Source organism: Peromyscus eremicus, chromosome 5, assembly GCF_949786415.1.
Source record: "Peromyscus eremicus chromosome 5, PerEre_H2_v1, whole genome shotgun sequence".
In the NCBI taxonomy this organism is placed as follows: Eukaryota; Metazoa; Chordata; class Mammalia; order Rodentia; family Cricetidae; genus Peromyscus; species Peromyscus eremicus.
The window spans coordinates 25,491,472-25,613,498 of NC_081420.1; the positions used below are offsets into that span (position 1 = coordinate 25,491,472).

Here is a 122,027-nt window from a genome sequence, read left to right on the forward strand (position 1 = left end):
GAGGAGACGGCTGTGCTCTAAATGTCACACCCAGATTCAAAAATCTAAATTCTTTATTAACTTCCCTCCTTCTGGTTGGACGAAGCTGTTCCTTTAGCTTGTAGTTAATTTTTTTAACTCTAGTTTCTGTCCAATTCCAAGGCAGAAACATTTCAAGCAGCTCCCAAGCTGGGCATGAGAACCCACAAAGCCTCTAAGACTACAGGTGCACATAGTGCTTGTGCTTTTTCTGGGGCATTCCACATCTCAGAGGTTACAAACACAAACTTAGGAGGGAGGGAACAGTGTGAGAGCAGCAATGGAAACTGCATGGTTAGCGATACGTATATGTCAATATTCTCAGAAAGCTCTCAGGGTCAGGTACTTGCACCCCAACAGAACAAAAGAAGACACTTTTATCCAGTATACTTACTAAATAATCTGTTTTTAAAAAACTTACCCACAAGGCAACCACACCTATCAGATAATGCCAAAACAGCACCCCTGGCTGAGATGGTATTTGAGGGAGCCTCCAGTGTATCTGAATAGGAAATAGCTAATAATCAAGTTGAAACAATGTAAGCTATTCCACTGTTAAATGTAACACTGATCCTTTCCAATATAGCCATTTCACAAAGGTTTTCTTAAGAAGTAGAACCATGCTTACATGAGAAAAAAATACCTTGATTCACCAATCAGCTGAACGTACAACAACACTTACTTTGACTGTAACAATCACCATCTTTCCAGCTGCAGTTCTGGCTTGTTTAATTATCTGGAACTGTGAATCCTTATCTGAAAAAGAGAAATCCGAATCATGACCTGTAACCTCAGGAAGAATTCTTTCTGAGCTAGCTACAGCCCAAGAAGTGATCAGATGCCATGAGTTCAAAAAAACATTATCAGGCATTCATGATCAGCAGGTACAAATTCAAGCAACTAATAACTATATCTTTTAGAGCCAGACATCATTTGAAGTGCATTAGATTTATCATAATCTTTAAGGTGTGGGACAGCGTGCTTCCCTGGCAAATAAGACACTCTAGGTGCAGTCTCCAGTACCACAAAAAATACTGAAACTTAGGCAATAAACAGGGCAACATCTCACCAAAAGTTACATACATATGAGTTGACAGGACATTCTGTGTCAATCAGGACTTTAGCTGTATACTGCAAATAATGAATACATATTACATTTCCATCTTCATTTACATTCAGTCCACATTGTGTGGATCATGATTCCACCTCCCTCACATCTTCAGTCAGTGTTGTATGGTCATATTTTTGTTACAACCAAGAAGGGAGGCATGTGCCCTACTATATAATTTTTTGTTTGTTTGGTTTTGGTTTTTCAAGACAGGGTTTCTCTGTGTAACAGTTCTGGCCGTCCTGGAACTCAATCTATAGACCAGAATGGCCTCGAACTCACAGAGATGAGCCTGCCTCTTCTTCCCAAGTGCTGGGACTGAAGGTGTGTACCATCATAGTTGGTCTACTATGCAAGATTTTGCAGAATTTTTCACTCCTTGTTAACATAAGCCCAGTCTTATTTTTACATTACATGAACTATCTTCATTGTGTATTAATTACACCTATTATCATTAATCATAAGCATGTCTATAATATCCATTCTTTTTGCTAAAGACAAATTAATACAAAAACTAGACTACTTGAGAGACACCAGCTCCCTCTTATTCCCCCAGGGTACTCTTGAGCAGGGAGAAATGGGGAATTTGTAGATATATATATATATATATATATATAGAGAGAGAGAGAGAGAGAGAGAGAGAGAGAGAGAGAGAGAGAGACTGTTAGAAAACAGGATAGCCTGGGGAAGGCCTGGGTCCAAACCCACAAGCTTCTTCTGTCTCTACTAAAGGGCTTTTAAAGAATGCCAAAGGGTGGAGCAAAAGACCTCCCTCCAGCACAGCCAAGTGTAGACCATCACAAACACCTGGTGACCTTGCACGTGGGTCAAGCCATCCCTAATGCAGCCCTGTGGTGTAAAGCAAGCTCAGATCTTACTAGGAAACCTTTGTGGGCTCCCACAACTACTTTTCAGTCATAATCTAATATACTTACTCAAAGTAACTGAAGAATTTTCAAATTCTCATAGAAAAAAGCAGGATTGTACATTTCATCCTATACAGTAAAAAAACAAAAACAGAAACTTTAGCTAGTATTCTCTCTCTTTTTTTTTTTTTTGGTTTAACGAGACAGAGTTTCTCTGTGTAGTCCTGGCTGTTCTGGAAACTCTGTAGACCAGGCTGGCCTCAAACTCACAGAGAGTCACCTGCCTCTGCCTCCAGAGTGCTGGGATTAAAGGTGTGCGCCACCACCACCCATTTAGCTAGTATTCTTAAGGACTGCACAACTGGCTGTTTTAAGATTTGATATAAATAATACCACTATTTAAATATCTAACACTTTGTGAAGTCGGGCAAAGTACTACCTTTTCTACCAGAGCTCACAATACACTCTCCTGACTTACTAACGAATGAATGACACGATATGATGTAACAAACAAATGTTACCTCTTCTTCTTGGCATAGCCCAGCTTCCTCAATCTGCAAGACTCCATGTGCTTTGCTAGTGATGATTTAGGCATGTGATGATTGGAATCGTAAGGCATATCGTGATTTCATCCTGAAAAAAAAATCAAACAGAAGGAGGAGAACAGTATTTTAAAATCAATCTAGTTCTTCCTTTTCTGCAGATCTCCCTTCAATGTGAGTGTTTGTATTAAAAAAATAAAAAAAGGAAATTCTCTCAATGCATCATTCTAAAGCCTCAGTCCTCTCTCCAGCCCTTCAGAGCTTAACTTTCTTCTCTTCCCCCCAACCTTTTGTTTGTTTTTCAAGACAGGGTTTCTCTGTGTAACAGCCCTGGCTGTCCTGGAATTCACTCTGTAGACCAGGTGGGCCTTGAACTCACAAGAGATTCATTCACCTGCCTCTGCTTCCAGAGTGCTGGGATTAAAGGTGTGTGCCACCATCACTGGCTGAGCTTAACTTTCCCAATGATTAATTCACTCTCTCCACAGCATCTCTGCCTCATCTCTGCCATCACTACCTCACTGACACCTGCCACTAGCCATCTTCCTGCTATTGAAGCCAAGGCACATGTCATAGTTGTTGTATTTGAGCTCCTGGTACTCCTGGTACACTTTGCTCTCTCTTGTGTTGTTCATATGTACACATGTACATAGAGGCACATGTGTAAGTAGTGTGCATGTGGAGATCAGAGATCAACATCTGGTGTCTCTGTCAGTCACTCTCTATCTTATTTTTTGAGACAAGGTCTCTTACTAAATCTCACCTATTTGGCAAGACTGGCTAGCGCCAGCAAGCCCCTACATCTCCAGTACTGAGGTTATTGGTTCTGAGGAGTCTCATGCTTCCTTAGCAAGCACATTATCAACTGAGCCACCTCCCCAGCCTTTGTTTTTTTTTGTTTTATTCTTTGAAACAGGCTCCCGCTATGTAGCCCAGGCTGGCTTTGAACTTATGGCAATCTTCTTGCCTCGGCCTCAGAGTGCTGGGATTACAACCATTCAACACCACAGCTAGCTCTTAATAAATGTTTATTTCTACCCTCTGGTTCTTATTTGGTTTCCTGCAGTCACCCCTTTTAAATGCTGGTATTTCGTGTAATTCTAATCATTAACCTGTTATTCGATAACATGCTTCCTAGCAATAATCTGGCTTCAATTCTCACTATACTTTTAAAGTTTCCCAAATCTATCTCATCAGACCATGTTTCTCTCTTAGGTACCTTATACTAGGAGCAAGGTGGTTCAGAGGGTGACGCACTTACCAAACAAGGCTGATGACCTGAGCTCAATCCCTGGAATTCACACAAAGTTGGGAAGAGAGAAACTGAATCCACAAAACTGTCCTGACCCACCCACATTATATACACACAATAATTTTCTTTAATTGTTTTATAATTATTAAGTACCTTGTACTAAAAGTCCAACATGAATAAAAATAAATTCAATATATTCGTGGTTTGTGTGATGGTTGATCTTAATTGTCAAACTGATAAAATCTAGAATCACTGAGGGCCTCTGGGCCTCTATCTACGGAGAAGCACCTTGATTAGGTTAATCGAGGTGAAAAGACTGTGGAACTACTCCCTGGCCAGGTTCCTAAACTGTATAAAAAAACGAAAATGAGCTGAGCAAAGGTTCATGCTCTTCTTGGTTGCAGATGCAACTGCTTCAAGCTCCTGTAGCTTTGACTTTCCTATTATCACAGAGTTTACCTTAAACTGTAAGCCTTCTTAGTTTTGTGTTTGTTGCTGTGAGAAAACATCCTGCAAAAACAACTTAGGAGTTTATTTGGCTCACAGTTCCAGGTTACAGTCCATCCTGCAGAGAAAGTCAAAGTGGAGCAAATGTGAAGTAGCTACTCACACCTACAATTATGGGATGAGACAAAGAATGTATGACCTGCTAGTGTTTGGGTTATTTTTTCCTTTAATTTAGTACAGGACTCAGTTCATAATTTGGTGCTGCCCCCCTTCAGGGTGAATTTCTCCACCTTAATTAATTCAATTAATAAATCCCTCCCTGGATGCCCACAGGCCAACCTAATTTAGACAATTCCTTATTGAGACTCCTACCCCAGGTGATTCTGCATTGTGTCAAAACTAATCACTATACCATCCTTTCTTTTTTAAATGTTTTATTTTTATTTTATGTGCATTGGTGTTTTGCCTGCACGTATATCTGTGTGAGGGTGTCAGATCACCTAGAACTGCAGTTAAAGATAGTTGTGAGCTGCCATATAGGTGCTGGGACTTGAATCAGGGTCCTCTAGAAGAGTGCCAATGCTCTTAACCACTGAGCCATCTCTCCAGCCCCACACTTTCTTTTCTTACCTTGTTATTGTTGGGTATTTTATCACAGCAACATAAAAGTAAGTAAGCCTTGTAGCACCCAAACCTGCCTTCTTCCCATTTCAGTGAAAGGCGCCACCTGCTCAAGCAAGACACTGCCTCCTCCCTAATCACCACATCCAAGCAATCGCCCAGTCCTGACATTTTCACTCTTAAATGTCTGAAATCCTCATTCTCCCTATCCCCAGTGCCACTTTTCCAATTCAAGATGTCATGTTACTTCTCTGGATTACAACAGCTATCTAATTGCTTTCTCTCTCTCTCTCTCTCTCTCTCTCTCTCTCTCTCTCTCTCTCTCTCTCTCTCTCTCTCTCCTTCCAGGATGGCTGCTCTCTACTCCATTCTCCACAGTGCAGCTATTTTTGAAACCCCAGTGCTGCTATTTACTGGCTATAACATATTGGGCAACATAATCAACCTGTCCTTGACTTAGTTTCTTCATCTATAAAATGGAAGCAATAGACCCTCATCTCACAAAGATATCATGGAGATTAAATAAATATAAATATGTGAGTTTATACACAGAAAACATTTGAGTAGGGCCTAGTACATAGTAAGTACTAAATATTTTTTTAGTATTTTATTAGGTAGGTATTTTATTAAAACACAAATGTGATTTGGATATGCCCTGACTTAAAATTTGTCTATGCTTCCTCCCCTGTTGACCCTCATTTTAAAAGACAACAACAACAACAACACCAAGATTCTCTAATATGGCTGACAAGGACCTTTAGGTTCTAACCACCTACCTATTATCACTCCACTCCCCCTTTACATCATGGAGTCCTGGTTGGTCTAAAACTCACTATGTAGGCCAGGCTTGCTCAAATTTACACAGATCCGCCTGCCTCTGCCTCCCAGGCGCTGGGATTGAAGGTGTGCGCCACTCTGCCCGGCCACCAGCTGTCCTCTTAATGTTCTAGGCACCCGTAAGCACTTGAAGCCTCTAATCCTATCATTTCAGCCTGGAATTCTAAGTGTGCTTTCTCTGGGCGTCACCTAGCCAATTCTACTCATTTATTTTTCAGCTTTGAATCTGCGGAGGAGGGGTGGGGTCAGGGCTAGGGAGATGACTCAGTAAGCATAAGGACCTGAGTTCAAATCCTCAGAACCCATGTAAAAGACAGGCATGGTTAGCATGCATCTGCAATGTCTGTGCTCCCACTATGAGATAGGAGATGGACTGGAAAATGCCCAAAAGCTCTCATGAACCAGCTAGAATGGTGTATGCGATATTAAGACAACAAGAGAGCCTGAACAAGGTAAGTCAATGATCCATAACCCAGGCCATACCCCCACATACACACCCACACAGATTTTGAGAAACATTTTCCCAGAAGCTTTTACTGACCCACCATAGCCCATAATAACTAATATTACAAAAAAAAATTTTAATTCCACCCATCACAGACTTTGCCACACAATAACACACCAGCTGTCATTTCTCCGTACCCCCTCGCTGCCACCGTAAGTTCTCCACCATGTCACTGCTCTCCACTATGCTGTGTCACAGAAACACGGAGAGTCATTAAGTATCTGGATTGCACCTATCCTAGGAATTATCAATGTCATTTCCCAGGATTTTTTTAAAGCCAGTTACTCTTCTGAGTATCAGATAATCGTGTACTCCACAGCTTACTGTCATGGGGGATTTTACAATGGAGGTTTACAAAGCAATTAAGCACACATGAACTCTCAGAAACCAGAAGGTATGCATTCAAACCCCAGCTGCCATTTAGGATCAGTTTATCAAAGTAAAAACTTAGATGTTTCTGTTTCCTCATCTGCAGATTGCTGCCAATCATTCTCACCTCCAAGGGTTAAGGTAAATTTTAAATGAAGTAACGTAGTGCCATATACAAAGTGTTAGGTGAATGTTAATATCCTGAAGCTGAGTAACCAATGACACAGAAGGGTATGGTGGGTCCTGCTCAATGGCCTGGAAATTTCATAAGTTATCTAATGCATAGCTCAAAATTTTTCAGCTCTCCCCCAAATCTACTTTACAGAACCGTTACTAGGGTTTTTTGTTTTGTTTTCGGTTTTTTTGGTTTTTCAAGACAGGGTTTCTCTATGTTAACAGTCCTGGCTGTCCTGGAACTGCCTTTGTAGACCAGGCTGGCCTCGAACTGACTGAGATCCACCTGTCTTTTCCTCCCAAGTGCTAGAATTAATGGCGTGCACCACCATCGCCTGGCTCAGTTACTAGGTTTTAATTCAGGAGCTGTAATAGGTTAATTCACAACTCCAAATATACTTGTGAAGAAACAAAGGAGAGTATTTTTCTTATTATTTCCACTTCAATTTTAATGGTGATTAGCGTATATGTAAATCAAACTTATCTTAAATATTTCCATTGGCGTACGAGTTAAACCTTGTTATTTCAGCGTAGTAAGCGCCGGGGATATAAGAAATCAACCGCGCAATGCAAATTCCCCTTCACCCTGAGTCCATCAATACAAAAGTCAAGATAATTCACTCAAACGCACTTCTTAAGAGTCAGTTCCTAGCTACCATTCCTTAGTGTCGTCCTTTAATCGTCCCAGAACCGGTACTGTCCGAGTGGAAGGCGTCCGGGTTTAAGGCAGAGAAAAAAGAACTCGATACCCAAGCTTTCCTGAAACTGACTCTTAACGCAATGCGGAATCCTTATGACAGATGACAAAGCAAATCGTCAAACCCACCAGCAGCACCCCCGGGACAAGCACCCGACGAGCCATGCCCTCCTCTGCACGGCACCGGGGTGGAGCGCTCGGAGAGACCTGGACCCAACGCGCCTTCCCCTCGACGAGAAGCCCACAGCCCCGGAAAGGCCGGGCCACCTCGTCCCTCACCTCGGCCGCCGCCTCGTCCCCAGGGTCCAGCTGATCCAGGCTCCATCCCAGAGACGCCGTCACCTCCTCCAGAGTCCGGCAGCAGCTCTCTACGAACTCGCTCAACTCCTCCTGCAGCCGCCGCCGTTCCTCCAAAGGGGGAGGCTCAGCCTCCATGATCGCTGTCCGCCTCACGCCGGAAGTAGCCGAACTGCTGGCCCCACGCGCGCGGGCTTTTGGGAGCTGTGGGCGGGGCCGAGGGATGGCGCCAGCCTATAGGAAAGAGCCCCGGGCAGGGTGGGAGCGGTAGTTTTGAAAGGTGGCTTCCGGGCTCTTCCGGACCAGACTTCGTTTGCCCACAGCTGGTTTGTGCTTGGATCCTCTCTTCCCAGAACATCATTCCCCACGCCTCGTCAGCATATTTAGGAAAAATGGTTTATATCGACAGGAAAGCTTAAAGAATAACAAAAAAAAGTGTCTGTGTAGCATTCCTCCAGCTCATTAGCATTTTGCCACTTTTAATTACTCTAAGTCTTTATATCTTGACACTTCTTCCCAAATGTTAGTATGCACGTACTCAGAACGTTTTCCTACATAACTGCAGTGCATGATCAAACAGAAAATTCATAAAATCATCTAACGTACAGTTTAATTGTTGCCTGCCAAGTTCTTCTTACAGCAATTGTACTATGTTTTAACCAACTGGCTGTAATCAGTTATAATCTCTTAGTTTCGGACACCTTCCTCTTCTCTCCCTCTCTCTCCAGTTCCCCCCTCCTCTCTCTGAGACAGAGTGTCACTATGTAGCAGTGGCTGTCTGATCTGGAACTTATTTTGGAGACCAGACCTGAGATCTGCCTGCTTCTATTAATGCTTCATTTGGAATGCTAAGATTAACGACTTGCACCACCAGTCTGAGGTAGTTATAGAGAAGAAAAGAGAAAGGGGACTGAAAGTGGGCTGTTACTAGTGGTAGCTAGGAAAACAAAATGAGTGGTGGATGAAACAATGTCAGATGACAGATAAATCATTTCTGAGCATGGATAGGACAGAGAAGGCAAGAATCTTTAAAAAAAAAAAAAAGCTAGTCACTGTAGTTCTGGACAGGAAATTACTTTAGTTTCAGCACTTGTTATTGTTTAACCAAAATGGAGGAGCTTTACATAATGCCATGACCATAGTTAATATAGACCATAAGAATATGTTCCCTACATGTCCATATAACCAACCCTCCACTGACCTATTGTTTGTGGTGATATTGTTTGTAAGCTAAGAAATAAAGCTTGCCTGAAGATTAGAGAACAGAGTCAGCCACAGAGTTAGCCATAGAGGTCAGGCAATGGTAGTACACATCCTAGCACTTGGGAGGCAGAAGCAGAGATCTGTCTGGATTTCTGTGAGTTCAAGACCACACTGGGTTACATGAGATTAATCCAGTCTAAAAGAGAAACAGAACCAGGCAATGGTGGCACACACCTTTAATTTCACCACTAGGAAGGTTGAGACAGGAAGTGATATGGCTGGGTGGAGAAAGGAATATAAGGCGGGAGGAAACAGGGATTCTCTCTCTCTCTTTCAGGCTGGGGAGTTGGTGAGGTAAGAGATGGTGGCTGTGGCTTGCTCTGCTTCTCTGATCTTTCAGCTTTCACCCTGATATCTGGCTCCGGGTTTTTATTAAAACAAATTAGGATTTATGCAACAATTATTACAAGTTAAAAATCATTGTTCCCATATAGTGTCATGTGTTCACATTTATTAATAGGCATTTGTCTCAGTTTCTTGTCTATTGTTTTAATAAAATACTTTGACAAAAGCTATTTAAGAGGGTGTTGTGAAACATCCCCAATAGGTTTATGTGTTTGAACACATTTTATTTTATCACAGCAACAGAAAAGTAACTAATACGTGGGGAAAAGGGTTTGTTTTGGTTCACAGTTCAGGGTTACAGTCTATCATTCCAGAAGAAATCACTGTGGCAGGAGTTTGAAGAATCTAGTCACATAGCATTCACAGTAAGGAAGCAGAGAGTGTAGTAAAAGTGCATGCATCCCACACTCAGCAATCCCTCCCCTTCTTGTTCAGTCCTGAGCCCAACCCATGAAACGGTACAGACTGCGTTAACGTAGCAGCCAGCTCAGTCTGGCATGAAGGAACCTTGGGAATGATCTCCTGAATGACAGTGGGAGCAGACAGATCTGCCCAAGCTTGTCATCGAAAGCAATCGACTTCAGTCACTCTCAGACGGCTTCTGGTTCTTGCCCACTCTAGCTGTTACTGATGTGCATGATGATCAGCTGACATGCCTTCCTTCCTTCTGCTATGAAAGAGCTAGAAAACCTTCAAAAATGTAATGTCAGCCACAACAAACTGAAAATGTGCCATAAAGAAATTAGAAACATAAGAAACCTGAAGGTGCTGTATATCTAGCAAAACAAACCAACTTGTGTACTAGAGGGATTTGAACCTTTCTAGTTTAGAAGATTTAAGTCTTTCAAACAATCATCTGAAAACTCTGCCTGCTGCTTTATTTCTCTATCCATTCTGCTGCAATCCCCTCTGTATAGTAGACAACTAAAGCACCTGCCCAAAGAAATAAGCAAAATAAAAAGATTAAATCATTTGGGTTGTAGTTCAAATCTCTTAGAGCCTGTGCCTCCTGAATTGGCCAGTGTGGAATCACTAGAATTACTTTATTTGCAAAGAAATAAATAAATGGAGTGTTCTACCAGAATTTCATTCATGTAAGCTACTGAAATAATTACACATAGATGAAGAATAAACTGAAACATCAGGGCCATGGTTCTCAATCTCCTTAATGCTGTGATGCCTTAACTTAGTTCCTCATGTTGTGGTGACCCCCTCCCTTTGATGGTTTGAAAGAAAATGGCCCCCAAAGGGAGTAGCACTATAGGAGGTGTGGCTTTGTTGGAGTAGGTGTGGTCATTTTGGAGGAAGTGTGTCACTATGGAGGCGGGCTTTGAGGTCCCATATATACTCAAGCTTTGCCCAGTGAGACAGCTCACTTCCTATTGCCTGAGGGATCAAGATGTAGTTCCTTCTCCCCTCTCAGCTCCTTCTCTAGCACCATGTGTGCCTGCGTGGCATCGTGTCCCACCATGATGATAATGGACTGAACCTCTGAAACTGTAAGCCACCCAATTAAATGTTTTCCTTTATAAGAGTTGCTGTGGTCAGCTGGGCGTCAGTGAGTGACACACACCTTTAATCCTAGCACTCAGGAGGCAGAGCCAGGTGGATCTCTGTGAGTTTGAGGTCAGCCTGGTCTACAGAGCAAGATCCAAGACAGGCACCAAAACAACACGGAGAAACCCTGTCTCGAAAAACAAAACAAAACAAACAAACAAAAAAAGAGTTGCTGTGGTCATGGTGTCTCTTCACAGCAATAAAATCTCTAAGACACCCTCCAACCATAAAATTATTTCTATTGCTACTTCATACCTGTAATTTTGCTACTGTTATGAATCATAATGTAAATATCTAATATACAGGATATTTGAAATGTGACCCCCCCCCCAAAGGGATCATGACCTACAGGTTGAGAACCACTGCATTAGGAGCAATGTCTTAAGCCTTGGATGTGATCCTTGTGCCAGACCTGAGGGACAAGTTAAACTCTCCCAGAGAAGACAGCCCCACTATCATCTTTGGGAAAGCTTGATCTAAGCAACAATGACACTAATAGTCTGTCCAGTCCATTGGGAAACCTCCCTTTGAAATTCCTGGCACTAAAAAGTAATTCTTTACAAACTATGCAAAGAAAATGGTAAGCAAAGAACCCAAGGAGTTCCAAAATACCTACAAAGCAAGCTGAAAGATCCATGACTGTGTACCTGAGACTGCCTTGGCACTGCCAATGAAGCCAGAGTCGGTGATGACACCATTGTCACACTAGGGCTGCTAGACTGGTGTGATAGACAAGCAACCTTCATTCCCAGTGATGTGTTTGATGGTGGAAAAACATCATCACTTCCACAGTAAGCATCATCTGTATGAAATTGCAGAAAGGATTTGTACGTCTAAAGGGTTGACGTCTGATGTCAATCTCAGCTTTAACAAGCTTTGCTTTGCACCCTGAGAGTTAGGCGTTTTCCACAGTTTGATGTTTTTAGATCTGTGAACAAGCTTTTTGAGTTTTTACCCTGAAGAAATCAGCATCACTAGCAGAGCTACAAATGATTGATCCTTCCGTTGACACATTTCAGAGTGCAGTTCTGCGCTCCACTCACACTGCAAACAGCTCTGACCTGCTAACAGTCAGGTTGTCTCCATGGACCTCAATGAAGCTGGTGGAAAATGTGAGCACCTGAGCCTTCCACACAATGGCCTACCGCAGGCTCCCCAGCAGCTTGGGAACTGTGTGTGTTTATAAACACTATTGCTTGATGGAAATCTGTTCCACATCCCTTGAGCAATAATATTAAGGAAAGACACAGCCACTGTGTTGGGATCTGAGAGACCAAATTCCTGCCTGAGTTCTATTTGGCTTCTCATCCTGGGAATGGTCATCCCGGAAAGGACAAAGCTGGCCTCCAGTGACTGTATTCAGTACTCAGTGTCACTAGGTAGTCGCCGGCCACACTGTATTCACTGCCACTAAATGTTTGCTCATTGACAGTTGAACAGTTTTTAAAGTATCCTGTACATTCATAGTGGTGTTGGTAACATATAGTACTGCAGTATTCAGACAATATTCATACATACTGCTTTGAATATTTTTAATTTAAAAATGTATTTGGGGCTGGAGAGATGGCTCAGTGGTTAAGAGCACTGACTGTTCTTCCAGAGGTCCTGAGTTCAACTCCCAGCAACCACATGGTGGCTCTCAACCATCTGTAATGAGATCTGGCGCTTATAATAAATAGCTAAATCTTAAAAAAAAAGTTTAAAAATGTATTTTTAATTTTTTATGTGTATGGGTGTTTTGCTTGTATATATGTCTGTGTACCACATATAAGCCTGGTGCCTTTGGAGGCCAGAAGAGGGTGTCAGATCTACTGGAACTGGAGTTACAGATGGTTCTGAGCCACAAAGTGAGTACTGGGAAGTGAACTTTGATTCTCTGGAAGGGCAGCAAATATTCCTAATCTCTGAGCCTTCTCTCCAGTCCTTGTTTTGCAAATTTATTCACTAATAATGTGGCAAGAAATTTTATTTAGTGGGATTTAGTATTTTCATAGTGACAAAGAAATCATTTTTATAGAATGAGGGCTCCTCCCTCTTGCTTCTTTTGTAGTCCATATAATGTAACTTGAACATGATCATCCAGTTATAGCTTTTTATCAGGGATAAAATCAATGATTTGATAAAGTATTAGTCTTTGAGATTTAAAAGAAAATAGGACTTCCCATCACCTACAATATGACATTGTTACGTGGTTGGTCTCAGGACATGTTTGTGTTAGGTTTTTAATTTTCTTAATATACCCATGGGTGTACTTCAATCCAATCTGTTATATCCTTTTATTTCAGCACTTTAATTTTAAAATCTGCTTGTAGTGGAAGTTAAGACTAGAGTAGCAGTTACGCAGTCATTTTCTAAAACGGAATTTGATATAAGTAAGCTAAATTCCATAAAAACAAAATGTAAACATTTTTATTTGTAATTCAATTATCAGAAGCAAGTTTATGAGCCATCCTGGAGCTCACCATGTGATTGGATCAAGTAACCAATTTAATAGCAGGTGTGTCAGCAGGGAGACCTTATGGATGGTTGGGGCATGTTTATCTATGGAAAGGCCATTGTTAATAAGGATGCATGCTACATGTTCATAATAAAAATCACATGAAAAAATACTATCCCTCACAGAGGGATACATGCTCAGAGGCTCATCTTGGGTGATTCTAGATTTTGTCAGTTTGACAGGTAACACCAACCACCCTAGCATTCTGTCCACATCTCTATTTTGTTATTTATTTCACCATGGAATTTGGGGAGGGGTGAATTTAGGTTTTAAAATTCAGTATTATTATTTCATTATCATTATAATTCTTGTTAATATTCAAATTATTGTCGATTTGGCCAGTGGGAATCCTCTTCCTTCCTCCTCCATGTCTTTGACCCAGCTCTGTTGGTGTTATGGGGTTAGCTTTATACAGCAGTGAATCTCTTCTTTTGTAAAAGTCAGCCTTTAGTCTTCCTGTCTTGTCTTGATCCCCAGAACTGAATCTCTCTTAAATTCCTAAGCCTGGTTAGCAGATCTGTGCTCCCCTCCCTCTTCCTGGTAACACCAGTGGAAGAACTATGAGGGAAACTTTGGTGGCCAATTGTTTCCAAAGGCAAATAGCATAGTTCCCACTTTTTTAAATAAAAAAAAAAGTAAATTCATTCACGAAACAATAAAAAATGAGTGTTATGAGGAAAACATGGCACCAGTTAAAAGCAAAGTGGGCCAGCAGCTTCAAGCAGATGGGAAGTTAGGGTTGAGTTCTAGAGTTAGTATTCACGCTCCACCCACAGTGTCTTGGCCTTTTATTTTATTTTCATAGCCAAGTGGTAGATGTTAGATCACAGACTCAGTAGCTGTGCCCCCATCCCTCCCTCCCTCCCTCCGTCCCCCCTTCTCTCCCAGAATTCCGGCTGCAGCTGACAAATCCCTGCTGTGGAGGCTGGAGCACACAGATGAGGTGCTCCTCATCCCACTCCCACCCCATAGCTGCAAGATAAACTTACGGTTCTACCCAGTACCTGGCTCCTTGGCATGTAGGCTATGTCAGATTAAATACTATGCTGTGGAACTTGATGCCAACTCTCCCAAACTAAAAGTCAGAGTCTCCTTTGTTTGGGGGGATTTCTCTGAAGGTTTGTGCTCTCTCTCTCTCTCTCTCTCTCTCTCTCTCTCTCTCTCTCTCTCTCTCTCTCTCTCTCTCTCCACTCCAGTTCTCCCTGTCCATGAGGGAGACCTCTTCTCTTCCACTTTGAGCTTTTCTTCCTAATGCTGTGTCCCCCAAAGGCCTGATCATGGACCGCACTGCTTGTGAGTTTTTTCTCTCCAATAAAGCTCATTATGAAGAGAAATGGGTCTTGGTTTCCTTCTTCATCAAACCCGTAGCTTCTTTCCCTTTTCTCTTTGTGATACCAATAGGGAAAACATACGAACAATTTTGAAGATGATGTGATGACTCTTGTTGAATTTCTGTTTCTATGGATGCCCAGTGTGTGTGTGAAAGAAGTCACAACTCCACCCAGGTCAAGTATGTGCTATTTCTAGGACTGTCCTATATTTTAAAAAATACTTTAAAATTTCTTATCAATGCATGCTGGTTAGTGTTTGTTAATTCGACAGAAACTTGAATTACCTGACAAGAGGGAATCTCAATTGAGAAATTGTTTCTATCAGGTTGGCTTGTGGGCATGTCTGTGAGGCATTTCTTTGATTAATGACTGAGGTGGGCAGGGCCACTCCTGGGCAGCTAGTCCCAGATCATAACAGCAAGCAAGTTGAGCAAGCCATGGAAAGCAAGCTAGTAAGTAGCATCCCTTCACGGTTTCTACTCAAGTTCGTGCCTTGGACCATAACCTATAAGATGAAAAATAAACCCTTTCCTCCCCAAGTTGGTTTTGGTCAGTACCAAAGCATGTGTGTGAAAGTCAGAGGACAGCTTTGTGGATCCAGTTCTCTTCCTGCCTTTTTGTAGCTTCCAGGATCAAACTCTGGGCTTCAAGCTTGCACAGCAAGGATTTTTATGCACTGAGTCATTTTGCCAGCCTAAAAGTCCCATCTACCTCAGAGTTTAGTGGCAACTTTTGCAGAAACCTAGAGGGCACAGGGAAAATTTGCTGGCTGACCCTATTTCTCTGGTTAGTTTTAACCTGAGGAACTACTCTACAGTAATGCTGTTAATCTCTGTTTAAGCATCACCTCCATTTTGTTGCTTATTTCACTGTGAATTGGGTTTAATTAAACAAATGTAAAGTTTTCTTCTTCCTCTTAGACTAACAAGAGCTATTTTCCTACTGTTTTTCTAACCGAAGACCTATGGCATGGCATACAGAACTCAGTGGATGCAATTAACTTCAAGTCCTCCAAGTTAGGAGATAGGAGCAAAGAGGAGATGGACTCTGTGTGTGTGTGTGTGTGTGTGTGTGTGTGTGTGTGTGTGTGTGTGTGAAGAGTACTATGAAGGAAAAATACCATGTTCAATGAAAATAAAGTAACTTTCAACTTTCAGTTGGTACCAAAAGTCCCCAATAGCATATCTGATTTTAATGATTTTCTTGTTCTGCTTGTTCAGCATTTTATTTGCTATTCTATATTCTATCCATACAAAACTTGTTTGTGTATATCGTGTTGGTGGATGGAAGTTGTCCCACTGATTTATGTGTCCCGTCCCCACCTAAACTGCAAATGCCTTGCAGTCAGTGGACTTGTAAATTCTACTGAATTCTTGCAGTACCTTGCCTAATACCAGACACCATACGTGTTTGAAATGTCTTCCACCGGCCTGTTGTGGAAGGGTTGGTAGCTCCCCAATGGAAGAGCTACTTAGAGATGTTGGAAATTTTAGGGGGCAGAGCCTAGATAGAGGAAGTAGGTCACTGGAGGCATGTCCCTTCCGTTTCCCCTCCCCTTCCTGGCCACCCTGAAGTATCCTCTACCATATATCCCCCCTGCCATGAAGTTCTGCCTCACTATGCTCCCAGAAGCAATGGAGCCAAGGATTATGGATGGAAGCCATGAGGCAGAATAAATCATTCCTTACACATAAGCTCATATTTCATTATTTTTCAGTGTAGAGTCAAGAATTCTTCTGGGACCATTCCCATAGATTCAAGAACATTTTTTTTTTTCCTTTTGGAGGATAAAACACAACATTACTTATTTTGAGGCTATCCAGAAAGGAATCTCAGCTATTGTATTTTTCCCCAGTATTATGATTTTTTTGCTGAACTTATCCCCAATAAACCAGAATGGGGCTTTGGTCTCTAGAATGATCTACTTCCACGAGCTTCTTTCCAAGGAGATAAATTGAAAGAACTAAATTCAGAAGACCATCTCTTCTAAAAAAAAAAAACAAAACAAAAACCCAAAAAACACCAAACTAATATTTTGAGGGGTTTTCTTCTTAAGTTAGTAAACAAATGATTTAGACCTATTTTATGATACATAAAAACCAGCCACTAAACGTCTTTGTAAGTATAAGGCATTATTAAATCGACACACAAAAATTTCCAAAGTCTAAAAGTTTATTGCCAGAACAGCAAACTTCATGAAGACACCTTTTTAAAGTACAGAGAAGATGACAAGCCAAATAAACAGAAAACCTTGACTAGCAAAAAGCAATGTCTTCTTCTACTGTGGACACAGGCAGAGAAATACCAAACCACACAAGTGCATTGAAGAGTATACGGGTAATACAATCTATGTTCTCAAACTAAAGGAAACTGGGGCAAAATGCTTGACTGGGGAGGGGGCAGTTTTCTCCTACTACAGAAAGTATAGCTACTTGGGAACTGAGAAACAGCAAACTGAGGACTAAAACCCCAGCAATCAGTCTAATTTCTAACTCCAAGCGCAGAAATTGGGCCTTATTGGCCAAGAAAAGTTACAGAAAATTGATCCAAACACAGCAGAGAAGAAATAAATTCTAAACTCAATTTGTGCTATCCTTACAAGTGATTACCACTTCACACTCACTACATGGAAGGGTACTACCTTAGTTGAGCCAAAAGCTGGAACCAAATGAGCCTTTACTACTGGAATTTTATCACAGCTACGTTTTAAGCACAGAACGGTCTACCGCTATACTGCAAGCACCAGGTTTACTTGGTTATTTGAGATAAAGTAGAAATTCATACAAATGATCCTAAAGTATGGCGACCATTTCCGGCCACTAGTGCCCAATGGAGCTGCTGCTGAATGTGTAGGAGTAGGAGTAAGAGGAATTCCCCGTAGCATCGAAGCTTCCTCTCCGAGACCCGCTGCGGGAACCAGAGCGGGAGCCTGAGCGAGATCCGGACCTCGAACCAGAGCGGGAACCTGGCGCAGACATGTTGTAAGGGCTAGGCAAGCCCTTGGAGGACACGGAGGCAGCTTCCAGGAGGCGCAACCCAGTGATATCTTCCACCATGGAGCGATTCATGGCATCCTTGTAGGAGATTTTTAATTTGGTTTTGGGGCAGGTGAGGATTTTGGCATAGCTGCTGATGTCCTGCAACCTCTGAGCTGCACGGCCATCGATGAAACCTTTTCGAATGGCTTCTTCTGTGCTGATCCTCCCATGCACTTCCGGGTCAACAAGGCCTCCGGTGAGGAACTGGAACTCCAGGAAGCGCTGGCCTGCCTCATAGGGGAGCCATTTTTCTTTCACGGCCTCGGCTGCAGACATCTTCTTCTTTCCCTTCACACCTTCAAAGCCAATGAAGGCCTTCTGGGCGGGCTTCAGCCTGGTGGCCATATCTTGGTCAATGAGACCCTGGGAGACCGCATCTTGAAGGGACAGCTTCTGACCCGTGGTAGGGTGGATGATGCCACCAGTGCAGGCCTGAGCCTCCAGAAGCCTCTGACCAGTGATGCTATCCACAATGCCCCTCTCTATACCTTCTGTAATAGAGATTTTCTCCAGGTTTTCTGTGTCAAAGATGGCTGCAATGGGGCTTGACTCCTCCAGGGGGTCAGACAGAGAGCTGCTTCGGATGGTTAAATTTCTAACGCTGGATATGGTGGAAATCTTACTTACTGATTCGTGTCGGGAGCTGCTGAAAACATCATCGTTGACACTACCGCTCAGGGCACCGTTATTGGCGACTCCGTTTTTCAAGGAGATCATATCAGCAAACTGCGTGAGGCTCAGGCTGCCGGATCGGTACTGATCAAAAAACTTCCTGTCAACCAAGCCTTTGTCAATAGCATCTTGAATGTCATACTGACTGCCGGTCTTCCTGTCCACCAGGACCACCCTGGTAGAGCCATCGGATCCTGTGATGGTTATTTCTTCCCACTCACACTCCTGCTCACATAGCTCCTTGAAGGTTTCATAATCAATAAGGCCTTTCTTGTAGGCCTCCTGAACAGACATCTCCTTATCGGTTTCTGGGTCAACTATGACCACGCGCCGCTTCCTGAGGGTGTTCTTTTGTGACGTCTGCACCTGCTTCTTCTTTTCTTTCAGCGGCAGGAGACAGAGCCCCGTCTCCTCATCCTTGATACATCTTTCCTTCAGCTGCAGATAAGTAAGATTTTCTTCAGTGTTTGGATCAAAAAAGCCTTTGGTGTCATCACTTGGGTCTGAGAGGATCTCGCTAAGCTCCTCATTAAAATACCCCCTCTTATACGCCATGTCAACCGGTAAACGATGGCTCTCCTTTGGATCGATGATACCACCAGTTGCAATCTGTGCTTCCAGCAGGCGAATGCCATGGCCCTTCTCAATGAGTTCCTTGTTCATTGCTTGGAACAAAGAGATGATGTTTCCGGTTTCAGGATCATTATACCCGGTGACGGCTCGCTCGGCGGACAGAAGCTTCTCTTTGAACTCAATGCCCACTAGACCTCTCTTGTAGGCTTCCTCCACAGGTAACCTCAAATTGCTGACCGGATCCACTATAAAACCAGTAGCTGCCTGGGCTTCCAGCAGCTCCAGAGCGGTCCCAGGGCGAACTAAGCCAATCTTCATAGCCTCATAAATGCCAAGCTTCTGCTTCGTGGTCTCATTGTATATACCTGCTATGCAGCTGGAACCCTGGAGGAAGTCCTTAATTCTCTCACCAACCTCGTCGTAAGAAATCTGACCCGATTCCAGTTCATTTACAGTGGATGGTCTCAATATGCCAGAATCAACCAGTTCCGTGACGGTCACCGGTTGTCTGATCCCTTGGAAGGACATGCTTCTCTTCTGTACTGACAGCAGGAGCAGACCTGTGTGCGGTTCGATTCTGCACCGATCTCTCAGCTGCATGTAGCTGACCTTCTTCTTGGTGATTGGATCCACGAAGTTTTTCTGACTATCGCGGGGATCATTCAGGGAGCGATACAAATCTCTATCAATCAGCCCACGGGCCAAGGCGACATCTTTTGGCAAAAAGACACTGTTGACGGGGTCTACTACACCCCCTGAAGCAAGCTGGGCTTCCAGCAGGCGCATTCCGGTTTCTCTGTCAATCAAATTCTTCTTGATGGCTTCTGACACAGATACTGTCTTGCCTGAAAATGGGTCATCGAAGCCAGTGATGGCTTTCTCCGCTGTGTAGATCTGCTGGCGGTCATCGAAGTCAATGAGATCACGAGCTATGGCATTGTCCACGGTGAGCTTCTCATTCCGATGGGGGTCGATGATACCACCCGTGGCAGCCTGGGCCTCTAGAAGCATGACCGTGGATTCTGGGGTGATGAATTTCTTTCTCTTGGCCTCCACCAAAGAGTATTTTTCCTTGGGAGAAGCGGAAGCACCAGCAATGGCCCCGGCGCCGCGGAGGAAAGGCTGGATCTCAGAAGCCACCTCCTCCACTGACTTCTTCCCCTTCAACAGCTTGTCCAGCGTTGTCTTGTCGATCAGTTGGCACTCATAGAGCTGCATGGCCGTCACCTTCTTCCTCAGCCCATCAAACACCAGCTTAGAGGAGTCAACAGTCCACTCGTACTCCGTCTGGGTCTCCCGATGGGACCCATATGGGCGCTGCTTGAGTTTGTCAATCTCCCTCTGAAGCCGGCAGCGCTCCGTTTCCAGCTGGGACTGAGTCTCCCTGGTGGAATCCTCCAGCTTCCGCCTGCACCTCTCTTCGATCCTCTTGATCTCCGCCTGGAGTCTCTCAATCTCACTCCTAAGGCTGTTCTTCTCTCTCTCGCTCTTCTCTCTTTCCGACTCGATCTTCCTAATGGCCTCCTCCTTGCGGGAGTACTGGGTTTTCCACTGGTTCAGGTCGTTCTGGATCTGCTGTTTCTCACACTCCAAGCGCTGTTTGACCCGGCTTTCGGCCTCCAGCGTTGCTTTGGCACGGTTCAGTTCGTCCTCCAGCCTCTGCAGCCTTGCCTTGTCCTGCTCCAGGACTTTAATTTTCACCAGCAGGCTCTCTCTCTCCTGAACCACTTGGGTACACTGACTCTTTGACTCCTGGATCCTATTAGATGCCTAGAATTTAGAAAGAAAGAAATGGGAAAAAAATATTGCTTATCTAGATAGTGACATCTGATCATTGTAATTTAACCTCTTTTCCTATAAATTTTAAACATAGTCTCATTTTTCCCTGTCTGTATTTTCCCTGCATATACTGTTAATTTGTTACCTTACACAACCCTGGAAAAAATTATGAAAATGTAGATCGCCACTTTGGTAAATGGCTTCATACTTACTGTTCTATGTTCGTTTTCCATAGACAGAACTAGACGTTGTAGACCTGCCTTACTTTTAACAGTCATTATAGTTTGGAAAAATAAAAGGGTAATTTTCTTCCAAGTTAGCATCCCTGCTGTACCTATACCTCACCTGGTATATTATACTGACACATTTAATAAAGCAATGCAAACTTACAAATACCCACACACCACCCCACCCCACACAAATATTGTCTATAGAAGTCAAACATATTAGAAGTTATTTTAAAATTAGGGCTTGTTAGAAGAAGAAAAGTCAAACAGAAAGAAATATTAGGATCATAATCAAAAGACAACAGGATAATGCATGCAGAAAAGTCATCTAAGCAAGGTGGAAACTTAAAATTGTGTAAGAATTAATATATTTCATTGAGAAAAAAAATTTAATTGAAGATGTACATTCAGACCACAAAGTAAGAACCACCTTCTATTTTAGTATGTTAAAATTTTGATGTTGGGAATTGAACCCAGGACCTTGTGCAGCAAAGTGCATGATCTACCACTCAGTGCAAGCCACAGCCAAGAGCTACTTTCTATAAAGGAGAGTGGAACATTCATGGGAAATATCTTAGATGCTTTTCTCATGCTAAAGTGTTTAAAGTAGGGCCAAGCACAGGTTTCCAACAGACTAGCATTCAACACAGTGACAGGACGGAAGGACAAATGGCATTAGAATTCTTTTCAAGCCACAGTATAGATCTGAGAGGTGGTAAGTACATGAGCAGTAAAAAGGGAAAGTTAGACGCTCTGGAAACAGTGAGAGAAGACACGGTGTCAGTTATCTGAGAAACAGTGAAGCTTTGATCAAATATTTGTGAATACCTCTAAAGCCTGCTTTTGGAATTTCTCAATTTCCTGTCTCAAATTTTCCCTCTCTCTCTGTAAATCATTAATCAGCCCCTGCAGTTCCAGGGTTCGGTTGTTGCTGATCTGCAGCTGGCTCCTTAGCTCCGAGATGGTTGCGTTTTTATCGCTATCTGCTTCACTGCGGCCCCTTCGCAGGTCATCGTATTCCAGCCTCAAGTTACGCAGTTCTTCCTCCAACATCAAGTGCTCCTTGGTCAAGTTCTCAGTGAGAGACTGTAACCTCTCAATCTCTATTTTACTTTCGTTGAGGCTTCTGCTTTTGTCTTCTATGGCCTTCTGGAAATGCTCATTCCTCAAATGAGCCTGCTTGACATTTTCTTGTTCCTGCACCAACTGCCGCCTAAGGGCCTCCACATCCAAGGAGAGCCTCCTCAGCTCCTCCTGGGTCCTCTGCTTCTCCCTCAGGTGGCCATCCAGCACATCCCTCTGCTGCCTGAGATCATCCTCGCTCCTTTTCTTAACAATGGATGCCTGCTCCAGCTGCTGGGTCAGGTTGGTGATTTTAATGGCTTGCTCTTTCAAAGACCTCCTCATGCCTTCCAGCTCCTCCTCCAGCATCTTCCTCTTAGAGGAGTCGTCCGAGGCTGTCCTTTTCAGCCTATTCAGCTCCTCTTCCACTTTCTGCTTCTGCAGCTGCAGATCCTTCAGGGAGCTCTGGAACCTCGTGATGTCCTGATCCTTCACTGTCCTCTCCTGGGAAACCCTCTCATAGTCAATTCTCAGGCGTGTTAATTCCTGTTCCTGCACCTTCAGTTTGCTTATGGTCTCGGTGGCGCTGTTGTTGGCTTTCTGCAGGTCATACTGGACTCTCTGCAACTTGGAATTTTCATCCTCCAGGCATTTCCTCTCATTGGTTTCTTTTTCTACCAATTGTTTGAGCCTTTCGATCTCCTTGTTTTTATCTTGGATGGTCTTGGCAGCATCATCCAGGGACTGCTTGTATCTCATGCTCTCTTCCGTTCGCATCTGTGTGACTTGTCGCAGCTCGATCTCCAACTGCTGTTTCCTCTGAGACATCTCTGAGCCAGTGGCCTTTTGCTGCTGGACATTTTCTTCGACCCTCCTGAGATTCTCGGTGGTCTGGGCTAGCGTGTTCTTCAGCCTCTTTACCTCCTCAGACAAGCTCCTGTTTTCTCTGGTGAGATTGTCTATCTGAGCTCGGTAGCCACTGGTGTCCTCCTCCTTTTGCATGGTCAGCTGGTGGATGGTGGTCTTGGTGATGTTGATCTCAGTCTCAAACTGGTTTTTTAAGCTAATGATCTCCTCATCGTAACTGTTTCTTACCTTACTCAGTTCATTTTCGTATTCCCAGCGGCGCTTGGCCTCATCCTGAAACTCAGCTTTGAGTCTTTCGATCTCTTTGTTTTTGTCCTGAATTGTCTTGGCAGCCTCCTCCAGGGACTGCTTGTGCCTCGCATTGTCCTCCGAGCGCTGCTGAATGACCTGCTTCAGTTCGATCTCCAGATGTTGCTTCTTTTGCATGATTTCTGAGCCACAGGCTTTCTGCTGAAGGGCATTTTCCTCAGCCCGCCTTCGCTGCTCTGTGGCCTGCAAGATACTGTCATTGAGCCTGACTATCTCATCCTTGAGATCTCGGTTCTCCCGGGAGAGTCTGTCAAGCTGGTTTCGGAGATTCTTGGAATCGTCTTCCTTCTGCATGGAGATCTCCTTGATGGTGGTCTTCGTAATGTTAATCTCTGTTTCATACTTGTTCCTTAAATTACTCATCTCCTCATTATAGTGGTTTCTTACCTTTGCCAGCTCATTTTCATATTCTCTCTTCCGGGCGCCCTCCTCCTGCAGCAGAACCCTCAACCTTTCTATCTCGTACTCCTTCTCCTTGATGGCTTTCTCGGACTCCAGCTTCTGCCAGCCAAGGTTCTCCTTCTCACACTGCCTTGCCTTCTGCAACTGATCATAGTCGTTCTTCTGTTGGTCGAATCTGTCCTCCACGGTCTTCCTCCTGCGCTTTTCGTCTTCGATCTCGTATGTCAGCCGGGTGATCTTCTCATTGAGCTCCTTGATTTGGCCGTAACACTTGTCCAGGTTTTGCTTGGCTGATTTCCCATCCAGCTCAGCTTGTCTCTTCAGCTCCTCCAGACTCACGAGCTTTGCTTTGAACTGGGAACACTCTGCCTGGTATTTCTGCAGGTTCTGATCCAGGAACTTATTCTTATTGCAGTTTTCAGAGTTGGCGTCTCGGGCCAGTCTTAGCTCCTCTTCCAAAACTTCAATCTTGGTATTTTTCAGCTGTGGACAGGAAATTAGAAATCATGTTGAGAAGAAAGCACTTTGTACCACAAGGAAGAAACAGTACCTTTCCTCTTCAGACCTGTGTGTATTTTCTTTACACACATACACACGTACACATGCACGCACACACACTCGCACACAATGATATCATACAAAAATCATCAGAAAAAAATGCAAAGACCTTCCATGGCTATCATAATGCTCCCATCAGCTGCTCATACAATCTTAGGGAATAACAAAGGAGACTTTGAACCCCAGTCTTCTCAGTTTTTAAAATGAAGTCATTTCCCCCATGATCAAAAGCTTATGATTAACTGCACATAGTGGCACATCCTATAATCCTACACTTCAGAGGCTGAGGCAGGAGGATTGTGAATTTGAGGCCAACATACTTTTGGTTTTTTTGTCTCAAAAATAAAACCCAAAAGCTTATGATTTGATAAATCATGTGCCTTATATTCAAAGATATAGAGCAAATATCCATATGAACTCAATTCTCTCAAAAAGGGAGAAAAAATTGAATAATTACTTGATGTTAGAGATTAAAATCCAGCTAGTCCAGGGTGTGCTTCTCTGAAACTTACATAAAGAAAGTAAATTCCTTGCCTAAGCACTGAATGAAACCATGGGTTTTCACAAAGTAATGTAATCAGGATTTGGCAAATACTTTCTAAGTTCATTTGGAGTAGCCACACAAGAGCACAGCACTGAGCCCAGACTCAAACTGTGTCATACCAACAGTTTGGAGGAAATGCAGGCTGACCAACCTGTGTTATAATGAAGCAGAGATAATAAGGTTCTATGCTGTTTCTTTCTTTCTTTACAAACCAACAGACAACACAACTCCAAGGAAACGAATTACCTTCAGATCTTCCAAACTCTTCAGCATCTCACTTAAGAACCTATAGTAATCTCCAGACCTTGTCAGTAGTTCTATGTACCGCGCATGAATGTCGGCAGCCTTGAGGAAATGAGAAAAAAAAAATCTATGTATACTACATTTCTGAAAAGCTCTGTGCAAATTGACTAATTTTGTTTTCTTAAAATAATAGAACAGTGGCATTATAAACATAAATTCCCTTCTGTCAGTTGTGCTGGATCCAGAATCTAGAAACATAGCAACACAAAGGACCAGGGTCATCTGTGCTCCAGCCTCATCATTCCAGGCTTTCTCCCAGCCCACTGTCCACATTCTCTGACAGCTTTGGGGAAAAGTGGTCATTTAGAAATATATTACTTCCACTTCTTAGGCGTCTACCTTATAGCAAATATAGAAAGTCAAGTCTAATATATAAATGACACATTTGGACTTCAAGGTTCATTTCCTAAACTGTGCCATATGTCGATGACTCACACAGAAGGGAGCCTAAAACTGCCAGTAAGCCCTGAATTTCAGTGGGTACTCTATACCCAGGATATATTCAAGCATGGTAGAGAGGCTGGGCAGGAAATGGGGAAGACAGGCAGAAGGGACTACAGACATTAAGAGATATGTAATGACTTATATACCTCTTGAAGAATCACCCCAGATGGGGACTGAACCATGGTCCTCTTGATAGGTATGTTCAGTAGCGTTTCCAGCCCGGAGGTGTATGACGCCAGCTGGAGTTCATAATCCTGTGGAACAGCAAAGTTTAAGAAAGGCATCTTTGCTTTGGTGGGTACGCAAACCCAGGATCTTGCCTTCCAGGCAAATACTACCACCAAGCTATACCCCAGCCCTTAGAAAACCTGTCTTTGTTTTCATTTTTTGAGACCAAGTCTCCCTCTGTTCTGGAATGGCCTGGAACTCACTGTCTTGTTCAGGCTGGCTTGAATTCATGGCAATTCTCCTACCTCAGCTTCTGAGTTCTAGGATTGCATATGGAATCCATCACATCTAGCTAAAAAACAGTGTTTTGTTTTTGGAGCTGAGGACTGAACCTAGGGCCTTGCTAGGCAAGTGCTCTACTACTGAGCTAAATCCCCAACCCCATAAAAAACAGTCTTAATTGACTTAGAAAGAGTCACTAAGAGATTATAATTCCACAGATTTATATAACAAATTATTTCTAAAAATTACCTACAAAGGCCATTAGTAATAATCAGTTAATATTGTTACTAAGTGGAATGTTCATTTGTTTAGAGCACCAGCCTAATGAATAAAGACTAGCCCATTTCACAGGGCTATTTCCAAAGTGCAATGAATTCAAGTAAACAGGACCCAAACTTTGCCATTTAGAAGTGTGGGCCTTGAATGGTTGAGCTATCCCTCCAGCCTGAATTCAAGTAAATGAGTAACAAACTTTCACAGGTTCTTCAGGCCAGAATATATACGATAGCCACCCTTAAGAAGTTTATAATCTTTAAAGCAAAACAACAAATAATGCAATTAATAATATCCTTGATGAAATGACATCGAACTTTCAATTTTTAAAATATTTACTTTGAGGGTATGCAAGTGGGGGTCAGAGGAGAACTTGCAAAGCCGGTTTTCTCCTCACATGTGAGTTCTGGGGATCAAACTCAGGCTGTCAGAGTTGTGGCACGCACCTTCATCTAAGCGAGCCATCGGCCTGCCAACACCAACCATTCTTTCTTTAAACTCTTTGGTATTTTCATCCATGAATACAGTGAATTTCGATTCTATACCCTCCCTCACTGTGTGCCAACATTCTTAATGAAACCAATATACCTTAATTGAGTTTGCACAAAGTTCAGCAATTTTATGTACTTCTTCTGATTTATCTCGTTTGCCAGATATTTCACTGTGCAGGTTCTATACAGAGAATAGAATATTTACAAATGTTAAAGCATACAAATACAAGTGTGATTTCACTTTTACGGTGGTTACTTTTTCCTTCAGCTCATCACTAGGTAGACTCACGTTCAGTAACGGCTTGAGAGGAGAAGAACTTTTCTCCATTCAGAAAGGAAAAGAAAGCCCTGTGGTTTATTACTTATAAGGGGATACTTTCAACCAGCACTACTTTACATGCCTATCACTTCTTTTTTACTTTTTCTTTTCCTTTTTGAGATAGGGATGAAGGGTGGCCTTGAACTCAAGGTCCATCTATCTCAACTCCCAAGCCGTGGGATTACAGGCATGCACTACATCAACTCATAACAATTCTTTACTATGACATGAAAACAACCTCCACTATTACTATTTTTCAATTGTATTTCTTCTTAAACATCCCAGTGGTTTCTCCTCTGTGCACGCTTTAAACATTCACAAGATGGATTCATAACATGAAGTATTTATTCATCATTTAAAACCAGAGGCAAACACAGCTTAAAGCCAGTTAATCTCAACAGAGAGCTTTGGAATGACAAGTGTGTTTATACCTTCTGCTCATTCAAAAACCGCATGACTGTGTTGGTGTCTCCGAACTTCATGGACTCTAAAGAGTCCTGCCGGCGTTTAGCATCATACAGCCACTTGCAGAAGCTCTGGTAGTTATCGCGGTAATTCCTCAGCTGTTTGATTTGTTTCTCCAGGTCCCACAATCTAGGGGAAACGTACACAATTATCAAGACACTCTTATTAGTTCCTAAAATATGTAACACATTACGTCACCCAGCAATTCTCCTTGGTGTCTACCTAAGAGGACTGAAAACATGCAAACACAAAAACTTAAATGTGAATATTCATCATAGCATTTTTTTCATCATATCCCAAAACTAAAACCACAAATATCCGTCAACTGTGGTACAATGCCAAACAAAGGAATAGCACCCAGCCATAAAAAGAGATGAAAAACTGGGTGTGGTAGCACTTGGGAGGTAGAGGCAGGAAGATCAAGAGTTTAAAGCCAATCTTGGCTGCAGAGGGCACTGGAAGCCAGCCAGTGGCACATGAGATCCTGTCTTACCACCTCCCCCACAAAAACCTAAAAACTAGACAAAATTCAACTGGTGGAAAGTTAATTTAATTTTTAAAGATCGATGAGGAAAAAAAAAAAACTCAGGTGAATCCTAGTACTTAGAAGGCTGAGGTAGGAGGATCTCAAGTTCCAAACTAGCCTAAGCTACATAGCATGGCCCTATTTCAAAACACTCAGGGCTTGGAGAGTAGATCAGAGGTAGTGCACTTGTCTAGAATGGGGAAGGCCATGGGTTCAATCCCTACTACCACAAAAATAAACAAGACTAAATAAATATGCCACAATAGACATGAAGCATGGACGCTGCACATGATGTGGAAGCCACTCATAAAAGTCTACGCACTGCATGAGTGCACTTGTATAAAATATCCAGCATAGTCAAGACAGGTGACAGAAAGTAGGCTGCCCCAGCAAAAGCACTGCTTTTTGACAACGATGGCTTCTGGTGGCATTTGAACGGCCTAACGGGAAGACCAGGGGCAGGGAGGCTGACACACCTGAAGTCTATCTGTTTGTCTATCTTTTGCCAGCGATCTGTCAGCTGCATCACTTTCTCGTTGAATTTGCCCAGGTCCAGGTCATAGAGAGGGTACTGCTGTGAGGACTGCGAGTGGATCTGCTGGGCCTTCTGCAGCTCTGTCTTCATGGTGGCCAACAGGGACTTCTTCAAGTTCAAGTCATTTTTTATTTTCTATAAATTAAAGGGGGAGAAAGTACATATAAATTAATCTCTTCTGCCACTGTATGCCAACCCCAAGTCACTGTTTATTTTGTTTATTGATTTATCTATTCCTGGGGCTGAGGCAAGTAGCATTCTACCACTTACCACTGAGCTGCATACTGGTTCATATCATTAACCTTGAAAGAGGAAGGCCCAGGGGTATACCTCAGCATTGGAGCAGGAGCTAAGCAGTCACAAGGCTTTGAGCTTGATCCTCAGTATCTCAAAGATGGTAATCCCTCTGCCTCTGCCTCTCAAGTATTGGGATTACAGGCATGAAGTACCACACTTGGCTGAGAGGTCCCACACTGAAGAAATTATTCTAACCCAGCACTCTACCACCAATTCCCACTACAAACCACTGGAGAACATACTGTTCCTGCTAACAGTGACTGACACCAGCCACGTGTGGCCAAGAAAGCAAGAAAGTCTCGAACCCCATGAAACCTAGTTGCACACATGAATAAAGCATGGGCTGTGGGTGGGGTAGTGCACACCTGTAATCCCAGTGCCAGAAGGGAGAGGCAAGAGGATCAGGAGTTCTAGGTCAGCCTCAGCTACATAGTGCTTTTGAGACCAGTGTGGCATACATGAGACCCTCTCTTTAAAAAGAACCAAAAGGCGTGGACTTCAGCCTGTAGTCATATGTCATTACTGACTTATCAGTTCTATCAGAGAGATCACACAAATGTATGATGCTGACACTAGCAGAAACTAGATACAGGGTATATGGACTCTATCCTGTCAGTTTTCCTGTAAACCTATAACTATTCTACAAATAAAACGTAGTTTCAACAAGTGAAATAAAGGAAAACACTCATGGAAACTTAGTGATGCTTGCAGCAGAGGACCACGTTCCCTACCACTTCCTGGTGGCCAGGCGACAGTGACGACCCTTTGAGTTACCTTCAGTCCACAGCGGTAAGCTTCCACCTTATCGAGGTCCAGACAGACAGTTTCCTCCTCCGTCAGCCTTGCTTCATAGACCTTCAGCATGTCTTCCGTTTGCAGGATAGCCTGGAGAAGAGCTCTCACGGAGCACAGGCTGGAAAGAGCAAGAGAGGTGGGTGAGGTTTCCAGGGACATAATGAGACGGTGACGATTGGCTCTCGTCACTATTCAGGAGACAGGAGGATGTTACAGCGGTGGGAAAGGGAGGGTGGGTGTCTTTAAAGCACAAGCTCCAAAAAGCCAAGCACAAATAACAAATGAAGTCAGGCAAGAATGAGCCTGGACAGGGTTGGGGATGTGGCTCAGTGAGAGAGCAGTCACCCTGGATTCCATCACCCACCCCATTTACCCCAATCCCCACCCACACCAAAAGGGAAAACAAAAGAAAATTTGAAAACAAAAACTACTCTTGAGGGCTATTATCTGTGCTCACCTGTTTAAGTAGCCATCTGTGACACCGTTGATATTTTCCAGCTTCTGAAATAGTCCAAATATCTCGTTCTGTAAATAGCAGTATTTTTCGGAGCCTCGGAAGTTGGCAAGCATGTCTTTAAGCTGATTGAGAACATCGGCGATGGCTTGTGAGTCATTCTGTACACTCTGTCGAAAAAGAAGGGAAGCGCATCTCACTAGCTGTGCAATTGTGTTAAACTTATTTTTATCATGCGCCTTTAAGGTCTGCAGTGTGCTGTTCTGCTATGCATAAGAAAATCACTGTTCTATATATGCATAAATATGCATAGGTATGTGTGTGTGTACCGTATATACTTATGGTAATTTGCACATATACAAGTAATGTGGCAGGCGCCCAGCAGTTAAGAGCACCTAAAGTCTAACCCCTTAGCAACATTTCAATAAATACATTATTACCCAAAGTCCTCTGCTGCAAACCGGGTCTCAGACTTACCTTACTGCAAGTGTGTACCCTCAGACCTACATCTCCTCACTTCCTCCATGGCCCCATCCTGGGTCATCACTACAATTCTGTTTCTATATGTTTGACTCCTTTTTAATTCCACGTGTCAGTGAGATCACACTCTGTTTGTCTTTGTGCATTTGGTCCATTTCACTCAGCATAACATCCCCTAGGTTCACACAATTCTTAATTTTTCTTTCTTTTGTAAAACTGAATAATATTCCATGTTGGGATGGAGAAATGGCTCAGGAGTTAGAAGCCTGTACTGTTCTTGCAGAAGACCTGAATTGGGGGTACCAGCACCTACCTGAGGTAGCTCACAACTGCCTATAACTTCAGCTCTAGGATCTGACACCCTCTTCTGGCCTCTGAGGGTACCCGTACTCATGTGCCCATACTTCCCTAACCTTGCCATAATTTAAAATAAATATATATTCCATAGTATACATATACCACAAGTTTAGCAACCTATACATACACACACACACTATATATATATATATATATATATATATATATATATATATATATATATATATATATTCTACACTGTAGCTGTGTGGATTCTTAAGATTAGCTTTTAATCTTAAAAACGTCTTTAGTGTGGCAATGGAAAACAAATACACTTGCCTATAAACATGTAAGCCATGGGGTTTTCCCTCATTCATAGATGAACATAAGGGCCTGTGGAATCAGGAGATTACTGTTAACAGCTCCTACCTTGAGCTCGTTGATTTTCACTGTGATGTGGTGTGTAGAGCCTTGGTCTGTGAGCAGGAGGTTTTTAAGCGTCATCCTGCCCTCACAGTGCTCCATCTGCCTGCGGATCTTCTGCAGCTCCATCAGCAGCCATGTCTCCTGTTTGTCATTCTCTCTGTTGGTTTCAATTACTTTATTGTGGTTGACATCTTGGCAGGAGCCCACATGAGTGATTTCAGTTTTGGTGACTGTAAAAATAAGTTAGGACCATAAACGACAGACTGCCCAGTTAGCAAGGTGCTAGGTACCTCAACTGTATAAAAATATGCCTATCCCCTGTGACTTAATTCTAGAACTCTGGCATACAAAGTATTTTATATATCTGCTATGTAGTAGATAAGGCTTATGGTCCCCCATGTATTCACATGCTGAAAGACTGGTCCCTAATGAAAGAGTACTGATGTAGTGGGCTTTTAAGATGTGGACCTAGCAGAGGATGGTTAAATGATGAGGGTACCACCCTCAGCAAAGATGAATACCCATCTCCTGGGTGTCGTTAAGTTCTGGCACTGACCAGGCCCCAACAGAGTCATTTATTCTAAAGTCACTGGAGGCGTTCAGTCCTTTCTGCACATTGCTGTTCCCCTTTCTCCTTCTCTGTTGAATTATGACAGAGCCGTGGATCACTTGCCAGGCGCTATACTGTTTCCCAGGCATGAGAGTAATGAACTAAACACACTTCTTTTCTTTACAAATTATCCAGTCTCAGGTGTTTTGTTACATCAACACAGAGCATATCGTTCAAAGGAACAGCTTTCCACAAAACCACATATGTGACTGACACAAAGAGAAAAGGTGGGCCAGGCTGACCTGTCTGGTGCTGGGGGTGGCCAGGGAGCTGGATGACCAGGGTCTGGTAATGCTTCTGGGCATCGGTGAACTGAGACTGCATCCGCCGCTTGTCATCATCGCCGAACATCTCCGAGCCTTGGCTGTTTTTGATGAAATCTTGGTAATGGAGCTCAAGGTCTTCAATGGTCTTCATGTAATCCTCCTGTCTCATCGTTTTCAGCTAGGAGTGAATCAGACACGGTGAGCTGAGAAGACACGAATGTCCCCAGATCCCCATGCAGGAAGAGGGCAAGGCAGAGGAGACAGGTCAACCCTCATCATAGGCCAACTAAGATTTCAAAAAAGGTCTTGGGGCTTCATCCCTGTTGCTAAGGGACACAGCAGTAGCTTGCCACTGGCTTTTTCCTTCACAGGATATTTTTCTTACAATAAAATATTGTGCAGAAACTCAAATGTAAATAAAGCAAAATGAAGCACAGCCACTCCACAAAGATAAAGGGGCGCAAGGGCCCTAAAACTTCCCAGCCTGTTTCCTCCTCTCTTATCTTTCCATTAAAGGACTCCTCGAGCCAAGGCTCTGCCAACCATCCCTCAAGGACCTCTGACTTAGAGGCATGCCTTCAGAGAATCAGCCTGACTTCCCCTCTGCCATGTTTCAGTGGCTATGTATGACCTCATTCCCATTATCGTTAAGGAACTGGGGGGCCCACACTATCTCTTCCATAGCTATTTCTGGCTTTTCGGGTCACTTCAGTGAGTGTTTCTGTTCATCTCAGAACCAGCCATGTGCCAATTCCTCCTTGTTTTGTGGTGCTAGCAGAGGCACCCAAGGCTTCACGCATGCTAAGCAAGCTTTCTACCCGAGTCCCACCCCACTCTGTACAGTCCCGGACAGACCAGTCCTGTGGAAGGCTAAGAGGCCTCATGCGGTGAGACACAAAATCCTCATGTGTCCAGTGACCAGGTCAAGCAGTAAGTGACCCTCTAGGCAGCCCTGAGGACATACCTTGGCGATAGTCATGGCCCTGATCTTCTCAATGTCAATCATGCAGTAGTGCCAGGACACCAGGCTCTTCATGTTGATGTAGAGCTGGTTCCACAGAGCCAGGATGGCTTCATAGTACTGCTCAATCCTGGAAGGCAGAAAAGGAGAGCACTCCAGCCCAAACAGAAAACCCAGACAGGTGCGCACAGCTGCCCAGAAATCAACCCAACACCTTATGAAGTGATGTGTAATTTTTAAACCACCAACACTTCAATAGATTCAGACTAACCTACTTCCCGGAAGTAAATTCTCAACTTTATCTACAGTCATACGGATCATTTACGTCACTGTGGTTGAGACAGGCCTATCTAATGTTTTGTTGTATTGACTGTTAGCAGTGTTTTGATTGGCAAGTGGTTCAAATGCTGACCACCCCTGAACCCTGGACAGGAGAGGGACGGATGGCATTACCCAGCACTCCCCATTCTGTGTGAGGCTCAAGATTTCCGAACTAAAACATTTGAATAAATCTGCTGTGGATAGTCTATAAAATGTACGTTCCATCTGCTGGGAACAAACGCTGCCGTGAGGGGCATGACTACATTTGAAATAACTTATGTGCTGGAAAAGGGAAGCGCCTCAAAACAGGAGCTTCAGAGGGTGTGGCAAGTGTCACTGATGCTTGCCTCTGGCGCTCCTGTCTGGTCAGATAGTCTCTCTCATCCATAATAAAATCTTGGAGGCACAGCAAAGTGGCTTCCTGAAGTTCTTTTTCTGGGGGACGACTACAGTAAGCAAACACTTCCGGCGCGAGCCCTCCTGCCCCCACTGTTCAGTGTCCTAGCTGCGAGGAACTTGAGGACTTACTTGCAGGAAAGGTCCACGGCCAGTGGGTTTGGAGGAGGGATGATCAGGCCCACAGAAGGCACGAGCATGTCCACGCCTCCAGGACCCGTCACGTACCACTTGCTGCGTTCATTGTTGTCCTTCAGGATGCACTCATCACCTTTGTGCACGATTTTCTGTCAGACAAAGAACGGGGGTGAAGATGAAGACGTATGAACTGCTGACACACTTACGCTTGCTTCCCCCATCCAACAAAGACGGTCATGACACGCACAAGCAGTACCTGTGTGTAAATAGTACATCTAAGGGTACCTAAAACGTTAGCTACATCCTAAGTCAGTTACAGAAAGAAACTCTTCGAAGATTGCCCAGGAATGTGAGCAAACCTCTTCCACAAGGCAAACCCTCATCCTCTTCTTCCTGTTTTGAGTTCACGCTTTATATAGTAGACTTTAATATGTGTGTGTGTGGGGGGGGGGGTCACTTGTCTCACTCATTTGCTCTTAAATTTTACAAATACAAACATCCTGGCATTAGTCTGTCAGAAAACAAAAAACAAACAAACAAAAAAAGCTTCTAAATGAGCTTCTGCCAGGCCTGGTGGCTCAGGCCTGTAGTCCCACCTACTCATGAGGCAGAGGCAGCAAGGTTACAAGTTCAAAGACTGCCTGCGATATGAGCAAGATTAAGGAGAGCCTGGCCAATTTAGCAAGATCATGTCTCAAAATAGTAAGTACAAGAGGCCTGAACATATGTGACTGCCTCCTATATGTGAGGCCCTAGGTTCAGTAGCCTATACAATAGAAAAATAAATAAATTGTATTAATTAATTCCAGTTTTTGTTTTTTTTTTAGGGAAGACTCTCACTATGTAGCCTGGCTGGCCTAAAACTCATTGTATAGACCAGGATGACCTTGAACTCACAGAACCACCATACCTGGCCCTATGTAGCTTTTTTTTTATATAGATAGATTTATTTATTATGTATACAGTGTTCTGCCTGCATGTATGCCTGCACGCCAGAAGAGGGCACCAGATCTCATTATAGATGCTGGGAATTGAACTCAGGACCTCTGGAAGAGTACCCAGTGCTCTTAACCTCTGAACCGTCTTCCCAGCACCCCCACTATGTAGCTATGTAGATAAGGGCTAGAGTTGCAGCTCCGTGACAAAGTGCTGCTTAGCCCTGACTCTACACATGAAGGCAACTATCTGAACTGGTGAAACATAGGAATTTTTTTCCCCTCATATTTAATCTGATTTTTTTTTGTTTGTTTGTTTTTTTGGTTGTTGCTTGAAACAAGGTCTCACTCTGTACCCTGGGCTGGCTTTCGATCTGAGGGAATATGTTTCAGCCTTCCGAATTCTGGGATTACAGGTATGTGTCTCCACCACGTTCAGTCCACAGGGAAGAACAGACCCCTGTTTTATAAAGCTCTTCTAACCAGGTGATCACATTTTGTTTCTTAAATCCTTCAACATTTTATTGTAAGAGAGCAGAACTGTGGGAGTCATAGAGATAAAAACAGAAACTAGCCCATTTCTCTATAAACCTGTGCTTCTCACAGAGCCTACAGGATTGGTGCGATCCAGAACTGCCAAAACTCTGCAGGACCTATGATAGTGCCATTTCCCATCTGCATTTATCTTGTCAGAAACTTAAAGATGGGGTGGTCACAAATAAGTAAGCTTTAGGCCACAAGAAGGACGCGGTCAACTTTAGAAAGATTTTAAACCTTTAAGACAGCCTTTAAGACAGGGTTGGGGATTTAGCTCAGTGGTAGGCAAGCGCAAGGCCCTGGGTTCGGTCCTCAGCTCAAAAAAACAAAACAAAACAAAACAAAAAAACTACTTTGGCCGGGCGGTGGTGGCGCACGCCTTTAATCCCAGCACTCGGAAGGCAGAGCCAGGCGGATCTCTGTGAGTTCGAGGCCAGCCTGGGCTACCAAGTGAGTTCCAGGAAAAGGCGCAAAGCTACACAGAGAAACCCTGTCTCAGAAAAAAAAAAAAAAAAAAAAAAAAAAAAAAAAAAAAAAAAAAAAAGACAGCCAGTGTCTAGGTGATGGGTGGAGCTCAGAGGTAAGGTACATGCTCAGCACAGTGTGAAGCCTTGCCTTCCTTCCCCAGCACCCAGAGAAAGCAGAATTGTCCCGATTCCTGACAGTTCCCAGCGATTCAGCTCAGAGTTACTGCATTGGTTCAACAGGAGATAGCTTTACTTATAAAATAAAGGGAAGGCTCTGCGATGCTTCCGAACAAGGAGTACACACCTGGTCTTGTTTGTAGTCACACAGAGCCCTGAGGATAATGGGCTTGTTGCTCCTGTAGTCTGGGTTCCGAGGCTTCAGCTGCACAATCTTCTTAGACTTGTTGACCAAGTTCTGCACCTGGCGCTTGTATTCAAGGATTTTCTCCCGTTCTTTCTGCAATTGCAAATACAATCTGCCTTAAACACGGCTGCCCCGTGAGTTTCGGCGACCTCTTGGGGAAGCTGCCACAACATGGAAGTTAAGTATCGCTATAGTTCCATTAGCAATAATAAGGCACAAATTCCTCATGAGGGAAGATCACCTTCCATAGAGAGCCTGTTGAGTTAACTGGGCAGGAAAGACCATCTCTGTGAAAGGGCCAATGTGGATAAAATGAGAAGTGTGCTTTCCCAAGGGACTTGGCAAGTCACGGCATTCTCTCCACTCTTGTTTTCGGTAAATTACTGGGATACTGAAGCAAAGGCCCTTCCCTACCACAGCTAGGCACACAGAGATGCCATTGAAAGATGAAGAAATTGAGGCGTAGGCTCTGGGAGTGCGCTGTATTCCATCACAGCCTGCCCTGTGTCTGGGGCGCCTCAACGCCCCTGGGTGCATTGCTGAGGGTCTGGGTGTGGCACAGTACCTCCAGCTCTTTGATCTGCTCCAGCAGGTGCTGCAGGGGCATGTTCTTGTCACAGGGGTACTTCTTCCTGATGGAGTCCTGCAGGCCCTTCAGGTAGGCTTCAGTTGACTGCGCCTCTTCAAAAAACTGTTAGGGATGACACCACCTCCAGTCAATGAAAAGGCACTTAATGTCAGGGTTCGGATCTTGAATGTCACCCAAAGGCTTTGCTGTTAAAGGCTAGGTTCCCAGAGTGGCACTTAATGGGGTGACATCTTTAGAAGAAAGTGCATCAAGGGTGGTCTTTGGATCATTGGGGTGTACCTCAGAGAAAATCATGGGACCCTAGCCTCCTCTTCTTCCTCCCCTTCCTCTCTGGCATTTCTTTTCTGTCCTGCATTCCCAACTATGATATGCTACCTCTCCACTGACTAGAATAATGGGGCCTGCCGGGCGGTGGTGGTGCACGCCTTTAATCCCAGCACTCGGGAGGCAGAGGCAGGTGGATCTCTGTGAGTTCGAGGCCAGCCTGGGCTACCAAGTGAGTCCCAGGAAAGGCGCAAAGCTACACAGAGAAACCCTGTCTCGAAAAACCAAAAAAAAAAAAAAAAAAAAAGAATAATGGGGCCCGTGGGTCACAGACTGGACCATCTGAAACTGTTGGCCAAATAAACGTTTTCTCTGTATTAGTTAATTATCCTGGGCGTTTTGCTAAAATTAGGGGAAAGCTAACCATCACAATCACTTAATAGTTCTGTTTCAGGACCCAACACGACCCCAAGCCTCTGCTAAGTGGCTAAAGGAAAAGATTAAAGCAGAAACATTCACGGACTTGGTAGCAGGGCTGAGTGACTGCTGACCACATTACAAATCTACGTTCCTCTAAACCGAGGACAATAGGTAGGGTCTATGCAATACCTTCGAGAGTGCTTCCTTGCTTCAAAACATACTCAAAAGATAAGGTAGTGATGACATTGCAATGCATATGACCCCATTATTTCCACATCTGTGTAGCATATGTGCTTATTAACACCTCATCCATACAATGCACGCATGTGCCATATTATTTTAGACTAGGAAAAGCTCCCTGGAGATCACCATGGGTCTGATCTCCCTATTTGATACATGAGACACGGAAGCCTGGAGTTATGACTTGTTCTAAAGTTACACAATTACATGGTAGAAGGGCTGGAGCCAGACTTCATCATCATCAACCCTTCTTCTGACGGCTCCATGGCCACTCTGAAATATCAGCCAGGGCCAGCAAGATGGCTCAGTGGGTAAAGACGCCTGGCCAACTCAAGGAGGTTGTCCTCTGACCTCCACACGCCCATTATGGAATGTAACCACCACCACCACCACACACACACACACACACACACACACACACACACACACACACGAATGTAGATTTTTTTTAAAAAAGGTATATCTAAAAACCTGAAAGTAGGCAGCATTTTCTTTGAGATGGACATCAATGCACTTGGTGATTTGCAGAATCCAGCTCCACTGTGTCTGAAGTGTGTCCATATATGCCTGAAACAAGAAAGCATCAAGGTGTCAGCTGTCCACTCAGGAAAGGGGGGGTGTGTGTGTGCCAATCCCTAGCCTGCAGTGCTGACCCCGAAGCAGAAGATAAAGTTGGCATAGCTTCATAATAGAGAAGCATCATTCACCCACAAAGATGTCTTTTATGCAAAACATGTTTTTCCTAGTGAAAATGTAAATCCCACGAAGCCTACCTCAATTTTGTCAGAAGCTGGATGCTGATTGAGGACAAGTTGGTCACTTTCTTGTTTAAGCTTATTTAGTTCCTTTTCCTTGACTTCCAGTTGACTCATGCGTATCTGTGAAGGAAAAGAAAATCCAAATCCTTTATAGAGAGTCACAGTTAGGGTTCTGTTACATCATACTATTTAGAGGTGGCTACGTGCAAAATTGCATTTTGGAAATGATGGATGCTAAGGACTCATATTTCATTGCCCTCAGAAATACAGCATTTTCAATGCTGGGAACCAAGATTAGAAAGAAGCTGAGGCAAGACTCGTGGCATGACCTGACTAAGACTGCTCAGGTGATTGACAGCATGGCCACTAATACCGATTGAACACCCCTAACTCTAGATGCTTGGGACCACAGTGTTTCAGATTTGGGATTTGCTATTGTAGAATACTTGCATATACAGAGAAATATTTTGGAGATAGGACCCAAGTCTAAAGATAAAATTCATTTATGTTTCCTACCCACATAGCCTGAAGGTAATTACATACAATATTTTGGGGGTCCTGGGATTTTGATTGCCACCTGTCACCTAAAGTCAGGTGTGGAATAATTCTACTTATAGTATCATGGTGGCACTCAGAAAGTTTCAGAGAGAGCATTCTGGACTTCAGCTTTTCAGGTGCTCAACACATTCTGATTTCTGACTCCAGGTTTTGATCCACTGTTCTACAGTGCCGTCCACTCTAGGGTTTCTGGATGGACTAATTCCCACACTACCTATGAATCACTGTGTTTAGGGACATTAAGCAATGACCCTGAGGGTGGGGGTTGTTTAGCCAGCAGTAGTACATTCCTGTAGTCCCCTCTACTTGGTAAGATAAGGCAAGATGATTATTTGAGTTCCAAAATGTAGTGGCCTTTCTGACTAACAGAGGGAAAGCCTATCTTTAAGAATAAAGGGGGGAGAAGCTGAGAGATGCTCAGTGGTTAAAGGCACTGACTATTCTTCCAGAGGATCTGGTTTCCATCCCCAGCACCCACACAGCAGCTAACAAGCTCCTGTAACTCCAGTTCCTGGGGATCTGATGCCCTCTTCTGGCACTTGTGGGCACTGCATGCACACAGTACATGGATACACGCGCAAACACATAGAACAAAACTCAATAAATCTTACATCACTGAACGGTGTTCCCAAGGTTAAAGTACAAGTGGCTGATCAGTTTATTTAAAAGACCTTTCATCTGCGCCCCCACCCCCCAGCAGCAGGCTAAAGGCAAGGTGGGGGCGCTTACAGAGAAAGCCTCCTGCTTCTGAGCGATGTTTGTGTTCTTGTCGCTCCAGTCGTACAGCAGCTCCTCCTCCTCGCAGTCATTGATCCACATGATCTCGCGAGAGGTGGCCTGGATGATGTTCTGCAGCTGGCGCAGGTGGTCCATCCTCTCGAAGGACGCTTTCTGCAGACAAGTACGAGGGCAGCGTTAGAGTCACAACGAGCAGGTGGACAGCATTCGCTGCAGACCGTGCAGACAAGCCTGAGTCGTTCTTTACCCAGACCACCCAAGCCCAGGTGAAACCTCTTAGCCATTCACCTCACCTCACAGGAGAGAGGCCCTGTCCAAATTTGTGAGGCTTGTGAGGCCATGGCAATCTCAGATTCAAACATCCGAATTCCAAAGGGTCATTCCCATCTTTTTTCCCCTGGTTCTGGGGAAACTCAGGGTCTCCCTCAGGCTAGAGAAGCACTCTGCTTTTGAGCTACGACTCCAGTCTCTCAAGGATATTTGAGGCCAGCCAAATGGCTCAGCAGTTAAAGCATTTTCTGGGTATGCCTGATGACCTGAGTTCAATCCCCAGAACCCACGCAAAGTACTGACTCTACAAAGTTGTTCTCTGACCTCCATACGCATGATAGCATATGCATACATACCTACACACACACACACACACACACACACACACACACACACCAATTATAATACACAAAAAATTAAAAGATAATGATGTTTGGGTTTAATAATTTTAAATAATTAAGGGGGAACTAGACTCTTAGATAAGTCAAGTTTTTTCTCTTAGGTAAGTCAGGCTTTACCCACATGAGTTTAAGGTGCCATCAGTTTATGCCCATCCCAACAGGAAAAGCAGTGTGTTTGTTACCAGTAGCCACACAGTTTTAAAAGCATTGTGACCAGCAAGGCCATATGAAAGAGGGGAAACTAAGATGACACAAACAGATAGAAGAGTGGAGATCTCTGCTTCGGAATCAAGCAACTGACCCTGTCTGTCATGAGATGATGATGGGCTTGTAAAATATGTGAGGAAAACATACTTTGTCTCTGTTCCTATTTGTTCAAAAGGGCTGCAATCCTTCATCACTTTACATGCATCTAACAAGAGTCACTTTTGTGAAATTTAACCTGAAAACAGAACAGTGCTCGGAACTGCCTTCAGAAACCAAACCAAAGCCAAACCTTTGGAACGTCAATTCCCAAAGAAAATCAGCAACAGCAACAAGATTATCATCTATGAACACAGTGTGTCCAGGCTCTTTGGTGAACACTAGGCCAGGGTATGGTCCACCGGAGAAGCTTACCACCTGAGGAACTGAACTGAATTGACAGCAAAGTATAAATAGGCTTACCAGCAGGTTTTCATATTCCTCCTCCAACTGGTAGATTGCAGACTTCTCGCGCTGGGAAATAAGAAAATGCATTTAGTCCCCCTCATGGAGGTCTATAGAAAGTGCAGCCCTCCTTCGCCTCCTTGTAAGATGCTGGCCTAGGCTCCCTCAGTAAAAAGACGCAATTGCTCTAGGAAGTCATTTACCCACAGTGACCTTTCCCCAGATGGCTTGAAGGCCCCTCTCTGGACACTCATACCTTCTCCACAAAGTAAATACTCTATCACTTAAAGACTTGCTGTAGAAAATAAAATTTTGGAGAAATAGGACATGAAGGAGAAAGCTGGGCCGACACTCAAGAGGACAAGAGTAAGGTTTAAATTGTTAAAAAGGCAGGGCAAAGTGAAAATGAAATCTTTGGTTTAAGTATTACAAGTATTAAGTATTAGTGATTTAGCGATTTCATGCATGGGGGGTGTGTGTGTGGGGGGGGGGTCCGAGGACAGGTGGACATGGGGACAGGACCGAGCACTGAGATCAGACTTGTGCTGCCCCTCTCCACTCGAGCCAAGTCTGACTTTTTTCCAGCACAGGTGAGGTATCAACATGAGACACAATTTCCTTCAGGACAAATGTGACTTTATTCTCACCCAGAAGAGACCTTACCAACTGGCCAGCAATATAAGCTACATGATCACTTCATTTTCTTCCGGTAGGTGATGCTCTGCCTTCCGCAGTAATAGTCTACCTACCACCTCCCCGATACTTATTCATAAACCATAAACTCATGACGTCCTGCACGAACTTAGCATTTGGTCCAACTCCTTCTCCAGGTTCCATAAATCTGTTTCCACTTCTTTTTTACTCAGTGGAGCTTTTTGTTTTGTTTTGTTTGTTTTAATTTCTAGTCTCTTGGAAAGAAAATAATAGTCTTGTGTTTCAAGCAAATCTGCCTAAGTGATACACCTTTTTATGGACTCTGTTAAGTGACACACCCTTCTAGAGACCCCATGATGGCTGTGAGCAGTACCAGGTCGGCCTTGATTTTGTCCAGCTGCCAGCGATAGTCCCCGATGGCGTTGTGGATGCTCCTGTGGTTGTTAATGTGCTGTTCCACTGCGCCGGAGTCCACACCCCAGGCCATCAGGTCCATCTCTGCCTGCAGAAAGAGAGGGGGCACACCCGTTAGTGTTCCTCCTCTGCGACAGACTCACTTTTCTATAGCATCAGGGATCAAGGTAATCATACACAGCTCTGCCTCTGATAAAACTCAAAACGGACAACCATCCAGAACGCTAAGGCAGGAGGATTGCTTGAGCACAGGTGTTCAAAACTAGCCTAAGTACACAGCAAGGCCCCATCTCAAAAAAGAGAGAGAGAGAGAAAGAGAGAGAGAGAGAGAGAGAGAGAGAGAGAGAGAGAGAGAGAGAGAGGAAGAAGAAAGAAAGAAAGATAGGAAGAGAGAGAGAGAGAGAAAGAAAGGGAGAAAAACTATACGAAGTATGTCTGAAGCCAAATATTTTTTGTTTCAAGATTACCAAATAGCTAATGAGAATCACCAAATCCATTAGTTTGGCTCCAGCTCAAGATGAACTGAGGAGGAAATTCAGTAATGGGTTCCTTGCAATCTAGACCATTCTTCTGAAGAAAGAGAATCTACATATGAGAATGTAGGTGTGGGGTGGGGCTGGCAAATGGTTCAGCAGGTAAAAGGGATTGCTGCTGGATTCTGAAGCAGAGAACTGATGCTCAAAAACTGTCCTCTGAGCCCTATACCTTGGCATGTATGTCCTGCACTCACACACAGTAATAATGATTACATTTTTTTAAAAAAGGATAAAAAGGAGAATGTAAATTTGCATGACTACATACTAGTTAGTATGCATATGATGCATTATAAGTACTAATGGACATTTCTTCATTCAATCATTTTTAAATGCATGTCAGAAATCATTAATGACACAATCACACACTGCCTCTCAAACTAAATCACTAACCTAAATTAGTTGTCATTGTTTATTGCTTTAAATCATCTTTTGTTTCTTATTGCTATATGGGGGATTGAACCTATGGCCTCACAAAGGCTAGGCAAGTGCCTTACCATCAGGCTGCATATCCAGTCCTTAGTTATGTTGATGAATGTTACAGTTAACTGTTGGCTCAGAAATACAGCACTTTAAAATTACCTTTCAAACTGTAAAGACTCTCTGAGGTCCATTAAAGGGAAGTTACTATGCAAACTCAAGATTCTTCATTCTGATTAATGTTGGTAACAATACTAGGATTATGGGTTTACATTTGCTTTTTTAAATGTGAAATCAGACTAGATTTATCACTTAAGTCTGAAATGTAAGAATGTTTCACGGTAAGAATCAAATACATTGTTTCATTATCTGGCAAGTTTCAATCTGGTCCAGTCCAGCGTCTCTTCCTCCTTTTGCATGAGCACATGTAAATTTCTAAATCACCTGTGTCATCTCTCGGACCTGCCAAGGGCAAACATCCCAAGCTGGAATGGCAGCAAGAACAGAAAGAACACAATTGTCCTAAGCCACGCCCCTGTTCTGGTGCCCTTGGCAAGGCTTCAGAGAGGAGCCCTTTCAGAGTCAGAGAACTGAAGGTTAGCAAGGACTTTGCCCTTGTCTCCTGCAACTGCCCTCGCTTTAAACTGGAAACCACAGGTGTTACGTTGGGAAGGTAGAGATGACCCAGGACCAGCTCACACAGCTCATTACCTGCCAGGTGTATAGTATCTGGCTCGCCCATCAGCAGAAGCACAGACCAGGGAAACAAAGCAGAAACCTGGCAGGGAGATGTGTGTCTGCCTCCTGATCACACTGCTGGGGAAAGGGCTCCCTTATCAGCAGAGGCCTCCGCTGGGTCTCCTGGGAGTGAGTGAAGAATGCAGACTATGTGGGGGGAGGTGGGATGATAAGGAAAAGGCCACACAGGATCCCTGCAAACCTCTAGCAGGAATCAAACAGCTTTTAGTTTGCTGAGAGCCCTAAGATCCATCAGACACTATCAAAAGCATTGCTCATCGATGGAATATGTTTGCGTGAGACTGCCATTTCCTAAAGTTTAAAGATATAGAGGTTTTTTCCTACCAAATAGTCTTTGTTTTAATTTTTTTTTCCTGTAGCTGTTTTTTGTCCATTTGTTGGTGTTGGAGACAGTTTCCCTACCTAGCCCCGGCTGAGATTATAGGCAAGCACCACCACACCCAGCTCTACAAAGCATTCTTACAGTGCTACACCCACAGTAATACAGAAAATGACTAACTCTGAGCTGTCACTTAATGTAACTGTTATACTGTCTCAGAAGACATCAGGGGATATGACATCTCATAATTACTCTGGTTCAAAGTTTGTCTTGCCTCCCATCAAGGATCCTTGAAAGTACAGTTCAAGCCCCATTAACCCAAGTCTTCCTCAGGACAGGAGTGCCACTCTCTCCCCACTCCCAAGCACATGGCTCTCACAAGGCCATTATTTGCCATTTGAGGTGCATCTTGCTGTCTTCAGTAATATTCATCTTCATAACTATGGATCATAATTTTTGAGCCCTCAGTTTCTACCATTGTGCCAATATATATATATATAAACCCTCAAGGGATGTGTGTTCAGGGACAGAGGCCAGGGCCTGGGCAGCTCAAAGTCATCCTGAGCTCCACAGCTAGTTCAAGGCTCTATGAGACCCTGTCTCAAACAATAAAGAGGTTTTCAAAGGCTTTCGGGGAATCTGAAGACATGCAAACAAGTTTATAGTTAAGTTGCTGAGAAAATTGCTGACATCTCCCCACTATTTGCTCCACCTTCCACAATAATTTAAGTCTTCATAATAAATAGGGGTGTGGAGTAGGCATGGTAGAACACACTATAATCCCAGTATCTTGGAGGATGAGACAGGAGGTCACAAGTTCAAGGCACGCCTAAGCTACAAAGCAAGACCCTGTCTCAAAAACAAAAGCAAATAGGAGCTGGAGAGATGGCTCACTGGTTAAGAGCCCTGACTGTTCTTTTAGAGGACCTGGGTTTGATTCCCAGCACCCACGTGGTGACTCACAACACTCTGTAACTCCAGTTCCAGGGGATTCAGTGCCCTCTTCTGGCCTCTGTGGGTACTGCATGCACATGGTACACAGATATATATGCAGACAAAACACCATACACACACACACACACACACACACACACACACACACACACACACACACGAAAAAAAAAACCAAACAAATAAAAAGTAAATGGAATAAATAACTGAGTAAGTGAGTGAATAAAAATGAAAAAAAAAATAACTGAATGAGTGAGTGAATGATTAGTAGTAAAAAAAAAAAAAATCATACAAGAATACACCCAAAACTTTTTAAAGGCTGAGTTGGGTGTAAGTGGCACTTGCTTGTGGTCCTAAATATTCTGAAGGTTGACCTGGGAGAATGGCTTGAGTCTGCATGTTCAAGACTAGCCTAGGCAGCATGATTCAACACAGACTCAAAGAAAGGGTAAGGGGGAATGTTAAAATAGCTAAAAAATTTTAGAACCATTTAGAAATTGGTCCAACAATTAGTCAAGTTCTTACAGCATTGCATAACAATCTCTCCACAATGTATTATTCTAACACATCCACCTCTCAAAGAAGGACAGCTCGTTAGAAGGTTTTCATTATAAATTTCCCATCTACATGATTATGGCATGGTTCTCTGGCCACCTGTTCATTATCGGGCTTAATTACTACATAAAACAACAAAACAGTAATTAGCATTGAAAAATACTTTGTAGAAATTCCAGGCGCAGGGAAAAGATCAGCACATACTTTTGGTGCCATTATTTGACTTCTCACCCACACAAGTGAGACTTGCAAGCCAGACAACTGAACCTCAAAAACCACCAAGAAACCCAAACCCAAACATCCAGTGTCACGTGTCCAGCTCTTCCCATGTGATCAGATTTTATAACTTATTTTTTATTTTAATTTTCTCACTCTCGTGTTACTCTTTCAAATGAGCCATCTAAGAATTCTTTCTCTCGTTTCAGTCTGTGTGTGATACAGATGAGGTAGGTTGCACCTCAGACAGAATGACCCTGTGACTTAGCAGGTTGCTGCCGCTGCAGGTCTGGGGCTGACTGTACCACCCTCTTCATCTGAACTACCTGGGTTCAGGGGTCTAAGAACCAGCGCAAGTAGGTTTACCTGGGCACCACTTACCCTCTGCTGCCTCATCCAGCCCAGACACTCTCCTGTGAGGCGTTTGGTGAACTCATCCCACCCAGAGCCGCTCTGGCAGGTGTATCCTCCACCTCCCTTGGAGCTGGCCCTTCGGACTCGAGGGACACTGATGGCCTTGTAAAGGGCTCGCATCTGTTCCTGGAGCTGAAGCAGTCTGAAAGGAAAGGAAAACAATGACGTCATCACAAGAAAATAGCCTATGAAAACCCTTTTCTGCGTGTTCTTTGGGTCAATCTACAGGCCGAGGATGTTGCATTGGAAGATTTTTTTTTCTCAACCCCATGACCTCCAACTTGATTACATGGAAGTATAAATGCTAGGAAGCCACTCACAACCTGAACATTATGAAAAGTGTCACCACCTGTGCCTAACCTGGCAGCGCCTCGAGTTCTTTTGAGTTTCATGCTTGGAATTTATCTTTCTAGTACCCTGGGCCTCAACAATATGAGAGCAAATTTAGACTACACATCTCTGCTGTGGAGCGGTCACTTCCAACTCCAAGAGTCTCACTTGATTAAATAAAGCTCTATATTAGCCTCTGGAAAGGTCAGATGCTGCACCAGACCTCTGTGGCTGTCTAAATGGAGGGAAGGCTCATGACCCATTCAGCCGTTCCAACTAACATAGCATTATTACAGCATTGGGGCCAGAACCCAAGGCAAGTTCTCCACCACATCCTGTGTCCTTCTTTAAAAAACAACTATTTAATCAATTAATTACTTTTGAGATAAGGTCTCACTAAATTGTCCAGGCAGGCCTTGAACTTTTGATACTCCTACCTTGGCCTCCCGAGTACCTAGGATCACGGGGCTCTGCTACCATTCCAGGAAGAGCTAGAGTTTTTGAGTGGTTATTTTCCTGTGGGTCTGTTTCATTCTTGTAGCCTCTCTGGGGTCCACCAGAGATGAAGGTTGCAGTTTTATATTTGAAATGGAAAACGCTGCAAAGCCCCAAGTAAGGGAGGTGTTCTCGAGGCATGTGTGTGCTTCTTCTGGAAAAAGCCTGAGGTCACCTGCTGGAGGTCCCCCAACCATGCTCTGCAGGCGATACCTTTTCTGATAAGCATCACAGGGCTGGCCCATCTGCCGCATCTCCCGGATCAGGCTGTCTGTGATTTCCATCTGATCATTGGCCTGTGCAAAACACTCATCCAGCTCTCTACTCCGAGCCAGCTGTATTCCATCTCCATATTTCAGTTCCTGGCAGAAAGAATTGCCATGAAAATGTGTAAGATGGTAAGGAAAAGCCTCATGTGCGTCAATAAAAGCAAACTTCACAATGTAACAGACAGTATAAGCCCCCTAGTCAAACTGCTTGTTTCTAACTGAGCTGAGCATGCATGGTACACACCCCAAATCCCACACCTTTGGAGGCAGAGGCAGGAGGATCAGTAGTTTGAGGCTAGCCTGTACTGTACAGAGTGACTCTGTCTTTAAAAAAAAACAAAAAAAACAAAAAAACCCAGGGCCAGTGAAATGACTCAGTGGGTAAAGGTGCCTGCCACCAAACCTGACAATCTGAGTTTGATGCCCGGCATCCTCATGGTGGAAGGAGAGAACCAACTCCCTGGAAGTTGTCCTTTGACCTCCACACTCATTCCCTGGCACTCACTCACTCATTTACTTACTCACTTACTCACTCACATACACACACACAAATAAATGTAATAAAAAACAATTCAAAGTATTTATATATGTATGTATGTATATACATATGCATGTATGTATGTATGCATGTGTGTGTATTTATATGTGGAGTCAGTTCTTTCCCTCCACATTTACGTGGGTTCCAGGAATCAAGCTAAAGTCGCCAGGCTTGCACAGCAAGAGCCTTTACCCACTGAGCCAGCTTGCCAGCCCTTCAGGTGGATTTTAAAGGTAAATTTACAGAATGTTCATCTTCCCCTTCCTTCAATTTCCATCTTTCCTTTTACACCCAATTCCTATTTACCGTGAATTTGACCAAGATAAGATGGCTGGACCATTTACAAGGTGGGGGCTTTAAACACGTCCAAGCCTTTCCTGTATTGCAGAGGACCAGAACTTGTTCAGCTCTTTAAGAAAAAAATGACACACTACAGTTGTGTCAGATGTCACCAATGGAGGGGGCTGGGTGACAGGTGCAGGAGACCCATTCTGTAGCTCCTTATGGGTCTCTACTTCACACTGAAGTCGTTTTTGAACAGAAAGCCTTCTCGGCTGCTTCGGTGGCAATGAGCAGTTTGGTCTCCATTTTCCACTTGCTGTTCTCGTCAGCTGCAGCCAAATGAATCTTACCTCTACACACAGTGATGTCAGCAAACGTGACACTGCTTCCCACGCACTCATTTTAGTATTCGAATGCATGTCCATAGACATAAACTGGCAACACTCTGCCATTACACTGTGGGTAAATGTACCCAGTCACTACAAACTACACACAGGGCTTCAGGCATGTCCTAAATTGAGTACTGATAACCCACTACCTGCCTTGGATGAAGGAGTCAGCCAGGTAGGGGAGGAGTTAGAAGAGTATGTGTTAAACCGAACTAGTGCACTGACCCCCAAATCCTTTTACCATGAACTGAATATATGTATTTTCCTCCTCTCCTTCCCTCCCGCTCTCCTTCTCTACACCCTCGATCCTTTCTGGTTCATTGGTAGAGTTTCACTATGCAGCTAAGGCTGGCCTTAAACTTAGAATCCTCCTGCCTCTGCTTCCCAAGTGCTGGCTGTTATCACCAGTATGTGTCAACACACATGAATGGACATATTCTTTGAGCTGGACACTATGAGAATCTACACAGTAACTAAATTAAGAAATTAGAACATTAGTAACTAAATTAAGAAATTAGAACATTAAGATAGTCTTCAAAAGGAAAAAAAACATAAATTTTCTGGATAAAAATGTTTGCAGTGTGGCAGGTTCTGGATGTAGTCCAAATATGAGTGTCAACTCAGGAGAGACTACTCTCAGTTCTTTTGCTGAAAACATGTATCACTCACGATAGGAAGTGAGACTACCACCCATCATTCTCTGGCCAGCTTTTAGAAAATCCAGAACCACTGGAGTGCTACAGTGTTTTAAAAAAAATTTAGAGCTGGAGAGATGGCTGATTGGTTAAGAAAACAGACTCCTCTTCCAGAGGACCCAGGTTTGATTCCCAGCACCCACATGGCTGCTCACAGCCACCTGTAACTCCAGTTCCAGAGGACCTGACACCCCCTTCCGGCTCCGGCAGGCACCTGGCATGTGGCGCACAGACATACCATACTTGCAGACAAAACACCCAGACACAGAAAATAAAAGTCAAAAAAAAAAAATCTTTTAAAAAGTGAGAACTAATCACTTTTTTTTTTAAACTAAGAGGTGACTAATCAATTCATGTGATTAGTGGATGAACAGGTTATCTTCAGAGTGGGTCTGTTATAAAAGCCAATTTGGCTAGGAGTATTGTGTGCTCTTTGTCTGTTGCCATGTGATGCCTTCTGCCCCCTGGGGACTCTGCCAGGTAGAAGGTCATCGCCAGATGCTGCCCTCAGCTTGGGCCAGAACCACAAGCCAAAGCAAACTTCTTGTCTTTTGTAGTTTGCCCAGTCTGTGGTGTTGTTACTAGCAACAGAAAATAGATTAAGATAATATCCCTGTCTCGTCCGGTCTGAGAGGACCATCCCCAGACACTAATAATGTGAGAAGCCCAACAGCAGGCATGCACAGGCTGCCGGGAGGGCGTGAGCTCCTCAGACACCGGCGTGGGCCGGGACGAGACTCTGAGGAGAGAGAAGAGAGAGCTTACTGGCTGGGCGATCAGCTCGGCCCGCATGAGACAGTCCGCACAGTTCTGCAGCAGCTCCTGGATAGTGTTCTGGTTCTGGTGCCTGGACATGGTGCCAGTTTGACTGTGGAGACAAAGAAACCAGACAGGGGGTGACTTTCATCAATTTAAAAATAATACCAAACTTTCATAAAAGTTGCAAAAAAAATAAATAGCACGAAAGTGGTCCTGTGAAACTCCTCACTCCACAGTTGTTCACACGTTGATGTTCCCCCCGTGTGTGTGTGTGTGTGTGTGTGTGTGTGTGTGTATGTCACCTTTTCCTGACTCATTTGACAATGACAGTGCCCTTTCATACCAAAATATTTCAATATAAATTTCCCAATAATGAAGACAAATAGTTATATAACCACAGTGCAATTGTCCAAGTCAGGGAAACTAAAATGGATATCATACTTTTTTTTTTAATCCATAGAACTTGGTGGGGGTTTTTGGTTTTGTTTTTTTGTTTTTTTGAGACAAGGTCTCACTGTGCATTTCTGACTGGCCTGGAACTCACTATATAGACCAGGTTGGCCTCAAATTCATAGAGTTCTTTGTCTCTGCCTCACAAGTGCCGGGACTAGAGCCATGTGCCACCAAAATTCCATAGATTAACCCAAAATTGTCCTTCAAACCAATTTCTCCTCAGGTCAAAGATCTAAGCCAGAACAACTTTCTGACGTGTGACCACACGTGACCAGCAATGGCAGCCAGTGATCTCATCTGGTCGGTCATTGCTCATACTCCCTCCCGACAGCCAAGTCCCCGGCACATGTCCTTCTACGGCAAGATGTCAGCAGGTCAAGCACGGGAACAGGGACGTCACTAGCAAATCCAGGAAAACAAAGGGGACGAGAGCAAGGCTAATTCTACAAAAGGATTTTCCACGTTCACACTAAGAGGCAGGAAGAGCAAAGAAATCACAGTATGAGGGAGAAGATGGAAATTTTAAGCGTATTCAGTAGCTTTAGACAGCCCTTGAATGAGGCTCAGTCTACGTTCTTAACTTCCTGATATAAATCAAGCTTCAGCCCTGCCTGCCACAGCTTCAGATTGTGTTTAATACGTGTGAACAGCTGGATGAATATGCCTCAAGCTGCTGAACTTCGAGGGTAGAGAGCTAGCTTAGTGGTTAAGAACATTCACCACTCTTGCAGAGGACCTGGATTCAATTCCCAACACCCACACTGGGGAGCTCATACGTGAAGTCCCTGTAACTCTAACTCCAGGGGCTCAGACACTCTCTTCTGGCCCCTAGAAACACCTGCATATGCACACACATACACATACTTTAAACAAATTTCAATTTAAAAAATGGGCAAACTTCCTTATAGGACTTCAGAGGCACCTGGTCCATTAGTTAGCTCCAACTTGTCCCAGCTTCTATCAGTTTGATGCTTTTCTATCAGAATGAAATCTGCGTGTGTCCCTCATTATCTTGTTTTAAAGGTTTATTTGGTTTTTAATTATGTATCTTAGTGTGTGCCAATCTGTGCACTTGAGAGCAGGTGCCTGCGGAGGCAGGAGGACATTTGATCCCCTGGAGCTGGTGTTGTTACAGGTGGTTGTGAGCTGCCCGACATTGGTACTAGGAACCGAACTTAGGTCTTCTGCAAGACCAGTCAATGCTCTTCACAGCTGAGCCATCTCTCCAGACCACCCTGTAGATTTTAAAGAAAGAATTCCACTGTGAAATGGGGTGTTGAGCTGGGGGCTCCGTCCAATGGCACAGCATTTGCCTGGCATGTGCCCTGGGTTACAAGCTTAGTAATGGAAAAACCATTTGAGAAAACAATAGCTATAACATACCGAGATGGGGAGGCCCACATGAATGTGGGAACCTCTCCCACAGTGTCTGACTATATATTACCACACCACAGGAAAGCATGTCCTTTCTTTTTTTTCTGCCACCTATTTGGGGTTCCGCCCTGCCAGCAAGGCTCCCCAACAAGCCAGTACTAGCTGGATGTGGGTGAGGATCCCAGCTTTCCCTGGGAACCACTCCCAAATGACGACACTGGCTCCTTGAGGCAGGCCCAGGCAGCACGCTGCCTGAGCGTCCACCTGTCAAAACCTGGACAGCCTCCCCCACTCCTGCCCCGGGAGGACAACCAGTCTCGCTTCCTCTCAGCATTACACAGGAAATCTGGCAGGACTCCCACTCCGCTGGGACAGAGACAAGACTACATCTGTTGTCCTAACTTGTACAGAATTCCAGCTGCCTTAGAACACTTTCCCAATGTACCTGCCAGAAAGCCAGAGGAAACGTAAGAAACAGAAAAACCGAGAAACGCAGGAACCTCGTTGAGAATTCCAGGGCAAATAAGAAATCACGAAGGTCTTAGGGGAGGCTGGGGGAAGAAGATGGCTTGAGTTCAGGAGTTCAAAACCAAGCTGGGCAACAGAGAGATTCCACATAAAATAAAGGAGGAAGGAAGAAACAGAGGGAGGGAGGGAGAGAGGGAGGGAGAGAGAGAGGGAGGGAGAGAGAGGGAGGGAGGGAGGGAGGGAGGGAGGAAAGGAAGGAAGGATTAGGAAAGTTCTATATAATTACAATTGTTTTCCTTTTTTTTTTCTTCTTCTTCTTTTTTTTCTCCTTCTACTCTTTTGGTTATCTGAGACAGGATCTCACCCCCATAGCCCAGACAGGCCTGAAACTCCCTATGTAGTCCAGACTGGCTTCACTCTCATAGCAATCCTCCTGCCTCAGCTTACTGAGTACTGGGATTTACAGACAGTATTTTTTTCTTCATTGAAAGGCAAGTACCTTTCTTCTGAAACATTTGGAAAGTTCTGTTCAGCAAGGTGGCTCAGAAGGTGCTGTCCACAAAGAATGCCAGTTCTAAGCACATGAATGAAAGAGGTATCTCGCCGCACAATAAAAGTCAGACTTTCTTAACCGATTTAACAAGGCATGCCACAGTAAAAGCTACCATAAACTGAGCCATAAGACAGACAATTAAGGGCAACTGGTATGGCATACATAAGAACTTTGTACCATCTTGGCAACTTTCTTGTAAATCAAAATCTACTTCAGAATAAAAATGTGTTAACTAGAGGGGTTGGCTGGTAGAGGATGTGCTCAACATGTGCAAAGCCATGGGTTCAATCCCCAGCACCACACACACACACACACACACACACACACACACACACACACACACAAAATATATACAAATACAGGCAGTTCAAATTCAGTTATGAATAAACATATCCAGAGGGCCATACACATTTTAAGTCAATTTACAAGATGAAATTCTTTGGACAACAAAGCACAAATTCTGGAGCTTCTGAAACCCCACTATTCAGTATGCTGCACAACACTCACACAGGAACTGTCTCCAGGGAGAGGGAGCTGGGGAATCACACACTGGGTCAAAGCATTGGGGTTGCTCCGCTTCGTTATGCCCTTGTAGTGTGGAATACAGTTCTATTATTGGAGATCTGTTGGATCCTACCTAAGACAAGACGTCTTATCCTCTTCCTGTACCCACACGTATCTGAACAGTCTTTTTAAAAAGTGGACTCTGCTGGGCGGTGGTGGCACACGCTTTTAATCCTAGCACTCGGGAGGCAGAGCCAGGCGGATCTCTGTGAGTTCGAGGCCAGCCTGGGCTACCAAGTGAGTTCCAGGAAAGGCGCAAAGCTACACAGAGAAACCTTGTCTCAAAAAAAAAAAAAAAAAAAAAGTGGACTCTGTGTGCTGCTAACAATTTTAAAACTCTTCACCCTTTACTAAAGGCCTTGCATGCGTTCACCAAATGCCCTGGGTACACTAACCCTGTGTTTTGCCTTGCATCTTAGTAGATGAAGAGGGATACACAGGAATCAAAGTTCTTTCAAACTGAAACAAACAAAAGAAAGACTAAATGTTTGAATAGTGAAGGTAAGAAGATCTGCATTGTTATTTGTCTAATTTACTGTATCCACATGGCTGAGTGCTAAGACTCTCTGCAGGATGTCTGAAATCTTGACTAACATCTATGTGTTGTTGAAGCAGTAGCTCACTCTATAGCACAGGCTAGCCCAGAACTCAGAATGTAACCAGGCTGACTTCAAACTCATGGTAATCCTGCCTTGACCTCCTGAGTGCTGGAATTATAGTCACCAAGCTGGGTGTGAATCCTGTTTTACTATTGTCTTACAAATCTATTCCACAGTACTGAGAAACTATTTTTTTCCCTATTCATACAGATATACAGTGATGTCTAATCTATAAATTAGGTACAATAAGAGAATAATAATATAACAGAACTGTTATATTTAAATATAACAATACATTGTAGTAAAGGGCATTTCAAACTTCAGAATGTTTATTCCTAGATTTATCCAGCTTCCTTGTTGGTTTTGTATTTTGTACATTGGTTTTGAGACAGGATCTTAATGTGTAACCAAGGCTGGCCTCCTGCTCTCAGGGCGATCCTCCTTCTTCAGTCTTTTGAGTGTTGAGATTACAGGAGCAAGCCACTCCCCTCACCCCACTTATTTATTTATTTTTGAGACAAGATCTCATGTTCCCATGTTGGCCTCAGACCAGCTCCATGGCTGAGGGTAACCTTGAACTTCCGATCCTGCCGCCGCTATCTCCCCAGTGCTGAGGTTACAAGCGTGAGCCACCACTCCTGCCTAACGTCCATTTGGTATTTTTGGACAGTGGTTGACCACAGGCAACTCAAAGAGCAGAAAGAGAAACCATGGGTAGCAGAGAGGGGTCTATTATAACATCCTAAAGAAAGCTTCCTTATCCAGTCTCCATTTGTAAAAAAAAAAAAAAAAAATCCCACTTCTAACTGAGGTGCAGTCAAAAAGAGCTTTGGAAATGGACTGAAGTAAGAAAGAACTGGGTGCATATTGGCTCTGTCTATCTCAAAAGACAGATTCTGGCCAGCCCGGGTTAGCGACTGGGGAAGGGGGCATCCACCCTGACATTTCAGCCCCAGCGGATGCTTCCTATGTAGACCTGGCTGTGCTTAGTCAAGGAGAAGGGCAAGCAGAGAGGATTTTGACCTACTGGGTTAGATATTCACCTTCCCGGCACACAGTGAGTACAGATCCCTCGCCATGAGAGTTGGGGAGCAGCTTTAGGGAACACACTACTTTTTCTTTGTTTCTTTGTTTCTTTGTTTCTTTGTTTCCTTCCTTCCTTTCTTTCTTTCTTCTTTTTTTTTTTTTTTTTGGTATTAGGAATCAAACCCTGGTCTTCAAGCAAGTTTAGGCAAGTGTTTGACTACTGGCATGCATCACCAGTCTGGGTTTAAGCTTACTCTGTAATCCAGTGTGAACTTTTACAGTCCTCTTACTCCACCTCTGAGTGCTAGGATCAACAGGCTTCTTCCACACTCAGTTTATGTGGTGCCAGGGATGTACCCAGGGCTCTGTGCATGCTAGGCAACCACTCTGCCAACCGAGCTTCATTCCCAGCCCAAAGAGGCAAGCTTACAAACCACATTCAGAACTGAACTAGCAAACATTCACTCAGCATCTATGTTCCACTTAAAAATGTGTTTTGTTTTATAGACGTCGAAGGGAAAAGATACCAGAAGGGGGAAGAAAAAGAAAGCTTATGTGGGTTAAATGATACGACTATCGACTTCTAAGCTAAAATTGATAGATGTTCTTGGGTAATTAAAGAGCCATCCTTAGAAGAGGAACTCTTCCGACATTGTTTTATCTTCAAACTCAGAAAGACCAATGACTCATCCCGCACAGAACCTGCCTGCGCAAACACTTTTAAAAATTCATTCTAAAACCTGTTTAAACAAGAATGGCTCTAAGCTTTTGTAAAAGGATGCCTTCACCGGTGGCTAAAAGGAAAATGTGTTCTGGAGTTAAATCCAAAAACAGACCACACAATTGTGTGTGTGAACAGCATCCAGCTACGTTTGATCTTGTTTCTTAAAAAGGAGAAAGATTCCAAAATTAGCTATCTTGAAGCATTTGTTGAACATCTGCTTCCAGGACATAATAGAAAAAAAAAATTGATGACAGACATGAAACATTACAAGGTAAAAGTGCTTTGCTTACAAAATAACTTGATAGTAACTTTTATGGTTCTTTAGGCATCCATGGCACCGTACTATATTTCTTCCTGTGTGTACACAATCTCCCATATGTTACATCTTTCCTTCCTCTCTCTTTTCTTCTTCCTCTCCCTTCTTTCTTTGTGTCGTTAGGGTCTTGTATGTATGCCTGAAATAAAGTTATATGGCTCTCTGTATTCAGATTCATCCAATAATGCCCCAAAAAAGCTCAGTAAATGTCTATTAGAAATTGCAACTACACAATGCATTAATCTTCAGGCCTAATCAATTCTCTTTATAATTTTTAAAGTGTCTTTCGTGTATCCTACATTGTTAGTGTCTTTCAAGAATCTTAAGTAAAACACACACAAACAACAACAACAAAAATGTAATTTTAGCCCATTAGCACGCTAGCCATCAGGCTGAGTTGTTGGATGGCCACTCCTCAGAAGTGACAGGCCCCATGACGCCTCCTCCCCAGGGCTTACCCACACTCCTCTGCCCACACTTCTGCACGACTTCTTTACACACAGGTGTGGCTACCGCACACCTTCATCACTTTCCCCTCCTACACACACCTAACAACACAAGGCTTTGCACATGCAGGTGCTCAAGGCCTGCTTGTCCAGCTCAGGAGAGCAGAAGAAAAACAAAGGCAAATACGAGACAATTTGATGGCATTTAACTGATCGCCCTGATTTAGAAGTTCAGCCGGGGCGTGCATCTATCCCAGTCGCTGCTCCCATGCACAAATGAGGGATAAAGGACTCTTTCCATATAGGTTTAGATGACCAGGTCCCCTCTTAATTTTGTCCCAGTATAGGAACTGAGGCCGAGTGGTGGTGCTGGCAGTGGCACACACATTTAATCCCAGCCTTCCGAGGCAGAAGCACTCCTGGTCTACAGAGCTAGTTCCAGGCAGCCAGGGTTACACAAAGAAACCCTGTCTCAATAAAAATAAAAATAAGATAAAATAATAAATAAACAAAACAAAACAAAACCCGGGGGGGGGGCAGTATTCCAATAAAATGTCCCACTTCTTTTAGGGTGACTCTCCATCATTTAACTATGTGTCAGGTGGCTGCTCCAGATGAAGGGACAGACTGGCCACACCTGCCACAACCTTCACAGAGACCCCAAAGTTGGCACCGGTGGAGCTCACTCCCAGCTCCACCACTCCCAAATGTACAGTCTGTGACTTTATCACGAAGCGGGAGTGCCTCTCAGGCTGCTGCCTGACTGCCTGCATCTCCAACAGGGAGGAACCCCCGCCTCCAGGGGTGGGTGAGCCTTAGGTGTGTCGTTAGGTCTCCAGAACGAACGCTGTGGAAGTGAACTCCAGCGGCTCTGTCTGTGGTGGCTGCTCCTGCCTTTAAGACGTTGTTCTGAAACTTCCTTTTTGTGTCTCTGTCTTTGCCCCAAGCTGTTCTTCTAAGGACAGTGTGCAGAAAAAGTAGACACGGACTTACAGGAGAAACAATTGTGATTCATACGTTGAAATTCCGCAGTGTACTCTGTGAATACATGCAATTTTTATGCTGTAGTGTAGCCATTAAAATAAATTTATATTTAAAAGAGGAAAGAAGAAAACGAAGGAACAGATTGGGTATCAAGTATGTGGCATTCAGGAGTCCTGTAAGAGTCAAAAACAACTATTTCAGGCAATTAAGTGAGAATGATGTATTTTAGCTTAGCAGTATAAAAGAATTCTTGAAGGAGTAAGAAAATTCAGAGAAAGATGTCTTCTTATTTGTTTTTTTTTTTAATTGTTCAGTGGAAATGACACCAAAATATTCGGTTTTTACAAATTCAATGCCAAATAGAAATTTCTGTTTTGAAATACTTTCCTATGCAAAAACATTTATTTTACTAAACCTCAAAAAAAAAAAAAAAAACATTATATATTGTCCTGTCATCCCTGAAGATGTCTGCTCCTTTTCATCCCCAGATGGCAGATAAAGTCAGAGCTGTGATGTCTGTGTGTCAAAAATCTTATTTCCAAGCAAAACATTCGACTGTTTGCTGTTACTTTTCACTAAGGGATCCTTGTTTGATGAAATGTAGAGTTCTCATCCATGGTTGTAAAGTAAATGAACCCCTCTAACCCAAGGTGTCTGTGGTGAGGTGTAAACTGTAGGTCTCAATAGCATTTTCTCTGCTGTTGCTTCCAATGATGGCTCGTTGTCTTGGTGCCTTGGTCTTGGGATCTTTGGGGCTGTGGCTTCACCCCCAGAACCACATCTGACCATTTTCAGTTTTAAAGAGTCAGGGCCACTGAGACCCAGTAGGATGGAGAAGGAGAGCTGAGCAGGGAGCAGAACTCCCAGCCACTCATCCAGACCGAAACACTTCTAAAATCTTCTAGAAGTTCCTCATCTGGAAAGACAGGTTATGCTAGTCAAGGTGGACTCACAAAGTCACACCCAGCTTCTCTTTGCTCCACCTTAAGAAGTCAGATGAGACATCAAACCTTCAGTGGATCTTCTCTTCCCAAGACATTTCAATCTCCTGAACTACAATGAAACCATGCCCATGTTTAGAAAAAAAAATAAATTACTGTCGAAAGCTGTTTTGTCCCATTAAAGAACAATCAGCCAGCATCATATACAGAATCAACAATTAGTCTGTGTAATACAGAATCACATTGGGTGGGGTTTTTCTAAGCCCATGAAACGCCTCATAAGAGTATTAACAAAAATAAAGCAATGCATTAGGCATAAGTATCTTACCAAATGCACAATGAGGATGCAACAGAATTAAAATGAAGTCAAACGTTGTGTTGGCTAGAAAAAGTTTGCAGGTAGAAAAGATGAATTCTAACGACAGAGGTTTGATCTTTTCTCAGACTGTGATAATCTGGATAATAAATTAAACCACTTGTTAGCTGTAAGACCTTGGGCAAAGTGTTTTAACTACTTTAACCTCAGTTTTCCATCTGTAAATTGGGATGTTGGTTGTGAGGTTTGCGATTACATGAGGCTTGCATAATATCTGGCTTATCGCAGGTGTTTAAGCAGGTGATGGGAACTATTATTAACCATAGATCTTATGTTTTACATAAATTTACCTAGGTTTAATAACACTGCTAATGTTATCTGTTGTATATTGAATTTACCTGAATTTTATTTTACCATCATTTAAAAAAAAAATTAGAATATGCATCCTCTGAGTTACCTAGGCTCTGAGCTTTGTGTGTCCTCAGACTCTCTTAACATCTCACATCAGGTGACACTGTGACCCTACCTGAGCAGTGTCTACTTTCCCATACCGCACCACCCCACCACACACCCAGACTTTCCTTTCGTCCTTCTGCAGTGGGGCAATGGCCATCTCACCCAGACTTCTGGTAGGTTATACACATGGCACTACCCTCCACGGAGCTGTCACAGAGGCAGCCCTCCTGAGGCTCAGGGACCACCATATCTCCCTGTGCCCAAGAATGCAGGCAAGTCTGGCGGCAATGAAAACCTGGCATGGATCCCATAGCCAGCCAAATCCCTCCGCCAGGTTTTCCCAAAAACCTTCCTCCTTTCCCCTTGCTGTTTTCCACTTTTCAGTGAATGTTCAACCAGGAGCCCACTCTACATACGTCTTGAACTTTGTCCATGCTTTACCCATCTATATCTGCTGAATTACTACACTAAGTAAACACCACTTTTTTTTATAAGGTCTCATCAATGTCCAACGACAGATGTTCTCTCTACTTGTGAAAGCTTTTTACACACCTCCAACGTGTGTGTGTGTGTGTGTGTGTGTGTGTGTGTGTGTGTGTGTGTTGCAACTTATGGAAGTCAAGGCCTTGAGAATCCTAGGCAAGCACTATAGCGCCGGGCTATACCCTCAACTCTACCCCTTCATATCCTTGCAGTTGCATGGTCTCAGGGTACACACTCCTCTCATGTTTCCTGTTTGTTCACCTTAACTCTCCAGAAACTTCACACATGCATCCAGCAAATGCTCAGAAAATACTTGCTAAGTCAATGGGAAAAAAATGGAATTTTACATACATTAACATATAACAACAGCCTGTTCAGTCTAAAAGTTGATGTGGAAAGACTAGGGTGAGGCTAGGTAATTCTTAATGGTCCATTTCACTCTGAAGTTTAGAGGCTTGCTTCTTGTTAGTTTTGATTTATTTTATTGCTACTATTATTACTATGTTTTGCTGTACTGAGGATGGAGTATGGTAAGCAAGAACTCTTCTCCTAAGCCACATTCTCAGTCCCCATTTTGGTTTTGAAATAATGAGATCTGGATAAGAATAAGCCTTAGCATTACAACCACATATTTCTGAAGCTTAATGCCTACTGCCTTTAATCCGTCCACAAAAATCTACACTTGGATTGGTTGCAGAGCTGAGTGTGAAATTTGGTTACTTCAGTGACAAATATATTTTGGTGATCAGTATTGTATTTTAGCTACAAGAATAAGATTCCAGGAATTCTGCTTTAATTGAAAGGAGCATTAGTATGATGTCTTACGCAAGAAAAAAAAATCCAAAATTTATTTTCAAAATTCATGCCTTTTATATTAGCAAGCGTGTAAAACTTACTAACCATTTGTTAAGTGGAACAGAAGGAGAAGTTGAAGTAGATATAGATTCCATCTAACCTAAAATAAACACAGGACCAGGGGGATGCTGGGGGAAGGGGCAGGAACTGCACTGTGATGTAAATGTGATCTAAGAGTTAGTCATGAAAAAGAGACAGAAGAGAGACACTGTAAGGTGATTTCGATGGCAAAAATAAGATCCGGGTTCTCTACAGACAGTGACTGGTTGACATAAGGAAGAGCTACATACACTTATTTTAAAAATCACCACTCTAATTCAACCCGTAGAGACAAGTAAGTTTCAATTCAACTAGTAGTTTCTAAACTGAGTTTTGTACAGAGAGGAAGGAAAAAATACATAAATTTTATTTAGAAAAAAAAACTTATTAAATTCTTAATCGTTCACTTAGCAGAAGTCCCCAGCTCTGTCAGGCTGACAGGGCCTCCTGTTTCTGCAGAGTCTAAGCCATGAACAAACAGCTCCCTCCACACAGAACTAAAATGCTACCAGAAAAACAGGTCTGCGTGCATGGTCCGACTCCCCACTCAGTCTCCATTAATTGAAAATGCAGAAGTCAGCATTTAAGGGCCATTTTCTGTTCAGCTGCACTAGGACAGGTCCAGCAGGCTTGGGGGAGGGGCTCTATCACCTGGGGCTCAAAAGAGCGGTGACAGCCTCTGACTCAAGGCCCACCCCCTGACACAGCCTGGCCGCTGACAAACATCAATCCTTAAGGGGAAAAAATCCTTTCTCGAGGTGAGGTCATTTTCTACTTTGGTCTCTTTTCCCTTCCAGAAGATACAACGTTTGACAGGTCTATAAACAGGCTTTCCTTTGTGTGTGTTGGGGGCGGAGGGCGGGGAGGGGGGGACGTGGGGGGGGGACGACACAAAAATGCTGTCCAACGAAAAAACATCCTTCCTCCACCAAATTAAATGTTTTAGAGAAGAATCCTAATAAAACATGTATCACAGTTCACATATCGATGAATAAATTAAAAATATTACTTCTCTATAAAACTTTAAGAAGCCAACCAAGGAAGTAAAATATCCAATTACTAGGCACTGATGGTTGTCATTTTAAGAGGGATGGGGTGTAACAGATCAGGAGTAGAACACTTGCCTACCGTGTGCAAGGCGTTGGGTTTGATTTCCAAGACAGCAAAAATAACAAAAGGCTAGTAGAAGCAGACTAAATAATAAGACTAATAATAATAAAAACTTGGTTCATAAAGTGTTGAAAAGAACTGCTAAAGAATTCCTACATATTCTGTCCCAGACTAAAATTGCGTAATCCACACATTGAAAAAAAAGGGGGGGGCGGGGGGCTCCTTAATTTTGGGAAGGCTAAGACAGAAAGGAAATTTGAGATTTAGATGGCTGGCCAAATTTTAAAATAAACTTTAAAAACCAAGTTTTCAAATCTGCTGTTCCCAGACACAATCGTTCATGGAAATCCCCGGGCACGTTTTGTTCAGAAAACAACGATCTCTAAAAACGAGGAAAAGTACCCTGACGCTCGAGAAACAAATTTAAACAGAAATCAGGTTGCTACTGGAAAGATGGCCGGGTCTCTAAAACTGCTTGCAAAACAAAACTCGGCGGGAGCCATCAGGTTTCTCCTCCTCCGCCTGCGGGCACGGCGCAGCGGAAGTATTCAGGTAGTGGGAGAGCCGCCTCTTTCCCAGAGGCGCGACCAGGGCAGGGCTGGGAAGGGGCGGGTCGCAAAAGTCTCACGGCTCACGTGGGCTTACCGAGAGCAGCTCTGGGGACTGTGTGAAAGGATGCTCATTACCTTCTCCCACCCACCCGTGACTCCCTCGCTGTATTTACCCGACGGTCCCGCGAGGAGGACCCAGCCCTTTGCGCCGTGGGTTCCTCGGCGGCTCCTGGGCTAGGGCGCCACAGTGCTTTCTCCAGGGTCACCCTCTCATCCAGAACTTGAGCCCACTCTATACAGATCAAAGAGATGACTAATACCTATTACAAAGTCACCCAGGAGACTTATCCGATTTTTTTTTTTTTTAAGAGGCGCGGAGCCTCGGGTGCGACCGGGGTTACCGAGTGGCCAGAGTGGGGAAGTGGGAGCGAAACAGGCCGGTCCAGGCCAAGCTTGCACCCGGTGCCCAGGGCCTATTCTTGCAGGGGAGCCCCATTTGCGTCTTAAGGGAGTCTCAGGTCGGGCGGAGGACGCAACTTCCATGCAAATACCCTCGAGCAGCCGAGTAACCTAAGCTCCGCCGCCGTCGCCCTAGGGTGGCCATGAGTTGTGAGCCCTGAGTCCCCTCTGAGGCCACGGGACAGCAAAGGGGACCCCACCCCATCACAGTTTTACTTTTCATTAGTTTGCAAGCTGGGTTTTGAGGAACAAAGGCGATCGCAGCCGAGTCCACCATGCAGGGGACAGACGGACCATGGACACAACGGAGGGACCTGTGTCCCTGCCGTCTATGGCTCGCCTTCATAGTGGAGGCGGAAAGGTGGCGCCCCTAGGGCCACCCTCTAGGGCAGAAGCCAGGTGAGGACCGTGGGACCGGGCCCAGGCTCACCGTAAGGCGGTTGCCGGGGTTCCGGCACACCCACGCTCCCTGGTCTCAGTGGAGAGCGCTGGGCGTCTGGACACCCGGCCCTGCGCTTCCGTGACCTCGTGCATAGCCCTTTCCTCGGCCTAGACCTGGGTTTCCTGGTCGGCCCCGGAGCCGGGCCCCTCCCAGGCCCAAGGTCCTGGACTGAGCTAGGCGGCGGCCGGCGGGTACCCACCAGTAGCCGTCGGAGTTCTGGTCGTTGACCGTGCAGCGCCGGGAGTAGTACATCCTGCTGGTGCCACCGCCCCCGCCGCCGCCGCCGCCGCCGCCACCGACGCCGCCGCAGGTCATCTCATAGCGCAGGTCAGGGCCGGACTCCGCGCGGGTCATGCGGCCCAGCGTGTTGATCCGCGGGTGGGAGCCGCCGTTGCAGCTCATGTCGCCGGTCACTCAGAGAGCGGCTCAGCACCGCGGCATACGCGAGGCTCAGCCTCGGAGCACGCGAGGGGCTCCCGGGAGAGGAGCGCGGGCGGGGCGCGGGAGGCTGGCGGAGACGGGGACGGCGACTGGCTGGGCGCGGGAGCCGGACCGGAGCTGTGGCTCGCAGGGCGGCGCGGGCTCAGAGGAGCTGGGTCGCGGCTGGGTGTTGGTGTTGGTCGAGGCGGCGCGAGTCTCCTCCTCCCCGCTGGCACCAGGCGCCCAGGCCACACCTGGACGGCTTCTTCCCAGGGCCGGGTGCGGCCGCCTCGCCTCCCCCGCCCCCCGCGTGTCACCGACGCCTGGGGCCGCCCTCCCCAACCTGCGGCTCCGCCCTGCGCCACCTAAGCCTGAGCAGCTTGAGCAGCCGAGAGGGGCGGGGACCTGGCGACCAGACCTCCTCTGGGCGCCGCGACCCCATGGGACTTGCTCCGGTACTAGGTGCCCAGCTCCGCCACAGTGGCCCACCTTTTGGTGATCCCCCTACGTGCCAGGGGCGGAAATAAAGCGGACTGGAAGGGCCGCTCGATTGGACGACTCTAGTGAAACATTGACTTTTTGCTTATCGCAGGGAAGCCACGCCAGCTTCTATTTAAATTGCCCCAGGAGTTCGATTTCTGTTGTGTAAAGACTATTTTTACAGAGAATCTCGAAAAGGGCTTCTCCAGAAATGATTTGTCATGAGGATAAAAACACTCCCGCTGTTTTCCATCGGAAGACAGAACAATAGAAGTTTCTTATTTTCCCTTTTGACTCTCGTTTTCAACAAGAAGCTATGAAGACTGAAAACTTGGGACCTAAGTTTTCAACCTGGTGTAGTCCTGTATCCTGGCACTCCCGAATCAGGACTGAGTTCAAGGCTAGTCTGGGCTGCATACCAGGACTTTGCCTGAAACAGAGACAAGACACGGCTTTCCATTTCGCTGAAAGAATCATGAGCGCGCTTGTGATAGGCTCCTGAGCCCCAACCTGGGTCCCTTTCTGCGCCCCAGAACCCAGACAGATACCGTCCCTGATGAGTAACACCCAGTCAGAACATTCCACTGATTTGTTCCAAGTCCACTCCCGGTTAGTAGACGTGTGTTAACTACACCATGGTCTCCATGAAGTGGCTTTAGATACAGACTCCGTACACTAGACATTTAAAGCTGTTCGAATAACTTGAGACAGTATTAAATGTTCTTTAGTAAGCAATACTTAAAGAACTTTGCAATAAATATTTCTCATCTTCCTAAATAATGCCAGTTAGCTTTCCTGGTTGTACAATGTATTCTCAAATGTGTATGCGCTGGTTAAAGCAACCCAAAAAGTAAATATCAGCCGGACTGTGGTGGCACACGCCTTTAATTCCAACAGTTGGGAAACAGAAGCAGGTGGATCTCTGTGAGTTCGAGGACAGCCTGGTCTACAAAGTAAGTTCCAGGACAACCAGAGCTGTTACACAGAGAAACTCTGGGGTTTTTTTTTGGGGGGGGGGGGGGGGGACAGGGGACGACAATCAAACTACACCGGCATGGGAGAAGGGGACATCATAAAATGTGTGTCATGTGTACTTCTCCGTTGACACTTCAACCTTTTGGACACAGTTTTGACATTTTGCTTCACGACTGGCCTGAGCAGACCAGCTTAAACCCAAGGAGACAAACACACAGTTGAGGTTACAGTTTACTGTGTTAGCACTCCCACTGATTTCTACTACCATCTTGATTTCCTGTTTCTAATAAACTCACCTGGCCAAGAGTGTAGACAAAACTGCTTTTTCAGAAATAGCATCAGTGTCTGGATGTCAGCCTCCACGCAAACAACCCATAATATCCAAAGACATTTGAGGTGTCAGTAACCAATGCACAAAATTTGGTTTGGGATGTTTTCCCTCTTACACATCTTGTTTGTCCAGCAAATAACTATCACTTACCATACGGGAGGGCCGATATCAGACCGCACAAAAGACGGCAACAGAGAGCATGTAGCCACTGTTCTCATAAAAGCTATAGGAGAACTTCAGTTTAAACAATTCAGAGAGCCCCTTTCTCCAGTACTGCAAAGGACCTGTGAATTCACCTTACACACAAGCCACTTATCTACAAAACACCTGGAAGCAAGAAAAGCTCTTCTCAGCCAAAGAAGGTCTAGCATTGGCTAGTCAGGAGCCAGGCTGCCCACACCACCCAGACTCACAGTTGGTCAATCTAGTTACAAAGCAGGAGAAGAAGTGAAACCCGCAGCCCACCAGATGTGGACTGTGGCCATCGTTGCTTCCTGACCTACCTCACTGCATCCTGCTCTTCTTCGGGTCCTCCCAAGAATATCGGTGGCTCCAAAACTAACCAAGCACGCCTGCCTGTGGAGACAGCAATTTCATTTATCTTTCTCTAAGGCGAGTCAGGAAGATAAAGGGATGAAATAAGTAGGTTGGCACAGTAGGAAGATGGACTCAGACATACACACAGCATTAGCTGTCTAGGCTGGCTCATGTTGTGATAAAGGTTGAACATCAGAAGACCATCGTTCTGAGCTTTGTGCTATAATTTACTCAGGCAAGAATGCAGCTCAGAAAATGGAAAACGCAATATCTGTCTTGCCGACCTTCTGTAGTAAGGACCAGAGATGAAGTACCACATGGAATCATTCTTTAAAAAAATGGAAATTGCAGGCTGTGGCCGGAATGTAAAATAGATGAACAAAAAGAAAAAATGGAAATTGTATATAAAGCTTAAGGCACCACCCACTGAACCAAAAACTTTTTCCTAGGTGTGAAGCTTTAGTGTTTCCATCTTTATCTCTAGATCGGAACATACATTGTTAACATATATTCCTATGGTGAGCCATATTGAACATCTAGTTTAGGCCAGTCCATAGGTTTGATGCTAGACACACGAAGAAGATGCAGCCCTTGTCCTGTAGAATATCACAATCTGCATGAGGAAAGCAGTCACAACAGGGCATTGCATATGCTGTTACATTCATGGAACTGTGAGCACACAGTAAAGGGTTGTGAAGCCTGTTTCCTACAACTGGGCTTTCAAAGTGCAGGCTTGGAAGTCTGGAAGTCTTCACGAGCCGGGCTGACTGAGGTCAGCTATTTTTTTCCCTGCCACTTGTAGATAGCTCCCCTAGTGCTGACAGAGACAGTTTCCTGACAGGCAACCTTGTCTCTGGCTGACCCTAGAAATGACCTTGCAGTTAGGAAAGAGCCCTCAGTCATATCCTGAGCAGATTTGAAACACTGAACAGAACACCTTGATTTCAATGAGATTAAGAGATACCATTTGCTGGCTCAGAATCCCATGGGATTCCCTCATTATCTCGTTGTAGTAAGTGATACATCTTTGTTCCAAAACCATTGACAGCCCCTGCGTTCAAAATAGCCAGTTTGCCTGCTAGATGAGGAGTATTTTAATAAACCAGAACACACAGAAGCTTGGACTAACGTATGTGCAATAAAGGAAAAGATCTATTAAAATGGCAGATAACTTTTTAGCTCCAGAATGTGTAGTGGCTAGAAATGTGATTCTGAGGAAAAGTATTTGTCTGACACATTTGAGCCTGTGCTTGACCCATGGCACTGCAAGTGTGTGTGTGTGTGTGTGTGTGTGTGTGTGTGTGTGTGTGTAAAACACTTAAGTATACATGACCTTTCTTTTCAGAGATTTCATTGAGGAGAGCATTTTGATAAAGCAAATAACATCTACTTTAGAAATAGGGAAACGTTAAAGTATGTTTTTCAGGCCAAAACTATATTTTTCTTGATTTAAGTTCCTGATAAACAGGAGAATTTTTCTGTTTGCAGTGAGTTTTGTCTGTTTGTCTATTTTGGTTTTTGTTTTTGTTTATTGCCAAGGAAGGTGGCACAGTTTGTAAAAATTAATGATGTGAGAGGAACATTTCAAATGCATTCTCCACTGCAGTGATGAAATTCCCACACACTCCTTCTGCCCCTTGTCTTGGTTTTCACTCTGGTAACAGCTAATAAATTGTACTGATTTTCATGTAGTTTGTTTATGTGGTTTGGTATTCCAAACAGGGTATTATGCTATAGTCTACGCTAGTCTAGAATTCATCATCCTCCTGCTTCTGCCTCTTGAGTTCTCGGATTACAGGCATGTACCACCATGCTTAGCTGAAACTTTGTGGGTATTTTGTTTTGTTTTGTTTTGTTTTTCAAAACAGAGTTTCACTGTGTAGTCCTGGCCATCCTGTAGCTCACTCTATAGAACAGGCTGCCCTTCAACTCAGAGAGTGCTGCCTGCCTCTGCCTCCCAAGTGCTGAGGTTAAAAGTGTGCACCACCACCACCCCATCACAGTGTATTTTTTAAATTTTGTTTTATTTTATGTGTATAGGTGTTTTACCTGCAAGTATTATCTGCCGCATGCATACTTGGTTGTAGTCGGACTTTCTTTGGACTGCCAGCTCCTAAATAATGACACGGAGACTCCTTATTAAGTATAGAAGCTTGGCCTTAGCTTAGGCTTGCTCCCAACCAGCTCTTATAACTTTAATCAACCCACTTACAATAATCTATGTTCTGCCGCATGGCTCATTAGCTCTCCTCCATACTATATAACCGATTCCCTGTTTTCCTGGCAAATCTCCACCTCACCGATTCTTCCTGAGTTCCTATCTCTGTCCAGAAGTCCCACCTGTCCTCTCCTGCCTAGCTATTGGCCATTCATCTCTTTATTAAACCAATCAGAAGGTGTCTTGGAAGAGACACATCTTCACAGTGTACAAAAAGATTATCCTACAATATTTGGTGCCCATGGAAACTGGAAGAAGGCATCAGATCCCCTGATGCTGGTGTTATGGATGATTGTGAACTGTCATGTAGGTGCTGGGAATTGGACCCAGATCCTCCGGAAGAGCAGCCATCACTCTTAACCAGTGAGCATCTCCCCAGCCTCACCCCACCCAGTGTGTTTTTGTAGAGCAGGGCAAGAGCAAGGCTAGTCCTCTTGAGCTAGGATAGCAAGGGAGGGCCTCTGCTTTAATGCCTTGCTCTCCGCCTTGCCTGCTGACCACTCCTCTGGTGGAGGCATCAGGCATCTCTGGCCTTCTCTCCTCCAGGCAAGGACTCACTGCACAGACTCATCACACACACACCCCAAGTCCCCCTTTTTAATATTCTCTCTAAGTAGTTTCCTAAGTTCATCCTGTGGTGAGAAACCATCAATCTGAGATGCATGCCAGAGTGGGAACGTTTTCTCAAACTTCCTTATTCAAACTATATTCAGTCAAGATGTAGCTCAGTTTTCGGTGGACACCACATACATACATCAAGTACTGAATGGAAACCAGGAATGAGATGCTCCCCGGCCTTGACCGAAAGAATTCAAAACTCATACCCGTGGAGAACTTCAGAAATGAAAGCTGATTAAGGATCGTTTTATGTTAGATGCTTGACTTTGTAGTCTCCTCTTGGGTACTGGGGTTCGAACCCAGGGCCTTGCACATGCAACTCTGTCACTGTGTTGCATCCACAGGCCCTGTGGTTCCAAAACTTGTAGACTCTCCACACAAGAAAACCTGTGAAGACTGTCAACAGAAGATCAGAGTGGGGCCAGTCGGGCTATAGCCTGGGTAGAATTGGTCTTACCCATCATGCCTGGACCTCCTCTGAGGCTCTGACCCAAAAGCTTTTCCACATTGTAAGTGTCATGTAATCAAAGCCCGCATTTTAATAGCAGAAGGACATTCGACCCTTCCTTGAGTTACTTGATATTTCAAATATCAGAATTCTATCTGTTTCTAATCTTGTGTCACTATGCCAAAATTCCTGTCCAGTCAGGCATGAAAGAACACATTTCTGAGCAAGATTTCGTATCTACCTGAAACCAAGAAAGTGTTCTATTAATTGTTATTTTCCTAAACTAAGTGAATGGGGTGCCTGGATACTTGATAATAATAAAGTGATGTGCCTGCTTCCTGGGGTCACAAAAGCATAGGCATTGTTATATTTGGTCTTACTCCTGTTTTTATTGATGATCTCAAGTCACAAAGCATGGACATCCAGAGTTCTGTGAAATCCTTCTCCTCCCACTGCCAGTAAATACAGATTGAAAAACAAGCCTCTACACTGAACATATACATTATTTCTTTATACAGTGTAAAAACTACAGTTTCGTTATACTGGAAATTATACACAACTAGAGATGATTTAAAACATGCAAGGGACTTGAGCATTCATGCCTTTTGCTATCTGAGGAGAACCCTAGCATTAATTTCTAATCATTATAGAGACTGTATTTGTGTGTGTGTGTGTGTGTGTGTGTGTGTGTGTGTGTGTGTGTGTGTGGATGTCAGAACATAACTACATGTTACACAGAGAAACTCTGTCTTGAGAAAACAACAAACAAACGAAGAAGAAGAAGATAACCTCAGGTGTCAGTCCTTGCTCTCTACATTGTCTACAGAAGGGTCATTCTTGCCATCTGCCACTAGACTGTGTACTCCAGGGCAGCTGGCCGGTGAGTTTCCAGGGGCCTCCTCTTGTCTCTGCTTCCCATCTCACTGTAGAAATGCTGCAATTACAGACACACACAACTCCATCCAGCTTTTGCATGGGTTTCAAGTGCTTTTTTCTAACTGAGCCATCTTCCTGGCGCCTTGGCCTTTGGTTTGGTTTTGAACACAGTTTTCAATGTACGGAAAAAGTGAGATCGGAGGTTCATATACTAAACAACATAGATTCAGATTTGAAGCCATAATCTAGTTCCTGAAGTGACTCTTTCAAAGTCCCAGAGATTCACAAGCACCCCAATAGACAAGTTCCCAGTTCCCACACCGTTATCTGAAGCACGCACAGTGAGATTCTGTTGCCACACCCCCACCACCGTGCAAACACTCACAAAGGCAGTGGAAATGGAGAGAAGGCTAATAAACTCATCTGTAACTATGCCAACAACCCAAAGCCATCACACTAAATATCTTTGGTTTACTTCCAGGTTTCCTCCCCCACAATAGACATTTCTCCTGACTGATGTCCGGTTATATACACAATTTTGTGTTTAGCTTCTTACTTGAAACTTGTCTATCATAAGCAACTTTTCACTTCTTTTAAAACATATTGTTAGTATTGCTTTTAAAGGGTGTGCATGTGTTTTAGTGGTTGCTGTTTTTTGTCTTGTTTCGTTGTTGTTTAAGGCTCTTTGGAAATGGTCAAGCACACATCCCAGCGCATTCCATGGAAGTGGTGATTCACCTTTGTTCTAGAATTTTTCATATTCACGGTAAGTAGGATTCACTCTTGACAGAAACCGAGGAGAGGGAGGGCAGTGAGCAATGACTTAGTGTAGAACAGTTACAACCATGTCAGACGGTGTTTAAGGAAACAATCCTACCCTGAGGAATTTCCTTGTAGGGTTCCCAACAGTCCTGAGCACTCAGCATAGGGCTGCAGATGTCAGAGATGCAATTACCTTCACTGAATGAACTACCCCTACTTCAGAGACAAGTGAGCTACTTCCGGCTTCTTGAACCGCCGCACCACAACTTAAGTGAACTGATCCCTTCCTTCAGCAAGAAAACGTTGTGCACGTCATGCGGGGAGACCCTGCATTCTACTTTGTGTGTTGTCTACATGCTTGCAGGGTTTCACTCTGAAATATCTAAGCTAGACTGTCAGGAGACAGACACACTTCAACTATAGGGAAGGAACGCTAAGCACGTTCCATACAGGCTCCACAAACCAGTGAATCAGTTTTGTCTTACAAAGGTGGGTGTTGAGAGGGATGCGTCATTCTGGCTAAACCAGCCTGACCGCTCCTGAGTTTTAACTACTTAGCAGTTTGGCTTCAAGTGGACTGGAACAAAGCGTCCTTTCCCATCATGGCACCCAGAAGAAATGTCATTTGTCATTACCCCCCAAACCTTTGACTATGCTTTACTAAATAGGGAAAAAATAATTTCATGGCTTTAAAAAGGAGACTCCTGTCTTCTTAAAAAAAAAAAAAAAAAAAGGCAGTGTTTACTTTCCTGGAGAACGTGATATACAAAAGGAGGTATTTGAAAGTTTCCTTTTTAATTATGATTAATGTAGCTTTAAAGAAGGACTTAAATTAATATAAAACATTTTTCATTTATTATTACAAATAAATATTAAGAAATGTGTATGTTTATGTGAATACAGACATGAAAGAAAACATAATGAAAAGTTTTTAAATCAATGTGTGTGCACTTGTATGATGTGTGTGCATGTTCATGTATGTGAATGCAGATGCTCATATGCCAGACACACATATGTAGAGATCAGAGGATAAGACCTCACTTCTCACCTTGTTAGAGGCAGGTGTCCTGCTCACAGATGCTGGCCTGAGAACTTCCAGGGAGTCCGGTGTTATGCTCAGGTCTGGGGATTCCAATTGAGGTCTTCACACTTGCTCTGCAAGTGCTCTTGGTGATATTAAGTACAACCATCATCATCATTCACCTCCTGAACTTTGACACCATTTCAAACTGAAACTCCATTAAATACTAACTCCTCATTCCTCCCACCGTACTACCCCTGACACCACTATTCTGACTCTATGAATCTGACGGCCCTGGAGATGGGATATAAGTAGAATTACACAGTCATTCCTCACTTCTGGCACATTTCACTGATCATAATCCTTCAAGGTTTATCCAAGCTGTGGCATGTTTCAGAATTTCCTTCCTTCTTAAGGCTGAACAATATTCCATTGTATGGACACACCACGTTCTGTTTGTCCACTCACCTGTTGACGGACGTCTCGATTGCTTCCACCTAACGGCTATTGTAAACAACACTGGTAGACGATTTTATGCAATAAATTTATCATAATCCTTTCCTATTACAACTTCCCCATCCCTCAGAGCTGTAACTCTTCCCTCTTTGCTTAGTTGCTGTTATTATCATCAACGCATCCCCAAACTCTTCTCTTGTTGAGTAATTATCTTCTCAGTACAAACTCTCACATTGGTTATTTTATTGATTTCATTCCCTAAAGGAGTCAGCTGAAATCTTTGGGTTTGTTTTCAAGTGAGCCCCTTAGCTTCTGTGAGGTCCCCCTTTTTCTGACCTCTGCCAAGTGTGAGCTGTATCCTCTCTTCTGGGGCCAGTGGCTTTCCTTTACTTCACTTACGCCCTCATTTTGGAGACACACATCTTCCAGAAACTTGACTGACTATGAGTATATGCAAGGTCCATTTTTCAAGGACTTGTTTGTCTGAAAGTGTCCTCATTCCAGCATTCACTTTAATTGATCATTTGGCCAGATATGGAATTCCAGCTTGGGAACAATTTTCTCTCATGTGGTCGAGAGAATTACTCTTATCTTTATTGCTTTCAGAGTGCCGTTGAGAGGCACAAACCTACCCTGTTTCTCTGTGTGTTTTATAAAACTTTCAGACATCAGGATGCCCCTTTTTCATTTTGTGTTTTATTTTCCTTGTGGTCCTGGAGATGGAACCCAGGCACTCATGATGCTAGGTAAGTGTTCTACACTGAGACACACTCCCAGACCCCATCATTTTTAGATCTTAAACTACAAGCTCTTCTGGATAGATACCCAGTGCAGGAGAAACATTATTACTGTCCTCAGAGGGTCTCTGGCCAAGATAAAGCCTCAAAAGGTCCTGATGCCTCCTCTGCCCCCCCCCCATCACCACCACTCCTCTATCCTTGTCTCAGGCTAGAGCCACTTTTTTTTTTCCTTGCTAGAGAAGGATACATCTCCTAGTATGCTGTAAGGCAGACATGCACTCACTTCCCTGGGTCCCTGAGTCCCTGAGTCCTCAAGGCCTCCGTTCTCACATATTGCAAGTCCCCCTCCAGGTTGTCATCAAAGATCTCCACAGAACTTTCTACAGTGTTCATAACCATAGAGTCCCCACTGTTGTTCTTTGGGTGTCCTTCCAACTTCTGGGTCTGTCACCTAAGTGTACTCCTCTGCCCCAGATCACACACCACCTTTCAGGAAGAAGCCACAATTACAAGGAAGGTGAGTTCTTGCACAGCTTAGTTTTGTGTTAATTTGACATAAGCGCTAAGATCACCTGAGAAGTGGGACCCTCCACTGAGAGAAGCCTGTAGGCAAGTCTGAGGGGCATTTCCTTGATTCCTGATTGATGTGGGAGTGCCCTGCTCACTGTGGGCTGTGGTAATGTGTAGTATAAGACAGCAAACTGAGCAAACCTTGGAGAACAAGCCAGGAAGTAGCATTCTCCTCTGGTCTCTGCTTGAGTGCTAGCCTCAGTCCTGCCCTGATTTCCCTCAGTGATCGTGACATTGGAAGTGTAAACCAAAGAAACTCTTTCTTCCCCGAGTTGCTTTGAGTCAGAATATTTTATCTGACATCAATAGAAAAGCAAACTCTGGATGACTCCAGACATAATTTATTGCTGATTGTTCCACCTTTTGCCTGAGTTAATCCTTGAGACCAAACCAGGTATTATGAGATGTAGCTGAGGTACGGACGTGATTGGCTTGCCAACAGGATAGAACCAAGGCTGAGATTCAGATTCAGTTCTCTTAATCCAAAAGTGCTGTGCTCTGAACCGAATTGCTGCATGGTTTTGGTCAGTGAGCATACAATTTGTGGGCACCCCCAGGATTCTCACCAAACCCTAGTCGGCAAATGCTCCAAACTCTCAGAACGATTATCTCTGAGCTTAGGATAGCAAGTGGATGGTCTTCTGTATGCTTTTTTTGTTTCTCAAATTGTTTTATTTATTACTGAAAAAATGTAATGAAAGCATTTGAATGTTAATAACTTTATTTTTTTTTTTTTAAAGATTTATTTATTTATTGTGTATACAGCATATGTGACTGCAGGCCAGAAGAGGGCACCAGATCTCATTACAGGTGGTTGTGAGGCACCATGTGGTTGCTGGGAATTGAACTCAGGACCTCTAGAAGAGCAGTCGGTGCTCTTAACCTCTGAGCCATCTCTCCAGCCCGAATGTTAATAACTTTATAATAAGGAAAAATACAATAGAAATAACGGACTTCCCAGCCATATAAATCAGATTCCGTGTATTGGTTCTTGTTTGGTTCATTTGGGACAGGCTGAAAACTCCCGGGAGCAGGAGAGTTGTCCTTAACACTGATCACCTTGCCAGGCCCTAGATGATAAACTCTTATGATATAACTCTCCATTCTTCTGTCTGCTTAGCCTACTTTTCTATCTGAAAACCTAACAGTTTGGCAGCATCCTTCAAGCCCTGGAACAGGTCAGTCCACACCCCTCCCACATATGCAGAATTGAATCAACAGGCTTCTTTGCTCATGGCATATACTCACCGCTGGTCCAGGCTACAGGATGAATGTGAAATGCCCCACCCCCACCCCCCACCCTGGCTCACATGTTTGAACACTTAGTCCCCAGTCAGTGGTGCTATTTTGGGAGGTGGAACCTGGGCTAGCTTGGATGGAGGAATGGGTCCCTGGAGGTTGGTGATAACCAACTCTGGTTCCTATGTGCTCCCTGCTTCCTGACTTCCTACATGATGTGACCAACCACCTTATACTCCTACCACCAGGGACAGGAATGGGTCATGTGGCCATGCCTTCCCCACCCTGAGCCATGAGCTGAAATGAATCCTCAGCCTTTGAACTGCTTCTGACGTCTATGTGTTGTATGATATTTTGTTTGTTACATTTAAATTAACCCCTATTTCTTATCTATGCTTTGCCACGTGGTTTGTGGCTTGTTAACTCATTTTTCTATACGTCTTGCTTCCTAAGCAGCTGGCTAGTGTCTGCCCTGACTCTGCCTTTCCTCTACCCAGAATTCTCCTAGTCTGTCTCTTGTGCTCAATCTCTTCCTGCCCAGCCATTGGCCAATGAGCTTTATTATTAACAGTGAGCATAATCCACAGCATCTGTGTGTGCTTTTCCACCCCAGACCACACATCACCTTTTTTTTTTAAGGTTTACTTGTTTATTTAAAGGGGATTTTATTTTATTTTATATATGGCCCACTGTTCCCCCTCTGTCTCCTTCTCCCACTACCCCTCCACCACCCTCATCCCACCCCCACTCACTCCTCATAGGGGGTAAGGCCTCCCTTGGGTATTCAACATAGGTTGGCACACCAAGTTGGGGCAGGCCCAAGCCCCTCCCCCCTGCATCAAGGCTGAGTAAGGCATGGCACCATAGGGAATGGGCTCTGGAAAAGCCAGTTCACATACTCAGGATGAGTCCTGGTCCGATTGCCAGGGGACTCACAAACAACACACATCACCTTTTAGGAGTAAGTCACAACAATCATGAAAGTTGACTTTTGTGCTGGTCAGCGTTTTTGTCAACTTGACACAAGCTAGAGTCATCTGAGAAGAAGGAACCTTGGATAAGGATATTCCTTCATCAGCTCATGTCACGTGCTCCACACTCCTCAGTCCATCCTCCAACTTAAACATGTCTCATCTCCAACTCAGAACTCACCCAGAGATTTTCATAACATCACTCTTCAGGAGTCCGTGTGCGTGGTTCCACGGCTTAAATGGCCACTCTGAGAATTCATGGAGGAGAGTTGGCTGTCCTCTCCTTAATCTGCCTTTTGTCCTTCTTCACACTGACAGTTGCCACCCTGGTCAGAGACTTGACCACCTTCTGAGTAGAACAGGTTAACCCTCCCTAGCCACTCTCCATACTGTACATCACCACCAGGCTAGCCTTCAAGAAGTTCTCTCTTATGTCATCATCCTCAAAACCCTTTGTCAGCCCTCTCTATCAGCAGATGAGAGACACCCTGCCAGCTTGGTCTGTGAAGCTCAAGGCAGGAAATCCCACAACTAAATCCTAACCTACCCTGCACAGACCTGGTCCTCCCCTGCCTCTTTTCTTTGGTCCTTGCTTCTCTATTGTTGCAATGCTTCTGATTTGTTCCACACAAGACTTTGATTCTTTACATCCAAAGACTCTCCCAGGTTCCTCAAGTCCATGATTCATTCAAAACAAAACACTCACCATACCATCCTTCCATCTATTCACTCAACAATTTTTTTGAAGTCCCTATTATGAACCAGACATTGTGCTAGATTCCTGGAAAGCAAAAATAAGCAAGTCATATTTCCCATCCTGGAGGATCCACGGCCTAATAAAACAGGAAGTTGTTACCACTTAGTTTGTATATATGTTACAGTTTAGATAAGCTGTGTTCCCCTGCTGCACTCTCAAGAGTTCAGATATGAAGGCTTGGTCTCTAGGTAGTGGATCCCATCATTGAGGTGATTGGATCATGACAGCGTAGACCTACTCATGACTTCATAATTAAATGGACTATGGAGAGGTGGCGGAAAGAGGGGCCTGATTTGAGGAATGGGGAAGGAGGGCCCATGTAGTGGGTAGCTGTTTAAGCCATGCCCTGAAGCACCACCCCTAATGAGGCAGCTGTAGCTGTTACACCTGCCTATGACCTTGAGGTACAGGCCTCTGTGGGCCTGACCATTGGGGACCCTTAAGACCTGGGATGCACCTACTCTGGCCCCCCTTGGCTACCTCGTGGTTCTGGATGCTGAGATTTTGGACCAAGTTGTTCAGCGTGGGACACAGTCAGCTTTCCTGGACCCTACGATAAGTCTCCCGTGGTTGTGAGTTTACCCCCACATAAATTCCTTTGATCATTAAATAGACTCAATGGATTTATCCCATAGGCTCATGCCTTTGAAGGTGTGTACCATGTTGATCTCTCCCTCCTGCTGCCCTCTCTCTGCTTCCTGGGCGGTGAGAGCAATCTTCAGCACACACTCCCATCACCGTCATGTTTCAATTTGCTCCAACCCCAGAGTAGTACAGCCAGCACCCTGGAGTGAAACCTCTGAAACTGGGACAAAACAAAACAAAACTCTCCTCTTTGTTTTCTCGGGTATCGCCTCAGCCACAGGAAAGAAACCAACACCGTGCACTGCATTCCAGGGGCAACACACATCATGTAAAATGTTTTGCCATTATCTCCAGAATAACAACTTGAGTGGCATTACGTAATCTTGATTTGATTGAGATAAAGTAAGTTCACGGACCAGGTTATCACTCCATGGCCATTGAGCACTAATTAGCAAGGCCGGCATTCTCTTTCTCTCTCCCTTCTTCTCCTATTTCCCCCTCTCTTATCTTTTTTCTCCCTTCCCCTTTCTTCTGTGCCCACAGCCTCTTGGTGGACCTCACAGGGTTGTGTTTTCTTAACTTGTCTTTTAGTTCTCTGTGTGTTCACTTCCTGTTTCCCCAAGTAGATTTGTAAACACCCTGAGACAATCAAGAACTATCACAGCATGTACACAGTGGGAATCACAGATTGGTTCTAGACACTCTAATAGCCTTGTAAAGTCAACACCTCATTTTCACAGAGGTAAGAGGAGCTCAAACATGAGTTAAACAGATCACTAACACTCTCAATAAACCCCTGAACTTTTAAATTATACAGAACCATTTTATTATTGAAAATTGTGTATCTTGCACCCAAGCAAAATTATACTTCTGACAGCAAACAATGAAGGAAACAGTAATTATGTGTTAGTATTGAGAACAGGGAGGCAAGCAGGTACTGGAGAGCCAAGGAAACGGAAGCTACATCCTGGCAGCTGTATTTCCTGGTGGTCAGAATGCCCGTTTGTGGTTAAAATCTCGGAAGCTGCAGTTGGGATCTTTCTGCTTACCAGAAAGGTGCCATGGGACCTTCTCAGGTGCCACGTATGGGCACTTGCAAAAGGGTGTACATCTTCCGGTGACCCCAAGTTAATTCTAATAGCATTCACTTTGTGGTTTGGCCTTCCCTCTTATGCATTTTTAAAAAGGATCATCTGGCGAAGATGTTCTGAAACAGAGATCCGGTTCATCAAGCTTTGGGAGGGGGAAAATGATCACCTTCAGCCAAATAAATATTCATGAAAATTCCTTCAAAATCCACAATGTGTGCCAATGACATGGCTCAATGGGCACATTGTCACCAAGCCTGATGACCTGAGTTCGATCCCTGGGACCCACAGAGCAGGAGGTAGCAGGAGAGAACAGTCTCCCTTAAGTTGTCTTTTAACCCCCACATATACAACCATGGTATTCCAATGTGGGGCAAGAATTTCCACCTAAAACCTGAGAAAGCTTTAAAAAAAGGTTATAAAATAGAGTCAAGAGCAGCTTCCTAGTTGGTCTCTCATGCAGGCCATGGCACAGAGACGCTGCGGCATTTGAGTTTGAGCACAGCACGGCGGATTCACACCGCTGAGCACAAAGGCATCTCCAAGCCACATGGTGGATTTAGCTTTTGCTAGAACACACACACACACACACACACACACAAACACACACACACACAAACACCCCCCCCCCAAAAAAAAAGGTTTCATGGGCTACACGCTGCTTGATGGAAGCATAGACCCACTGCTTCCCAGAGTTGGTGAGCATGGCTTCCAGAGCTGGCGGTAAACATACCTCCACCATGTTGGGAAATTTCCTGCTTCACAAAAAAAGTCTGCCAGAGGCTCTAAGCCTGTAGGCTGAAGATGGATGTCCCAACTTTTACTATGTTAAAGTTAAAACCTTCCTTTTTTTATTAGACAAAACAGGGGAAGTGCTATGGGATGTCTTTCTGTACGTTGTGAATATGTGTTGCTCTCATTGGTTGATAAATAAAGCTGTTTGGCCAGTGGTGAGGCAGAATAAGGTTAGGCGGTACATTCAAACTGAAGACAGAGAGGAAGAAGGGTGGAGTGATGAGAGACACCAGACTACCACCTAAGGAGCAACAAGTTGCCAGCAGATTGGTAACACCATGGCCACATGGCAACATATAGATTAATAGAAATGGGTTAACTTAAGATGAAAGAGCTAGCTAGCAAGAAGCCTGAGCCATAGGCCATACAGTTTGTAATTAATATAAGCCTCTGAGTGATTATTTTATAAGTGGCTGTGAGAGCTTGAGTGGGAGAGATTCGTCCAGTCGTGGGGCTAGGCGGGACTGAAAAACTTCCCCCTACAACTGGCACCCAATGTGGGACATGAGCCCACACCCTGAGATGAAGAGTCTCATGCTCTACTGACTGCTGACTGAGCTAGCCACACACACACACAACACACACACACACACACACACACACACACACACACACGCACAAATGGGCAGGGGACACACAAGGCACAGGTGGTTTACTACCCAGCTCCCACTGTGGACCAGGCCACTTCAAGTCTCTGTTCGGATTATGTGCTTTGCTTTACTATACTAAATATATTTCTGCTGAGATGACCTCTATCTCTTGGTTGAATTCTTTCTTTTAGAAAGACAGAACTTGGTGGGGAAGACTTTACTCACTGACAGTATAATATCTTTAAATTTTTCCATGAGTTTAAATACATCTTTATACAAATTCATATTTTAAGATCTGAGGGTGGAGCTAAATAGTAGACCATATGTGCTTACTATGTACCCTGAATTCAATCTCAAGTATGGCCCCTTCAAAATGCTATATTTTATTAACCATAATTGAACATCTCCATGCTTTTAAAAATGATAATTGTGGGTATAAAACTTTATGCAGTCTATGGACAGTGCCCATAAGCCTCATTACAAAACAACTCCTCCCTGAGGCAGTCACATCATGTGGGTGAAGAGCCACACATCTAGCAGTTTGCTCACCCACAGCCCCAAGCAGATAGGGTAATGGTACCTTGCAGAGCAGACTCACCTCACTTATGCATCCAGGATTCTTTTTTGGGAAGGGCTTCGGATATAAGACAACACTTTGATGCTTGGATATTCTCAATAAGAACACAAAGGAGAGGGCTGGGGAGAAGGTTCAGAGGGTAGGAACATGTGCTGAGTAAGTGTGAAAATCTGAGCTGGGAGCCTCCCCACCAGCACCCACTTTTAACAAGCCAAGCATAGTCAGGTGCAGCTGTAACTACAGTACTGGGGGGTTAGAGGCCAAGACGTGAAAATCAGCAGGGCTTGCTGACCAGGTAGCCTAGCTGAAAAACAGCAAGCTCCAAGTTCAGTGGGAGACTCTGTGTCAAGGCAATAAGGCATGAAGTGATAGAGCAAGACACCAGATATCCTCCTCGGGCTTCTTGCTCACAGGCATGCACATGCAACCCACAAGAACACATACACAACATAAACATATACACACACATATGCGTGCACACTAAACAAATAATACATAAATAAGAAAGAAAGACTATGAAACAGAAAGGCTGTCTTCCTTACACATCAACTATGTGTATATCAAGACTCAGTGGACAGGGGCTGGAGAGATGGCCTAGTGGTGAAGAGCACTGGCTGCTTTTCTAGAGGAACTGAGTTTAATTCCTAGCACCCACATAGCAGTTTACAACCAGCTGTTACTCCAGTCCCAGGGGATCCCATGCCCTCTTCTGACCTCCATGAGCAATAAGCACACATGTAGTACACAGACATACATACAGGCAAAAATACCACACCCATACATGTCAATTTTAAAAAATGAAATACTAAAGAATGCTTCTGAGAGAGTCTAGAAGGAGTAAGAGCACACAACTGACTTGCATAACCAGATGCTTACCATTTTCTTTATATGTTTGATTTTTTTGTTTTCTGTTTTTCTTTCATTTTTAAAGTTATATTTATTCATTTGTGGGTGCATGCGTGAGTGTGTGTGTGTGTGTGTGTGTGTGTGTGTGTGTGTCTGTGTGTGTCTGTGTGTCTGTGTGTGATGAGAACCAAACTCAGGGCCATGTGTGCAGGGTTAGATTTAATACAGAAAGTAATTCTCTGGATTCCCTCTAAACATCTAAACATTTGTCCCAGAAGAACATGCATAGTACTATTATTATCTCATCTATTAAAAGTTTTTTGATTTATTTATTTTATTTTATGTGTTTGAATACCTTACCTGCATGCATGTAAGTATGTGCACCATGTCCATTCAGCGCCTGCAGAGCCCAAAAGAGGATGTCAGATCCCCTGGAACTGGAGTTACAGACAGATGTGGGTGCTGAGACTAGAACCCAGGTCTTCTGCAAAACAAGTGCTCTTGACTGCTGAGCCATCTCTCCACCCAGTCCCCAATTTGAGGAGTTAGGGGGCTGAGGGCGCTTGCTAGAAGAACACTTCCAGCTCCCCAGGACCACACACAGAAGGTATTAAATGCAACTTATACTCTGAGGGTCACATCTGTAAAATATTCCAGTGTGGGATTCCAGGTTCCCCCGAGGTCTGAATAGACCTCCTCATTGGGAACTCAGTCTCTAACACAATGGCCAGCACATGGTGGGTCTTGGGATGATTTGCTGAACATACGGGATGCCTACCACTTCACAAACACATGTAGAGACACAGATACTCACCCTCATGCAAGAAAAACTCCAGCTGACAGAGAGCTGGGGATGCAGCTCAGTGGTAAAGCATGTGCTCAGCATGTTCAGGGCCCTGGGTTTGATCCCCAGCCACCAAAAAGGAGGGAGGGGAGGACAGAGGGATGAAGAGAGGAGGAAGAGAAAAACCCTAAGATAAAATTTCATGCAAATAATGAAAATCCATGCATTTAATCCTTCTGTTGTTTTTGAGTATTTTTGTCTTTTAAGACAGGGTCTCCTCCCTAGCCTACACACCAATTTGCCCTCCTGGTTCCTAACCCTCTCTTTTACTGTCCACTGTCTCTTTCCAACCTACATTCCTGTGCTTTTTGCATTAATAGAAGAAGTAAGGGGAGGAGAGGCAAGAGAACCCCAAGTTCCAAGTCAACCTGGGCAACATAATAAGATTTTGTCTAGAATAAGAGAAGGAGGAAATAGTAATACAAGGGAACTCCTGATGGCTGTGATACTTTTGAGTAATAAACAGTAAGTCACTCTGGGCAGTCCGGGGATGGAGGTGGGGGTGGAGGTGGGAGCATGATCCACTCTGGAGAGCAAGGCTTACTAAGGAAGGTATGCACAAGAAGCTCAAAGTAAAGATGTCTCCTGAAAATAGGAAGGAAAAAAAAGAGAGAAACCAAGGTGGAGAAAAGGAAGTCACATGTGTGTGCACATTCCACAAGTGTCTAGCATATGCAAATATACTTGGCTTAAATTTGATGCAGAAGTGTCATTGAAATGTATCAGTCATCAAAGACATGTTCAGATTCATGGTCAAATGGCTAAATAACAAGGCTGGTTCCATCTGCTGTAGCTTAGATCTAGATCACAGATCCAGAGGCTCAGCTTTGTGCTGTTGGGAGATGGTGAATGCTTTAAAGGGTAGGGCCAAGTGAGAGGTCTTCTGATCGTTGGATCATTGGAGGTATGCCTTTGAAGAAGATTTCACTCCCACCCCCACCCCACCCCAACTTCATCCCATCCCACCCCACCCCACTCCACCTCTATCCCACCCCCAACTATGAGGTGGGTGGCTTGCATCTACCACAAATTCCCCACTTTGACAGTATACCTAACACAGGCCTCAAAACAAAAAGACCACCTGACCAGGGACTAACGCTTCCAAAATTCCCACCTCAAACAGACCTTTCCTCTTTATAAGCTGAGTGTCTTGGGAACTTGTTACAGTAACAGAAAGCTAACAAACAAACCATCTGTAGTCTTTGAACTCTATAATGCTCTATTAAACTTGTCCAGTTCATGTTGGGGCGTTGAAGAAGAGGGCAAGGAAAGAGCCATTTATTATTGTTGCTGAGGTGAAATATTAGCAAGCGTGTTCTCTGTCTATGGAAATGTATTTAAAGTGGCTGACTGTTATAACAGAAACCCACAAAGGCAGAGAACATTAGCATATGGTGTTAGAATTTGAATTGGGGTACTTTGGGTAGATGGTGACAGAGAGGGACAAAGAGGGGCTTCTGGAGTGATGGTAATTTTATTTCTTGACTTAGGGACATGGCACATCCATGAGAGTGAAAAATCGACCAATGATGTGCTTATCGTTTGTGTCTATTAATCAATGTATGTTAAACTTCAATGAGAATTTACTTTAAATGCCTATATAGAAATCTCCACACGAGCACAAACAATTTCAAAACACATGCATATGTTCCTTAAGAAGTGCAGCTGATGGATAGCATACATGAAGAGCCTACTGAGTCAAGCATTTGGAATTTCCCACAGGGATGAGACACTAGTCTGATATAATTAAAAGAAATATTGGCGACACTTACTTCAGATCCCAAACCGATCGGCCAGATAAAAGTCCAGACTCTCAGCAGGTCACCGGGTCATCTAGGCTGTACTTTCCTAATTGTTTTCTTCACTGAAGTCGTTAAAGGCCTTATGAAGCTGCTGGTAAACAATGAGTCCAGATTAGTGGTCATTAACCAAGGTCATGGGTCACCTGGTAGGGACTGTTCAGTCAGCATTCACTGACGGACTCAGGTAGTAGCACTTGCTACCGTTTGGGGTGTGAATCTTACAAATGCCAGTGCGTTATGGGCTTAGTCTCCCACCTGCAACACTATGGGAAGTTGGGGGAAGGAAGTTAGGTCCCTGGGGTGTGTCCTCGAAGGGAACCCCCATCCCTTCCTCCTTCTCTTTGCTTCCTGGCTGCCCTAAGATGACCATCTCTCTTCCACCACCATGACTTGTGCTGCCAAATGTCCCCAATAAGACTAGAGACCATGAGTGACACTCCTGAATTCAGCCTTTCCTCCAGATAGGCCACTGAGCCCAGGGATTCTGTTACAACAACAGAATGCTGACTGACAGTTCTTGATCGGTCATTGGGAGTGATGGAATCTACTATACCTGTGTTACAGCCATATTCTCACCTAGGAGGAAATGACCCTTCTGTCCATCTCTGGTGGATGGAGGCAGCAGAGGGGCCCCACATTCTTCTCTGGTCAGACTTCAGGCTTGACTTCTTTCTCATTTCACCCAGGGATTCCCCTCCTCCACTGACATACATCAGGACTATGGGAGCTGCAGGTTCCTGGGAACATGCCGTCAGTATCTACCCTTTCATCCAGCTTTCTTTAAGAATGGGAAACGGGATCAGTGGTTCTACCTTTTATCCTCTTCTTTCTTTTCTTTCTTTTTTTTTCTTTTTTCTTTTTCTTTTTCTTTTTTTTTTTTTTTTTGGTATTAAAGGCGTGTGCCACCACTGCCCGGCTGATCATCTTTCACAGTCAAAGCTAAGTCAGACTTACGTGATGGCCTAGCAAGGTATTTGAGGCAAGTTTATCAGCAAAGCTCACTGATATTTCTGCAAAGCTCACTACCACTTCGACAATCACAGCCACTTCCAGTCAGTCCTATGAAACATCAGGATTTCTGCAAGATGTCATATATGAAAGGATTTCTACAGCTATGGAACTGGATCGATCAGTAAAGTGCTTGCTGAGGAAGGATGAGGATCTGAGTTCCATCCTCAGAACCCAAGTGATAAAACAAACAAACAAAAAACAAATAAATAAACAGATGGGCATAGTGGCAGAAGCTTGTAATCCCAGTGCTAAGAGATAGGCAGATCTCTGGAACTTGCCGAAACAGGCTAGCCTACTCAACAAGATCTAGGCTAATTAGAGACCCTGTTTTAATACACAAGGAGAATGACTCCTTAGGAATGATACCCAAGGTTGATCTCTGGCTTACACACACACACACACACACACACACACACACACACACACACACACACACACAAGATCTGGTACACTTAAGTTTGAAAACAGTCTTTGTCATCAGCTTAGCCATGGTAGGTGCCGCAGCAGCAGTCAGCCCAGACATGCACTGACCCATCCCCACAAACACTTTTGCCTTCCATATCCTGACAAAATGCCTAGGAAATGGGGCATCTCCTCTCTCTCATGGGAGAGCCCAAAGGAAGGTTGGTGATCTCTCACCAAAGCCTGTTCGTGAAATAGCAAAAGTCATCTAGAAGCCAACCAATCAGCCAGCCAGCAAGCAAAAGCAAACAAATAAAAAAAACAGCAGGAAATTGCAGAAGGAAGCAGGAGGAAAAGAGTCCACTTGTTTGATCCAGAAATTAAAGATTCGCCCATTGGCCGGGCGGTGGTGGCGCACGCCTTTAATCCCAGCACTCGGGAGGCAGAGGCAGGTGGATTTCTATGAGTTCGAGGCCAGCCTGGTCTACAGAGTGAGATTCAGGACAGGCACCAAAACCACACAGAGAAACCCTGTCTCAAGAAACAAACAAACAAACAAACAAAACAAAACAAAAAAAGATTCACCCATGGAAGAGCAAGCTGCTCAGACGAGGAGAGACCAGCCTGTGGTAGGGCAGGAGAGCACGAAGCCAAATCTGATTAGCAGCCAGGACTGAGTCTCAGAGTTATCTCAGTATCATCTTCTTGTAGAGCCAGATGGTAACTATTTCATATATGCAGAGGGTGGGTTTGATGCTGAGGGTGGAACCAGGGCATCCTGAGGACAAAGCATTGAGCCACACCACCCCTTGGAGTCAGATTCGTATACATTTGATACAGGTAGAAACCGTCAAAAGACTATCCTATAGCAAGACACGTCATCCAGTGTCCATGTGAAGCCACAGTTCTGTACCTGCCTTGCTGTGAACATTTCACACGCTTAGTCTTGTTCTGTTGTCTTCTGGTAGAATTATTTCTAAAACTGCTTCCTGATCTGAGCTCTCTGGAGTATCCCCAATAGCATCCTTGTTTGGGGTGGTCCGGCTTTCCTCGTGCCTTAAGTGATGTGTTGTGAAAGACTGGACATGCTGAGCAGGTGCATATGATACGAAATCATGAATTATAAGTAGGGGAGGGCGTGCGTGCACATGAGTGAGTGTATGGACGTGTCTGCCTGCGTGTGCCCATATAATAGTCAGAGAAGGACAGAGTGCTTTCCTGTACGAATCCTCTGTGAGCCATTATTGTCTTGACACAGTCTCACTGAAGCACACCAGTTTGGCTATGCTGACTAGCCACCAAGCTATTGGGGTTCTCCTGTCTCTGCACCTCAGTCCTGGGTTTACAGTTGTGCATAGCCACACTCAACTTTTTACATGTGTGCTAGGGGGTTTGAACGCAGGTCCTCAGAATTGCAGAACTAGTGTTCTTACACTATGAGCCATCTCACCAACCCTCAGGGAAAAAATTAAACATAAAAAATTACCATTATTTTAAGATGATGACATTTAAAAGTTTCTTTGTGTGTGTGTGCTCACGTGCATTTATGTGCATGTGCATGTCTGTGGAGGCCAGAAGACAACCTCAGCTGTCATTCCTCAGGCGTCACCTACCTTTTTCAGTTTTATCTTTTTTCTGTTCTTGACAGGGTCTCTCACTGGCCTGGAATTTGCCAAGTAGGCAAGGCTGGCTAGCCAGCAAGTCCAGGAGTGTGCCTGTCTCTACCACCTCACTGATGGTCATGGTGGCCCATTTTTGTAAGCCCAACACTTGGACACGAGTTGCAGAGATCAAACTTGGTGCTTGCAATGTAAGTGCCATACCAACAGAGCCGTCTCCCTAGCACAAAAAGCCTTTTTTAAAGAGCACGCTGTTCTCAGTTTGTGAGCTGAAAAGTCAATAGGACAATGGTGAAGTAATTAACAGTTGCTTAGCTTTTTACATTTTCAGTACTTGCATGAAAAACTACCCGCATCTGTATCGACGTAGACACTTTTAAGAGACACCTGAATCATTAGGCCCACTTTAGATCAACAAACAAAAGCCAGAAAAATATTAATTGAAGGAAAAAGTGCTAAGAAACACTGTGTGGTGGGAAGAGGACAGGATCGCAGTTTGGTGAGCAGAACTCTCACCGCAAGAGGGATGTGTCTTGTCGGACATGACAGAAAGTACCAGGTGACAAAGCCTCAGTGTGGCCCATACCTTCAGCTTCTACAGCTTCTCGGCCATACTGCCTCCATTTTTCCATGTGTCCTGATGGAAGTAACCCATCTTACACAGCCATGTGTGGATCAGGGTCAAAGAGATGGACACGGCTTCAATCTAAGAGTGCATATAGTCATGATTTCCAACAAATGGTGCTTTTCAGATCGTCTGGAAGATGTAGTGGGTAGCCAGTCCAGCTTTGATCTGGAAGTTCCAACCCCCATTGAAGCTTCGGTAACGGTCACGCCTACAAGGCGGGGCCGAGAGAGGACCCTGAAGACCCGAGATCCAGGTGCACGGGCTCTCTTGGTTCCTGGACCCTGGACTCTGGAGGTAGACTGAGCAGAGTTCTCCAGAGAACACCACCGGACTGCGCCACACCTTTCTCAGACCCGTTACCTATCCCTTCACTTGTGAGTTACCCCACAAAATAAACCTCCCTTTTAACTACATGGAGTGGCCTTAATAATTTCACCAAAAGGAAGAGCTTTGGAAAACTCCAGTGGCCCAGACCCCTGTCCCAAAGATTCTCGCTCATCTGTTCTGGAGTGAGGCTTGTGCAGTTTAATTCATTCACAAAATCTCCCGGAAGTTTCCACCACACAGCCTATTTGATGGCAGACATTGCTCGGAGGCCTGGCTGACCCCAGCTTTACACTGGCATTGCTCAGGCAGCTTTAAAAAGCACACAGCTGTGTCATCTCCTCAGAGATGCTGAATCACCTGGTCCAGAGTGCAGCCTGGACACAGGACCTCATCAAATCTCCCTAGGTGATGCTTATGCATGAGAACCATTATTCATGGGCTTCCTAACCCACACATTCCTAGTCCAGAATCGTCTCCTGTGGGAAGTCATCGCATTTTCTGATTGAGTGTTGATGAGGGGAGGAGCATGCCCCTCCATATCATACATGCGGAGGTCAGAGGACAGCTTGTATAATTGCATCTCTCCTTCTATCATGTGAGCCCCAGGGACTGGACTCAGGTCATCAAGCTTGTTGGCGAGTGCCTTTATGGGCTGAGCTTTCTTACGGGCCCTCCTCTCCAAATCCCCAAAATCCCCAAAGCTTTCAGTATTCAGTAGTGGTCATAGGAAGAACTGCCTGGTGATGATCCCTCTGTTAGATGAATGAAAAGGGAAGGGCAAGCTGCAGAAATGATGAGCATTTGACATAAAACTGTCCAACAAGGGACAGTCAGCGAAGCCGATTAGCTTATAGGAGTGCAAGTGGTTCTCTGGAGCTGTTCAGCTGTCCTCCTAACCCCAGGATGCCCCATCCTCAAGGGTATTGTGATAGTAATGATGTGCTGGCTCATGCTCTGGAGTAATCTCAGCATGCTGCAGACTGAGGCAGAAGAGTTGCAAGTTCAAGGCCAGCCTAGACTACTTAGCAAGACCCTGTCACAAAAAGCGAGAACTGATAACTCCATTGGAAGGGACTCTACCTATCTGAACCAATTTCTACCACAGAACCTTATTTTTAAAAGACCAATAAACTCAGCGGAAGACCTCTGGAGCACAGACCAAAAGCTGTGTGCAGATTATAATGGAGAATGTGACCATCAGTGGGATGGTCATCAGTCCATTTTCCCTAGTGAATATGAGCAAACCAGAAAGAGAAAGGATTTGCATTTAACGTCATTTAACAAGAACATTGTCTTCTTGACTGCAGATGTGACGTAACCAGCTGCTGCATGCTCTACAGACCCAGCCACCAGCTGTCACAGAGTCATCTACCGCCACCCCTTTCGGCCTTGACAGATGGTACCCCTCAAACTGTGAGGCTCAGTAAACCCTTCTTCCCTTAGAAATAAGTCGTGTGTACCACACCGTCACACAAATCGTAAACAAACAAAAACATGGAGCCTATCTGGGTATCCCCACCCCTTAGTGTGTAGTTACAGTGAACAATTAGACCCATGTGTCCAGCAGATAATTTCATTTCAGAAAATGGGAAGAAATTTATCAGGCTAATTTGACTTAACTCAGGGCCTCTCTCATGTTAGCTAAGAATCCTACCCCTGAGATAAGCTCCTGCCACTCATATTTATTTTACTTCATTTCATTTTGAGACAGGGTCCAGCTGCATTGCCCAGGCTAATTTTAAACTTGCAATCCTTCTACCTCAGCCTCCTGGTAGCTGGGACTACAGGCATATGCCACCACACTCAGCAACTATCACTTTTAATAAGGAAAAGTCCACACTGCCCTTTTAAAATTTTTTATTTTATTTATTTATTTTACATCCTGACCTCAGCCTCTCCTCCCTCCTCTTCTCCTCTTCCTTCCCCCTCCTCCCTTCTGGCCCCTTCCAATCCACCCCTCCTCCACATTCACTGAGAAAAAGACAGGCCTCTCCTGTGTAAAGCATGGACCATCAAGCTGCCTTAAGACTAAGCAGCTCTCCTTGTATTCAGTCTGGGCAAGGGCAAATACCCAAAGGATGCTCAATCATACCACAAGGACACGTGCTCAACTATGTTCATAGCAGCTTTGTTTGTAATAGCCAGAACCTGGAAACAACCTAGATGCCCCTGGACTGAAGAATGGATAAAGAAAATGTGGTACATATACACAATGGAGTATTACTCGGCTGTCAAAAACAATGACAGTAGGAAATTTGAAGGCAAATGTATGGAACTAGAAAATACCATCCTGAGTGAGGTAACCCAGCTCCAGAAAGACAAACATGGTATGTGCTCACTACTAAGTGGATATTAACTGTAAAGTAAAGGATAATCATGCTACAACCCATAGACCCAGAGAGGCTAAGTAACAAGGAGGGCCCAATGAGGGCGGGGATGCATGGATCTCCCTGGGAAGGGGAAATAGAGATCTCCTAAGTGGACAGGGGGTGGGTGGGCATGGGAACTTGAAGTATTGGGTTGGATGGTGGGTGGAGGGGGACAGTGCTGAGAGAGAGGACTGGAAAGGGGGGCCTTACTGGGTTGGGTAGAAGCTGGATGCAAGGGAAACTTCCACGAGTCTACAAGGATGGCCCCAGCTAAGACTCCTGGCAGCAGTGGGTGCACAGCCTGACCATGCCATATGAGAGGATTGGTGACTACCCCGGTTGTCATCAGAGACTCTTCATCCAGTGACTGACGGAGGCAGATTCAGGGACCCATGGCCAAACCTTGGGCTGACCTCAGGAACCCTGCTGAGGAGAGAGAGGAGAGATTGTAGGAGCCAGGATATCAGGGACATCACAGGAAACCCCACAGAAATGGCTAGCCTGGCTCATGGGAACTCACACGGTCTACACCAACAACCAGAGAGGCTGCATGGGACAGACCTAGGCCCTCTGCATGTATGAGACAGTTGTGTAGCTTGTTCTATTTGTGGGACTCCATGTAATGGGAGCAGGGACTGTCCCCGTTCTTTGACTGGCTCTTGGGAACCTATTCCTCACACTGCCGTTTTTAAAGAGGTACTTGTAACCCAAACCATATGGATTGCCTGTCAAAGGCATCTCTGCACCCACTGGCCTGCAGGGCAGGAGAGCATGTTTGTGCTGCAGCCTAAAAGCTCGGTGGCATAGTTGTGGCCTATTTCACAAGCAGAGAGAGAGGTGTCGCAAGCCTGGCTGAGCTTGCCAGGCTCAGCAAAGTTGGTATCAGATAGGTAACCGAGGAAGATGAGATTCCTGGCAATCTCTGTCAGTCCACCTGTGGCCGACTCTAACAGAAGTAGTTCTGAATTTGAATGTTCTTTGTATTGGATTGCCATCATCAGTTGATACCACGAGGTCCATAGAGAAGGTGTGAAGAGAAAGTAACCCAAAAGATTCCTGATACACCCCTTGGGTGCTGACAGCTGACAGCTGTTTTTGCCAACTTATCGGCTTTGAAAGTCAGGTGCAAATGGCGAGCGGATAAACTGTTGGAGATTCTCCATGGGCTGGGCTTCAGTGAGAAGCCTGGTTCAAAACTGTGCTGGTGGGAGCCCCCCCCCCAAGTCAGTAGCGAACGACAAGGCTTTTATATCCCAGCTGGAACAGCTAACATTTCCCGAGGACTTGCTTTCCCATGTGAGCTACCCACCAACCAGGTAAAGGACATTCTCATGTTACCCTTATTTCTCGGATGAGAAGAACAGGTCTGTGGCTGTTTGGCCACGTCTTCTGCTGAGGTTGCTCTCCATGAACATACAGCAGAGGTTTAGGGTCCCAGGACACAGGGAGGCTCTTATGCTCTCAGAGTCCTCCACAGATCACTCACTGCAGCTTTCCCAAACCCTTTCCCACTTTAATCTGTGCCTCGTAAAGCTGTTTCCCAGGGGTAACCCACTGTGCAGCTTAAAAGGATTTCATGTTTGGACAAATTCCTCCTGAAAGTGGAACAAGATAGGAAACAAGTTCAGACTGGTGCTGGCGAAGGTATCACTAAAACAGCCTCTCTAAAAAAAAAAAGGTTTGGTTTGGTTTGGTTTTAGACAAGGTTTCCAGACTGGCCAGGAATTCACTGTGTACCCAGGTCATGGTAATCTTGCCTCAGCTTCCCAGGTGCTGGGACTGGGGCATGAGCCAGAACACATAGTGTAAGCTACCTGGCTTTACCAAATCTAGTGTTACACGTTTCCAAAAGAAATATGCTACCGAACAAATAGTAGTCACATATATGACACTAGGTGTGGTGGACCATGCCTGTAGTCTCAGCACTCAGGGAGCTAAGACAAGAGGCTCATGGTGAGTTTGAGGCTAGCTTGGGCTACAGAGCAAAACCCTACCTCAAAACAAATAAGCAAACAAACGAAAACAATAACAATAATAAATGAATAAGTTGCCGGGCGGTGGTGGCGCACGCCTTTAATCCCAGCACTCGGGAGGCAGAGCCAGACGGATCTCTGTGAGTTCGAGTGAGTTCCAGGAAAGGTGCAAAGCTACACAGAGAAACCCTGTCTCGAAAAACCAAAAATAATAATAATAATAATAATAATAATAATAATAATAATAATGAATAAGTTAATGAAGGCTTGGTCAGGTGTAGGCATGTGACTACACACACATTCATGAATATAAATAAAACGTAAGAGATGATTTTTTTATTCTCAAATTTTTCCTTCGGGCCTCCCCTCTAATCATGCCATTTATAACAGCTCTCTCTCTCACCCTTTTTTCAGGGAGAAAATGATTGATTTCTATTCTTCCTGGTTGTTCTGGGACAAGAGTTCTTAACCTCAGAGCAGCTGGCTTTGTGGGATGGACAACTGTCATTGTGAATGACACATCCTAGGGATTTAGAATCTCTGCACGATCCCTGGCCTCCAACCACTGGACTCAAGCCTGTGACAACCAAGACTGTCCTGCGTGTGACTCCCAGGCCGCAGTGGGGGCAAGCCATCCCCATCTGAGAACCCCTGCTCTGCCAATCTTTTTTTTTTTTTTTTGGTTTTTCGAGACAGGGTTTCTCTGTGTAGCTTTGCGCCTTTTCCTGGCACTTGGTAGCCCAGGCTGGCCTCGAACTCACAGAGATCTGCCTGCCTCTGCCTCCCAAGTGCTGGGATTAAAGGCGTGCGCCACCACCGCCTGGCTGCAAATCTTTTTTGCAGAACGTTTTCACTTTTTGCCTATTTCATCGCTAAATACTGGGATCTTGTATAAAGTCTAGGCTTTCTCCCTGTCCTTGTCTTTTGAACATCACTGAGAGAGGCTGAGCTTGCCCAGGAAGCTCCAAAAGCGCTGTGTGTCGGCAGCTGAGCACAGGGGAACCTGAGGGGACCGGTGTGCAGATGAGGATTCTGGGTGGGGTTGAGATCTGCCCTGCCACCTCTGCTGCCTGAGTAACAGACTTGGCTTGGGGCCTGTGGGCTTTCCCCTAAAGCTTATGCGGACCGCACACTTCAGACACCAGTCTAGTGGTTCCTCAGAGAAAACGAAAGTGTAATCTGATGGTGCTGATAAACCTAAACCACTTCTAAATGCAGCCGGCCTAGAGGCAAAGGGAGACTCTGCTCGATGAGCAGAAACAACAAATTAAGAATGCTGACTCGGGCTGGAGGTGGAGTTCAGTGGTTAGAGCACTGACCTACCACATGCAAGATGTTGGCTTCTGTTCTCAGCATGGGGAAAAATAAACTTAAAAATGCTAACTAGAGCGCTTAGCTAGTCTTTACCCCACGTATATGATTACAGTCTAATGATACATTCATTTCTGGATGTGAATATGAATGGTGAAAAGTTCATTTTCCCCCTTTTGAACCAAGTCAAAAAAGACAGCTTTAGATAAGACTGCCCATGGCCAGCTTCTTCTGATCTTTGTCTGTAGAAGTCCAAGAATAGCATGTTTCAGTAATAGCGATAGCTAACACTTATTGAGCACCTGTTGTATGCCAAAAGCATATCAGCAGCCTTACCTGTACTGTCTCGCTTAAACCTTAGGCTAGCCTTAGGGACCGATTGTCATCACTGTCTCTGAGAGGACAAAACAGACTCACACTAGTCCCATTCCTTGGTCAAAGTCATATTTATTGTAAAACCTTAAAATCCAGGTCATGGTAATCTTGCCCCCAAGATTTTTGGTCATTGTTGTGCATATAGAATTGTTTTTCAAATTACAGGGAGATATGCGTAGCATCACATTGGCCATCTAAATCACTTTAAGTATCCAGTTCAGCAATATTACATACATTTGTTGTGTTGCCCCACCAACGCCACCATCCACCCACAGATTCCTCTTCATCTTGCAAAACTGAAACACTGTAGTCATTAAGAAAAGGAAGACAGTTGCCTTCTTTTGTCTCTGAGGACCATGTTCCCATTTCTGTCCTTATAAACTTTGACTATTCTAGGAAACTCAAGTAAGTGGAATCACGCAGTAGTTGTGCGTTGTGATTGGCCTCTTTCAATTCGTATAATGTCCTCAAGGCTCACCCATCTTTCAGCCTGTGTCAGAATTCCCTTCTCTTCCAAAGCCAAATACTATTCCATTATACGATATAGCACAGCTTACTTAATCACCATCAGTGGGCATTTGGGGTACCGTCACCGCTGGGCTGGAATGAACCTGGGTGTGCAAATATTTCTCTGAGACCCTACTTCTAGGCTGTGGCAATGACTCAGTGGGTAAACCTAATGAGCAGAGTTTCGATCCCCAGGGCCTATGTGAAAGATGGATGCAGTAGCACTCTTATCTGTAACCCCAGAATGCCTCTAGGGCAATGGGAAGCAGATAAAGGAGAATCACCCGAAACCTGAGGGCCAGCTAACCTGGTATAGACAGCAGTGAACAAGAAGAGGGACCCTTTTGAGGCCTAATTCTTGTTCTTCTCTGACTTCAACACATTCACCATGCACGTGTCTACACATGTGCGCGCGCGCGCGCACACACACACACACACACACACACAAACCCTGTTTCCAATTCTTTCAGTGTATACCCAGAAGTGGAATTGCTGGGTCATATAATTCTATGTTTACTTTTTTGAAAGACTGACATTTTGCCTCCTAAAATGGCTAAACCATTTTATATTCCCCAAGAATGGTCCTAAGGGCTTCCAATTTCTCTGAATTTTTGCCCACACCTGTTCTTTTCTGTTTATTTTATTTTATTTTTTTTTGTCTTGGATAGTATCCATCCTGATGTGAGTGAGCTGTGTCCCTCAGGATTTCAAGTGCACCTATAAACCCATGCTAGATCGTCCCATAATTCAGTAACAGTGTTGTGCACACGGACACTCACAATGGACAGATCTTGACTGCAGTATGGTTAAGTTGTAAGTAACCATGTCAGACATTCCTCACTGATCTCAGCTCACTAGTTCTTTAACAATCTGGTCAGGAAGGTTAGGAAGACACTCTGTGAGTCCAGCCCTTTTCTCTACCATTCCTCCAGTCTCCTAGATACAGGCAAAATATGCTTGTTTCTCTCTCTCTCTCTCTCTCTCTCTCTCTCTCTCTCTCTCTCTCTCTCTCTCTCTCTCTCTCTTCCTCTCCCTCTTCCCCTCTCCCTCCCTCTCCCTCCCTGCCCTCCCTCCCTCTCCCTCCCCCTTTCCCCTCTCCCTCTCTCCCTCTCCCTCCCTCCCCCTTTCCCCTCTCCCCCTCTCCCTCTCCCTCCCTCCCCTCCCTCCCTCTCCCTCCCCCTTTCCCCTCTCCCTCTCCCTCCCTCTCCCTCCCCCTTTCCCCTCTCCCTCTCTCCCTCTCCCTCCCCCTTCCCTCCCTCTCTCTCTCCCCTATACTTTCAGCTCTCAGTACAAATAGAACAGAAAGAAAGCACATTTCAGAAAAGATTGGCCTATTCTGAGTCTATTAGTCTTAATGGGCCCAATCTTTAGGAAACCTGTTCTGACTTGATCAAGGGTGCTTGGTCTAGGCGAATTCTCCACCTGACTGACATTCAGAGGTGTGGTAGGCAGGACAGTGAACAGTGACTCACACCTGCCTAGAAGGCCCTGCCCAAGGAGGGGCCCTTTCTCCTCCTCCCTGTTTTTCCTCTGCTGGTTTCATGCTCTCTGGCCTCCTTGCTTCCCAGCACCTGGGAAACAGTGGCTGGAATGACACAGGATGACTCATGGCCTGTCTGACCCACAGAGAAGGCTGAGCAGCTCTCCCTCAGAGCAGCGCAAAGCTGAAGGTCTCAACTCAAAGTCACTGTCCTTTCAGAACATCAGACCAGTGTCGCCACACAAGATGGGAGGTTATTGCAATCTGGACCATAGCCAGCTGGAATCAGGATGCTGAGGCCCCAAGTGTTGTGAGCTAAGTTTCAGGTGTATACTGACCCAGTATCAGAATCACAGGATTTTGGTCTTTTAGGGTTGAATGGGATTTAAGATTTAAAATACAGCAGACTTTCAAGATTCAGCATAGGGAATTGGCTCAGCCGGTAGAGTGCTTGCCTATCAGAAGAAAGCCCTGGGTTCAATCCCCAGCACTGCCAAGACCAAGTATGGTGGTGTAATCCCCATACCCAGGAGATGGAGGCAGAAGGTTATCTTTGGCTACAGTGAGTTTGAGGCCAACCTGGGCTACACAAGACTCTGTCTCAAGATAATAACACTTTCAGGCTTGACATAATGTGTATTGTTTTCTCCATCCAGGGCCGCCCATACAAAGCCCATTGTTAACATTTCAGGAAATGAGGAATGTTGCTGGACACTGGTGCTGAAGTTGGCAATGTGAAATGATTTAATGATTTACCTCTCAGACACTGACAAACGCCAGCTGAGCTTGTATCTCCCATCTACTAGAACTGATGGCAACGAAGTTTATTAGCACATTATTAATATGTAAACTCCTCATTCCCTTCATTCAGAGATTAGAATATTGGGCCATGAAGACAAAAATTGTTTTTTTCTTTTTTTTTCTTCTTTCCTTTTTTTTTTTTTTTTTCAAGATAAGGTTTCTCTGTGCAACAGCTCTGGCTGTCCTGGAACTCGCTTTGTAGACCAGGCTGGCCTCGAACTCACAGAGATCACCTGCCTCTGCCTCTCAAGTGCTGGGATTAAAGGCATGCACCACCACCACCCAGCAAGGCAAATATTTTTACCTAGGGTCATAGTATTCATTAGCAACAGGATTTAGAATCCAAATTTTGTGCATCTAATGTTAGGGAGTGGATACCTAAAGTATTACCTGGTCACCAAGATTATGTTTAAAAAAAAAAAAAAAAAGATCCATGAAGGCCAGTGAGATGCCTGGATGGGTAAAGGTACTTGCTTGACCTGGACTCAGTCCAGTCCTCAGAACCCACATAAAAGTAGAAAGGACTCCACCAAGTAGTCTTCTGGCCTCCACATGCATGCCATGGTTCACACCTACACCCCACCACACATACATCATAAGTGAATACATACAACAAAAAATTAAGTAAATAAAAAATGGAAGCAGGAGGAGAATGTTGCAACACCCGGATGACGTAAGAGACAAATCGTTACAGTGGAAACAGGTTCAGGAGAAAGAGGTAGCCCATTGTTAGTCTTACAATAGTTTAGTCTGAAGATTGGGCAATGCTTACTTGGACACAACTGTGTATTTGCAACATCATCAACAATAGATTTGGTTGCCTTCAAGGAAATAGTAGATGTCTGGTAGAATTGAGCCAACAGTTTGAAGAAAACACAGTGACTGAAAAGCCATCATGAAAAGTAAGTTATCAGAACCCGCTCTCTTGTAGACATGAATTTAAACAAAATCAATCAACTTTAATGTTTGTTCTTTTCCATGGTGATTTTTTTTCCTCCTTGTACTTGAATGGCTGAAATCAACACTCTGGTTTAGGACTTTTTTTTTTAATTTAAGATTTGTTTTTCTGAAGCTGGAGAGACAGCTCAGCAGTTAAGAGCACTGGCTGCTCTTCCAGAGGTCCTGAGTTCAATTCCCAGCAACCGCATGGTGGCTCACAACCATCTATAATGAGGTCTGGCGCCCTCTTCTGGTGTAAAGTCAACAGAGCACTTACATACATAAAATAAATACATCTTTAAAAAAAGATCTTTCTTTTTCTTTTTTTTTTGTGTGTGTACTACATGTGTGATTGGATGCTATATGTGTGTAGGTGGGTGCTATATGTGTGGGTGTGGGTGCTTCCAGAGACCAGAAGAGAGCATCAGATCCACTGGAGGTGGAGTTACAGGCAGTTGTGAGCCACTGGACAAGGTTGCTGGGAGTCAAACTTCATTCCTCTGGAAGAGCACCAAATGCTTTTAACCTGTGAGCCATCTCTCCAGCCCTGGTTTGGAACTTTTATTGGAGGAAAAAGGAAGAGAAAACATGGCCAGTTATAAGACAAAAGAGCCGATAAGGAAAGGAGGCATGGAGAGAATGGCAACCCTGACCAGAGGACTCATTCTAAATGGACCACAAGACAGGACTCTCAGAATGGCAGAGCCAGTCTCCATCTCACCGAGGGTAGCAAGCCAGGGGCACATCAAGACCTCTGCTTCTGTGTGATCTCGTCACCTGGACCTGAGAGCAGAGTAGGAGGTAGGACCAGCCATCAAGCAAGGGGAAAGGAAAGGGGAGGTCAAGTACCTCAGAGAGGAGGCTGGGATTCCATTTGTTCCATCCTCTGTGACCCTTGCAGTCACTCTGGCCAGACCTGCCTGAGGACAATGAGTAAAATATGTCAACGGCCACCAGCACCCTTTCCTCCTTGCCAGGGACCACGCTTCGGTCCAGACTTCCCCATCTGCACACTGGGTCATATGTGACTGTGAGACAGAACACTTCCCCACTTCTCCCAGCAGCCTCAGCTCATGCTCCACAACTCTGCCCTGGATGGCATAGTGCACCACCACTGAGCCACATCCCTAGTTCTGATGGGGTCTCCTTTATCTGTCCTTGTGCTCTTGGTCTGAGCCGAGAAGTGTCCTGATTCCCAATGACCCTGAGCAGATTAAGCAGCCATGTTAGTCAAAGAAAAAGAAAAACCAGGCAGGACCTTGTCCTGACCCAAAAGCTAGCTGTAAAAGCAGGCATCCTCCGGTGAGGCCAACAAGGAAGCCAGCCAGGTCAAAACTGTTAAAGGTCTGAAAGAGGAGAGCCCAGACAAGGACCCAGAGGGGCAAGGGTGTAGAGAACCCCGGAGTGAAATCTACGAGCCCCTCAGAGCATCCTGTCTGTATTGGTATTAACTGTATGCTCTGAGCCAGGCACAGTGGCACACAGCAGTACTTGGGAAATGGAAGCAGGAGGACCATGAATTCAAGGCTAGCCTGGGCTACATGATGAATTCACAGCCAGTCTGAACTGCACAGTGATATGAGAGAAAGGGGATGGGGGATGGAGAAGAGGAAGAGGGAGAACCTCATGTTTATTGTATTTTAGTTACCATTCCTATCCATGGGTTCAGATGCCCCTTGACTTCAGATGTGACTGCATCACAATATTATCATTAAAATTATCATTAAAACAAAAGTACACTTACAGCACCTGCCTTATCCCAGATCTAGGCTCAGCAGGCAGCACACTGTGTAGAGTCAAGTTCATAGGGAGCTATGGTCCCTGTGGCCATAGCCACGAAAAGACTCATACTCAAAATCCCAAGTCTGGCTTCCACTGAATGCACATCCCTTTCACATTATCATAAAATCAAAATGCTCTCAATTGAACCATGGCACCTTCGTAAGTCAGCCCTTTTTTAAAAAAAATCACACGTAAACTGCACTGACAGGAAGTAGAGAAAAAAGGCAAAAGTTGAAATCTACCCTGTGGCCAAAATACTAAAGAAACGGCAACATGCTAAATGGCCAGTGTTCGGAGCGATTTCTAGCTCACTCCACCTCCTTTGAAATTCCACCTCCTGACTTCTGAACTCATTCCTTCCCACAGCCTCCTTCACCAGCAGTACCTCACCTCCTCACCCATAACCAAGCTATTTCACAAGGCCATGTCTTCTGTGGCCTTCCCTTTCTGTCTCTTCCTTCTGCCCCCAGCCCCTATCATCCACTGCCAGGATTTCAGTTGTAACCTCACAGGATGAAGCCAACTCTAAACTTGGCTTTTACCACATTCTCATCCTTCTGGGCCATTCTTACCGACTAGACCCAAGACTGTCATCTCAAGCCATCTCCTCCAAATTGAATTCGTTGCTTTGACCCCCAAGTTCAAAACTTTCAAGATGGTCTTGGACCTACCTCCCCACCCTGTGTCCTCACATGTGGGCTCCGCTCCAGGTCTCTACACATTATACTCTTCTCTCCAACCCTGGGGTCCTTATCCAAGGTTATCTTGTCCCAGTGTTAATGCAAAACTCTACTCAAAGCTCTTCCCGCTGTCTATTCAAACTTACCCAAGGTTAGCCCTGGTGGATCTCTACTAGCAAGCCCCACCAGGGCTTTCCTTTCTGCCTAAGACATCCTGCTCTTCCTGCCATTCAAGTCCACAGGAGGGGTGCCCTAACCGAACCTCCTGCAGCTGTTCCCTGCTCACAACTGCAAGCTTCCTACTAGAGTTTTGTCTAGAATGTTCCTCATAGGCCCACGTGTTAAGGGCTTGGTTGCCAACTTTGAAAAGAAAAAAAATGGGGCCTACCTGGAGGACTTTATTGGATTCTTGTCCTTGAAGTAGCCTGGGGGAACCCCTCAGACCCTTCTCCTTCCCCTTTTGTGTTCCCTGGCCCATGACGTAAGTGGGTTTTGCTCTACCACAAATCCCTGACATGATGGGCCGCCTCATCAGAGAAAGGCTAAACCAACACAGCCATTTTGTCAAGGACTAAAGCCTCCAAAACTGTGAGCCAAGACAAACCTTCTCTTTTATAAGTTGCTTCTCTCGGGCATTTCTTCTGGTGCTGGAAAGTTGACATCCCTCCTATTGATTCTCTCCAGATCTTCCCCATTGCCTGATGAGAGCTGGTTCATCCTCATTCAAAGCCCACTCAAGTTCCAGGCCCCCTCAGAGCTTTGCTGATACTCTTAACCAGGCACCCTACTTCTCTGTCTTGATGGCTTATCCCCTTCTGCCTTGTATCACAGCTTCCCCTTTCTTCTACCTCAGGGATGGCACCACCTTTCAGGTGATCATGTCAGAAACTTCAGAATTGTTCTAGGTCCCTTTCATCCCCTCACAGGGCATTCGTGTGCTCTCAGATATTCCTGTACAGTCTCTCTCCTCTCTACCCCTTTTATTCACCCTCCTTTGCCTGGCTGTAGCTCAGGTCACTCTTATCCAGGGACCGGAGACAGGACTTTACACATGGGCTGAAATCCTCAGCTTCACATCTGCACACTGCTCGCTATCTGTGTGCCTCAGGAAGCTTTGCAGTGTTCCAGAGCCATGGTTACCTTGCCTCTGAAAAGGGCTTGGAAAATAAAACCCACAACACTCTTAACATCGTGTACAGGTTGAGTAATCCTTATCCCTTATGCCAGGAAAGATAAGTGGTTCTGATTTTGGATTTCTTTCCAATTTGGGGATGTCAGAACATGTATAATAAAGAATCTTGGAGGTAGGTCCCAAATCTCAACATTAAATTAATTTGTAATCTACGTATACCTTGTCTGCATAGCCTGAAGGTAATTTTATACCCCTTCCTTGTGACTGTACCCATCACATGAGGCCGGGTGTGGAATTTTCTGTTTATGGTATCATATCACCACTCAAAAAGTTTCAGATTCAGAGTTTTATTGGTTAGAAGTTTTCAATCTATGTGACTGAATGTGTGCTTATATGTGTTTGTGTATGTGTGTAGTGAGACACAGAGAGACAGAAATGGAAGTATAATAAATTACGTCTATGTATTGCTTGACTTGCTTTAAAAACTTCCTAGCTGCCTCTGGCTGCTAGCTACGTTGACACAGAAAAGAAGTCCAGTTCTCTGTCCTACTTTGAATTCTGTTGCTGTGACAAAACACTGACCAAAAGCAACTTATTTCATCTCACAGGTCACAGTCCATCAAGGGAAGCCGGGGCAGGAGCTTTGACAGAAACCACAGAGGAACGCTGCTTCCTGGCTTGCTTCCTGCTTCCCTTCAGCTACTTCCTTATACAATCCAGGACCACCTGCCCAGGGGTGGCACTGCCCAGAGTCGGGTAGATCATTTTCCATCAATTAGCAACCAAGAAAATGCCCCCACAGACATGCCCATAAGCCAGTCTGATGGAGGCAATTCCTCAACTGAGATTCCCTCTTCCCAGATGTGTCAAGTTGACACCCAAGAATAGCCATCATATTATCAAATACAACTTTAAAAGTCCCACTGTCTTTAAAAATGCCAATGGCTTAAAAGTTTAATATCTCTTTAAAATATCTAAGTCTTTTAACTGTGGGCTCCTGTAAAATAAAAACAAGTAAAATACTTTCTTAAAGGCAATCACATGGAAGCCAAACCGAAGTCCAGCATGCAGCTCAATCTCTGACATCTGAGACTCACAATTTTTTTTTTAAAAAAAAAGATTTAATTACAGATGGTTGTAAGCCACCACATGGTTGCTGGGAATTGAACTCAGGACCTCTGAAATAACAGCCAGTGCTCTTAACCTCTGAGCCATCTCTCCAGCCCGAGACTCACAATTTTCTGGGCTCCAGGACTTGGGGCCCCTCCCCTCCCCTTGCCCTTGATACCCAAATCCACACATGCTCCAGCTTCTTGTATAAAAGGTCTAGTATTCAAACAGAACCTACACATATCCCTGCTGACCCTTCTTTTCTTTCTTAAAAAAAAAGAAAGAGAGAGAGAAAAAGAAAGAAAGAAAGAAAGAAAGAAAGAAAGAAAGAAAGAAAGAAAGAAAGAAAGAAAGAAAGAAAGAAAAAGTAAGTCTCACTAGGTTGGACTCAAACTTCTGGGCTTAAGCAGTCTTCAGCCTCCCATTACTTACAATGCCTAACATAATACAAATGCTGTGCAAACCCTGGTTATACTTTTTGTTCCAGTAATACTAACAAGAAAAGTAAGCACATGTTAGTATTGGCCCAATTGTAAACCTCGGTTGCTCTCTTGTTGGTAGATTCCATGGATGGAGCCCACAGATGCGCAGCCCTTGGCTATGGAAGCCTGGCTTTACAGAGCTTACTAAGGCCCCACCTATTTCTGTTTCCTCGAGCACATCCCAGCATGTTTTACACTAACTCATTTCCCAATAAACACTTGGCTATTAACAAACAGAGAAGAGAAGCTGGGGACAAAGCTCAGTTGGTAGAATGTTTGCCTTGTGTACATGGCTCCTTGGGCTTGATCTCCAGAACCACACAAGAGTGGGCATAGTGGCACGTGCCTGTAATGCCAGCACTCAGGAGGCAGTGGCTGGAGGATCAGAAGTTCAAAGCCATCCTCTGCTAGATAGCAAGCTTGGGCCTAGCCTGGGGTACATGAGACCCTGTCTGAAAAAGCAAACAAAAAACAGAGAAGAGGACAGACTAGCAAGACCGCCGTGACTGAAGGAAGCTATAGAAGTTACCAGGCCTAGACCAGCTTTGGAGCCTCGAGGCTTTGGTAAGATGTGGGGCCTTGAATGCAAGTATAACAAACAGGAAGCTCTTGCAGCAACTGGTGTAGGAGATGGATTCAATTAGATGTCTGCTTTTAAAAGACAGGCATGAGTTCTGTAAGGACAGATAAGGGTTGTTGGGGGTGGGGACAGGTACAGAGGTTCATAGATTGTATGATTTCATTCTTAGGAGGCAAAACTCTGGTCCTTAGCTTCATCTATAAGGAGAAAGAAAGCTAGACATGGTGCTATAAGCCTCCAATCTTGGCACACAGGAGACTGAGGCAGAAGGACTGAGGACCCAAGGCCAGCCAGGGCTACATAATAAGACTCTGACTCAGAAGAAAAGAAAACAACAAAAAGATGAGGGTAGACCAGATGTCTCCAACATCGTGGCTGCGTCCACATTCTTTGACTTCTTGTTGCTGGAGAGTGACTGTTGTATGGGGTACAGGAGTGGAATGGGGAAGACATACATGGTCTCCCCAGGTCAGTTGCACTGCGACACAATGGAAGCAAACCTGGGTGTGGATGGACCCTTCCTGAGCTGAGCATTTACCCCTGGAACAGCCTTGAGAAAGTCAAGAAATTCTTCGGCCTTTGTTTTTCATCTAAGGTGGCACGGGTAGTCCTTTCCACAGAAAACTGTGGTCTAAGCCGTCTTTGTATTCTGAAGGTAATGTGGATCTTTAAATACAGTGTGTACTCATTTTATAGTTGCTACAATTTAACAAAATTGACATTTTTGGCATTTTTCTGTTTAAAAGCGGAGGAAGGTGTTGTGGGATAATCTTTTTGTACACTGTGAAGATGTGCCACCGCGATTGGTGTAATAAAAAGCTGAATGGCCAATGGGTAGGCAGGAGAGGACAGGTGGGATTTCCAGGGAGAGAGAGGAAGAGGAGATGAATCTAGGTGCTCAGATTTTGACAATAGATGTGCCGTACTGAGGAGAGGTACCCAAGCCACATGGCATAATGTAGATTAAAAACCTGGGTTAATTAAGTTAGAAGAGCTAGTTGGAAAAAAGCCTATGCTAGCAGCTCAGCTTTCATAGTTAATATTAAGTCTCCATGCCATTATTTGGGGGCTGGCGATCCAAAGACAGTCCAACAAAAAAAAAAAAACTCGCTACAGGATGGGGAAGATACCTCAGTGGCTAAAGTGCCTGCCTCACAAATATGAAAATCAGAGTTCAGATCCCCAGCACCCATATAAATGTAGAGTAGGCATGTGCAGACATTGCAGCAACCTGTCTGTAACACCAGCAATTGGAAAATGGACACAAGGTCAAATCTACATCAACATACAAGGTGGAGAGGAATCAAGGAAGATACTTGTCATCAAATTCTGACCTTCCTGTGTACCCATGCACATGCAAACACATTCACACACACACACACACACACACACACACACACACACACACCACAAACATACATACACATTGAAAGATAGATGGAAGAACATGAAATGCTATGCACATGTTAAAAGAAATTCAGCAGATAGCATATATTCCAACATGAAAGATGTGTATGCATATTGCATTTAAATTTAAAACTGAATTTAAAACTTCAGTTGTTGAAGTGGGGGGGCATGGCTCAACAGTAGAGTGGGTATACCCAGCATATGTGAGGCCCTGAGTTCAATTCCCCAGAACCAAAAACAAAAATGAAATTTAAAATTAGAAGTTTAATTGCATAATATACCTTATTTTTATAAATGCCACTATAAGGTAGGTTTGGCAAAGGCCTGTGGTAACCTTCCAGGGTTACCATAATAAAATACTACATTGGGGCTCAAACCACAGAAGCTTATGCTTATCTTTTCTGTCCTGGATGCTAGAAGGGCTGATTTCTCCTGAGGCCTCTCATCTTGTCTCAAATATAAGTGTCCCCTCCCTGGATCCTACACGGTTACCTTCTGTGTGTGCCTGTGACCTAATCTTTTTTTTTTTTTTATAAAGGCCAATCATATCAGAAAGGGTCCATGATGATGGCCTCATTTTAGCTTAATTACCCCTTCTAAATCCCTTTACATTCTGACGTACTGGAGGCAGGACTCTAACAGGGATCTTGGGGTGGGGACACCATTCAGCCTAATAATAGTGGTCTACTGTCCAAGAAACATTAGATGGTCAGGAAATAGTTGAAAAGCTGAATGAACAAACAAACAAATGGAATTGCTTTGTTTGTGGGTGCAGTTGTGGGAAGGCTTTGAACCGGCAAACTCAGGGCTGGAGATTAGCTCAGTGGCAGAGCATTTTCCTGGAAATCTTGAACACAGGGCTCCGGATTCAGGCCCCAGCACTGTGAAGAGTGTGAGGGTTGGGGAGAACCATGGAAACCCTTGAGATTGCTCTAGAGAGAGAAGTCCTGGGTCCAAGCTGGACAGCATTCTTGAGTAATGGACAACACGGTGTTGACACTGCTGTGGGGTACTTTAGGATGCCATGGATTGCCTGTGGTTTGGGGCAGAGGTAGCCCGAGGGCAGGGAGGGCAGGCAAGAGGCTATTTCAGTCATGCCAGTGTGGAGTGACGAGGGTGGTGGCTACAGAACCTGAGCTGGAGACTCGGGTGTGCCTGACGCTTGTTCCCAGTTCCTGCACCTGCTGATGTGTGGTGAGGGCCACATTCCGCCTTCCCCCTGGGAACAATGGGTCCTCTGGAAACTGGGAAGGCTGGGGCTAACAGAGCTCTATGAGATGAGCCTATAAATCCTGCAGCACCAACTACTCAGACAACTCCTTTTGTTTCATGGTTCTCCACACCAGGCTCCACCCCGGCTCTGCAGTGGGGACCTCTCTTCCCAGCAGGACTGAGATTCTAGAAACTTCCCAGAGGTATTCCGATCACTCCCACCGAGTCTTGGATTTTGTTGTCATCATCCTTCTTTTTTGGGGGGCAGGGGAGGGGCGGGTTTGGTTTTTCAAGACAGGTTTCTCTGTATTAACAGCCCTGGCTGTCCTGGAACTCTCTTTATAGACCACGCTGGCCTCAAACTCACAGAAATCTGCCTTCCTCTGCCTCCCAAGTGCTGGGATGAAAGGTGTGTGCCAGCACTGCCTGGCTGCTGTCATCTCTCTTTATCACATCCTTTGAACCACTAGAATGTCTTCTCTTGTTGTCTACCTGGATTACGTACTGCTTCTCCATGCAACCCTTGATGACACTATGAAGCTGTTCCCACATGGCAGTGCCACCTCGCTGCTTCTGGACCTCAGATACTGTCTGAACCACACACAAAACAAGCACCATTGTATTTAGTGATATAGCACTCCTCTGGTGCAGATAACTACCATACAAACTCCCCTACGAATCTCTCTCTCTCTCTTTCTCTCTCTCTCTCTCTCTCTCTCTCTCTTCTCTTCTCTCTCTCTCTCTCTCCTCTCTCTCTCTCTCTCTCTCTCTCTCTCACTCACACACACACACACACACACACCACACACACCACACACACACACACACACACACACACCACACACACACACACAGAGAGAGAGAGAGAGAGAGGAGAGAGAGAGAGAGAGAGTAATTTAAAGAAAGAAATGACCCTCAAATCCCAATCTCACTTGCTCTCCTAACATGGCTCAAAAAAGATTTAGCTCCTAGCACAAAGTGTCTTAGGCTTCCAAAAGGAGTTTCATGGACAGGAGCTGTAGGTGGAGATATCCTCCTCACATGCATGATGATGAACATGGTAATCCCTGGGGAAGAAAGAGGAAGCTGTGGTTGTTTGGGTATTTCTTTGTTTTTTAAAAGCGTAAAAATCTCTCAGATTCATTTGGAATTGCAAAGATCCTCAAAGAGACATCAGTACAGCAAAAAACAAGAAAACTGAAGGGCTCACATATTCCAATTTCAAATCCTACTATGAAACAAACTTGTTAGTCTAAACTGTGCTAGAGGGATGCTTCAGAGGTTAAGCACACTTGCTGCTCTTCCAAAGACCTGGGTTTGATTCCCAGTACCCACATGGGCTGCTCACTACTGTCAGTAACTCCAACTCCAGGTGATCTGACACAATCTTCAAGCCTCCACAGACACTTTACTCATAAGCACATACCCCTACACAGATACATACATGTACACACAATAAACCTCAAAAAAATCCCAAACTGTGTAGATCTAGCATTAGTACAGACTCATAGACCAATGGACTAGATGAATCTAGAAATAAACCCATGCTCCCGTCAAATGCTTTCAACAAAGGGGGCCAAGTACATCCAATGAGGGAAGAGCAGGCTTTTCAACATGGTTGTAGGAAAGTAGGGTTCCCAGATGCAGAGAACCCTCTTTCACCACATGCAAAATTTAACTCTGATAGATCAATGACCTAAATAAAAGCATTAAAACAGTAAAACCCAGGAGAAAACACAAGAGTCAGTCTTGACCTTGGTTGTGGCAGGGGAGCCTTAGACATGATGCCAAAGCATGACCATCTAAGGCAAAAATAAAATGGACCTCAGAACTTAAAACTTGTGTACATCAAAGGACATTACCAAGAAAGTGAAAGAGAAATCTACACAATGGGAGGATGATTTGCAGACCACATACCTGACAAAGATTTAATATTCAGGATATATAAAGAACTGCAATTGCTCAACAAGAAGATACATAATACAATTTGTAGAATAAGCATACAGGGTGTGGTAGTGCACACCTGTAATCTGAGCACATGGGAGGTAGAGGCAGGGGTGGGGGAGCAGAGTTCAAGTTCTAGAAAGCACGCGTTTCTTATTAACTGCTACTCTCTTCAAACATCTCTGCAGCTTTGCTTGGATGGTTTTAAACCTTCCACTGGATCAGGAAAGGACTTTCATGGATATCCACTATTAAACTGATGAGTAAAATGCCTGCCAACTGGCTGTGTCCTCAAATCTTTAAATCTCCTAAACGAAGGGAGCTTCTCCAAAAGCAAAAATTAAAAGAGTGTGACATGACTAATACTTCCTTTTTCTAAGAGTTAAGAGAGGGCCTTTGAATGGCACTTCTGTATAACAACTTTGGGTGGATTGGACAAGATAGTGCCTTCATTTAGTACTGTTCTCTTCTGGTTCTTTTGTTCTAAGCTGTATTCTGCAGCTACCCCACACAGCTGGTCCCAAATGCTCATTGCTAGGAGACAGTGCCCGAGGGGGGGTAGATTCAATTAGCATCCCATCTTTAATTACCTAGCAAATTATATATTTCACATGTATAATTATTTATTTTGTGGCACTGTGCCATCATATAGATAAACAAAGACTTTGAGAAAATTTACTAGCTTTTCTGGGAGTGTCCCCCAAAATGGGAGTGTCCCATTTTTCTGGGAGTGTAATTTCCAGCCTAACCAATTACTAAGAGGAGGGCAATCCTATAACTAGATTGCTAGCCCGCTGGCACGTAACAAGCTCAGAAATTCCCCCTTGTTAATATTTTCCGTCTTATGTCAAATTAAAAAAAAAATGTCATTATACCAACAGGCACAATGGATAACCGTGGTGTCTGAAATACGAATGAAACCACTAGAGAGAGAGCTGGGGAGGTATTCAGCGGGTAAAGTGCTTGTACAACATGAGGGCCTGAGTGAGGATCCCTGACAGCCACATAAAAGCCAGGCATGTAAAAGCACATGCCAGTAACCCAGCTGGAGACAGGCAGATTCCAGGTACTTGCTGGTCAGCTAAACCAACCAAAATGGCCAACTCCAGGTTCAGCGAGAGACTCTGGCTCAAGACACTAAGGGAGAAGGGTGGTGAGGTAGCTTGGCAGGTAAAAGCGTTTGCAAGGCTGACGACCTGAGTTCAGTTCCCAGGATGCATGTAAAAAGGGTTTTGGTTTGTTTGTTTTTTACTTTAATTCGTTTTAAAAAGCACTCTTACCATGAGGTGGGAGGTAGAGACAGGAGAGAGAATCCCAGAAGCTCACTGGTCAGCTATCAGCAGAAACGAGAGAACCCTGCCTTTCTGGGGTGGAAGGAGACTCTGGAAAATTGGCCTCTGGTCTAAGGCGCCCATGCACTCACAGTAATGCTACAATAGATTAAAAAGTACTAAGTAAATAAAGAGAAGACATTTTAGTGTCAGCCTCCAGCACTCACAGGACAGCATGCGAGACTCACTGGTAAGCAAGGGATACAGACAGACTAACAATAGCACAGACAAAAGTGAGGAGGGGTAGGAGATGGGTGAGGACAGGGAGGTTCCCCAGGAGGAGAGAAAGGTACTGGATGAACATAGAAGAGTGACCAGGACTGTCTTCAGGTGACGTATCAATGTTTCCTATTCTGACAATAAAGAGTGAGTGGCTTTTGGCTACAAAAATCAGGGCAAACACTCCAGGAATGTGCTAAGCTACAAGAAGAGATTTGGTTGTTTGGGGAGCTTGGGGTGACCACTTCTAGGTCAATATTTCTGTGAGAGGAGAGGGGAATCAGTGAGAAATGAGACTGGGAAAGTAGGACCTGAAGATACAGTGTATTGTGGGACTTCTGCATTTTGTCCTCATCTGCAAGGGACAGTGGAGGCCACTGCTTCCTCAATGGCGTTATTGGATGGTAAATCTGACAAAGGGAAAGTGAACAATGTCAGAGGCCACCGAACCAAGAATCTTAAAGCTCAACCAGAAAGCCACTGGCATGAAAATGGTCACCCTCGACACCTCTCACTCCCAGTTTTTAAAAATGACCCATTCATTACAGCCGAATAGAGCATTTAGCGTGTGGCAATTAGCAGTGGATACCGTGGTGGTTGTTCCCTGATGAGTAATGAGTGACATCAAGATTCTGTCATGGGTCTTCAGGCATCCAGACTCTAGACTGAAGAGGTATGGGGACAAAGTCAGAAGCATGGCTGAGAAACTATGGGGGCTGAGTAAGGGGTGCAGCAGATAGGATGTGGAGAAGGAGGAAGAAGCAGGCTGGAACACGGACAGAGGAGTATAGTGGTTTGAGTGAGGCTGGCCCCCACTTGATCTCCAATTGGTGGAAATTTTCAGTAAGGAATAGGAGGTGGATCCTTGTTGGAGCAAGTGTGTCACTAGGGGTGCTTGGAGATTTCAAAATTCCATGGCATTCCAGTTAGCTCCCTCTTTGCCTCTTGCTTATGGATCAGGTGTAAGCTCTCAGCTCCTGCTCCAGCGCCATCCCTGCCTGCCTGATGCCACGCCCCCTGCCATGATGGTCATAAATTCTTACCCTCTGGAACTATGAGCCCCAACAGTTTTCTTTTATAAGTCTTGGTCAGGGTGTCTCTTCACAGCAATAGCAAAGTAACTCTCCCCCCCCCCCCGTGTGTGTGTGCATGTGTGTGTGTGTGTGCGTGTGCGTGTGCACACATGTGTTGCTGGATAGAACACAGAGCACTGGGAATAAATAGTAGGAAAAGCTCTATCACTGAGCCACATTGAAAGCCCCTGATAGAGTTACTGAGGTCACAGAGTCTAGCCCCAGCAGAGGACAGTTTCTCCTTTTCTAGGAAGGGCCACTGCCGGCAATTCTCCTTCCGTCCACTGTCAGCAATTCTCCTTCCGTATCTGGCTGCCTCCATGGCCCTTGGATCTAATGTCTCTTCAACAGTCTTTCATGTTTCTGCTATTCAAGCCTTCAATGATGATTCCATATAAAACTGTATGGGGTTAAACATGGACCATGTGGGGACTCTGCCTCTTATGCCCCATTTCCTCTCCCCACTGATTCCCAAAAGATTAGACATCCTTTTTTTTTAAAGATGTATTTATTTATTATGTATACAGTGTTCTGCCTGCATATAAGCCTGCAGGCCAGAAGAAGGCACCAGATCTCATTACAGATGGTTGTGAGCCACCATGTGGGTGCTGGGAATTGAACTCAAGACCTCTGGAAGAGCAGTCAGTGCTCTTAACTGCTAAGCCATCTCTCCAGCTCTAGATATCCCTTTGCTTTAAGACATGACAGCAGAGCATGGTGGTATATACCTGTAGTTCTAGCCTTGGGAGGTTGATATGTGTGTGGGATGGGGGTAACTAGGAGTCCAAGACCAACCTGACTGCCCTGAGTCAGACAGTAAGACCCTGTAATGATGTGCATGCCTTTGATCTCAGGGAGTTTGAAGCCAACCTGATCTAGGACAGCCAGGGCTATATAGTGAGACCCTGGAGAGAGAGAGGGGGGGGGGGAGAGATATTTTGGTATTCAATAAATTACATTCTTTTTGCAAAGTAAATGTTATTTTAGTAAATCATCACAGTGTGTGACTGGGAAGGAAGGGGACCTAGTGCTAGCTCTGTGGTGCTCTAAGGGGCCTTGGAGAAGTGAAGCTATCCTACTATTGAAATAATGGACCCCAAAGAAATGGAGATTCCTCTCAGAAATCTCGTGCTGGGAGAAGAGTAAGTCCCCAGCCAGATGGGAGCTTGTCTCTCAGAAAGCAATTTCACAGAGTTATAACAACTTGTTGCCAACTCTAACAATGATGGGCCAGTGGTGGGCTGGACCACATCTTCACCAGGTCTGCTTAGATGTGTATATCCTTGGCCTTCTATTTCAGCTTGAAGCTACTCCAGGATCCTAAAGAGGCATTTGAGGCAACTTACTGGATCTCTTTATCCTACCAAAGGTGGCCACATTGAATAAACTTCTTCTTTCTTCTTCTTTGGGTTGGCTTACTGAAAGCAGTTAGCTTGGGGTACAGGTTGTGTCCCCCAGGTTTGATAACAATGCCTACTTTCAGTATGTTCTCATTGACTCCTCCCAACATTCCTGCCAGATCAACATTGCTAACCCATGTGTCAGACAGCTTTCTGTTACCAGAGCAAACATCTAAGCCAACCAATTTACAAAAGGAAAAGGTATAACTGGCACACCATTTTGGAAGTTTCAGCCTATGACTGGTTGGTCTCATTGCTTTGGGCCTGTGATAAGGCAGCATCATAGCAGGAATGTGTATCAGAGAAACCCTGGTCCTTTAATTTCCTTCTAGGATGTGTTCAGCATAGGTAAAGCCTTTTACCTATGGGTTTTGAGCCATAATAAGGGAGAGAAAAAGGAAGAGGGAGGAAAAGAGGGGGAGGAAAGAGGAGAGAGGGAAAGAAGGGAAGGGAGGAGAGAAGAAGGAAGAGGCAGGGAATGGGATGGGAGGAGATGAGGGAGAGGAAGGAAAGGAAGGGAGAAGAGGGGAGAGAAGAGGAGGGAAGTGGAGGGGAGAGGAGGTGGGTGTGTAAATGTTTGAGTAGGGGGGAGTATGGAGATGGAGAAGACAGAGCACATGCTTAGCATTTTTGAGGTCCTAGGTCCAATCTCCAGCACCAAAGGGGGGAAAAGAAAAAAGTTCTTTTCTTTAATTAAAGATCAATCCCAGGTCACTGAGCACACAGCTCGGGTGGTGGAATGCTTGTCCGGCAGGAAGTTTAGAGTAAAGTTACTAATAGTCAAGCTTACCTAATGACCTGCAGATGTGACAAGGTCCCGTGTCTGATAAGCTTTAGAATAAACAGGATGTAAATGTAGAAACAGACCGATGTACACTATTCGTTGAGAAAATACGAACTCGAGCAGACAGAGGGAAAGATAAGAGCTAGGTGGAATGTGCATTACTGTACTCCTGATCACTCGGCCAGTGAGGGAAGGAGGAAAGGTCTTTCACTGTGGTGATTAAAAAACAAAAACAAAAACTGTTCCCTGGGCACTGGAGATATGGCTCCAAGGTTAAGAGCATTTGCTGCTCTTACAGAGGACCCAAGTTCAGGGCCCAGCACCCATGTCAGGCAGTTTACAATCACCTGTAACTCTAGTTTCAAGGGATCTGACACGCCCTCTTCTGGGCTCCAAAGGTACCTACATGCATGTGTACACCCTTACACACACACAGACACACAGACACACAGACACACACACACACACACACACACACACACACACACACACAAGTGGTCTTGCTATATAGCTCTAGGTAGACCGGTACTTAATATGTAGTCCAGCAGCCCTCAAACTCATGACAATCCTCCTGCCTCAGCACCTCAAGTCCTGGGATTATAGGTCTATGTTGCCTGACAATTGTTAAATTTAATGTTATAAGTGTTTGTAAGAGGATGACTTGAAATACACGTTTGGCTGTATATCCTTGTTTTAGAATATAGTTTCCTTTCAGTGTTCTCCTGGGAAGGATTTATGTTTCTTTGCAGTAAATACCTAAACAGAATCAGGACCGTGGGTCCTCACAGGAACTGGTGCAGGCACCCCCTGAATTAGCCTCCACTGGTAGGGAAGAGACGCCTGCTGCTCGCCACACCTATTCCTGAATTACAAGAAAGAAAACCATCCCGACAGCTGGAAGCAGCTCAGAAGACAGCCACAGACCCTGTTACTCCTGGCGTGTCCATTTCCTGAGGTATGCCAACATCCTGGAAAGATTCATTGCAGTTGGCAGACCAGGAGGCGTCCTGCTCAGGCAGGCTTGGTCCTGATAGGTGACATTGAGGCTGCTGGGACAGACATGTTCTTAGGCACTAGGTGTGTGGAGCACTCCACCACACTGCTGAGCTAGGATTTTAGACATGCTCTCAGCCCTCAGTCACAGAGACCAGGTGGTGAAAAGCTCTGGGAAGGGCTTGTTTTTCCTTCTCACATCTTTATTTCAAAAGAAACAAATGGCTGATCACAGCTGCGCCCGAGAGTTCCAGGGCACAGCACTCAAATTCTCGAGATTCTAGTGTATAGAACAAAATCTGAGTCCAGAACCCACCTAGAGAAGGGCATGGTAGTTCAATGCCTGTGGTCTCAGCATGGCAGACGCTGCAGCAGGAGGATTGCTCCAAGTTTGAAGGTACCCAGAGCAATGCTGACATCCTGTCTCGAATAATAAAAAATAAAATAAAAAAGGGAACAAATGAAAAAGACACCCAAACCCAAAACCCTTCTGGGTTGCTCAATCCCTCTGGAGTCAACCTCATTCACTGCTTTTCTCTCTGAAGAGGGTGCTTGTCCTTGTGAGGGCATGGACTTTCTTCTGAGGAATGCAGAGCCTAATAAACCTGGTAACACAGAGACAAATTTTGGCTAAGGTGTCCAAAATAGCAGACAAGTCTATGCAAAGTGTTTGGCCCAAATTTAGCCTCAGACACTTGAATGTCTAAGCAAAGAGCTATTTAGTAAGGATTTCTTGGGAGAAGGTCTGGGCATCTTTGCTGGTCATCCATGCAAGGGCTTACTTCTGGCTGGCCTTTTCTATCCCACTGTTCTAGATGACTGTGCCTGTGGCAAAACAAGATTATCTGAATTACTTCAGCTTTATAGTATGTTTTAAAATCAGGCAATAGAGCCGACATCACCCTTTTCCAAAATTGTTTGGCTTGTCTTTGTTTCTTTCCCCCTCTGTACCTTTTAAGGTCAGCTTAACAAATTCTGTGTCTTTAAAAGTCTGTTAAGATTTCTGAAGGCCGAGGAGATGACTCAGTGGGTAGGAATGCTTGCTCTGCAAGCAGAAGGACCGTGCCCACATACCCAGCTCACATGTAAAAAGCTGGGCATTGCCGTGTGTGCTGTGACACTCGTGCTGGGGACAGAGACAAGCAGATCCTCAGAGCTTGCTGGGCAGAACAGTGAACTTCTGCCCAGTGTAGTGAGGAACCCTGTCTCAAGATAAAAAAGTGGAAGGTAATAATAGAGGAGGGGCGTTGGGGATTTAGCTCAGTGGTAGAGCACTTGCCTAGCAAGCGCAAGGCCCTGGGTTCGATCCTCAGCTCCGGAAGGAAAAAAAAAATGGGAGGCAGAAGCAGGCAGATCTCTGTGAGTTTGAGGCCACCCTGACCTACAGAGCGAGATCCAGGAAAGGCACAAAGCTATACAGAGAAACCCTGTCTCGAAAAACCAAAATAAATAAATAAAAATAAAAAATAATAATAGAGGAGGATGCCTAATATCCTACTCTGGCCTCTGTTCACATGTGCATGGGCACATGAGCCTGCACGTTCATGTGCATGTAACACACACACACACCCCACAGACAGAAGGCTTCTGGGTTAAACGGTGTGCTGGTTCGTCACCTGGGAAAAGGCAACCTCCACTGAGAAAAAATGCCTCATTCAGATTGGCCTCTAGGCCAGGGTGGGGGAGGCATTTTCTTGATTAATGATTGATGTAGGAGGGGCTAGCCCACTGTGGGTGGTCCCAGCCCAGGACAGGTGATCCTGGATTGGATAAAAAAGCAAGTTGGGCAAGCCATGGGGAACAATCCAGTAAGCAAGCAGCTGTGGCAGCTAGTTTTATGTCAACTTGACACATGTTCCTGTCATCTGAGAGGAGGGAACCTCCGTCAAGAGAACGCCTCCATAAGATCAAGCTGTAGGCAAGCCTGTAGGGCATTTTCTTAATTAATAATTGGTGGGAGAGGGCCCAGCCCACGGTGGGTGGGGCTGTCCCTGCGCTGGAGGTCCTAGCTTCTATGAGAAAGCAAGCTGAGCAAGCCATGGAGAGCAAGGCAGTAAGCAGCACCCCTCCATGGTCTCTGCATCAGCTCCAGGTTCCTGTCCTGTGTGAGTTCCTGGCCTGAGCAGTGGTACGGAAGTGTAAGCAGAATAAACCCCTTCCTCCCCAAGTTGCTTTGATCATGAACTACAGAACACTGAGGCTGCTGGCTCCTCAGCACCCCACCCCCACCCCTGCACCAAGCTAAGCTGAGAGCGGGTAAGAGAACACCAAAGAGGGAAATTAGAATTATGCTGCTGAACCCAGCACAGGTATGCCGCAAACACACTTCAAGCTTAATGGATTCCAGCCAGAGTGAATCCTGTAACGGAGAATTCAAAAGTGTGATTTAAAAGTCTGTGTGGTGGTTTGCGTGAGAGATGTCCCCCGTAGGTCCATGTATTTGAACATTTGGTCCCCAGGAGAGCACTTGCTGCTGCTCAGGGAAGTTCTGGAACCTTTAAAAGCTCCAGACTTGCTGGAGGAAGCAGTTACGGCGTGGACTTTGAGGGTTTATACCTTCCCTCCACTTCTTTCTTGTTCTCTCTCTACTTCCTGTGTGGATGAAAATGTGACCAGCCAGCGCTCAGCAAAAAAAAAAAAAAAAAAAAAAAAAAAAAAAAAAAAAAAAAATCCCTTCTTCTCAAGTTGCTTTTGTTCATAGCAACAGAAAAATAACTAATATTCAAAGAAAGAGCAATGAAGAAGATAAACTCCTGAATAAATCCCACATTAACACACAAAAACCCAGCTGAACGAAATAAGAAAGTCATAGGCCCTAGAAGGAAATCTTAAATTTTTTTAAAGACTTATATATTTTTATATTTATTTTATTTGTATTGTTTAAAGATCTGTTCATGTAGATGGGTGCTTTGTCTACATGCACAGCTGCACACCAGAAGAGGGCACTGGAACGGCTGTGAGCCACCATGTGGTTGCTGGAAATTGAACTTAGGACCTCTTAACCACTCTTAACCACTGAGCCATCTCTCCAGCCCCAAGACTGATTTTCTTTTTAGGTGGTTTATTTTAGAACATGCCAGTGCCCTTAGCAGAGGCATTAAATCACATTCTTTACATCAACAGAGACCACAATTAAGAGGTTACAGCTCAATATTCATTAGCTCCCACATTCTGTGTTCTGCTTGAGAATTTCAAGTCGTGAAGACAAAATACAGCAGGGTGTGGTAGTGCACCTTTAAACTTGATGCTTGGAAGGTAGAGGCAGGCAGATCTCTGTGAATTCAAGCCCAGCCTGGTCTACAGAGTGAGTTCCAGGTAATCCAGGACTACACCGTGAGTCCCTGTTCCAAAAATGCATAAACAAAATTTAAAAAAAAAACTGTTCAAACATGGGCAAGTCACTTTACACAATTATACCATCCCTCTCAGAGGTATTAAGATCCATTTCCACTGGAGAGTGGTGGCACATGCCTTTAATCCCAGAACTCTGGAGGCAGAGGCAGGCAGATCGCTGGGTTTGAAGCCAGCCTGCTCTACAGAGCAAGCTCCAGGGCTACACAGAGAAGCCCTGTCTCAAAAAAAAAAAAAAAGTCAAGCAAAAAGACTCTGTTCCATGACAGAGAGAAGAAGTTAGAACACAGAAGCCCCGTTGGTGACAAGATTGAGTTCTACAAGCCATGTCTGGGTCTGTAGTCTTATTTGTGAGTATTTCTCACCAGCTTTTTCCCCCCTCTTCATCTGCCTTTTGGGAGGGAAAGAGAAGGAATGAAGAAAACATCAGCGCCATGTTCCTTCTTTGATATTTTCAATATATTTAAATAAAGTAAAATACAATAAGAAAACAGGGCTGGAGAGTTGGTCGGTTCAGTGGTTAAGATCGTGTATCGCTGTGTCAGAGAATCTGATTTCAGTTCCCAACGTCCACATCTGACTCACAACTGCTTCCAACTTGAGCTCCAGGGGCTCTGACATGCTCTTCTGGCCACCTCGGCCACCTTGCATTCAAGTGTACATACCCTCCAGCACACACACACACACACACACACACACACACACACAAGCACAATTAAAAACCAAAATAATCTTTTAAAATATCAAAAAAAATAAGAACGATTACAAAGAAGAAAAACTCTAATTCTTCCCCAAAGATAATTGTTGCTAACATCTGTGGCCTGTCTCCTTTAGTCTTAATGTATAATTCATTACTCCCCCACCTCAAAGCTATACAGAAAATAAATCAAAAGCAGTTTGGTTAGCTTTTTTGGTGCTCAGTATAAAGCCCAGGGTTTTGAACAGGTAAAGCATGTCCTCTGCCTCAGGGCAATACACTCCATCCTGCAAGGTGTTTTGCTTTGTTTTTCCATTCTTAATACACATATATCTGGGATGAGGCATTGACAGTTTTATATTGAGTAAATTTCTTCCAATAGCCCCATCAACCTTGTGTTCCAACCATGTCTTATGCTCTGTCTTTCCTCCCCTGACATACAGAATCTAATTTTTTCTTCACTGTGTGTGTGTGTGTGTGTGTGTGTGTGTGTGTGTGTGTGTGTACACAGCCACACCTGCAGAGGTCAGGGAACAAACTTGGTTGTCCATCCTTGCCTCCCACCTTGTTTGAAACAAGGCCTCTCCTACCCTGAGATAGCTGATCCTCAAGCTTCCGGAGCACTGAGGTAAGGATGCACACACTACAACAGGGAACTTTGAGTGGTTCTGCAGATCTGAAGTCAAGTCTCCACGCTTGCCCAGTAAGCCCTGTAACCACTGAGCCATCTTCCCAGTCATCGCTTTCACTTCTGTTTGACTTTTCATGGTGTACATGTGCCCTGCAAAGCTCATGTTAAAACTTAATTGCTGCCAGGCAGTGGTGGCACAATCTTTAATTCCAGCACTCAGGAGGCAGAGGCAGGTGAATCTCTGAGTTCAAGGCTAGCTTGGTCTACAGAGCGGGTTCCAGGATAGCCAAGGCCACACAGGGAAACCCTGTCTCAAAATACCAAACCAAACCAAACCAAACCCAAACAAATCAAACAATTGCTATGATGGCAGGAGGTGGGACCCTGAAGAGGTGATCAGGTCACAAGAACTCTGTCCCTTGGATGGGTTCACACCTTTGGTTTGGAAATGGGTCCCTGGCACAAAGGACTCTTGACTCAAACTCACCTCTCTCTCTTCTCTCAGCTCTCTATCCTTGATGCCATCTAAGATGGCTCCGATCTTGAACTTCCTAGTCTTCTAGTCCTCTAAAGCTTGGAGCCAAACAAACTTCTAGTGTTATAACCTGCCCTGTCTGCAGCATTCTGTTGGAGCAGCAGCAGACTGCGAGAAACCCTTTGATTCTTGGGAACTCCATGAGACTGGTTTTTCACTGCATGGCACACAACAAAACCAAGTGAGAGCTGTTGAAACGCACCGTTCCTTACTGCACCTCATGCTTTGCGTTTCCATCTAGCTCTATTCTGCCTTTTTAACACTCGGGAATTTCAAAAGGTGGGAGTTGGTCCAACAGCAGGCATCTCTTCATATTTAAGGGTCAGGAGACGGCCTACAGTAAACACACTCTTGCTTCCACTCTGGGGATGGGCTCAGAGTTCAGGATTAAGAAAAGAAACCAAGAACATGATCAGTGGTCCAGGGACCTCTGCTGGTCAGAATCTGGTCCTTGTCTCCCCCCGACCCTCTCTTTCTTTTCTTTATTTGGTACCAGGGCTTGAACCCAGGGCCTCACACACACTACAGAAGATCACACTGTTGTGTCACTGAGCTACATCCCCACCCAGAATCACTAGTCTTTAACCCTCTCAACACCTCTCCTTTCATCTGCCTAAACCTTAAACGTTGAAAGCAGAAACTTATCTGTATTCCTGTGTCCTTGGTAACATGCAACCATAGTAGCCAAACTGTGAAAACTGCCAATTATCCACTGACAGACGAACGTACAAATGAGATACGGCTCGTTAGCACAATGGGATATAAAGCTACTTGACCTTACATAGAAAATTCTGCCTTGGGCTGGAGAGATGGCTCAGTGGTTAAGAGCACTGACTGCTCTTCCAGAGGTCCTGAGTTCAATTCCCAGCAACCACATGGTGGCTCACAACCATCTATAATGAGATCTGGTGCCATCTTCTGGCCTGCAGGGACACATGCAGGCAGAACACTGTATACATAATAAAAAAATGTGACTCTTAAAAAAAATTATAAAAAAAAAAAAAAAAAAAAAAAAAAAAAAAAAAAGAAAATTCTGCCTTAAGTTTAGGTACAAGTGAACTTTGAGAACATAAGCTAGTAGTAAAAAAGTACTATGTGCCTTTGTGTATACTTATGTGTGCACATGTGTATAGAGGATGTATATGTACGTGGGTGTACAGATGCATGTGTGCACTGTGCAGGTGAGAAGTGGATGTATCTTCCTCTGTTGCCCCTCCTTGTTAGTTTTTTGAGATAGGGTCTCTCACTGAACCTGGAGCTCATGCTTCAGCTAGACACGTTGGCCAGAAGCCCCAGAATTACCTGTCTGTGCATCACACACACACACACACACACACACATCACTAAGGTTAGAGGCATGTACCATCATGCCTGGGGCTCTTATGTGGGTGCTGGAGACCCGAATTGAGGGCCTCACGCTTGTACAACAAGCGCTTTACCAACTGAGCCATCCAGCCCCTAATTTTTTAAATTAATTTTTAGTTGGCATACAAAGTAATGGATTCCATTATGACATTTTTTAATACATGCATCAGGTCTCCCCCAATATCCCATCCCTCCTTTCCCCTCCCTCTGACTCCCTTCCTCCTTCTAAATGGCCCATCCTTTGCTTCCATGTATATATAAACACTTAAATTTAAATCCCGTATGGAAAACACTTAACACTTTTGTCTTTCTAACCACACTGCCCTCAGCCTCCTCCACCTTAGACAACTTCCTCTCCCCATGTGGTTCACTTCTACCTTGGTGTTGTGTGGATACTTAAATCTAGATTCTGCCTATGAAAGAGAATATGTGATATTAAGACAAACAACGCTGGTCGTGGCTATTAAATTAGTTACATAGGATAAAGGCAGCATGTTGAGCTCTTACACAGTAGGGTGTCCACAGATAACAATAGTGAACTGGACACCTCGAAAGGCCAAAGGTGTCTTATACAATGTGAATACACTGTGAAGATCTCTCCCCAATTCCGAATTTGGGAGTTCTGGCTCATGTGTTTTGCACATCTGTAAGCCAGGTGCACTGTGACCTGCTGCACTCTGGAGCTGCCACATACAGCGACTGCCTCTGTGGGAGTCTGCGAGAGTCACCCACAGATGTTTATTTCATGCTTGTGTCTAGAAATCACCTAGCACGTCAGCTGTGAGCTCACCCCATTGCCGTGTGCTATCACATGTCACAAGTGCCACCCAGCTACTTAATGACATCATTCCCTAGTTGCTCTTCCCACAGGAAGGCTAGGGAAGTTGGATACGTACCCCCTCTCACATCACAGCAGCAGTATGAGACACTCAAGCTCTCTTCAGCCATGAGTGGGCAGACAGGCCATAGCAAGTAAAGGATCTGCCAGCCGCCATGACGCTCCCTCAGTCACCAAGTCTCAGGTTTGCTGACCCTGCCCCTGAGCCATCCTCTCCTCTCCTCCCTAGAAGCCGAGAGCCAGAGGGAAAGTAACCACATTGTGCCCAAAGTGCAAGGAAGCTACAAAACAAGAGATGGCCTGGCCTTCACAGCATGGCCGTAATGACACACAAACTTGGACTACATCTTCCATCTGAGGACCCCAGAGCCCTTCACAGTCACACCCTTGGTACAGTCTTCATGCACTCTCTGGAAATGGCATGGGCAATTTCCATGCTGAGGAAACTGAAATATGATGGGGTCATGGTCATGCTGCATATCATATGAAGGGATGCTCCAGTGAGAACTTAGGATTTCTAGGACTCTCTCTCTCTCTCTCTCTCTCTCTCTCTCTCTCTCTCTCTCTCTCTCTCTCTCTCTCTCTCTCTCTCTGTGTGTGTGTGTGTGTGTGTGTGTGTGTGTGTGTGTGTGAATTTGAGGATGGCATACAACCCAGGATCTTGTGCATGCTAAGCACTCGCTCTACCACTGAGCTTAACATCAGTTCCAATGTTGTTTATTTAACCCTTTCATTCCTATTCTTCTTCCTGCTATTGTCCAGGATCCACTTCATGTTTTCGATGAATGAGGGAAGACAGAATAGCAATTTCGTCCCCATATAATCTGCGAATAGCAACCTCCTCTGGTA

At 44.7% G+C, this 122,027-nt stretch overlaps 1 protein-coding gene across 2 annotated transcripts; it reads right to left on the reverse strand.

The window, feature by feature from the left end:
- Positions 1–16,880: 16,880 nt before the first annotated feature.
- Positions 16,881–63,993, reverse strand: Dsp (desmoplakin). Of its 2 annotated transcripts, none has more exons than XM_059263150.1 (24): positions 63,544–63,993; positions 50,192–50,294; positions 47,467–47,615; positions 46,396–46,570; positions 42,221–42,349; positions 41,212–41,262; positions 39,866–40,027; positions 38,594–38,698; positions 38,292–38,387; positions 36,873–36,998; positions 36,248–36,400; positions 33,999–34,153; positions 33,153–33,279; positions 32,165–32,366; positions 31,316–31,542; positions 30,113–30,279; positions 29,635–29,773; positions 28,505–28,698; positions 27,469–27,631; positions 26,816–26,899; positions 25,651–25,758; positions 25,004–25,102; positions 21,844–24,138; positions 16,881–20,779 (listed from the first exon to the last, which is right to left on the reverse strand). In XM_059263150.1, exons 1-24 carry the CDS (start codon positions 63,744–63,746, stop codon positions 17,546–17,548), a joined length of 8,646 nt encoding a protein of 2,881 aa, XP_059119133.1. In that variant the 5' UTR covers positions 63,747–63,993; the 3' UTR covers positions 16,881–17,545. The 2 variants fall into 2 exon arrangements, with proteins under 2 accessions (XP_059119133.1, XP_059119134.1); XM_059263151.1 differs by having other exon boundaries at positions 23,641–24,138; positions 63,544–63,990.
- Between the last annotated feature and the right edge of the window lie 58,034 nt (positions 63,994–122,027).

Bases quoted from the DNA above. Each gene is read 5' to 3' on its own strand.
- Dsp (XM_059263150.1), bottom strand. From the start codon at position 63,746: ATGAGCTGCAACGGCGGCTCCCACCCGCGGATCAACACGCTGGGCCGC. The intron at 42,350-46,395 runs GTAAGTGGTGCC...CTCTTTCTGCAG, and splicing joins GCTGGATGAGGCAGCAGAGG to GCAGAGATGGACCTGATGGC. The intron at 25,103-25,650 runs GTATATAAGTCA...CATTTCCTCAAG, and splicing joins CTGGGGTGATTCTTCAAGAG to GCTGCCGACATTCATGCGCG.